The 144,179-nt window shown below is 35.5% G+C and overlaps 1 protein-coding gene across 9 annotated transcripts; it reads right to left on the reverse strand.

Annotated features, from left to right (window-relative positions):
- Positions 1-21,518: 21,518 nt before the first annotated feature.
- Positions 21,519-100,461, reverse strand: LOC107845972. Of its 9 annotated transcripts, none has more exons than XM_016690486.2 (17): positions 100,191-100,345; positions 100,040-100,112; positions 98,707-98,844; positions 98,425-98,502; positions 97,600-97,649; positions 97,418-97,471; positions 97,039-97,091; positions 94,919-94,991; positions 94,398-94,459; positions 80,518-80,586; positions 67,853-67,958; positions 66,146-66,210; positions 65,220-65,320; positions 58,253-58,348; positions 55,644-55,711; positions 22,272-22,317; positions 21,519-21,962 (listed from the first exon to the last, which is right to left on the reverse strand). In XM_016690486.2, the coding sequence occupies exons 2-17, from the start codon at positions 100,091-100,093 to the stop codon at positions 21,888-21,890; spliced, it is 1,188 nt and encodes a 395-aa protein (XP_016545972.1). In that variant the 5' UTR covers positions 100,094-100,112; positions 100,191-100,345; the 3' UTR covers positions 21,519-21,887. The 9 variants fall into 9 exon arrangements, with proteins under 9 accessions (XP_016545972.1, XP_047254211.1, XP_047254213.1 ...); XM_047398255.1 differs by having other exon boundaries at positions 97,418-97,489; XM_047398257.1 differs by having other exon boundaries at positions 100,032-100,112.
- Between the last annotated feature and the right edge of the window lie 43,718 nt (positions 100,462-144,179).

Genomic DNA, 144,179 nt, shown 5'->3' on the forward strand with positions numbered 1-144,179 from the left:
CAACCATCCATGAAATCTAACATGATTCATATGCCAATAGAATCTGAATATATCACAGCACATAATTGGTACTATAACATATTTTTTCATCAAACAAGATACAATTATCATCATGTATATAGGCTATCAATATGTCATAGGACCCCACACGGTCACACATATCACATAATAGTCCAAAACCACCACATAACATCACATATAGGCCACCACACAGGCAAAACACATTAACTTAGCCATTTCATGATTATTTCCCACACCCTTAACATGTTTTTGTATCGAAATTAACTATCTAGCCCAGTCTGAAAGAAGTTAAGCCATAACCTACCTCAAAGGCTGAAAACTAATCCATAACACTTCAATCCCAAAGCCTTACTCGTCGCGAAAGCACTCAAAATGAACTAAAACATTGAAACATAAAATCTATGCATTAAAAGAAAGCATATGATACCCATATTGATTAGTTTCAAGTTGGGGTCAAAACAGACCCTCGAAGTGGGTTTTCAAAAAAAAAAGAACAAAATCATAACTTTATTTCAAAAACACATACCCCATATTTTTAGGAGTCTATAGCTGAAATCCCACGCAAAAATGAGTTTAAAATAAGGTTCAAACTAAAGAAAATCATTTTCAAGATTTATGGGTAAAAATACCTAGAATCCATTTAAAAATGAAGAATTGAAGTTGTTTTAAAGATGATATTGAGGGAAACTAGTAATTATTAAGTTAGAATCTCATCTAAGTAAAAATGGTATAAATTGGGGTTTAAATTCGAGAATTATAAATATTAGGCCTTACAAGACAAAATCACCAAATTCCATACTTAAATTCAAGTTTAAAACAAGAATTAGATGATAAAGATTGAAAAAAATAATTGAAATGGGTGTTATGAAGCTTAACCTAGCTTAGAAGTGGAAGAAAAATCTCAAAATTGTAAAACTCTAAGCTCCAAGTCTCAAAAGGGTGAAAATGGTGAAAACCCAGATATTTATATACACGGGCTTCGTGATCGTGGACCAGCTGTCGTGATTGCAGTACCTGGGTGAAAAGGGTACCACGATCATAACACTACATCTGTAGCCCTAATTGTGATCATGACATGAGCATCGCTATCGTGGGTGCACTAGCTAAGTGATACCCCGGTTGGGGTTTAATGCATTCTGAGTCTCAGCGGGCCCTTAAGAATTCATTTGGAATCCAGTGAATGCAAACAAACTATGCAATATTATGAAATTCGATGCTCCAAACTCAATCACAATATCCTATTTTTGAAAAAAAATCATTTTCAAAGAGTTAACCCCCAAAACCAAAAATTACAACTTTCTAAACCGATAATCGAAATGAGATTTAAAAGCCATAAAACCTCACCGACCGTGTTACCACCCTAGCATTGACATTCTGGGTCTACTAGCGCAGTCTGTTCTTCCATCCATCGCAAGTATCAAAAGATGTTGACTCAAGTCAAACATAAGGCTCTCGAAGCGACCAAAAATCATAATATCACATAAATTGCACTAAAATACATCGGGAACCATTCCAATAAACCCCACAACCTAGACATATAATAGTGCAACCACGAGGAGGGGTAAAATGATCAAATCACATAGAAACATATATTTCACATATTTCATTAAAATTCAGGTTGTTACACTAGTGATAGGCAATGCGCATTCAAGAATGACTGCAAAGTAAATCTATAATACCATAACCAATCAAATAGCCATAACATAACCCAGTGTATACAACTTATCCAGCTGGACGACTTACAAAGATAGGACCTACGGTGACCTCTCTTCTCCGACACAACGGCAGAGGACCCTGGGGTTTCGAGAGTACTTGTATACACAGACCTAGTTCTGATCCAGAATTTTCAATCATCATCATAATCATCCTTATCAATCTCCTTCGTCTAGTATCAAAGAGATGTATCTATAATAAATGCACAGATTTAAATCAAGGCTAAAAGTATGTAAGTCTGTAAATCCATTGCTCGCGGTCTATTTTGAGACTAAATTATCATAAAAGTATAGAAAGGGTCAAAATATCTCTCGATCAAAGTAAATAGTAGTAGTAAAACCATGGATAGGACTCTATCTTGGTTAGATTTCTAAACATAATTTTTAGAACATACTAGTAACTTAGGGTAATAGGATTCTAGAAGTATAATAAGTATTTCACCTTAAGGGATGATTCACTCTTCTATTCCCTAAACACATAATTTAGGCTAAGTCATGGTGTTCTATGCATAATCACATCCTAACAAGCAACATATAAAATACACTATCTCATAAAGAAGAGTAGATAGAAGCCTACCTCAATGTTGAACTACAAATCTTTAAATTGCCTACAAAGCGTCCATCTTTGCTCCATGATCCTAAAATGTCACACGCACTCAAAATAGTAGTCTACATATTATTAGGAGTAAAATGAGACCCATATTGCTATATTAAGGGTTGGTCTACCTGTGGGAACCGCAAGAGGAATCCAAAATTGAATCCATCACGAGGTCCCTTAAATGACAAGGAAGTGAGATCAAAAGTTGAACACAAATTGTGCAAGAATTGGGGACCAAATTATCCCCTAAAGTTTAGGAATTTAAAATCCTAATCTCGAAGAATTTACCAATGAAATAGGATGGAAATTAATTAGAAAATTAATGAAAAATGATCAAGGAGTGTTAGGATAGCATACCTTTAGCTTCAATGGATGATTCCCCATTTTTTCCTCTTTCATCTCTCAAATTATTGTGAAAATGGTGAAAGATATAGTGGAGAATGGGGAAAGGGGATTAAAATTCCCAAATATCGCTAAAAAGGATACGTTGGCACTAAAGTTCCTTTTGCTAAAGATATATCTTAACTGCTAAAGTGGTCTGGCAGCTTTATACGGGCACCACAAAAGCAAAAACCCTTTCACTTAAGAAGAATTGCCTAGACGCATGCCTTGCTGTCAAAGTCGACCTAAGATAATAGTCCAAGGCTGCTTAAGTGGCTCATAGGAGCTAAAGTGTTGGCCGCTAAAACCCCTATGAGTGCTAAAGTGGTCCTATTAGGTACCAGGTACCAAATATTTTTCTTAGTCCAAAAATGGACTCCAATCGGGTGCTCGAGATTCATTTGAAACCTCGTTCACACAAACTATGATACCATACCGAATCAATGTTTTGGACTGAATGGAACCACCAAACCTTTCATCCGAGATCATTACGACTAAATGTGAGGCCTACATCTATAGTTTCATTTTTTATTTAATGTTCCCAATAGTCTAAAATGAATCTGAAGGATTTGGGACCTTAACCAAGGGTCCCCTAGCTTAAAATCAATATTATAAGGCTAATAAAACCATCATAATTCTCATTTAAGGTCATCTACTAGGAGTTTTGGTATGAGACCAAATTCTAAACATCAAAAGCTCCAAAATAGCACAATGAGCCTAAAACCCAGATGAACTATTTGATAACTGAATCGATAGTTCCAGCAAGTCATAAATAATCTATAGCTATTGTACGAAGGCTTGAAATAATAGAAATGCATGCAAATTAATTAAATGATCTTAAGGGTCATTAAAGTCTTAAAAGAAGTTCAATAAGACTAAAGGGCATCATCAAGCTTCCTCAACCAATCACTTTTATTTGCATTAAAACTCTTGGTTAGTATCGCCTTGATTTCTCTAATAGACACTTCCACTTGCCTGTTAGTTTGTGGGTGGTAAAAGGTGGCTACCTTGTGTTATTTCACCCCATACTTTGCTAACTTCATTACAGAAATGAGACCCTCCTTGATTATGATTGTACATGGAGTACCAAAATAAGAGAAAATGTTCTCTCAGGATCAAGAGTAACAGCAAGAATCTATTTGTCAAGAAATGAGTCACTAATTTCCATTTCATTCAACTTCTTTCCTTCATTCTCTAATCGAAATAGATGGTCTGCCACCTTATTTTCACACCTTTATTGCCTTTGACTTCAAAATTAAACTTCTATAGCAGTAGTACCTATCTAATCAACTAGGTTTGGTATCTTTCTTTGCCATCAAGTATCTCAATATTGCATAGTATATATGAAACACAAGTTTTATTCCAAGAAAATACACCCTAAATTTCTCAAAGGTATAGACTATAAGGGATATGAGTTAAGGAGGAATCATAGCTTTCGATGACACCATGGGAGGCCACCATCTTCAAGTCTTGTTGAAGAAAAAGTGGTTTGTTTGATCTAAAATCAAAGAAGAAAGAAGGTGTGGTCTTGTTAGTCTTGAAAATATTCCAAGACTATTACAAAAGAAAAAAGGGCACCGAAAGATTTTCAAAAAGTCTTATTACCAAAAGAGAGAAAGGGGTCTTCCCAAGACCTACAAAAGAGGAAAGGGGGACAAAGGCTTCAAAAGGTGTTTTACCAAAAAGGTGAAAGACAACTCAAGCCTTTTTGAACATTGAAAACCCTCCAATTCTTATTGTTTCCCTCCCAAAACCGAAAATACACTCTTCCAATTGAATATTGATCAATACAAATTGAAGACAAGAAAAAAAATTTCAACTTTCAACAATTTTCAACAACCAATGATAGGCCGCCACCTCATCACCCTACATGAAATTGCTTAAGCTCAAAATTTTAGATTCTAAGTTTCTTCTCTCTGTTTCTTTGGTTACATTGCTTGATTCTAATGCTAATTAGCAACTACTAATCATCTACTAGGTTGTAAATTAGTTGTTTGAGTCTAATTCTTTCGTGTTACCTTTCTTTGTGTGCTTTTATCTTTTTGTGATTCATTGTAGTTTCTTGGTTCAAGTCCGCACATATTTTCTTTGAGTCATTTCAAACAAAAATCTATTCCGACCTCAAGCCACAATTGGTAACCAGTAGCCTTATTGGAGTATAAATGAGATACCAACACTTGCGACGCTAATTGAGAGATATATCAAAAGTTTGAGCTTGAGAGCTTATGAGAATGTTTTATTTTCTAACCTTAAGTTGTTTGCTATTTTTTTGTTTGTTTATTATTTATTTTAATAGGTACAATGGATAATGAAAGTGGGATGCCTAGTTGGTCTATGTCACTTATTAAAAAATATGATGCTATGATTAGCTGAATGGAAGAAAGAATAGAAGGAATGGAAAACTCTCTTTCAAAGAGGTTTGGATAACATGATAAGCATCCAAGTTTTCCCAAATCCACCCTTTCCAATCCACCAAATTCTCAAGCTCTCTTAATTCTGCATACTCCAAATAATCTTCAAGGTAATAAAACTAACTTTTGCACTCTAGTAAATGAGGCTAGTAGCCAACTAAATGAGAAAGATAGTTTATCTTTAAGTGAGCCTATTGTCTCTTTACTTCATGATGATAATGTACAACTTGAAAGTATGGAAACACTTGATGATTTTTATACCTGAATACTTTGCACTCAATGTTGACCTTCTTTCCAATGTCTTGAAGGATGTTTGGCTATTTATGAAGTGCGTGCAACCTTGGCATGATACTATGATTGTTTGTACTAACCCTAACCCTCATGCCATGAGGAGTTTGTGTATGGTTGTCCTTCTTTTAGTTTTTCAAGATTCGGATTCGATGTTGAATCCTTTCAAGAAGGGGAGGATAATACGAGTCATGGGGGCATTATACCTTTTGATGACACCATGGAAGGCAAACGCATAAAGATTCAAGATTAGGGCTTGCCCTCAATGCCTAACCAAGAGAACAAGCATTGAAGTGTGAAGAAAGACTTCAAACACTCCAAAGCCGCCCTATGTATACACTTCATGGCTGCCCCTTTTTGAAAAGCCTTATTAAGGGCTTTTTGGTCTTTTATTATGTAATAAGTTTAGGACAAGACTTTAAATATCTCCTCTTAGTTCATTTTTCAGCAACTTTAATATTTTGAAAGACTTATCTTTGAGAGTGTATACAAGTGTGGTATCACTTGTGCAAGTGTGGATTCACTTGCGACAACGTGGAATCGTTGTGTTGGTTACTATTTTAGAAATGGTGGTTGCTTGGGGATTCAAGTTCCCTTGAGGTCTTCGTAAGAGTGTAGTGTTGTTTATACGATTTATTGGGGTCTTTTTGTTTGATACACACTTGGGTTCTTGTTTATTGCATAATTTTATGTCTCACTATCTATCTTTACTTATTACATTTTATTATCTTATCTCATGTTTGTGTTGCTGCCATGAGTTATTGTTCATCTTGTGTTGTTGGTTGTTTTAAGTGTTTCGTAATAATTATTGTATCAATAAGCATGAGATCTTTCTCCGTAATAGGATAATTATTTTACACTTCATTTAATGCCTTGTTAGCATAGTAGATAGGATGAAAAAGTTTTTCCATTTTCTATCCAAGAACAGCCCCAAGTTACACTATGCTTGTATAATACATTATTTCAAATAGTTTGGACCAATCTGGAGAAATAATTATGAGAGAAACCACTAATTTCTCTTTGAGGCATTGGAAAGCTTTTAAAAATCAAAAATAAACTTGACATTCTTTCCAATAGTTTGCAAAGAGAATTTGCAATCTTGGAAAAATCCTTGATGAACCTCAAATAAAAAGCCTGCATGACCAAGGAAATTGTGTAACCCCATCACCAATATTGGGAGAGGTAACTTTTTGTTTACTTAAATCTTGGCTCGATCGACTTCAATTCCTTTGGCTGAAATCTTGTTCCCCAATATTATTGGACTTAAATCTTGGTTCGATCGACTTCAATGCCCTCCTTCACAATAAAGTAACACTTTTCTCAAAATAAGATTGGACTCCTCACGGCGCTGCAAAACATTGCTTAAGTTCATAAAAAAATCATCAAATGAATCACCTACCATAGAAAAATCATCCATAAACACTTCAAAAGTTTCCTTTACAGTGTTTGAAAAATAGATATTATACACCTTTGAAACGTGGCTAGTGCATTGCATAACCCAAACGACATCCGCTTCAAATCAAAAGTTCCATACGGATAAGTGAACGTTATTTTTTCTTGATCTTCAGGGGAATTGATATTTGACTGTAACCTAAGTATCCATCTAGTAAGAAATATCAACCCCTTCCCAATAAATGATCTAGAATTTGGTCCATAAAAGGCATTGGAAAATAATCTTTCAGCATCCAAGAATTCAGCTTTTTGTAGTCCATACACACTCTCCTTCTTGTAACCGGTCTAAGTAGAATCAACTTATTTTTCTCATTGGCCACTACAGTCATACTACTTTTGTAGGAACATAGTAGACTAGCTTACCCATTCTCTATCAAAGAATGGGTAAACCACATCAGCATCAAGCCTTTTTATTATATCCTCTTTTACCACTTCATGCATGGGTGTATTAAGTTTGCATTGATGCTCAATAGTAGGAATGCATTCTTCCTCTAACTGAATCTTATGAGTGCAAATACCTAAAGAAATGCCTAATAATATCTGCAATGGTCCACTCAATAGACTTCTTATATCTCCTTCATACCAATATAAGAGTTTTCACTTGTGATTCAATTAGATCTATAGAACAATAACTGGCAAAGTGTTCTTTCACCTAAAATACACATACCTCAAATGTCCAAGAAACTCTTTCAACTATAGCACTGGTGGCTCTTCAATAGATAACTTTGCTGAAGGTGTTGGTCTGTTCTTCAAGTTTAAGTCCAACCTCTTTAGTGCTTGTGAATACAGACCTATACCAGTTAAGGCACATACAATTTTATCATACACCTTAATTCCATCACTGTCAAAATTTATCAACACTGCTTCCAAAGTTTCAATTACAAATCTCTCTTTAATAGGCACTATTATTTTACTTTTCTCTAAAATATCAATAACAAAAACAACATTCATATCTCTTGGTTATTTCATTGTCTGGCATACTTCAAACTTCACCTCTTCATCATTAAGCCTGAATTTAATCTTAGTTTTCTCCATATCTACTAACACTCTAACAGTGGTTAAGAACAGTCTACCTGAAATTATGGGTACTTCAAAGTCAACATCATAATCAAGAATTACGAAGTCTACTGGGAATATAAAATTTGATTCCTTTACTAATACATCATAAAGGATCCCAATGGGTCTCTTGATCAAATGGTTGGCCATTAATAACTGCATTAATGTTAGTTTGGGGGCTCATACACCCAACTGTCGATATATTGCCATAGGCATCAAATTGATTCTTGCTCTAAGATCATAAAGTGCCTTAGCAAAACTGAATGCGCCAATTGTTTATGGAATTTTAAAATCTCTTGGATCATATTTTAAACCAACGATCTTGTAGCAACTGCACTATAGTGATGTAGATTATAAATCAGTACATAGCTTACCATTCTCTTCTTAGTGACCAAACATCATGAATTTAGTGTATCTTGCTATTTGTTCCAAAGATTCAACCAATGATACATTTACTAAAAACTTCTTAAGAATGGTCATAAATTTAAACTTGCCATTCTTAGCCTTTTTCTTTATCCTATGTGGAAATAGAGGAGGAGGCTTCATAATCTTGCCTAGTGGAAATTTATATTCTTTCCCTTTCTTCTTACTCAACACATCTCCATTCCTTAAATCAAGAATTTTCCTAACAGTAGCCTTCTTTCACAACCTCTTCAAGATTTTTAGACTTAGTTGGATCATTTTTTACTCACCATTCTTACCCTAAATCTTGTCATCTGATGTAATATTATCCACAAGTGATTGAACTCCAAAATATGGCTCGAGTAACACTGTACCATTCATGTGGTAATATCTAAGCAGGTACCATTGTTCCTCAAATTCTATATCGTATCACTTGGTAAAGTTTCACTCTTTTACTGGTTACAGGTCATAAATAACTGATTCATCTGATGTTCTAAATACTTAATAGAAGTTGAATGCAAATCATCTATTTGACTCATAGTAGAAAAATCACTTTTTATCTCCTTAACACCTACATCAGTTGATTCGACTCCCTTTTAGAAACTTAGCCATCATGGATTCCATAGGCATCTTCCTAGAGTCATAACAGTATTATCAAGATTTTTGGGTAGCACATATAATCCACTTCGATCACCTATGCTTTTCAAATTTTCTTGCTCATGATCTCTATAACCATACTTATCATAATAATTATCCCTCTAATAGTTTTGACCTTGGTTTCCTTAGATATTGGCCCAGTAACCCTCTTGAAATAATTAATTTTTCCTTGAAATCAGTTTTAACTACTCTGTTGTGTGACCCCACTGACTTCACCTTCTCAACATTACCAAAAAATAAGTTTTTGGTTAGTAGATCCATCTGCATCTTCATATATACCATATCTTGGTCACGTTTCTGTTCTCATCGGCTCTACGTGACCAACATGTCAACTGAGTATCTATTGCTTGCAATCTCAGAATCCATCGTATGACAAGCTCCACTAGTTTTTTTACAAACTATCCAAATCTCAGTGGCTTCAGTAAAAATATGAGAAATAAATTTGATACACCCAAACTACAACTTTTTTTAAAAAAGCGTAAGCGATTATCGTCAAATATATAACCAAACAAAGGTTGGGGTCAAATCTCATAGGGAAAAGAGTGTTAATTAAGATGTTTGTAATTTAAGTGACTAATAGCTAATAATTTTCATAAGATATAGGGTTTGTAAAAATTTATTAAATAGTTTTTTGATTGTTGCTAGAAGTACAACTGTAACGCCCTGAGCTTTTGGTCCTTGATAAATTTCTAAAATTTTATCCTCACTATCTTCACAACAGTACCCCTGATGAGTCATAGGGAGTCAAGACGGGTCGTGGGGAATCAGTCATTACTTAATCAAAATAAGTGTCTTAGTATTCTGCTCTGAGTATGAGTGGCTCTTAATTAGTCATCAAGACTTCTTACGGGTCATAAGGACCAAGTTGTAAGATGTCCAAAAAATTTTGTCCCAAGACATTGTCTTCATTACAACTTGAATCCACGAGTCATAAAGACTCATGATGAGTCGTTATGTCCTAATCGTAGGGTGTGCATTGTGTCTTCCCAAGTTTGTTGTTTTTTTGAGTACAAGAACTCGTTACGAGTTGTCAAGTATGGTTAAGAGTGGGTGGTATGAATCATAGACAAACTAGTATAGGGCCCTTTTGGTTCTGTCTTAACTATGACTCCTTGTGATGAGTCATAATATGTCTATACGAGTCGTATAGTCACTTGTGACAATTTTTATTCTTTTCATTAAGGGCACTTTGGACATTTTCCTTCTACTCCAATTGTAACTCACAACCTAAAACCCTATTGGGGACCCCATTAGCATTGTTAAATAACTAAAACACTTTTAAAATCTCTCTTAAATTCTCTCAAGCAGCCATACTTAGGGTTTCCAAGAAATAGGTCATCTAAGGGCTTAAGGGTTGGATTTTTTTCGTGAAACTTGATATTTCAGGCATGTTACTCTTCCCTCACTGTTAATTTTTTAAAATCATATGTTTTAAAGTATTGGCTGTGAGATATTTATGTTGATTTTTAAAACATAGGTTAAGGGTTTTTGTATAACTATTATTTATGTGATATTTCATGTTTATCCCTGAAAGGGTTATGTTTAAATGGTGGTTTTAAAGTCAATTTGATGCATGGGAATGGTGAATGAACTAGGGATTGTGATTTCCCAAACTTTTGACTTTTGAAGTAGTTATAACCCCAACCCCTTATTGTGAAATTGATTTTTAATTATGAGAAATATGAGAATTTGTAAAATTGAACCAAGGGGTTATGAATTCCCCAAGTGAAGATAATTGGTGTGGTATGTTGATGTTACCTTGTAAGTGTAGTAGGTATAATAATACCAACAATGTATGCATAAATATGTATCCTTTTTCAATGAATAGGATTGTGTGATAAATGTTTTAATTAGACTATAATGAGGGTTGTGTAGCTAGGTCGTGAAAGTAGTAGTCCCAAGAGACTCATATTGGAAACTGCGGTTGCCAAAACGGGGATCTATATGAATGGGTGGTTCAAGTCACCCCTAATTAATATTATTTGATTGGGAGGTTCGAGTCCCCCATATATTATTAAATAATTTGTTGCTCATGTCACCTTGATATGTTGGGAGGTTCGAGTCCCCCATAGCGCATATGTATACCCTCTGGTTCGTGCGGACACATGTACTGGGGCCCTCCTAGCTGGGGGAGAGCTGGGCCCATATAGTCGTGGGTGCCTTTGTATTTTATGACGGTTGAGCTGCACAATCCAAGAAAAAGTTTTAAAGCGCATGTTAAGCATTGTTTCCAATATCGACATGAGATATATCTATATGTATATGTTATTGATTTTGTGCATTGATTTTGAATGATTTTGAACTATTGATCATGGGATTATGTTATCCTTATCCCTGAGTTACATGCTAGTGTTCACCCCACTAACCGTCTCTAGACATTGTATCCCCATGCAATGCAGGCACTGGAGTTACTTTTACCTTTCCTGCGAAAAGTTAGGTTGGTCAGCTTAGTTCATTGAGTTGATGTGAAGTGGTGAGATTTCATCCCTCAAAATGCTTAGGCATTTCACCGACTTTCATTCTTAGATTTGAATTGATAGTTACATTCATTATCATTAACACTAGCATTTTTATTCTCATTGTCATATGTCAAGTCGGAGACGTGTCCCGACCAAGACTGGTTTTTGTTCTTTATTTAGAAGATTTTTTTTAGATTACTGTAGATATGGGGTGATATTGGTTGATTGTTTGGTCGGTCACTGGGCATTGGTTATAAACATGTTTTGACTTTCGTTAAGCTTGTCGCATGTTATCTTGTTATAGGTTTGAAATTCATTCGACATTGGGGAATGTTGTGTTTGGTTGGTTAGGTGCAGGGGGTGATCTCCGATCCACGTGGGACTTGAGATACCCATCATGGTCAGGCCCTTTTTCTGGTTGTGACAGCAACATTAACTTTTTAGCAATATAAGTCATTCATAAATTATTAGAGTTGTGATTACCATGGCTAATATCATTATTACTTGTCAATTATTGGGTAGAATTCTATTGACTTTTAGGAAATACAAAATTATCAATGCCTACTATTCACCTAACTATTCTTCAACCTAACTTAGGTGGATAGTCATTTAATTCTTTCGAACTTAAATAAAATTGCACTTGAGTTTGATTTCATTTCAAGTTGGCCAATCTCATTAAAGCATTGATCATTAGACGAAGAGTTAATTTCTCTGAATCCTTATTGCAATCCATATTCTCATTTAATTCCTTACATCAAGCGAATTAAACTTAGGGCATACTCTATTGTTTGCAACCAATAGAAACCTTATTAAAATAAAATAATTGTCAACATAAATCCCTTAATCATTCGAATCCCACTATAAATAATAGTCAAACGATTCTTAGGTCTACATATTCTTAGACCTAAGAATGGTGTTCGAGTTAATTCAAAGGTATCAACTTAGGATGAATCCATTAAAGTACGCCTTTGGAGTTACTTCCGGAAAGTTTCTTGGCTTCATTGTGAGACACCGAGGAATTGAAATTGATCAAACCAAGGTCGATGCAATTTTGAAGATGCCCTAGCCTCGAAACATTCATGAGTTAAAAGCCTTCAAGGAAGGCTGGCATATTTAAGGAGGTTTATCTCAAACCTAGGTAGAAAATACAAACCATTTAGTCATCTCATAAAGAAGGACACTCCCTTCGAATGGGACCAAGCTTATAGTAATGCCTTTGAGAGTATCAAATCATACTTAATGAAGCCACCAGTTCTTGTGGCACCCATACCTGAGAAGCCATTGATACTCTATATCGTGGCACAAGAGAGGTTAGTTGGAGCACTACTGACTCAAGAAAATAGTTAAGGTAAAGAAAACTCTCTTTACTATCTGAGCAGAATGATGACACTAAATGAGCTAAAGGATTCTCCAATAGAAAAGTTATGTTTGGCATTGGTCTTCTCAATTCAAAATATGAAGCACTACTTTCAAGCTCATATTGTCCGTCTTGTGTCTCCGGTAAATCCCATCAAGTTTGTAATATCGAAGCCAGTCCTTAGTGATCGACTTGCAAGATGGTACCTTCAATTTCAATAGTTTGAGATTGTGTATGTTCCCTAAAAGGCCATAAAGGGACAAGCATTGGCTGACTTCTTGGCAGATCGCTCGATACCTGATGATTGGAAACTGAGCGATGAACTTCCTGATGAAGATGCACTGGTTATTGAAGATAGACCCCTATGGAAGATGTACTTCAATAGTATTGCACATCGAGATGGAGCTAGTGCCGGTGTGGTGTCTGTTACTCCACAAAAAGAGGTCATCCCATACTTTTTTACCCTAACAAAACGTTGCTCTAATAATGTAGCTGAATATCAAGCATTAAGTATTGGACTTGAAATAGCAGTTGACATGAACAACTGCAATTATAAATCTTTGGTAACTCCCAATTGGTGATCAAGAAACTTTTGGGAAGCTATGAAGTCAGAAAGCCTGAATTACAATCATATCATGATTATGCACAGATGTTAATAGGGTGGCTTGGAGAAGTAACCCTACAATATGTGCCAAGGATAGAAAATAAGCAAGCTGATGCCCTAGCTACTTTGGCCTTAACCTTGACTTTTCCAAATCAAACGCAAGTTACTATCCGCCAAGAATGGGTAGTACCCACATCAAATGAGGATGGAGAAATAAAGTTAAATACCTCATTACCGTAACTGAAGCTGCAAAAAAAGATTGGCGACAACTTATCATTGATTACTTATGTTATGGGATACTTCCAGAGGACCCAAGGAGAAGGACTGACATTCGTCGTTGTGTATCTTTCTTCCTTTACTATAAGGACATGTTGTACAAAAGATTATTTGAAGGAGTACTCTTACGGTGTCTGGGGGAGGAAGAAGCAATTCAAGCTCTGCAAGAAATGCACTCGAGAGTTTGTGGATCACATCAGTCTGGACCGAAGCTCCATTTTCACACTAAAGGGATAGGATATTATTGGCCAACAATGGTGAAAGATTGCTTGGACTATGCTAGAAGATGCAAATCTTGTCAATTCCATGCAAGAGGTACTACATCCAACTATAGCATTTTGGTCATTCAATGCGTGGGGAATGGATGTTGTTGGTCCACTACCAAAGTCTTTTGGTGGACACTTATACATCTTAGCCGCGATAGATTACTTTTTAAAATGGGCCAAAGTTGTTTCCCTCAAGGAAGTAAAGAATAAAAATATTGCAATCTTCATCCGAGTGAACATCATCTACCGCTTTGGAATTCCTCAGTATATAATAACTGATAATGGAAAGCCATTTGATAACAAGCTGATGAAAAAAATCTGTGATCTCTTTGGTTTCAAGCAGCACAAGTCTTCTATGTACCATATGGCTGCCAATGGTATAGCTGAAGCATTCAATAAGAATTTATGCAATCTGTTGAAGAAAGTCATCTCTAAATACAAACGAGACTGGCATGAGTGAACGGAAGAAGCTTTATGGGTATATAGGACAACTTACCATACACCAACTCAAGCAACCCCATATTCACTTACTTTTAGAGTTGAAGCAGTCCTGTCACTTAAGCGTCAAATACCTTCTTTAAGACTGGTTGTTCAAGAAGCGCTCACCAATGAAGAAAATCCTAAGTTGCGTCTTGCAGAGTTAGAAGCTCTTGGTGAAAAGAGGCTGGAGGCTCAACAAAATCTAGAATGTTATCAAGCCCAGCTATCTCGTTCTTTTAATAAAAAGGTTCACTTGAGGTGCTTTCAAGTGGGAGATCAAGTCCTCGCAATAAGAAGGCCTATTATTACTTCTCTTAAGTCTGGTGGGAAATTTACTCCAAAGTGGGATAGACCATATGTTGTAAAAGAGGCATATTGAAATGGTGCTTACAAACTTGTTGATGTAGATGAAGTAAAAATCGTCCCTATCAATGCTAATTTCTTGAAGAAGTACTATCCTTGAAGGAATATAACACACCTTAAGGCACGAGTATAAACTGCATGTCCTCCTGGCTTGCAAGAGTATAAACTGTGTGTGGCACAGAAAAAAATATCTGCTAGGTTAAAAACCTCGAAAGAGGTGGCCTAGACAAAAGTTGGGACACAAAAAAACACTCACTCCAAAACCACGTTGTGAATTAATCCTCTTCAGTGAGGTATGTAGGTGCTTGGAATCTCATTCTAAGTTCAGTTGCATAAGTGTAAAAAAAAATGCGCTCCTACAGTATCCGCCATACGAACGCTAAGTATGACACTATTCTAATTAAATTTTGAACTTACACCAAATATTTGTGACTCAATGGAGGCAACTCATCAAAAAGAAAAAGAGTTCCTTCAATGGGATTTGGAATGCTAAAGTTCTCCAAGCCTACAACTAAAAGGATCTCTAAATTTGAATGCCTTAAGGTGGACAAGATTTGTCCATTTGCACCTTAAGTTGGCCTCTAACAAGTTTATCCTTATAAGGATATCGAAATTTTCATGCCTTAAGGTAGACAAGATTTGTCCCTTTGCACCTTAAGCTAGCCTCTAACGAGTTTATCCTTAAAAGGATATCGAAATTTTCATACCTTAAGGTAGATAAAATTTGTTCCTTTGCACCTTAAGCTGGCCTCTCAGGGGTTTATACTTAAAAGGATCTCAAAATTTTCATGCCTTAAGGTGGACAAAATTTGCCCCTTTGCACCTTAAACTGGCCTCTCAAGGGTTTATCCTTAAAAGAATCTTAAAATTTCCATGCCTTAAGGTTGACAAAATTTATCCCTTTGCACCTTAAGCTGGCCTCTCACAATTTTATCCTTAAAAGGATCTCAAAATTTCCATGCCTTAAGGTGGACAAAATTTGTCCCTTTGCACCTTAAGCTGGCCTCTCAAGGGTTTATCCTTATAATTTTCTTAAAATTTCCATGCCTTAAGGTTGACAAAATTTGTCCCTTTGCACCTTAAGCTGGCCTCTTACGATTTTATCCTTAAAAGGATCTCAAAATTTCCATGCCTTAAAGTGGACAAAATTTGTTCTCACGGGTTTATCCTTAAAGGGATCTCAAAATTTTCATGCCTTAAGGTGGATAAAATTTGCCCCTTTGCACCTTAAGCTGAACATTGAAAGGGCCCATACTTAAAGAAAATCATACATCTTGAAGTCAAATTGGTCGGTCTTAGAGTGTATGGAGGCGAAGTTAAACTCTCGCACCCTAAGCCGATTATTGCACTGCCACCGTCTTGAAATCAAATAGGTCGATCTTAGAGTGTACGGAGACAAAGTTAAACTCTCGCACCCTAAGTCGATTATTGCATTGCTACCGTCTTCAAGTCAAATTGGTCGGTCTTAGAGTGTAGGAGGTGAATTTAAACTCTCGCACCCTAAGCCGATTGTTCCATTGCAACCATCTTGAAGTCAAATTGGTTGGTCTTAGAGTGTACGGGGGCAAAGTTAAACTCTCGCACCTAAGCCGATTGTTGCATTGCCACCGCCTTGAAGTCAAATTGGTTGATTTTAGAGTGTACGGAGGTGAATTTAAACTCTCTCACCCTAAGTCGATTGTTGCATAGCTACAATCTTGAAGTCAAATTGGTCGGTCTTAGAGTGTACAGAGGCTAAGTTAAACTCTCGCACAAGCCGATTGTTGCATAGCCACCATCTTGGAGTAAAAATTGATCAGTCTTAGATTGTACGGAGACGAAGTTAAACTCTCAAACCCTAAGCCGATTGTTGCATATTGCTATTTTCTTCAACCGTGCAAAAAAGGGGTAAAACAAGAAAGAAAGTAAAAACACAAATAGAAAGGATGTTACCTGCCAGAGCGTTGAGATCTTGAAAGTTGTATATCACCAACTTGGATTGAGATAAGATTCCTTGATGAGAATAAAGCTCTCAAAATCTAGTTTGAAGCAATCAAAACTTCCTTTTATGGTGATGGTCCGACATCAAGATATAAATTATTTGGTGAGGCGATGCAAATATGGAATCCTCTGTCGGATAGAATATAGGATCGACTTTAAAAAAAATTCGTCTAGAACAATCCAAGAATTATTAAAATATAAATTTTAGATATGTTATATATGCATGTTTACGGCATCTATAGATTCAAGCGGATCATAATTTCAATACTCTCATATTGAGATATAAATTTTTTGGTGTCATCACGCAAATCTGAAATTATTGATGCATCAAAACTCAATGTTGATTTCTGGATAATACCTAAAATAATATCGAAGGTATTAAACTTAGAATTCCGGATATGATATAGATCTTTGTGTCTAGTTTCACAAGAATCAAGAGGCTTGCAATTTCTTCGTTCCTACTTCAAGATATGAAAGTTTTAGTAAAGACGCACAGATCTGAAATTTTCAGCATGATTAAATTCAGGGCTAACTTCAAAAAATTATCGAGAATTATATTAAAGGAATTTAAAGCTGAATTTTTGATATGTTATAGATCTCGAAGTCTAGTTTCTGGAATATCAAACGATTCATAATTTCGATATTCCTACAATAAGATATAAATTTTTTACCACTAAGATGTTGTGCTAAAAAAAAGTGACGAAAATAAAAGAAAAGTAGGAGGGAAAGAAATTACCTCAATATTATTCATGGCTTGAAAACCCCGAAATTGATACTGAAAAAGTGAAAACCTACATTCTTTTATAAAGTTGCAGGATGGATGTTTGCTTCTCAAATTGGAATAGTTTCCATCTCCAAATTCAAAATTGAAGATTATTTTTTTCTCATAAACAAATTCAAATTGGAGGTTGTTTCCTTCTCCCATACAAATTAAAATTTGAGGTTATTTCCTTCTCCCATACAAATTCAAATGGGAGGTTGCTTCCTTCTTCAATACAAATTCAAATTGAAGGTTATTTCCTTCTCCCATACAAATTCAAATTGGAAGTTGTTTCCTTCTCCCATACAAATTCAAATTGGAGGTTGTTTCCTTCTCCCATACAAATTCAAATGAGAGGTTGTTTTCTTCTCCCATACAAATTCAAATTGGAGGTTATTTTCTTCTCCAATCTAAGTTCAAATCGGAAGAGTTTTATTTCAGGTTAAGTAAGGCGATAAAAAGACTTTCAAAATTTATTTGAAATCGGATCATGCCTCACCAACGGATCTTACGTGTAGAGATTCATACAAAAATAAGAGACTTTTTGAGAGGCGATATCAATATGTAAATTGCATGGTTTTGCTTTATGGAAATCTTTGAAGCACGAAGGAAGCTTGCTTAAATGAATCATACTTCAAGTCTAGACTCAAAAAGATTAAATATCTCGACAAGTCTTGAAGTAGGAGGCATTTTATGGGCAACGAATTTTATTAAATTGAAATGCTTAAATGAATCATACTTCAAGTCTAGACTCAAAAAGATTAAATATCTCGACAAGTCTTGAAGTATGAGGCATTTTATGGGCAACGAAATTTCATTAAATTGAAATCCATACGAAATTCGGATTATGTTAAATTCAAAATAGATTAGTCCCAAATAAATATTGCGGATTAATACAATTGGATTAATTATTCAAGTCCAAAAACGTATGGATTTAAATAAAGTCCAATCTTTATTAGGCTAGTTCATTAATTTGGGCTACAAATAATGAGCCCACTTTGCTAAACCCAAGATACTGTCATATTCTAGATGTCCAAATAAGCGTCACGTGTCAAATGACGTGGCATACCCAGTCAAGGAAAGGAGTCAATAGGACCATGCCACATGTCAAATGATGTAGCAGGCCCAATAAAATCAAAGCCCATAAAAGGTGCCACGTCACCTGAATTTGATTGGCCAAAGGGAGTTCATCTTCATCATGAATCTTCCCCTTCTACAACTATAAATAGGGGTCTCATAATTCAGAAAAGAACCCCAGAATTCTAACTAGAAGTAAGAGAAAGCTCGTGGATCAAAGGCCACAATTTCTCTACAAAGCTCAAGCATTCAAATCAAATTCATCAAGATTCAAGATCAAGACCGCATTATTCAAGAACAAGCTCAAAAGCCCTTGAATTCAATCATAAGTCAAGATCAAGTCCCTCAAACCAACAAACCAAGTTCAAATTCAAGATCAAGCTTTAAGCCCTTGAAAATTTATATTTGAAAAGGCGAATCAGAGGATTCATAGAGATTGTAACACTCACATATTGAAATCAATAAATTGATTGTTGCAATATTTTTCTTGTCTCGATTATTTATTTTCGATCTCGAGAATTTTACTTTCCAACAAAGGGTTTGATGGTGCAGGTAAAAAATGTGAAGAAGGGCAATGAAAATGTGTGTTAAAATATGTTCATAGTTTTGTATATGTCCAGGCCCTGTCCTGATCAGTTGACAGTTGTATAGCTATAGACTCTTTAAAGGCTTCCTAGACATTGTGGAGTTCTCATATGTATTCACAGTTACACTTATTATTTGTATTTGTTTTGCACAGTTGGCCATGCATTATATATGAAGTTCTTGATAGTTGTTCCTTTTGTATGTTGTTTCATTGGTTTATCATATGTCATAGGTCATCTGTAAAACAGGTATTCATATGGTACTTGTCCACCTCGTCCGATTTGGGGTGTGACAATACCTTATAAAAATATTTACATTTTCGCTCATGCAGAAGTCATTATCATATGTAAGGTTCGTTTGCCTGGTCAAAGTTAAGGCAAGGGCTCCTATCCATCTACCAAGAATTTATGGCGTGACAAGGGCGGTTAACATTTTCGCTCATGCAGAAGTCATTATCATATGTAAGGTTCGTTTGCCTGGTCAAAGTTAAGGCAAGGGCTCCTATCCATCTACCAAGAATTTATGGCGTGACAAGGGCGGTTATTAATATACATGCTTTATATGTATTCTTTCTATGTAGTGACTCATTACTAGTTTGAAAATTCTATCGTGCTAGTATAATATGATAAGCATCATTTTCATGCTAATTTAACATTATAAGCTATATACATGTTTAACTGCTTAGTCTACATACGCTTCTTATTTGCATGTCATTGCACACTTATATGCAGCTTGAGATGATTAGTCTTGTAAGAGTAGATTAGAAGTTCGTAAGATAGCTTTGGAAATCTGTTAATGTTTTAGTGTTCCTTTTTCAATCTTCCAGTTAGTTCATGGTAGCTTAGAGTCATTCACTGTTACCTCTGTTTTCCTTTTTAATCAGGAAATGGTGTAATATTCAAATCGAAGGTGTGTTTCATATCATTGGAATTAAATTTCATCGTATTTGACTCTTTCATGTATTTTATTGTTTTTCATTTTGGGTAAGTCCATGACGTATGGTTTGCTGGACAAATTGAGTTAGATTTCATCATGGCTTGATGGAATTTGAATTATGACTAATACTTACTCATTTTACCCTCCCCTATTAGCCTTTCTCCCCCACCCATTTCTTCTTCCACCAACACGTCTACTAAGATCAATAAAGCACTCCACGAGAAAATAAAAGTTGGTATATAAGCTATTTTTTTTTTGTTGGAGGACTAGAATGATAAAAGAATGAATAAATAAATAAATAAATAGAGAAAGAAAGAAACACAAGGAGGAAAAAGGTACTCCAATGTGGTAGTCAAGGAGGTGGTGTGCGCGAAAGGCATTTTGGTTTGAGTGTGTACGCTGACATCTTCTACAAACTAGTGAGAAACAAATGCCCTTGATAAGGCTCTTTTCTGAGAGGGTCGTACAGTTCTACTTCGGAACAATTGTCTTTTTATTTCTTGAAACAAGTGAGTAATTTGAAGATTTTATGATACATCATCTATTTATTTTATCGGAGCAATTGTTTTTCTAGATTATTTTGTAAAATTTGTCATCGAGTCTTACACACTTGATTTATCGGTAGACTATTGGTCAAATCCTTGGCCCTAAAATTAAATGGTTATAACCGTCAATTCCTTCAGCGTGGGTTATAACCCCCGATTCCTCCAGGGTGGAAGTGATGTTGATCTTGGTGCAAGTGCCAGTGGAAGAAGAAACAGAAGGTATTGGGGGAGGGTAAAATAAAGTTAGGGTGGTGGTGGCGTTCCACATCGTGCAATGTCAAGCCACATGAATTTTAATAGCTGGTGATAGACATGGTGACTTCTATTAAAATATGGATACATGTGATCAGATAATGGGAGAGGCATTTTGTTCGCTAAAGCATAACAAATGTTACATGGTGACAATATTTGAAAGTAAACAGATAAAACTAACCCTTTGAACATTTTATGAGTAACTAGAATAGCATTATTGGTTATATTTTTAAGGATTTCGCGTATATACACATAATGGTGCTATTGATGTTGTTGAACTAACTAGTGAATGTCGCTTACTTTTAAAATGAGCTGTTAGTGTAAAAGAACATTTACATTATCAATGTCAAGGTATAAAAGACGAAGATTATTCATAAATGAATCAGTAAGAGATCTATACCAAACCTGTCCTGCCTAAGATTCGGTAATTCAACTTGAGTTGCAAATTTCAGTTAGCTTAGCTGGGTTGCTAAGCAGGTTGGAGAGAGGATCACAGCTAAACAACGACTAGCTCACAGAAATGGGAGATGATGCTCCTTAATTGTAATTATACCTTGCACTTTCTTAACTTGCTCCAGCATGGAAGTTACAACAACAACAAAGGACAATCACATTTGGTAATGAAATAAATCAAAATTGGCTTCTTCCAAGTACATGAAGATGTAAGACATTATTTTAATGCTTAACATTGAAAGCATGATTTACCAGAACATAATCAAATAGATTTCGTAGGACAAGAGTTTGAACTACGTTGGCTGCTTCCAACGTCCTCATTAGAATGTCAAAATATCATTTCATAATCTCACTATTGCAAAAATAAGTAACTGTTTTCGTACTGATTCATGTATCCTCAAACCGAGGAATGAAAGATCATTTCAATCTACTCTGGCAGCAACTATATCGGCTTTACATTATGGGTGGTAATACTTGATTTCAATCTACTCTGGCAGCAACTATATTGGCTTTACATTATGGGTGGTAATACTTGTCAAGGAGCTTCTCGGTGTATTCTCCAAAAGTAAGAGGCCCATTGGACTGAATCAACTGATAAATAGAAGAATCACAGTTAACCTAGGTGAAAAAACAAATTGCTTATGCACCTACTTGTTGTAGACCTGCCAATCGTAAGTATATATTCTCTGGCAGGGGATGGGGGATGGAAGTGGTGGGGAGTTGTCTAGAAACAATTTCAGCAAAGAATTGAGGACTTCACGGTCATCGGGCTAATTGGGAAATCATCATCATAACTATTCATGTGAAGAGATGGAAATTCAATAAAAAAATCTCATATGTAATGGCTTCTCTTTTTTATTAATATACAAAGTTATAGTAATATACGAGTCACATGTATACCTCCTGATGAATATGCACCTCCCCTGGAATATAAATCTTTTGGTCCCTGTAAAGATAACAAAACAAGTTGAAAATCAAATCCAATTACATGGATAATTGGATTAAGCTTGCAAAAGCAAATACTTGTAGTAACATACATAGGTGTTCCGAATACAGAGAATCATTATGAATAATGAACAAAATTCTTAATGATTGCGTTGGCACATAAATTGTTAAGAGTGTTGGGTAGATATATGAACTCTTTATTTACATAATTAAGAAGTCCAAGAATTAAAAGTTTCCTCATTTTATGTAGCTTGGAATTCCTTTACGACAAGCCATCTATGATCATTAATGAGTCCCTCTTTACTCGTAAGAAATAAATGACTAAACAAATAAAGGAAGTCCTCTTTTATGTTATTACTAACTAATTTTGGGTACTTGCATTGCAAGTTTGTTTCATATTAATTAGTACAATATTTTAATATCATATTTTAAATGATATTAAAATTATTAGAATAAGTACATGATGAGAGACATGTAATTTGAAGGAGAAAAATAAAACTTTAAACAGATGAACGTAATGCCTATTCAATGATTTTTATTGTGATTTATCTTTATGAAATTACAGAGATTTCCTATTTATATCCGCATTTATATGTGTTTGGTATGCAAAAAATGTTTTTCAGTTTCCTTATGTTTGGTTGACTTATATGTTTTAAAAAATATTTTTCAAACCAACTTATTTTCCTTAAATCTAAGGAAAATGACTTCCCTTCAAAGTAAGGAAAACATTTTCCAAAACTCTCTTTCAATCTTACTATAAAATTGAAATGTTCATACAATTCTCAAAATCATCTACTCGCCCCCAATACCCTATCACCCCAACACCATCCCTACCCCCACCCCCTACCGCTACCCCCACTGCACCCCTACCCCTACCCCACCCCCAAAATTCAATTGTTTTAAAAAGTATTTCAAAATTTTTTCTTAGTCCATCCCCTAGCCCCACCCCACCCCACCCCTACCATCCCCCCTTCCAAAAATAATATCTATATTTTATTAAAAAATTCAAATTTTTCTCTTACCCCACACCCTACCCTCCATCCCCCTTTAACAGCCCCCTCTCCCATCCCTTCCCCCCACCCCAACCCCCAACCTAAAAAAAAAATTAAATTTATTTTTAAAAATATTTCAACTTTTTTCTTCCCCCTCACTCCCTGACCCCAGCTCCTACTAACCCCCCGTTCCCCCCACCAATTTTTTAAATTTTCTTTTAACAAAAAGAATTCAAAACTTTTTTTCTACCCCACCCCTACTGCCTATTCTGACACCCCCACCCACCCGCCTACCAACCCCTTACCCAGAAAAGGATTTTTAATTTTTTTAATTTATTTTTTAAAAAAGAATTCTAAAATGTATTTTTACACTTTAGCTAAACACTAAAATGTATTTTTGAAAAATATTTTTTCATTCACCAACCAAATACTAGAAAATATTTTTCGAAAATATTTTCCATCCACCAACCAAACATAAGAAAACAAGTAAAAAATCAACTTGTTTTTCAGGAAAATATTTTCTAGGAAAATATTTTCGATGAAAAATTTTTTCCTTCATACCAAAGTGTTTCTTTAGGCCATATATATAGAAATTTGTTCCCAAGTGTCTACCTTAGGATAGTAGTATTATTTGAATGAGAAATACAAACCATATTAAAAAAATAGAAATGTAGTAATGTATCAGACGCTGGTTAGTTTGATGTATTAATACTTCATGTAACACTCTATCTGATTAGAGAAAATGTTGTCATTTACAGTGTATTTGGTAGGGAAAATGTTTTTCAATTTTTTCATGTATCGTTGGCTTAAATGTTTTCCAAATAAACTTATTTTCCAAATGACTTCCCTTAAAAAAGTAAGGGAAATATTTTCAAAACTTTCTTTCAACTTGACACCTCAACAAGTCTCGAGTATGATTCCTGGGAAGTTGAAAGTGTTTTGAAAAATAACAACTGAATCTCAACTCGGGACATGACTCTTGACCTCGATGCGAGACCCAACACCCGAATCTCAAACCAAAATCTGACTCTCAGCCTTAATCCATGACACACGATCTAGGATCCGACCTTGACTCAAGACCCGATTCCTAAACCTGACTTGAGTTCGGATGTCTGACCTCGACTAGGGACCCAGGACTCAACTCATCCATGAACTTGATCCAAGAACAACTCCCGACGCCAACTTGGGATACAACATCGAGATTGGAATCAAGGTCTGATCTCGACCTGACTTACAACCACCAAATCCGGCTCTGACTTTGACACCCCAACTTGGGACTCGACTCCTAACCTTGATTCGAGACCCAACTCCCAATCCTGATACTTGAGTATTGGTCAGGTATCGGTGCGAGTGCCGGTATTGAATCTCAAGTTGGGAGTCGGTTGTTGTGGTTGGGTCCAGGTCGAGTGTTCGGGTTGGGTTTTAGGGTCGGGCCACGAGTCAGGTGTTGGGGTTGGGTCTCAAGTCGAGAGTCGAAAGTCAAGGCCGGGTCTTGGGTCGGGTGTCAAGGTCAGGTCCCAGGTCGAAAGTTAGGGTCATAGTTGGGTCCTAGTTCAAGTGATGGGGTTGGTCTTGAATCACTTGTTAGGGTTGAATCCGAGGTCAGAAACCCAAAAAATTGTCACAAACTATTTTCCTAATAAGTATTTTCTACTCTCTAGCTAAATACTAAAAGATACTTTCTGAAAAATACTTTTTCATTCACCAACCAAATGCTAGAAAATATTTTCCGTAATATGTTTTTCACTCACCAATCAAACATGAGAAAATAAGTAAGAAACCAACTTATTTTCCATGAAAAACATTTCCCACACACCCTTAAATTACGAATTCAACAATAAAAAAAGAACTTGAAGACAAAAGAAAACAGAATAAACAATATAAGTATGACATGTACCAAATTTTAAAACAATTACAAGCGCAAACTAATCAAACAAAGAATATCAAAGGCATGTCATGTCAAGTAAAGGAAAATAGAAAGACAAACCAAAAAAAAAAAAACATCCAACTAAAATCTTCACCTTTAACAATTCGTTAAAGGCAATACTGAGAATCAAAACATAAATTAAAGAACAATTATTTTGTAGAAGAAAAGAATTTGAGAAAAAGAAAAGAGTTGTTGCAGCTGCAGAAGAAAATAAGAGAACACATATTATACCCACAAACAAAGAAAGATTAAACACCACATGGTAAGAGAGGACATATATTTTACACAGACCCAAAGAAAAAAAAGGAAAATAACACAGAAAATTACCTTTTTATCATATTCATTGCAGAAGGTTCACCTTCTTTCAAGCTAAACAAATAAAATTATGTAAAAAAAAAAAAAAAAAAAAACAAGCCAGTACACTAAAGCTCCCCGTCGAACCATAAGGGTTTAATATACACAATCTTGCCTTGCATTTCTGCACATAACTATTTTCACTGCTTGAACCCATGACCTCCTGGTCACATAGAGGCAACTTTACATGTTACTCCAAGGCTCTCCTTCAAAGTTTAGTAAAATAAAATGGAGGGAAAACGTAAAATAATATTAAAAAGGATAAATCAATGCTAAATAGAATGCACGTTGGGATATCTGGATATTTCAGTGAGTTCTTGGACTAAATCACGATCGTTTAAGGCTTTGACAAATGAAGCAACTATTCTTTATTGACTTAAGTTATATCTCCTCAATAAAATCATCATTTTGTGAAAATAAATAGTATTAAGTTTAAGCTACATTATATGATGTAGAGAACAAGTAATGAGAATTTCTTGGCAAATTGGTGATTTAACTCAAATAGTCCAAAAAATAATATTTTAATAATAAATCTTGTTAGAATAGGAGTAAGAACATGAATAGTATATAGAATCTACTTGAAAAGAGATTGTAAATGTAGTGTCCTAGTAGGAAAAGGATTATAGTTTAGTGTCTAAAATAGGTCTCAGTGTAATTATGTAGATCCACAATTCAATAGCCCCTCGGTTGCAAAAAGAACGACCTACTTTTCTTTTTACTCAGTTTAAAAAAGAATGACCCTTTACTTGTCTGACAACACTTCAATTTCAACTTCTCATGTCACATCCTTAAGACCACAAGATAAAAAGATATTTTGGTATATTTGACATAATTTTAATTCAAAACCATAAGTTTCAAAAGTCTTTTATTTTCTTAATCTTCGTGCCAAGGCACAAATAGGTCATTCTATTTGAAACGGGGGAAGTAATATTTTTCTCATGTATTTCTCACATGATATCAAAGCATTGGTGAGATACTTCAGGGAAAGAAAACTGAATCTAAATAGGTCGTCATCTTCTCTTTTGTGAGCATTGCATGAAAACCAACACTACCACGAGGCTCAAAAATCTCAAGCGACAAAAACCCAATTGAAACCATCGGAAAAAACTATACGCACAAGCATAGGTGTTTTTGACGGATCTGTTCATGCATTGGGAGTGTGAGAGCTTTTTCGATAGATTTTAAGAGCTTTTCCTTTTTTGTTGTGGTCGTCCAGGTCTTCCGACCACATATCTACAGTTATTGCCTAGATTTCGATCGCGAAAATTAGGGTTCCATCATCTTCATCCAAATCCTAATCGAGCAATGTTTGTCAGCGAGATTTGTCAAACCCCTTTCAATTTTTTTGACATTTCAGTACATTTTCTGCAAACGTTCATTTTTTATTTAGTCCTATGATTAAGTCTGAACCCCTTAATAATGAGATCAGATAATCAAACATCACAGTCTATGAAGAATCGACCATGGGGGAGGTCATTTCAAAAGATTTAGACCTAGGTTTAGTTATTGTAATAGGCTTGGACATACTTGTGACGTATGTTATTCTCAACGTAAGTGTAGTTATTGTAACGGGCTTGGACACACTCGTGAAATATCTTATGCTTTGCATAGTCTAAAAATTATCATGTTGCGCAGTCTAACACCATAAGTAATCAATGAATTTATTTATCTGCAGAGGAACATAATGAGTATCGCCAGTATCGAGCAAGTAAGCAGATATCTCTACCACTGCACAATCTCCTACCTTTGGATCATGGATTGTGGACTAACGTTTCTAATCATATTTTTGGTGATAAATTACTATTGTCAAATATTGTTTATTCTCACACTTCCGACTATCTCTTTAGCCAGTAGTAATCGAACCAAAGCAAAAGGAGTTGGACAAGCTAGATCCCTATTCTGTAACTTCAAATTCTACTCATCATGTCTGTGGTTGTCCTTTTTATCTTGCATAGGCCAGTCATTTGACTCATGACCTAATTGTGGCATACTATTTCTTAAGGACTCTTTTGGCATACATAACTGTAGCACGAGACAAACAATTGGTGTAGGATATGAATCACAAGTATCTACTACCTTATCTCTCCTAACTCCTCTATGACATGTCCAGTGACGGATTCTCTTGACGAAATTCACAAACGTTTGGGACATCCTAGTTTGTTCATGCTACAAAAGATGATGCCTAGTTTGCCTAGTCTGTCCACATTAGATTGTTAGTCGTGCCAACTTGGAAAACATATTTGAACTGCCTTTCCACGTAGAGTCGTCCAGAGTCTTATCTTTCCCTTAGAACGCACTGATATTTGGAGTCCTGGTAGAGTCAGTTCAATTTTCGAGTTTCATTATTTTGTTTGCTTCATTGATTATTATTCAAGATGTACTTTGACTTTCTTAGTGAAAGATCGCTCAGAATTGTTTCCTATATTCAAGAGTTATTGTGCTTAATGACAAATCAATTTTGTGTCTTTATTCGTACCTTTTGTAGTGATAATGCCTTTAAAAAAATGGCCTCCCATTATCATCAAATTATAACTCACTAAGGAATTAATCATACTTCTTGTCCGTACACACCCCTTAATAGAGTGGAGTAGCAGAGAGGAAGAATAGGCACCTCATCGAGACTACTCACACTCTTCTAATTCAGTCCTATGTTTCGCTATGTTTTTAGGTAGATGTAGTTTTCTCATCTTGCTATTTAATTAATCGAATACCCTCCTTAGTCCATTCAAAATCAAATTCCTTATTCAGTATTGTTTCCTCAGTCACCTTTTTACCCTCTTCTCTCTCGTGTCTTTGGGAGTACATGTTTTGTTCAAAACTTAACCCCTTGTGCTCTCAAAAGTGTCTTTCTTGGTTATTCTCAAGTACAAAAGGGGCATCATTACAACTTACCTGATCTTCGTCGATCTTTTGAGTCTTAGTCTTACTTTACAATTTCTTCTAATTGTGGTCGTGGCGGCTGTTTTGGATCAGTGGATGCAGTACCTCAGAGTATTTCAGAAGCTTGTTTTGATCGTGGCGAGATTGGCCATTGGTCAAAGGAGTGTCATATGCGAGTTGGTTGTTCAAACAAGGTCAGGAGATATTCCTCGCTAGCCTAGAGCTCCTGAGGCATACTATGATTGCGGGGAGGATGGTCATTTCAGTTGGGAGTGTCCTTGGTGTCAGTTAGTCAACCAGTTGGGATCAGTTAGTGTTTCTCACCAGGTTAGGGCTTCAGGGATTTGTTATGACTGCAGAGAGATAGATCATTGGTCCAGAGAGTGTCCTCGATGTGGCATTATTAGTCATTCATCTCATCCACATCACTCTCCTAGAGATGTGGCGCCTTTATTAGAGGTAGTGCGCTTAGTGCCTCAGTTGGTGATTCAGACGCTAAGTCTGAGTTTAGACCCACTCAGATTCATACTCATTTGTGCACATCAGGATTATGACTTAGGATTTCTACAGTGACAGATGTGGTCTTGAATTCCTATATTTTACTTTTTTTATTTGAGTTGAATTGGGGTTTTCAAACCGATCGATGATTATATGCCTTGGCATTATTATATTGGTTGTTGTGTGAGTAGAGTTCATGATTGTGTGACTACCCCGGTAGAGAATTTCTTTTAGTAGAGGATAGAGTGGTACAATATTATATTTTTCGAGAGGTGTAGCATTTGGGTTAAAATCCCTTTACTTTGGCACATTGGCCTTTTATGCCATAGAGTGGTACTTGTTATTGATTTTCATTTTTGGTACCACTTACACCTTATATTAGTGTCACTATTGTTGTTGTTATTATTGTCATTGTTTTGACGTTGATCGATCCTTACTTGATAGACGACTAGACTAGCATTATCTAGTTAGCATCCCCTTTACTTGATAGACAACTAGACTAACATTATCTAGTTAGCATCCCCTTCCCGCGATTCTTGTTCATTGGCTAAGGCGGCTAGCTCGGTTGAATGTTTTTCTCTCTTTTAGTGAGATGAGGTTGATTGTTTTCCCCTACTATTGGCGAGGTTAGATCGGTTGTTGAGTGGGCTATAAAAGTAAAGGTAGGTTGGCCTTTCATGGTTCTGTTATGGTTCTAGAGTTGGTAGTTTGGTTGTATTACCCGTTTCTGAGTTGGGATTCTAAGACTTACCATCGAATTCGCTGAGATTTTTGCATTGGCTATATTCTTCTATAGCCTGTTGCTGAGGTTGACCAGTTTGTGATCCGTTCTAATTTGGCTAGTTCATCGCCTAGTAGTGGTTTTGATGTTGATGTTGAAAGGTCTTAGATTTGCCTTTCTGGTTTGTTGGGTTCACCTCCTCGTGATAGTTTTGATTTTGATATTGGTGTAGAGTTGGGTGCCCCATTCTCGTTGTGATGTAGTCCATGACCCAATTGAGTTAAAAATAGAATAAAATAGAAGAATTTAGGAAATCCTCATTTCAACATTTCTTCGGCCTAATAAAACCCTGTGGAGTGCTTCTCCTTGATGATATGTGCCTATGAGTATTCGTTGTTGTAGATGGAGCACCGGATTGACCAGTTTCTGGCAATGGTTGCATTTCTCGAGTTGCTAGAGTTTTGGTTATCAGTAGTACTGCTTGCAGCCTTGGTGAGTTCTTGGGTATGCTATGGTGCATTATGCCCTTAAGCATATGTGGAGTAGATTGCTTGCGTCCTCGGTCGATGGTTTTCCTTGGTTCTGATTTTGTTCTCGACTACATTTCGATTTTGGCTCTAGAGTAAACCAATGGGGATAGGCCTAATTTTTTAGAGTAAGGTTGTGGCTTACTGACTTTAGTTTTGGATTTTATCGCCTTGGAATGGTGGTTGAGGGTAAGGGTTATGATAGATTTTGGCATATGGATGCTTAGTCGTCAACATGATTGGTGGGTAGTTGAGATCGAATGGTTCAACCTCGGTGTTAAAGTTTCAGCTATGACTTATAGAGCTTGGTTGCAGCGTCCATTTCCAGATTTGTGTCCATTGCGCATTCATTTATAGGCTGGCTAGGCCTACTCTTACCGTACTTGTTCGATTATCTTTAGTTCAGATAGATTATGGTTGATAGATGTTCTAATGATAGTCTATCGGCACTTGATGATGGTTTCTTCTACTTCTGACCTCGGATTTCAGTCTCCGCCAGAAATTTTGAATATCTGCTCAGCAGAAGAAGTGTACTCGAGTTGGACTTAGCCTAGTTTGGTTTGGTTTTGTCTTCAGTTGGTGGGATACTCTGGAGGAGAACGTTCAGTTTCGAGAATTTGTGCTTTGGACTCCTAATTATTGGTCTTTAGAGTCATCCGGACCAATTGAAGCTTTGGCAGGAGATCGTAGGCTTTGACCATCTCCGTTTGCATGTCTAAGAAGCACCTTATAGGCTTATCCTTATGCTGCCATTATGGATCTTCAGTGGATCAGCTCTAACTCTTCGAGGATAGTGTGATGGGACTGTGCGGACAAGACTCGAATGACATTTTGCATGGTGCGAAGTTGATGGCAGGCTTGGAAAGGTAAAAGAAGGTTAGATTTTGATATTGGAGTTGGTCGCATGATTCATGCCATGAATTGTCTTGGGCTCGATTGAGTCTCCACTTGGTTGTGCTCATATTAACGTGATATCAGTGTGTTGTGGTTTGGATTCACACGCATCAATCGTCCACGGTCAAGTTAGAGGCTAGTTGGTTGTAGAGGCAGAGTTTTGGTTGTTTGGAAAGTGAAGAAAGTTGGTTGAAAAGGTACCTATAGAAAAATCCCTTGGAACCATTGCATCTCTATAAAGGTTATCTGGGAAATCATGTTTAATATATGCTGGCCCAGTAATTCGTCCTTTTAAGCTTCTGGGCTCTTTCTATCTATTGACTTTTGTAGACCAAAATCCTTTTAGCAGTGGATATTGTAACGACCCTCTAGGTCATTTCCTCGATTTTCGTGCTTTTCCGACATTGCGAACCTTCCCACAATGGCTATAATTCAGTTATGACTTGACAGAACTGTCGATTATCAGGCAGTTCTTTTGGATTTTACGCTCATTTCCCTTTTTTGGAGCTACCATTGTTAAGGAATAGGTCTCGAACCAAAACTCCTAGTAAACAACCTCGAATGAGAATTCCGATAGCACCATCAGCTCCAGACCGTTGATTTTAGGCTAGGGGGCCCTTGGTTCAGGTCCAAAGGCATCCAAACTCGTTTTGGGCTATTAGGTGGATCTATGAAATATGAAACTATAGGTATGGACCCCACATTTAATCGAGATTATCTCGGATGAAAGTTTTAATGGTTCCATTGAGACTGAAATGTCGAATTTGGAATGGTAGTATAGTTTACTTGCGCACACGGGGCACGGGGTTCCGAACGAATACCGAGCACCCAGTTGGAGTCCATTTGGCTTGGACGAATTTGATGCCTTAAGTTACTGGTGTAGCCGTTTAAGCGACCAAACGACAACTTAAGAGGTAGTCGCTTTAGAGACATTGAGCTGTTTTAGCGGCCTTGGCTGTTTGGCTGAGGGTCGCTTAAGCGCTCTTTGTCTACTTTAGCGACCAAGATGTCGTTTTAGTGACCCCGTCTTTCGTTGCTCGACTACTTTAGCTGACATGTGTCGCTTAAGCGGTTGTCGATCGCTTCAGCTGCACCTGGGGTGTTAAATCCCACCTTCTTCACCTTTTTTTTCTTCCTCATCTCTTAACCCTTTTTCCACCACTTTTGAGAGCTTGAAGTGTGGAAAGTGTAAGGAATCATCCATTGAAGCTAAGGTAAGTTAGCCTAACACTCTATGGATTCCACTGTGGGCCCCGTGGGCCCGTTCTTGAAGCTAAGGTAAGTTTTTGAGATGGTGTATAGTGTAGATTGCCTGCTAGGTAGGTATGATAGGACATATTTATGACTAGTGTATCAAGACTTAGCCTAATTTGGGAGTTTGGGGATAGAAAGGTGACCCGACCCTTAAGATTGAAATATTTGTTATGGTTATAGAACCCAATCATCCTAAATTATAAGCATGTTAACCATAGTTCGATGTTAAGGATTGTTAGAATATGAGTAGGAATAGGAATAGTATATAAAATCCTACTTGGAAAAGGATTATAATGTAGTGTCTAAAAATAGAGTCCGGATGTAATCATATAAACACACAATTTTCAATAATAATTTTTTATCCATTAATTCTCACATAGTATTAGAGCAGGGCCAATCTCACCCAATGTTGCCCCCGAATTAAGAAATTTGTCCTTGCACTAGATGTCTGATCCTGGGCGTGAAATGGGGTGTTGAAGAAAGAGAGGAAGTCCCACATTGGTGGTTAATGAGATGGGTTGCCTCGTTATAAGGCTTGGATAACCCTCCTCCCTATAAGCTAGCTCTTGGGGTGTGAATTAGGCCTAAGACCTATTTTTTTATTTTAAATTTAATTTTTACTTTTTATTTTATTTTTAACCTAGGCCTAAGACCTAATTTACGTCAGCTAGCTTTTGGGGTGTGAGTTAGGCCCAAGACCTAATTTTACATGGTAATAGAGAGTTGGTGAGAAACTTCAGAAAAGAAAACTCAGTCATCGTGCATCAATTCCGGTGACTGATTTCTGTCTTTTTTTATTTTGTGGGTTGTGTGAAAAAACACCACCACCAAGAGGATCGGGAAGCTCAGGCGACAAAAACCGAACCAAAACCGCTGGAAAAATACCAGCCACGCGCATGTTGGAATTCTAAAATTCCGACGAGATTTGTGTCACGCGCCAGTGCGTGAGCCAATCTCCGATCGAATTTTTGAGTTCTTTTTTTTGCTGGGGTCGCTGATCTATTCCGACCAGTTACTCTTTTCCAGATACCACCAAGTCTTCTAAGATTCCGATGGCCGGAACCTAAATTTCGGCGAGCTCATATTTTTTTCGGAGAATTTTCAGACATTCAGATTCTGTTTCTTGGGATTTTCAAGTCAAATTCCCAAGATGTCTTTTGGGTATGATATTTTTGGCTCCAAAAATATTGGAATTGGAAAGTTCAAGTCCTATGATCACTCCCGAACCTTTAATGGGCAGTTCAAATTATTTAGCCTGGGCTTCCTCAATTGAGTTGTGGTGCAAAGGTCAAGGTGTCCAAGATCACTTAAAGAACAAGGCTAGTGTGGTATATGAAAAAGCAAAATCTAGCACGGAAGATGCGAAAGCTATAGAACAAGGGGAGAAAGTTGACGCTCAATTATGTAGTCTCTTACGGTGATCTACTGATTCCAAGATGACGTCCTTGTTTCGTCCATTCCAGGCGTGTTATTTATTTAGTTTGGGAAAAAGCTCATGCGTTATACACGAATGACATATCTCGTTTTTATGATATGATATCTCGAACGACCAACTTAAAGAAACAAGAATCTGATATGTCTACTTACTAGGGACAAGTATAAGCAGTCATGGAAGAATTTGATACATTGATGTCCGTCACTGCGGATGTGGAAAAACATTAAGAGCATAGATAGATATTGTTTGTAGTTCCTACACTCGCTGGACTTTCTGCTGACCATGATGTTGTACGTGATTAGATTTTAGCTAGTCCTACGGTTCCTACAATTGATGAGTTATTCTCTCGTCTGCTTCGTCTCGTTGCGCCTCCCAATCAAAAAGTTATTTCATCACCCATTGTTGACTCCTCTATTCTTGCATCTCAAACTATAGAAAACGAACAAATCAGCCTATGGAAAATCGGCGAAGAGGAGGTCGTTCTGGAGAATCTCGATCAACGTGTAGTTATTGTCATAAAGTTGGACACACTCAAGATATGTCATAGTTTGCATGGTCCACCACCCAGTTATGATCCTATTATTGTAGAGGAATATAATGAGTTCCTTCGGAATCGAGCAAGCAAGCAGATATCTCCACAGCTAATTGACCATCCAATAATGCTCATATTGCCCAAACAGAATATGATGAGTTCCTCCAGTATCGAGCAAGTAAGTAGACATCTCCACAAGTAGCCTCGGTTGCCCAGCCTAATGCTTCTGTTGTTGGTAATCCTTTTGCTTGTGTTTCACAATCTAGTACTCTTGGATCATGGATTGTGGACTCAGGTGTTTCTGATCATATTTCTGGTAACAAATCACTTTCTTCTGATATTGTTTATTCACAATCTCATCCAGCTATTATTTTAGCCAATGGGATCCGAACAAACCAAAAAGTGTTGGACAAGCCAAACCCTTATCTTTTGTCACTCTAGACTCTGTTTTTTAATGTCCTTGGTTGTCCTTTTAATCAGCCAAACCCCTATCTTCTGTCACTCTAGACTCTGTTTTTAATGTCCTTGGTTGTCCTTTTAATCTTGCATCTGCTAGTTGCTTGACACATACCCGTCATTGTAGCATTACTTTTTTTATTATTCTTTTCTAATGCAGGACTGCAGTACAGGACAGACGATTGGCGCAGGACATGAATCACAAGGCCTTTACCATCTTACTTCTTTACATTTCTTCACAGCATGCTTCGTTACAGACCCTCCAGACCTAATTCACAAACGTTTGGGACATCCAAGTCTATCCAAGCTACAAAAGATGGTGCCTAGTTTGTTTAGTTTATCCATATTAGATTGTGAGTCATGTCAACTTGGAAAACATACTCGTGCTACTTTTTCACGTAGTATTGAGAGTCATTCAGAGTTTATTTTCTCATTAGTTTATTCTGGTGTTTGGGGTCCTAGTAGAGTCAGTTCACCCTGTGGTTTTCATTATTTTGTTAATTTCATTGATGATATTTCAAGATGTACTTGGGTTTTCTTAATGAAAGATCGTTCCGAGATATTTTCTATATTCAAAAGTTTTTGTGCTTAATACAAACTCAATTTGATGTTTCTATTCGTACTTTTCGTAGTGATAATTTCTTAGAATACTTATCCTCTTAGTTGCGAGAGTTTATGTCTCATTAAGGAATTGTTCACCAGACGTCTTGTTCGTACACCCCTCAGCAAAACGGTATAGCAGAAAGAAAGAATAGGCATCTTCTTGATATTGCTCGCACTCTTCTCATTGAATCCCATATACCGCTACATTTTTGGGGGAATGCAATCCTTGCATCTTGCTATCTAATTAATAGGATGTCATCATCTTCCATTCAGAATCAAGTTCCCCATTCCATATTGTTTCCACAATCACCTCTCTACTCTATCCCCCCTTGTATCTTTGGGAGCACATGTTTTGTTCATAACTTAGCCCTCGGGAAAGATAAATTAGCACCTCTTGCTTTCAAGTGTGTTTCTTGGCTACTCTCGAGTTTAAAAAGGGTATCGTTGTTACTCACCAGATCTTCGTCGCTACCTTATGTCCGCCGATGTTACCATTTTTTAATCTCAACCTTACTATACATCTTCTGATCATCCTGATATTTCTGAGGTCTCTGAGGTCGTACCCGTATCTCCAGATTTATCTGTACCAACCTTTAAGGAATCGATGATTACTTCTACATCTCCAACTGTAGTGCCACCACTTACTTCTACATCTCCAGTTGCAGTGCCACCACTTCTGACTTATCATTGTCGTCCACGTCCAACATTAGTCCCAGATGATTCATGTCATGCACGGGACACTGTTCCTACTGCGGACTCGCCTCCTCCGAGCCAATCAGTTACACTTCAAAAAAGTATGTGTACCCCTCGTAATGCTAATCCACATTATAATTTCTTGAGTTATCATCGTCTATCATCACCACATTATGCTTTTGTGTCATCTTTGTCCTCTGTTTCCAGCCCTAAGACTATAGGTGAAGCACTATTTCATTCAGGGTGAAAACAGGCTATGATAAATGAGATGCCTTCTTTGCATGCGATTGGTTGTCATTGGGTTTATGCAGCCAAAGTTGGTCCAGACGGTCAGGTTGATTGGCTTAAGGCTTGCCTTGTTGCCAAAGGATACACACAAATATTTGGGCTTGATTATAGTGATACTTTCACTCCCATGGCTAAAATAGCATTTGTCGGTCTTTTCTTATCTATTGTTGTTGTTCGTCATTGGTCTCTTTATCAATTGGACATAAAGAATGTTTTTCTGCATGGTGATCTTGAGGAAGAAGTCTATATGTAGCAACCACCTGGCTTTGTTGCTCAGGGGGAGTCTAGTAGCCTTGTATGTCGATTGCGCAGGTCACTCTATGGTCTGAAACAGTATCCTCGAGCCTAGTTTGGAAAGTTCAGCACAGTAATTTAGTAGTTTAGCATGATTCATAGTAGAGCTGATCACTCAGTGTTCTACCGGCATTTTGAACCAAATCTGTGTACTTATTTAGTGGTTTATGTTGATGATATCCTTATCATCGGCAATGATCAAAATGGTATTACAAAGTTGAAGCAACATCTCTTTCAGCATTTCCAAACTAAAGACATCGGCAGACTGAAATATTTTCTTGGTATTGAGTTTGCTCAGTCCAGATCAGGTATCGTTATTTCTCAACCCAAGTACGCCTTAGACATTCTTGAGGAGATAGGAATGATGGGATGTAGACACATTGACACTCCTATGGATTCAAATGCTAAACTTCTGCCAGGACAGAAGGAGCCACTCAGTGATCCTGAAAGGTATAGGTAGTTGGTTGGAAAGTTGAATTATCTTACAGTGACTAGACCTAACATATCATTTTCTGTGAGTGTTATAAGTTAGTTTATGACTTCCCTATGTGATAGTCAATGGGATGGATTTTTTTATATTCTACAATATATATAAAGTCAGCTTCGGGTAAAGGACTACTCTTCGAGGATCGAGGTCATGAGCATATCATTGGATATACAAATGCTGATTGGGCAGGATCACCCTCTGATAGACACTCTACATCTGGATATTGTATTTTAGTAGAAGGTAATTTGATGTCCTGGAAGAGTAAGAAATAGAGTGTGGTTGCTCGATCTAGTGTAGAAGCAGAATATTAAGCAATGGTTGTAGCAACTTGTGAGCTAGTTTGGATCAAGCAGCTGTTGAGAGAACTAAAATTTGCAGAAACCGGTAATATGAAACTTGTGCGTGATAATCAAGCAACCCTTCATATTGCAACAAATCCAGTGTTTCATGAGAGAACTAAAAACTAAACGACTAATTGTCACTTTGTCAGAGAAAAAATACTCTCAGGAGATATTGTTACAAAGTTTGTGAAGTCGAGTAATCAACTTGCAGATATCTTCACCAAGTCTCTCACCGGCCCTCGTAGTAATTACATTTGTAACAAGCTAGGTACATATGACTTGTATGCACCAGCTTGAGAGGGACTATTAGAATATGAGTAGGAATAGGAACAATATATAAAATCCTACTTGGAAAAGGATTATAATATAGTGTCTATAAATAAGGTTTGAACGTAATTATGTAAACACAATTTTCAATAATATTTTTTTCTCCATTAATTCTCACAAGGATCCTTTAGTATAAAACTTACTAGTTGATTTAGTGACTTGAACTATAGTTTTCAAGATTATATTGTTACTATTATGCTAGTTATATATTGTTGGGCCTGAGACCGTGATTACGATACCAATTGGACTCCAGGTGAGTATTTTATCCTTATAAAAGACGTGGCTTTAGTCTATAAATTCTTAGACGCTTATGGTTGTACTGTTTGTATATTGGTAGGCATGCATCCTTTTAGCTGCATTCATGCTCACTTAGAGGTATGATTCCAACCAAAATCACGATTTCACAATTGTTTTCTAAAAAGGGATTTATTCCCACTTTTTACTTTTAAAACAAATTCTTTTATAGCGGAAATTGTACTGATGGTTTATGAGCTTTAGAACTAAAGATGATGTTTTGAAAATTAGACGGAGGTTGATTCCAATCCATGGTTTATCTACTTTTTTACTACTATTTACTTCGATTGAGAGAGATTCTAACCATTTCTACACTTTTATGTTGATTTAGTCCCGAGTTGATCTCGGGCAATGGATTTACAGACTTACACTTCGAGTCCGACACTTATTATATATACATCTCTCCGGTACTGGACACAGTAAATTGAGTCCTGGATCGGGACCAGGTAGTGCATAAAAATATTCACAAATCCCCTAGGGGCCCTTTCATCCGTGAGCCACAGTGTCGGAGAAGAGAGGTCGTCGTAGGTCTTGCCTTTATGAGTTGTTGAGCAGGAGGAGGTGTATACACTTAATACATAATGGCACTCGAATCAGATATGGTACTATGGATTTACTTTGCATTCATTCATTCATATGCATTACATATCATTAGTATGTTGTATGGTGTTTGTATCTATAGACCTTTAGGGGATGTATAAGGATAGGCTATAATTGTTGTTTGTTGAGTATTGATTGAACCTTTCGAGCTTATGGGGGCCCGATTAGGTATCGGTTGTCCGGACTAGCCGGTTACTTTATTGATATTACGGTTGGTTCGTGGAAGGTTGATTATGGACTGGTACCCGAGGTTGTTGGTATTATTTTGATCCCTTTCCCTTCTATGGTAAATTACACTATTGATAGATATCTCATGATTAGACATTATGGTTAGGGACCTTGATTTTGCCAGCACTAGTTTTCCTACGTATGTATGTATATACGTATGTATGTATATGTATATGTATATGTATATGTATATGTATATGTATATGTATAAACTCCCTCGGTCCCATTTTATGTGTCGTCATTTCCTTTTTGGTCCGTATCAAAAAGAATATCGTCTTTCTTTATTTGGTAACTATTTAATGGCATCATTCCTATTTTATCATTTGTGCGTCCCACTAATTAAAAAAATAACTAAAAAGTAAATATTAAAATAACTTTTTGATAGGAGCCAAATGGTCGTCATAGCTTTTGAAGACATCATGCAAGGCCAACACATAAAGAATCCAGTTGTGGTCACATTGAGGGCACAGGGACAGGCATGGGGGACCCATTTTAAGCCCACAATAGAGCAATCCCATGTGTAGAAGGTTGCATGGATGCTTACCTTGATGCCAACCTGAGAATACAAGTGTTGAAGTATGAACCACCTACGGTTATGAGAGCATTGAAGAGGCGCCATTCATCAAGTCCAAACACACCATGGTCGCCCCTTTATTAAGGGTATTTTAGAGATTGCACATGGCGTCTTTAACACACCATGGCCGCCCCTCTCATTAAGGGCAATGTGGTCATTTTATCTTCACTTGTAATAGACTATAAGTAGACCCTTGTTAGGTTTATTTCATTAGTTTTGTTTAATATGGATATTCGATAGAAACATAGTATCTTCCTCTCTTGTGAGAGTAGACCACCTGAAACTAGGCAAGACAAGTGTGGTACTCACTTGTGTTGAAATCTTAGCTTAGAAACGTAGGTTTTTGAGGTGAGCGAACACCCTCTTGGGTCACGTAAGAGTTTGGTGTTAGTTAGTACGGGATTTAGAGGTCTTGACGTTTGAGACACGTCTTGGTTCTTGGGTTTTGTAATCTCTTTATGTCAAACTATCGTTTATCTTATTGCATTTTGTGTTTTTGTATCTTGTTTCTTATTCTCGGTTTGTGTTGTTGCTGTCGTATCTTGTTTTCATCTTGCTCTCAATTTTGTCTTGTGTTCTTGGCTGTTTTAGTGTTCCGTAGTCATCCCGTATCATTTGGTATCAGAGCAAGGACTGATTTCATTTCTACGAGATCAATCTTGGGCTTATTATCTTGAAAATCAAAAAAAAAAGTGTTGAAAGCTGAAAATCCAAAAGAAAAACAATATGTCCCTTTTTTGTGTCTAGGCCAAAATTTGTATCTTAGATTTAGGAGATTTTTATGTGTCTTGGTTGTTTCTAGTGTTAGCCCCTTCTTCACTAACACTAATTGAGTCTAGATCCGAATTTTGAGCCATTTTCAAGTTGTTCTTGAACTTTGAAGGTTGTTGTTATTGTGGATTCAAGTTTGTACGTGTTGTTGTGGCTTTGTGGCTTGAGCGTGTGTTGATATTGTTGTGGAGTTCAACGTGAGCTAAAGAAAACAAAAATCATTCAATTTGGAGCTCCTTTAGCTTGGATTCAATTTTTTAGTGTTCTTGTTGTTCTTCATGTATTGTTGAGCAAGAACACTCAAAGGGGTATTGTTTGACCTTGAAGAGTGGAACAATAAGGTGTAGTCTTTATTAATCTTGAAGCCTATCCTAAGAAAATACCAAAGAAGGAGACAAACGGGTTTCAAAAGTTATCTTACCAAAAGTGAGAAAAAACACCTACCAAGACAAAACAAAAGAAGAAAGAGCCAACAACCTTTCGAAAAGGTGTCATGCCAAAAAAGTGCAAGGAAGTCAAACCTTTTGAATTTGAAAAAGAGGCTCCAAATCTTGTTGTTTACCTCCCAAGGCTGATTTCCACTCATCCTTCGTAGAAAATTGATCAATACAAATTGAAGACAAGAAAAAAATTGTTCAAATTTCAACAATTTCAACGCCCAATCCGAGGCTGCCACATGGCTGCCACATCATCACCTTTAAAAATGACCTAAAGCTCAAATTTCATATTTCTAAGTTTCATTTCTATGTTTTTTTAGTTTCAATTTTTGATCTAGTACTAATTGACAAACTAGTAATCACCTACTAGGTTGTAAATTAGTTGTTTGAATCCATTTCTTCGTATTTGCGTTTCTTTGGGTGCTTTAACCTTTTGTGATTTGTTGTAGTTTCTTGGCTTAAGTTCGTAAAAGATTTCTTTGAGTCTTCAAATGAAAATCCATTTCGGACAAGAGTAGAACTCATCCCTCAACTTCTCACGGATTATAAGCTAACTTTCAACACTTGTGAAGTCAAGTGTGAGGTAACGAAAGTGTGAGAGTGTGGTGAGGATACTTTTTAAGCTAACGTGTTTTTTTTGTTTTGTTGTCGTCTTTCTTAAGTACCATGGATAATAATGTTGCCCACACTATCTTGGCCTCTCTTGAAGATATCAACCGGAGAAGTGAAGGGCTACTTACGGACATGACATCAATCAAAGAAGATATGTCGTCACTGAAGGGGGGATATGTTCACTATAAGTGGAAGGTTGGGAAGGTTGGGTCACATGGAAGGTCGAGGGAACTCCAAAACTACACCAAAGTCGATCCCTCCATTCCAAGCTCCACTTAACCAAATACCCCAAGTTACACCAAAACCATGTGAGCTACAAGGTAACGATCCTATCACTTACACTCTTATGAACTTAGCATGTTGTGATATGGCTAGTAGTAGCCAAGTGGGTGTAGTTGCGGGTTTGCCTAGGGGAGAATGGCATGAGTCTTCCCTCTGTGATACTCCTGGTATTGCTAGGTTGTATGAAGACCGAACTCTTCTTGTAAGTATGCAAGCACTAGTTGATCCTATAGATGACAAAATTGATTCTTCTCGTAAGAATGATTTGGGTCCACCTAATGCTAGCACTTATAACTTGAACAAGGCCCTATTGCCGTGATAGGAGTATTCACACACTAGTTGACCCTTGTGAAAACCAAGGTGAATCTACGTTGGTATGTGAGTTGCCAACAACTAGTGAGGGTGTGTACAATGATCAACTTACTCATGAATGTAATCTACTACTTGAGCATGTGTATGGTGTGCTTGATAAGTCTCAAGTTAGTGATGAAGTTGATAGAGTTAATCATGAGATTAGAGATGATTCTTTGAGCATATTGTGTGATAAAAGCCTTACTGTTAGTTTTGCTCAAAGAAATCATGTAATTGAAGATATTGGTCAAAGAGAAAGGAGTGAACCCTGAGCTTGCCTTTTGGCAAAGAAGACCCTGCGGGTTATCTTGCTCATAGGGATGATTATGTGTTTGAAACTTCTCTGGAACTTGATGGTTGTCCTTTAGAGAGTGAACTTGTATGTTGTAATTGTCTTGCTCACAGGGATGATTATGTGTTTGAAACTTCTCTGGAACTTGATGGTTGTCCTTTAGAGAGTGAACTTGTGTGTTGTAAATCTGCCCCAAGGGTAGATCCTACTCTCTTTAGATATAACATCTTGTTCGAAGATAGTATAATCACTCCTAATGAACCTAGTGGTGAGAATGATGTTGAAGGTATAGCTTGTCGTGAAGGTTATAGCCTATATGCCAACCCACTATGGTGTGACAACATTCCTCCTAAAGATGGAAATCTCTTCTTGAAAGATGAGAGTACTCTTAAGGGTAAGGAATGTGTAGTCTTGGAGATTGCTTTTTCTTCTACCTGGTGTGACCTTGTTGTTGAGAGTACTCATGATGATGATTTGGTAACTAGTAGTGCGTACATACATGAGGACGCCTTAGCAGAAGTTGACTTGAGTGATACCTTTCTCTACTCTCTATTTGTTTTTTATGATATGTATGCTATTGTAAAGAGTATATCTTGTAGTTTGGGTGAAGCCTACGGGGCAAGGAAGTGTTATCTAGACCCGTGTCTATGGCTACTCTTTCTATTTGACCTCGGTGCCAAATATGGGAATGGTGATGTTGGCGCACCCAACTTGTTGCTTGGTCTACATGACCAACAAAGTGTCATTCTTGAAAAATCGAGAGCAAAAGTGTCATTGTCTCTTTGGGGTATTGTTCATGAACTTGCATCCATATTTGACACATTTGAGCTTAAGTTGTGTGGTCCACAACTTGTGGATGCCAAATTGAATCCTTGTTTATGGAAGAGTCCAAGGATGCTCACGGCTTCTTGTCACCTTCATGGGGTTGGACAAGTTGAAGTACCTTGTGGGACTCTTGGGAGCATGCTTAACATCATTGGTAGAGGGAAACAAAGTTCTTGGGAAAACTACTTGCCTTGGAATGGTTTGTTGCAGAGTAGGTTCTCAATTCTTCCTAATTGCATGGCTCCATTGATGAAGTTCCTTCCCTCGGGAAGTTGTGTGAAAGTTGTGTGAAAGGAAGAAGGCATATGTTCTTAAGTAATTCCATCCCCATGTGCTTAATGTGCTATATCTTTTGGGCCAAATGGCGTTCTTATAGATGATAGCACCTTGGATGATGCCTTTGCACTTGATTCTTTCCTATACTACCTCTTTGCTTATGATGACATCCATGATAGTTGTGGAGTGGCCTTATGTGGAGGTAGGATATTTGTTGGTTGGTTCACTTGTTTGAGTGACATTGCTATATGTTTTTCGTGGACTTTAACCTCAATTGAGGCACCACTGATGATGTGGTCTTTTAAAGAGGTGATGAAACAATTATGTCGTATGTGATACGAGTCCAAGGAGCATCATAGCTTTCAACGACATCATTGGAGGCCAACACATAAACACGACTCAATCTTGGGGCTTACCTTTGATGCCTAAACCGAGAGCACAAGTGTGAAGAATGGACAAGAGTCAATTACACTCTAAGGCCACCCCACCATAAGGCCCATTTTGTCATTTCCTTGGAGCAAAGAGGCGCCCATGGAGTGTAAAGCCTCATTAAGGGCATTTTGGTCTTTATACTATGTAATAAGTTTAGTCAAGACTTTAAATAGCTTCTATTAGTTCATTTTTCAGCAACTTTGATGATATTTTGAAAAGACATCTCTTAGAGAGTGTTTATACAAGTACGGATTCACTTGTGGCCGAACGTGGATTTGTTTGGTGTTGGTTACCCGTCTAGAAACGAGGGTTGTTTGGGGATTCCGATTCCCTAGAGGTCTTTGTAAGAGTGTGGTGTTGTTATTGTGAGTATTTAGAGGTTTTTGTGTTTGATACACACTTTAGTTCCTATTACTTGTAATAATCTATGTTTCACTATCTATATTTAACTTATTGTATTTGTTGTGTTTGAATCTTGTCTTCTCATTCTCGGCTTGTGCTTGCTGCCTTCGTGGTATTTTTATCTTGTTTTCGTGTTTCCATAGTTGGTTTGTATCATTTGGTATCAGAGCAAGGCTTGATTTTGTTCCAACAAAATCACTCTTAGGATTGTTGCTTAGCAAATCCAAATCTTACAAAAATAGTTATTCTTGTGTTGTGTCTTGGCCGAAACTATAGTTGTCTTGTGTTGTGTCTTGGCCAAAACTATAGTTGTCTTGTGTTGTGTCTTGGCCGAAAATTCGAACTTAGATCTAGGGGTCTTTTGTGTGTTTTGGTTGTTTCTAGTGTTAGGTTCTTCTTCACTAACACTATTTGAGTCTAGATCTAAATTCTTGAGCTTGAAAAACGTGTTTTGTTGATGTTGGAGGGCCAAACGTGAACCTTAGAACTCCAAATTTCAAAAGTTGTGTTCTTGGTGTTCTTCACCATCTTCATACCTTGTTGAAGAAAAAGTGTTTGTTTGATCTTAAACCAAGTGGAAAGAGAGTGTAGTCCTTGTTAGTCTTGAAACTTATTCCAAGACTCTTACAATAAAAGAAAGGGGACCAAAAAACTTTCTAAAAGTCTTGTTACCAAAAGAGAGGAAGGGCACTTTCCAAGACTAACAAAATAGGAAAGAGCCAAAAAGCTTTCAAAAAGGTGTTTTGCCAAAAAGGTGCAAGGAAAGTCAAAGCCCTTTTGAATTTGAAAAGGCTCCAAATCTTGTTGTTTTCCTCGCAAACCGAAACTCCTCTCTTCCAAATTGAAATTGACCAATCCAAATTGAAGACAAGAAAAAAAGTTTCAGATTTTCACAATATTTCACGACCAGTAGGAGGCTGCCACGTCACCAATTCCATATGACTCACCATTTTAGGCTCAAAATTTTGGATTTCTAAGTTTCTTTTCTTGTTTCTTTAGTTTCATTTCTTGATTCAAGTGCTAATTAGCAACTAGTAATCTTCTACTTAGTTGTGAGTTAGTTGTTTGAGTCCATTTCTTTCGTGTTACCTTTCGTTGTGAGCTTTTATCTTTTTGTGATTCGTTGTAGTTCTTGGTTCAAGTCCGTACATATTTTCTTTGAGTCATTTCAAACAAGAATCTATTTCGACCTCAACAATTGGTACCAAGTAAACTCATTGGAGTAGACGCCTATTGAGTGACATTTCAAGGTGTGAGGAGTTTGAGAGCTTGTGAGGTTGATTTACTAACTTGTTTGCTGTTTTTTTATGTTTGCTTAGTATTTCTTTTGCTAGGTACTATGGCATCGGGAAAGGTGACCATTAATGATTTAATGGTTGCATAATGGGTGTTAGTGGCCGAATGGAGAGAATGGAAGGAAAAATGGAAGGGATGGAAAGTTCTCTTTGCAAGAAGCTGGATAACTTGGTAGAGCACCCAAGCTTTCCTAATCAAGTTGAGGCCGTAAGGGAAGAGGAAGCTAAGATTGGGGAGAAGAACTTGGCTCAAGAAGGAGGGTTGTGTGAGATTGTTGAGCCAAGGGTTGAACCGAATGAGGGTGAGAAGGAACACCTAGTTGTGGAACTTGTCAAGCCTAAGCCCTTGTTACATACTAACCATGGAACTAACATTTTGCCTAGTACCAATACTTCTCTCGTGCAGGTTCATAAGCTAATGCTTCCAAAGGAGGACTCAAAGAGGACCTCTCATGAGCATAAGTTTGAAGGCCTAGATAAGTTCTTATTCAAGGACTCCAAGGTTGATGAAAACTTTGATTCAAAGGAGGAACCTAACCAAACTCCTATGGGCCGATGGGTACTTTGTGCCAAGGAGTAAAGCATCTCACCCTATGGATCGAATAAAGGAGTTCCCTACCAAAGGAATTCCAGCAAAGAGGCAAAAGGATCAAACCTATTGGTCCAAGTTAATGCATAGAAGGAAAGGTCCTTGTAAAGCACCTATGTAGGACAAGAGAACAAATTGAAGGCGTTGCTTCCAAAGTATGTACCTACCCCCTCTTATTCCTGGTGATCCTTGGAGACATAATGATATTTTCCTTATATTTAATAGACCCTTGAAATTGATTGAAATCATGTCACACCATGAGAGTATTAGTGTCTTCATGATTCCTTTATGGTGTTTGCATTTGGTGCTTAAATTGTGTAGGCCTTACAATCTTAATGCCAATCTATTATTTGCCTTAAGAAGAGTCCTTGGTGTGTACTTAATGTACGACTTTTGTTTCCTAATCCTTGTCACACTTAGGTGGTTGGACAAGTTAAACTAATAGGGAGGACTCTTAGGAGCATGCTAAGTGCCATGAAAAGAAGTCACCCTACTTCTTCGGTATACCCTTTGGCTTGGAGTATTTTGGTTTCCCATGGATTCTTTGATTACTCTAATAGCATGATTCTATTGGTGAATGCATTACTTAAGGGAAGTTGCTTGAAGAGAAAAGATGTAATGTGCTTCAAATGTCTTGCCTCATCCTATTGTGCACTCATGTTTGAGGGTAATTTTGATGAGAATGGTACTGTTTAACTCTTTTCTTTTCTATGTTTTTGCTTATGATGATGACTTGAATGTGCATCGAGTGTATGATCCTTCTATTTCGGATGGCAAGTCTAATTGTTGTTCCAAGAAGAGTCTAAGGATCCCACTTGATAAACAACTCGTCTTTTGTTTCTTGTCACACTTATGTGGATAGACAAGTTGTTTCTTCTTTGAAAAGATGTTCGGGTTTTGGCGATTGGAATGCCTATGGTATGATTGATTGTGCTAACCCCAACCCTCATGTCATGAGGAAAGTGTGCTTGCTTGTGTCTCCTACTGTTTTGCAAGGTTCAGATTCGAGGTCGAATCCTTTTGAAGAAGGGGAGGATGATACGAGTCTAAGGGACATCATAGCTTTCAACAACATCGTTGGAGGCCAACACATAAAGACGACTCAAGCTTGGGGCTTACCTTTGATGCCTAAACCGAGAGCACAAGTGTGAAGAATGGACAAGAGCCAATTACACTCCAAGGCTGCCCCACCATAAGGGTTTTTTTGTCATTTCCTTGGAGCAAAGAGGCGCCCATGGAGTGTAAAGCCTCATTAAGGGCCTTTTGGTCTTTTTACTATGTAATAAGTTTAGTCAAGACTTTAAATAGCTTCTATTAGTTCATTTTTCAACAACTTTGATGATATTTTGAAAAGACATCTCTTAGAGAGTGTTTATACACGTGTGGATTCAGTTGTGACAAGTGTGGATTCACTTGTGGACGAACGTGGAATCATTTGGTGTTAGTTACCCATCTAGAAACGAGGGTTGCTTGGGGATTCCGGTTCCCTTGAGGCCTTCGTAAGAGTGTGGTGTTGTTATTGGGAGTATTTAGGGGTTTTAGTGTTTGATACACACTATAGTTCCTATTTCTTGTAATAATCTGTCTCACTATCTTTTATCTTATTGTATTTGTTGTGTTTGAATCTTGTCTTCTCATTCTCGGCTTGTGCTTGCTGCCTTAGTGGTGTTTTTATCTTGTTTTCTTGTTTCCATAGTTGGTTTGTATCATTATGGCTTCTAAGGTAAAGGTAATCTTACCTTCTGTATCTAGTGATGTCGTTATGACTTTTGTAGTTTCATTATCTCTTGGTGATTGTCGTAGCCACTTCCTTTGTGACATTTTCATTAAGTTTTTCATGTTAAAAACAAAGGATTCGTGGTTATATTTCAAGTGCGTACCACCTTGGCATGATGATGTTATTTGTTGCACTAACCCCGACCCTCATGGCATGAGGATGTTGTGCTTGTTTGTCCTTTCTTTGATTTTGTAAAGTGTGGATTCGAGGTCAAATCCTTTTCCAGAAGGGGAGGATGATACGAGCCAAACAGTTGTCATAGCTTTTGAAGACATCATGCAAGGTCAACACATAAAGAATCCGGTTAAGGTCATATTGAGGTCACGGGAACAGGCATGGGGGACCCATTTTAAGCCCACAATAGAGCAATATCGTGTGTGGAAGGTTGCTTGGATGCTTACCTTGATGCCAACCCGAGAATACAAGTATTGAAGTATGAACCACCCATGGTTATGAGAGCATTGAAGAGGCACCATTCATCAAGTCCAAACACACCATGGTCGCCCCTTCATTAAGGGTATTTTAGAGATTACACATGGTGTCTTAACACACCATAGTCGCCCCTGTCATTAAGGGCAATGTGGTCATTTTATCTTCACTTGTAATAGACTATAAGTAGACCCTTGTTAGGTTTATTTCATTAGTTTTGTTGAATATGGATATTTGAATGAAACATTGTATCATCTTCCTCTTTTGTGAGAGTAAACCACCCGAAACTAGGCAAGACAAGTGTGGTACTCACTTGTGTTGAAATCTTGGCTTAGAAACGTAGGTTCTTGACGTGAGTGAATTCCCTCTTGGGTCACGTAAGAGTTTAGTGTTAGTTATTACGGGATTTAGGGGTCTTGACGTTTGAGACACGTCTTGGTTCTCGAGTTTTATAATCTCTTTATGTCAAACTAAGTATCCTTTATCTCATTGCATTTTGTGTGCTTTTGTATCTTGTTTCTTATTCTCGGTTGGTGTTGTTGTCGTAGCTTGTTTTCATCTTGCTCTCAGTTTTGTCTTGTGTTCTTGGCTGTTTTAGTGTTCCGTAGTCGTCCCGTATCACTTTTAGATGGGCAATTTTATAAACTTTATAAAGTCATCACTCGTTTCTTAAACTTCGTGTCCGGTCAAATGGCGACACATAAAATGGGATGGAGTATATATACTCACATATTCTTCTGAATTATATGTATCCGTGGGATTAATTTGGAAAAACAGTACGGATATGCAAGAGCAAACATTTTTTATCGGAAACATTCCTCTAATAAATTCCTGGGAACTTCTATAGTCAATGGAATATATAGAATTGTGATCAATCAAATGTTGCAAAGTCCAAGTATTTATTACCGATCAGAATTGGACCCAGTCTAGACCGACACCATAATATCAGATTGGGGAGGAAGATCAGAATTAGAAATTAATAGAAAAGCAAGGATATGGGCTCGTGTAAGTAGGAAACAAAAAATATCTATTCTAGTTCTATCATCAGCTATGGGTTTGAATCTAAGAGAAATTCTAGAGAATGTTTGCATTCTGAAATTTGTCTTTTCTGAGTAATAAGGAGAGAAAAAAAATTAGGTCAAAAGAAAATGCCATTTTGGAGTTTTATCAACAATTTGCTTGTGTAGGTGGCGATCCGGTATTTTCTGAATCCAGCATGCATGCATGCATGTATGGTATCACTGTATATCCTTCTCTTCCTTGTCTATTCATGGCATATATGTATTCTTAGCCTTGTATAATATTATATAACTTTCTTTCACTCTTTCTTCGTATATTAACTAGACGGTACTGCACTTTAGACTCTGATTAGTGTTAGGATAGGATAAGTTTATCCTTATTGTTCCCATAGCATTATTATGTATAACTTCTTGGATAGAAGTCTATAGATTATTTTTCTGCTTTACATTTTAGTTATGCTTGCATTATCTTTAAAGCTTAGTCTACCAATGCCTATTTAGTACCACGTGTTTGGTACTTATACTACACGTATGTAGCCTGCAGAATATAGTACGAGTACTCGCCGTTGTTGTGTGCATCGTGCAGAGCACCTATGGATCGGAGATTTGGGGTAAGCTTCTGGCATTCGGAGTATTATTACTCTCCCTTTTATTGATTAGACTGATCTCTACATTATATTCAGAAACGGCTTGTACTTATATTTACTCTGTATTCACTTTATACTGTTATTGTTAGCCTCCTATATTTATGTTTTATGTTTAAATAATGACAAACTAATAAGTGTACTTTGCAGAATATTGAATATCCTTAATGATGGAAGGAGATCTCACACAAAGGACATTGAAGATCTCCAAGGAATATTCTCTCAAAGAATATCGTGCTAAATATGGAGCCACATCAAAGATATTGAAGATCCCTAATGATGGAAAGAGATCTCACATAAAGGACATTGAAGATCTCAAATCATGGGAGGATATCTCACATAAGGCAAGAAATATTTTCTCAAATATCGTGCTAAATATGGAGCCATATCAAAAGTAGGATATCACTTGACAAGGCAACAAAAATCATATCAATTGAAGATCCCAATAGACAAGGCAATTGGACGCACCTCACGGCAAGATCAAAGGAGAAGGAAGATCTCACTCCTTACATGGACATATCTGATATGGACATGTATAGATGTGAAAAAGGAAAATCGCACCAAGTATGGACATATCTGATATGGACACAACATAAGGTGCAAACTCCCTCAATCAAGGAATCAATTCAAATCCTTGATTGAGAAGAAATCTCTTGGATTTCCTTATGAAGAATAGCAACCGAAGACTATAAAAGAAGATGATTGAAGACACACACGAGTTACGCAACTTCAAGGAGAAAATTCAAAGGGTCTCATTCTTAGTCTTACAAAGCTTTGTAAATTTAGTTTACAATTGTCATATAAAGAGTAGGATCGAGTCAACTTTGTAACATCAACTGAAGTTGTGTCACAAGATCTGAAGAGCAAAATAAGTCTTCAGAACTTGTTTCCTATCATTGTACTCGAACCAAACTTTCAACGATCTAAGGAAACTTTGAATATCTCACCTGATAATTACTTTACCATTCGTGGGATTATACCATCTAAAAGCTTTGGATTCAAAGCAATATCCAAAGAAGATGCATTTTTCAGAATTTTCATCAAGCTTGTTATGGTGTTGAGAATTTATCAAACCATATGCAATACAACCAAATATTCTCAAATGACTTACCCACGGCATTCCACCTTTCTAGATTTAAAAAGGTGTTCAAGCCATGACTGCTTTTGTCGGAGAAATATTTAGCAAATAAACTGCAATATGAGCAGCCTCAATGTCAGCCCAAAATTGATTAGGAAGATCTTTACTCTTCAACAAGCTTCTGGCCATCTCCACTACAGTTCGGTTCTTTCGCTCAGCAATCCCATTTTTCTCTGCGTATAAGGTGCAATCAATTCTTATGAATGCAATTTCTTCTCAAAAAACAGCTTAAATTCTTGGGACAAGAATTCACCTCCTCGGTCGGTACAAAGAATCTTAGCTTTGTTACCAACTTAGTTTTCCACCAACACCTTGAATTTTTTAAGCTTGCAAAAGTTTTTGATTTGAGCTTCCAAAAATATACCCAACTCATCCGACTGTAATCATCAATTAATAACAGAAAATATCGAGATGATTAATTTCAAGACAACTAATAGCTCTAAAAGATCTTCCAACAGGAAAAGATTTTCTATGTTGCTTTCTACACATGCAACCTTCAAATGTAGTTCAACAGATCCTATATTTGGCAAACTATGAACAATTTTATTTTGACTTAGCAATCTCAATCCACTCATTCAAGTGTCCATAACGCAAATTCCACAACCTAGACTCTTCAAGATTTTCCTCACTAACAACCTAGGCTTGTTCGACTTTTGGAACTCCAAGAGGAAATACTTTATTCTCTGTCATACCCATACTTGCTAAGATGACCTGACTTTTTATTCCTATTAACACATGAGCCATCATCAAACAAGACAGAGAATCCACTATACAACAATTAACCAACACTTAGCAAGTTATGTGCCAAACTAGGAGCAAATAGAACATTTTGAATAAGTTCAACTTTACCTTGACTAGTTTGGACAGCAACAGTACTTTCACCTCCGACTTGAATTTCCTTATTATCCGTCATAATTTTTATTCTCTGTCATACCCATACTTGCTAAAGATTTGACTTGACTTTTTATTCCTACACATGAGTCATCATCAAACAAGACAGAGAATCCACTATACAACAATTGCCCAACACTTAGCAAGTTATGTGCCAAACTAAGAGCAAAAAGAATATTTTGAATAAGTTTAACTTTACCTTGACTAGTTTGGACTGCAACAGTACCTTCACCTTCGACTTGGATTTCCTTATTATCTCCAAGCCAAATTCGCCTCTTTTTGGTCTCATCTAACTTTTTAAACCCATTTCTTTCACCAGTCATATGATGGGAGCAGCCACTATCCATAAACCAAACGTCAGTCTTATGATCTATGATGGCAGAGCGGGCCATGAAAAGCATGCTTTCTTCTTCTTCTTCCTCGACATAAAAAGCTTGATCATTTTTGTACCTTAGCTTCTATATGGCCAAACCTATGACAATTGTAACATTGCACTCCACTTCTGCGACTATTTGTCCACCTGGATTGACTTCTACTCTACCTCGCCCTCGGTCTCTAAAAGATCCTCAGCCACATCCTTGTACTTCTTGTTCCAGTGGCTTCTTGTTCTGAATTTAAGGCAGTTCTTTCACTTGAAACGCTCGTTCGTCAGTCCTCTCTGTTGACTTATTGATTCGTGACTTAAAAGATGGAAAAGAACCCATTAGTTGATCAATGAAAACACAGATAAGTCTTTTGATTCCTCTATGGCTGCAAGCCACATAATCAAACTTCGAAGTAAACTTCTTAAAACTATTAAAACTACAATTTCACCACCTGCCTCTTCACCATATGATTTCATTTGACTTACAATTCTGCTAACTCTTGATTAAAAACCTTGCACAGATTTACTATTTTTCATGAATAACATTTCAAAATCACGGCGCAGAAATTCTAGTTTCACAGTGATTACCTTTGAGGAACCTTGAAACTCAGTTTTCAAAATCAGCCAAGCATCTCTTGAGGTAGTAGCTGTTGCAATTCTTGAGAAATGTCTCATGAACGACTTGTAGAATAAAGAATAGAACCCGACTCCTTTACATCAACAAATCCATCATCAACTATGTCCCACAATTCTTAAGACCTAAACAAGGTCTTCATCTTGATACTTCAAAACTCATACGGGTATGTACGGTTGTGAAGAAGAGGACATGCCATTTGTTGCCAAAACTCCTTTTTCTTCTTGTATTTCACTCCCTCTTAGTTTCTAAATCTCTTTATCGCCCAGCCAAAGAACGAACACAAGCTATGATACCACAACGTATGAAAAAGAGAGGTTCTTCAACTAAAAGTTAGATTGTGCAAAGAAGATGAAGGAAATTCCTTTAGAAGAGCGTAATTTTATTAACTGAAAGTCTCTACTTTTATAGCCTTACAAACTCCGAAGGATCATATATATCCATGATACCACTTGAACTAGGAAGTCTACAAGAAAAGGAAGAAACTAAATCAGAAAAAATAGCAACGTAACAAAGACTTGTTCAACTCTAGTAAAGGACTCATCAGCTTACGGTAACACTTATCCTACACTGTAAACTTAGAAAACAGACTTCAAATCAATTCTCAACAACTAGCTCATGTTACACCAATCCACACAACATTGTGTTGCAACGGCTTATTCTGGCTGGATTAATGATCGGGAGCCATGCCATACACATGGTGTATTATGATAGTTGGCATTTAGGTGACTCCCCTATGGAAAGGTTATGATTACTTCTAAATTGCAACAATTATTCAATTATTGACTTTGAAAAGTATTTACTTATATCCCATGTCTCATGCTTTAGCATATGTTATCAAGTATTTTCCTTTCATATGACTTCCCATTCTTGTATTGTGTTGATTATGTCTCATCATAAGAGTGTTATTCCATGGTACGTGTGAACGTTCAGGGTGACAAACTTCCTCATTAGGCATACCTCTCACAATTCAACTGCTATCAATGAGCCACACTTGATATTCCGGACATGTGTCTTGTTTCAGGTATATGTATCTAGTTCTTTTGTGTATGCCGAGGCCTTGTCCCAACACTTCTATTGTTCATATCATTTCTTAGAGGCTTCGTAGACCTATGTTATTCAAGCCATGTACATAAATACTTTTTGGCTCACCCTTAGGATGGTTTTTGCTCAGATTGTAATTTTTGGGCTACTTATGTATGAAAGCATTACTTTCTATGGAAATTCTGTCTAAACTTCTATCTCCACGTACATTTTATGAAAATGTCACGTCTTTATGATCATGTAGAGCTGGTCCAATGGGTCAAGTAAAGGCACCGAGCACCAATCCGCTACACCAAGGTTTGGAGAGTGAAAAAGATTTATGATTTGAACCCTTCCTCTTGATTACCAAAAGTCAAGATATATTCTTTTGCAGAAAGCAAAGTATAAAATTTAGAATTGGCACAAGTTTAATTTAGTAACATTGATGCTTATTAAATGCTTTTTTCTATTTAAATTACTTCTCTTTCTCCGGTGGCACTTCTCAAAATTGAAAAGTGAGTACAGCCTCTTCTCCATTGTGACTTCATTCTATAGTCCGATGGTAGGGCAAGACTATTGTAAAAACATTCTACCCAAGAAGAAAGAATTAAACTAGGAAAGTCCTTTGGACTTGATTAGTTTAATGTACAAGTGGCAGGAGATAGAGGGAACCATGGTACACTACGGGTGTGTTTGGTATGATGGAAAATGTTTTCTAGAAAATGTTTTCCTATTTTCCCTTGTTTGGTTGCAATAAAATGTTTGAAAAACATTTTCTACAGCAACTCATTTTCCTCAATTTGAGGGAAAATGACTTCTATCATGGGCCAAGGGAAATCATTTTTCAGAAAATGACAAATGTGACTTATGACCCCACCTCCACTCCCACTCCCTTCCCCATCCCAACACTCATTTTCACATGACTCAAAAAATTCATATTTCTCAAAAATTTACATTACTCGGAAATATTTTTCACTGTGTTTTGCTTCAATTTTTCATTGCTTGAAATAAAAAATAGTGAAGCCCGAATTTTTTACATTTCCAATGTTTGTTAAATGTATTGTTATTTTCATATGCATAGAGGAAGGCTTACCTATGTTACTTTTGCTAATTGCATATTTCATTTTGTCATCGATGTAACTTGTTTCACGAGGTTGAATAATCTTGTCGTTCCGTTATATTTCTATTGATTGTAGTATCTTGAGATTGCCCTGACAAAATATTGAAAAGTGTCTCCTATATTTGTTAATTAATAGTTGCTTAAATTTAGTGATTGTAACATTTTAGTATTCGATATTGATATTATTTGTTATGCTTAAATTAATTTTTACAAATTATTGAGTTGCTAGAGGCACTGATATACTAGTTAACAGTTAGTAGTATTTTCTAAAAAATATTTTTTCACTCACCAATCAAACACTAGAAATATTTTTCTAAAAAATAGTCTCTACTCACTAACCAAACACAATAAAATCTTTTTCGAAAAATATTTTTCACTCACCAACCAAACATGAGAAATAAGTAGAAAACCAACTTATTTTTCAGGAATACATTTTCCAAGAAAATATTTTCCATCATACCAAACACACCCACAAGAATGACCCAAGACATAGGGTCAACAATTTTTAACAGAAAAGTTCCATACCAATCAGGTTGCATGAATAATGCAAATGTTGTGCGATCAACACCAGATGCAGCATCACCCCTTGGTGCCTGTTAAAAAGTATGAACAGATAGAAGTTACAACACCAAACATTTTAAGAACTTGCCTTCTGTGGAAAGGAAACCTCTAAATTTTAAAGAATTGGAAAAGATGAATCGTTGTCCCCCCAAATATAAATGCATACAGAACACACTAGCAATTGACTGCATTGGCATAGCCAAGAATCTGACTGAGGGGTGTTCAAACTTATAAAGTAAAGATTTAAAAAAAAAAAAAATAGATGGGTTCAGCAAATTTTTTTAAATCAAACTATATTATATTTAGCTTTGCCTTTTCTTTTCATAGTTTGTCCTCAAAGCATTATCCAAACACTAAATTTGAAATATGTTAATTGAGTTTTCAATTATCACGCAAAGAAAAACGCTCCATGGAATCAAACACTAAAGAAAATCATCATGCACCACTACAGTAGAAGGTTTGAAGGTAACAAAAAAGAAAAAGAATAGAACTAGAGGAGTGGATCAGGCAACCACACACACACACACACACATATATATATATGTATATATATGTATATATATATATATAAATGATTACAAATATAAACATCTTTATTTTGTAAGAAAATAAAAAAGAACTAGAGAAGAGTGAATCGGGAAACTATCTTTGACGGCTAATGCTGGAGGATGTGAATCAATCATAAGAGGTTGTTAAAAAAGGTCATCTGATGGTGGAGACAAGGAGGTTCTAAACAAAAATCAAGCATACCTTGGTTTTAAATAAAGTAAAATTGTTATCACTCACTTCAAGGAGTGTGAAATACATCAATATATTTTAAAATAATACTTTAATAAACTTAGCCAAACACTTTCAGGCATATATATATATATATATATATATGATCACAAATATAAAAATCTTTTTTAAAAGAACACAAAAGAAAAGAAATTCTTTAATAGATATAAAGTTTTTATTGAACTGCATTTATAAATATATGTCTAGTAGGTTTAATACATAGCTATATTATTTTAATTATACAAATAGTTAATTAATTTGTCTTTAATTTTTCTTTTCTGACTTCAGTTTGTGTAACCTCAAGTACTAAAATTTTGAATTTTAAAAAGAGAAAAATAGCTCAATTAAATTTCACATTAAGCTTTTGATATACGCGTCCACGAAAGTAATAGGCTACACTATTAGTAACAAGAAAACCTTGTATGTGTATCTCCAACCATTGTGGAGATAAATACCAATAGCAGATTTTGTTCTATTAAATTCACGATTTTGTTCTATTAAATTCACTATCTAGTATGGTCTGATATATAAAAACAACGAATGAGCCGACTTTACAACAGGAAATGCTGCAATAATATTCATAAGATATTAAACTGTTTAGACGATACTAGTGTCATAATTGTCAGAAGTATATGAATAAAATCTTTTTAGTTTACTTCTTTAATGACATTTTAAGGCTAATACTTTTAGAAAGAGTAGAAAGTAAAATAGGTGTTTGGCAATGTAAATCTGTATGCTTGTCAAAAACAAACCAGGTAAAATAAAACATTTACACAAATGCTTCAGCGAGGAATTGAACCCAGGTTGCAAGACTCACTTTGAACACCCTTTACCGCTGAGCTGCAGGACAATTTCTTCAAGGGCGTTCGGGTGACCCCCCTTGGTATATTGTAGCTCCGCCCCAGTTGACTAGCGTAATTTGAGCGACAGGATCGCATGTCTAAGTCAAACGAATATTATGGAAAGAAAGAAGCAAGCTAGAAGCCTTTGGGTAGAAAATGGTTACACATTTTTTGAGCCTAATATGATGTCTTAAACAATTGACCAGACTTTGCATTATCTGCAATTTTTCAGGTCAATTTCTCTTATTCTGGAACTCATAAACTGTTAACTATCATTTTCTCATAGTACTGACGTCCACCGAGGGTCCCAAGTCGAAATTCTGGGCTCCAGAGTCATATTTCCTAGTCAATATCTTGTTGATTCCTAAAGTACAGCACTTGTAAATAATGTAATAGCGCTCTTGATTGACTATGAATAAATGTTAATGTACCCCTCATGTTTTTCTTTTATTTTAAATATTTCACTGAAACAAAAAACCAACTCCTTTGCCTATTATTCAAGAGTTACACACAGAGAAACTAACAAGCATTCTACAGTTGTAAACCACTTCATGCATAGCTTCCCAATAATACTGCTGGGTTACATGAGGTAAGCAGAAAGGTTATAGATTGGGGAGTTACACAGGCTCTTCAATCCAGAGAGAATTGTAGCAGACCGATAAATCCCTACTGGAAATTCACATTTATTATTGTCAGAACCCTGATCTTCCATGGGGAATCTTACTTACATTTATTCGCATGGTATTATCCAATTAATGCAGGAGGTCGTACCACATGCTTCAAGTGGAATACAATAAAAGTAGATATTTTAATAAATATTAAAGGTTGTAGTTGGAAGAGACTGTACAAACATGGATTCTCTAGTTCGGTACCATCTCCCAGAAACACAGCAATTCAATTTTCATAAAAGCACATACATGGAAAGAATAACAAACATCTCAATAGAAAAAATACCCGAACACAGTGCGGTGTCGCACAAAGCCGGCCACTTGAGAGGATCTCGGTTGTTTCACCTATTTGGTATGCTATTTCATCCACCCCATACTCCACCTAAAATAATAAATAGTGCATGAAGATAGATTCCACACCTTCAATATATGAAAAATCATGGCAAACTCTTCATAAACCTTTAATATATGAATAATCGCAGCAAACTCAAAATAAGAGTACTTGCTAAGTTGCTCGGACTCTTCATAAACCTTTAATATATGAATAATTGTAGCAAATTAAGCGTACTTGCTAAGTTGCTCAGACAAAGGTGCGGATATCCGAGACAGGTGCGGATCCGAGAGTCGGATTCGTCAAAATATAAATTTAAAGATTCGGGGGGTGCAAATCCGAGTATGAATACAGGTGCAGGGATTCGGCTAAAAAAATCAAATATTATAAATATAGAGCAATAGTATTAGTATTAGAAACTTTTTTCAAAATTATAACTCACATATTTACCAAAGAAAAAAATGAAGTATGATTAAAATTTTAACCGACATACTGTTGTCAAAGTAAGTATACTGCTGTTAAAGTATATCATGAAGAATTTAAAATAAAGAAGTCCAATCAACCGACCTAGTGCAGTCAAAGTAAGCATACACTAATTGTTTTTCTTTTTATTAAAATGTATATATATTAATATGTACTCCATATAACAAAAACAAATAAAACTCCGGTTGAACTGACCCAGTGACGCCAACGCCGACGACGACGACTGAGGTAGGAAGAAATGGATGATTGACGACGACTGAGGTAGGACGACGACGACGACAGTTTCTGGCGACGGCAGTGGTACATCAACAACGCCGTCTCTGTTCCGCCCGTTTCGCTGGTTGTTGGTTGAAATTTTTTCAGGTAAGTTGCCGATTAATTTGGTCAATGTCTCCGGAATCGTTTAACCGAAGCGGAGACGGCGGAAGCACCCGCCTCAGTCTCGTGTCAAGACGGGTTCGACGGCAAAACCGTTGAGTCCGAGCAACATAGTGTACTTGCAAAATATAAAATCCGTGCCAAAATAAAAATAAAATTAAAAAAAGAAAATAAATGAAAGAGTTGACAAAATGCAACATGAAACAGAATTTTTTTTCTTGTTTAAATGATGTTCGATGGTACATTTTCAGCTCATCCAGAACATGATGTTAGATAGGAAAGCATAAAGGTTGAGGATAGGGTAGAGGGTTAGTAAGTAGTCAAGTCATTTCTCTCTCCTATGGGAGAACACGGTAGGACCACCTTGTCTGCTCCCTCTTCTTCTTATCAGTATCATTCTTATTATTCCATAATTATTTTATTCTTCAATTATATTTCTAAGGTTGTTCCTTTTACTGGGGTTATCTTCACTATTTTTATCGTCGGTACTTTTCCATCAAATTTTCACAATAGCTTTTACTCTTGTATTTTTCAAACATGTTTCCGAGAACACTTCCCTTGACTCAAGAATCTATCATAGCAGTCTCTCTACCTCACACAAGGTAGGGGTAAGGTCTGGTACACCGCATCTCCCCAAACCACACTTGTGGAATCACATTGGAATGTTCTTTTTATTGTCTTATTCTTCATTATTATTACTACTGCTTCTTCTTTTGTTGGTTATCTCACAATTTTGTTGTCAATTATTCTTTAAGAAAAAAACTCCGAAAAATAGTATTGAATTGTGTATCTACATTATTACACTGAGCACCATTTATACACACTACATAACACCCTTCCCCAAGTTGATACTATATACAAATCATATTCATAATCCTATTCTAACACTCCCTCTCAAGTTGGTGCATACAAGTTATATGTACCGAGCTTGCTACAGATGATACCATATACAAATCATATTCAGAGACAGGTTAAAGAATTCTTCCAACAATTCTTAATCCTACATAACAACCCTTCTCCAAGTTGATATCATATACAAATCATATTCATAATCCTATTCTAACATTCCCTCTCAAGTTGGTGCATACAAGTTATATGTACCGAGCTTGCTACAAATGATACCATATACAAATCATATTCAGAGGCAGGTTAAAGAGTTCTTCCAACAATTCTTAATCCTAGGTTCATAAATTTGAAAATCGTTCAAAAAAAAAAAAAAATGGTCAAAAATTCGGAAAAAAAAACATATGATTTGTGTTTTGTTTGAGTATCCAACACTAGATTCGTGTTTCTCTAGTGTTTAGGGGTCTAGATTTGAAATTTGATTCGATTTGGAGTTGTTTGAAAATTTCACCATTGTTGAGCTTGGAAAAATTTGAACAAGGCGAAGTGGGTTTATGGATTGAGACAAAATTAGAGGTTCAACTTTATTGAGATTTTTTTCCTAGTCAATTAGAGCTAGAATCCAAAACTAGAGGCAAACGAAGTTTAATTTCACTTGGGCTAGTTTTGGATTTCAGGGTGTTCATGGTTTGAAGAATTTGCAAGGGGGTCTAATTTCTAGGAGCAATTAATTTGAAATTGGAGCCTTAAAATTATTGGAGTTTGTTTGTGGTGTTAAAAGGAGAGCTCGTGTGCAAAATTTCATGTCAATCGGAGCTCATTCGGTTGAGGTTGAATTTTTGAATTTTCATGGTGTTTTTCAAAGCTTGAAGATGGAGAAAATGGGTTTCTTGTTGGCTTGGAATTGAGGGCTAAAAATTATTGAGGATTGTTCGTGTTGTTGAAAGGAGTGCATGAATTAAAATTTCATCAAATTTGAAGTTAAAATGAATGAGATATGAATTTTTGAAGTTCATCCATGTTCTTGGTGTTTGTCATGAAATTTTTGTCTTGTTAAAGAAGAATTATTCAAAAGGTGTTATTTGATCTAAAAATGAGACATGAAAAGGCGGTGTACTTGTTTGTACAAAGGAAAAGATCAAAAAAGCCAAAGACTAGAGGACAAAATGTAGTACAGGGAGGACCACATGGTACAATTCTTAGAAGCTTCCTCAAGTAACCTTTTGCCATGGATTTTCAGCTTCAATTTTCATCCATTTTTCAAGATTTTCTTCACTTTTTGGAGCATTTCTCCATGGATTTCAACTAAATTTCTTTCTAAATATTTCGTAAGTCCAAATCTTGATAAATCAGTTTCATTTTATTAATTCTACCGTTCTTTTTCGTCATAACTTGATTGTAATTAGTAGATTACCCTACAAAATATTATCAAGTTCTTTGAGTCCCAATTTTTTTCCTGTGTTTTTCCTAGTCCGTTTTTCTCTTTTTATTTTGTTGTTAATTTTCTTGATTCAAGTCCGTTAGTTTTTAATTAAGTCGTCCTTTCAAGGGTCAACGATCCATTCCTCCACAAGCATAGATAACCTTGATTTGATTGAGCCAAGCTAGTAACACTATAAATTTGGGAAAGAAGTCATAGAAGGTGAGTTGAGAGTTCAAACAAAAGAATAACGTGAGGCTTTTATTACTAACTTGTTTGCTAGTTTTATAGGTACAAAAGGTGATATAAGGGAGAATGTCATCTATTTGGAATATTGTGGAGATGACTTTAGTAACTATGCTCGTAGTGACATGAACTATGAGTATGGTGATGATGAACCACATGTAGAGCTGTCGATACGGGTCGGCCCAGCCCACACGGTCTTTGAGTTTGATGGGCCAAAAAACACCAAGCTCACACTATTATTCTGTGGGCTGCGGGCCTCACGGGCAAGCCCACTTTTAAAAAACAATATTTTATAATTTAATTTTCGAATGTTAATAAACATAAATATTACCAAACAATATTGCATAGTGTTAATACTTGTTAATTTGTTAATCAAGTCTCTAACACCCTAAAAGATACTCCTAAGGGAAATTAAATAACTTTTGACATGATATCCTTCGAACCAAATAAAAATACTAATAAGCAATCTAAATAGCTGCATGTATTTGACTTACAGGCTGGCCCACGGGCTAGCGCAACCCACATTGCTCAAGCCCAACGAGCTTATCCGAACCGGGTTAAAAAGCCTTGTTCTTAAATTGGCTGTAAAAACTGAAGCCCAACTCCATCAAATTATAGGTCAGGTCGAGCCGGCCCAACGGGCCTAGCCCATATTGACAGCTCTAGGCCCACATAAGGGTTCTTTGAGTCCTTTTGAGCAAAGTAATAAAGCTCATGAGTATAATGGTGAATCCTATAAAGGCTATGATAATGATCTTGAGCAATATGGTGGTGAGAACTACACCTTCGAAGAGTGAAATGAACGGGTCTTATGGCTTTTCTGATGAACATGAAGGAGTAGAAGTATATTATGATGAATTTGATAGTGAAGATGAAGGGTATGGGGATCTCATATTACACACCATGGCATTGAAGATGATGCGAGGTACGATTCTTTCTCCCATATGTCTTACGAACTCTTTGAGTAGGATTGTGATAGAAGGAAAAGTTGTATACTTGTCTTGTGCTGCTTCCTATTCCAATCGAGGGGGTATAGATTTGTGGGTGGAACCAATTCGAAGACATCGTGTGGACCTTAGTCGAAGAACATTCTCTACTTCTTATGGTGCAAGAAACTTGTACTTCTTAGCCTCATTCCAATGTGACTAGTTCTCCATATAGTAATGATGTTGGAAGAAGAGTCAATAAGCCAGAAAAGTAGAGGGAATTCATTATTTCAAGATGAGTATGACCAAAAAGGCAGATTCTTGAAACAAAAGTTACAAGAATTAACACGTAATTTAGCATTAACACGTAATTTAGCAAAAAACAATAAAAGGGAAAAGAAATATGGGGCCTCAGAGGTGACGGGGGAGGGATGGTCAAGGAGTAGGGTTGGGGGTGTTGAGTTGGTGGGAGGATACAAAAGACATAGAATGTCACTAAGAAAATCTCCACAGCAAACACAGCCTGAGAGACATGTTGAATTGAAGACAAATCACCAGACGAAAGCAGTGATGATAGTTGCAGAGATAGTATTGAATTGTAGAATAATATTGTTCCAATGATTGTTTCCCAGAAAAATTTCTATGGGTGAGGTCTGACTAGGCAGGCGACCAATGTTGAAGAGGGATGTCTCGAAACACATTAAAAAATCAGAGTTTGCTTAAAAAGGCAATCTAACATGCCGAAAAACTAACGAGGGGTTGGATTAGAGTTTTTATCACTAGGGTAGGTGTGGAATTGATAGGAGACCCAACAGAAAAAAAAAAACTCCCAAAAAAGAGTGGCCGAAAACAATTCACGCGCCGACGCGTGACTCAGATCTTCCGGAATAGTCGCACCTCTAATAGACGCATGAGGGTGTGTGAGATGGTCTTTTCTGGTGAGTCTAGCTGGATTTTTGTCGTCGGACCAATAATGGTGTTGATTTTCACAACACACTGGTGGAAAGTGGAACAATGCAAATTAGATCTAGAAAGTCATGGAATTTGACAAGCAGTAACTTTCTTGACTGTATTTTCTTTCCCAGATGTTTCTCACCAATGCTCTAATACCATGTGAGAAATAAAGACTCAAAAATATTATTGATTTGTGCATCTACATTATTACATTGAGCTCTACTTATTGACATTACCAAGTAGGATACCATATACAAATCATATTCATATTCCTATTGCAACTTTTTCATTAGAACTTCTTTCACTCTTGTATTTTTCTCAAACGTGTTTTGGAAACACTTTTCTTGAACTAAGGGACTACCGAAAACATCCTCTCTACCTCGCATAGGGTAGGGTTAACATTGGTGTACATTGTTTATATTGTTGTTGATGTTGTAATATTACTTAGAGCTATTCATTCAATTCTTGAAACCCTAAACCGTGTTAGTAAGGAAGAGCGCTTTGTTTGTATCAGTGCTTGGAGTTTCTAAAAAAACTCCCAAAAAAGAGTGGCCGAAAACAATTCACGCGCCGACGCGTGACTCAGATCTTCCGGAATAGTCGCACCTCTAATAGACGCATGAGGGTGTGTGAGATGGTCTTTTCTGGTGAGTCTAGCTGGATTTTTGTCGTCGGACCAATAATGGTGTTGATTTTCACAACACACTGGTGGAAAGTGGAACAATGCAAATTAGATCTAGAAAGTCATGGAATTTGACAAGCAGTAACTTTCTTGACTGTATTTTCTTTCCCAGATGTTTCTCACCAATGCTCTAATACCATGTGAGAAATAAAGACTCAAAAATATTATTGATTTGTGCATCTACATTATTACATTGAGCTCTACTTATTGACATTACCAAGTAGGATACCATATACAAATCATATTCATATTCCTATTGCAACTTTTTCATTAGAACTTCTTTCACTCTTGTATTTTTCTCAAACGTGTTTTGGAAACACTTTTCTTGAACTAAGGGACTACCGAAAACATCCTCTCTACCTCGCATAGGGTAGGGTTAACATTGGTGTACATTGTTTATATTGTTGTTGATGTTGTAATATTACTTAGAGCTATTCATTCAATTCTTGAAACCCTAAACCGTGTTAGTAAGGAAGAGCGCTTTGTTTGTATCAGTGCTTGGAGTTTCTTGTTTATGGTGTTTCATGATTTCTATGATTTTGGATAGATAGTTTATAGTAGTACCTTCTTGTGTGCGTTTTTTGTTTGGTACACTGTTATATATCCTAAGCCGGGGGTCTATCAGAAACAACCTCGCTACTTCATTTGAGGTAGTGGTATGGACTGCGTACACTTTACCCTCCCCAGACCCTACTTTGTAGGGAATACACTGGGTATGTTGTTGTCGTTGAAACCCTAATTTGATTCTTATTGTCTCTTCAACAAACTAGATCATTTTAAATATGGCTAGATGAGAATTACTTCTTGATCCTCACAAGGATATTTTGTGTTGTACTGGATCAGCTAAAATGTGCAACATAGGCAATAATCTTTATGATATACGTAATGAAAAAAGTAGCTGAATAAGAAATCAGGAAGCAACTTATCAAGGACCTATATAGTTATCAACTATTTTGTTGCATTAGCATGTAATGAGCAGAAAGAATATACCTTGACTATTTGACCAGTTCGTGTTTTCACGTAAAGGCCAGCAGCACTATCAGGGCAATGTATTTCTACAGCATCTCTAGTAAACATGCCACAAGTAAGACCTACAAGTTGAAGTCAACCAGTAATTAGTCAAAGCAAGAGATAGGGTAATGAACAAGTAAATATCCCAGAAAATAAAATGAGTAACTTCAAAAATATCAATCCAAGTTTCAATGTCATCAAAGATATTCATATTCATGCAAAGTGGTTTAACGATGGAAATGACATTACAAACATCTGATTATATACTTGCAGGCAAAGAAACCATACACTTTTCAATCAACATGTTCATTTAGGAAGAATATGGAATTCGATCTAGAAATAGCAGAACCCTGTAACCTTGGACTTATCTTCCATTCTCCATATAAATCCCCTGCATTGACCCCACCAACATACTAATGACAACATATATACTGGAAAAGGAGGTTTTATATCATCACTACAAACCTGTCTTTTACTGTTTTTTCAAGATCACCAACTGATTGGTAACTACTCATATAACCAAAAATACAGAATCAAATAGACAAATACTCAAAAAAATCAGACATGGCATGATCATGATACCAATCACTATTCATAGTTCCCCCGGCCACAGTTTCAGAGCTGAAGCAGCTTGACACTAACTTATTTAAATCGTTATAGGTTTAACTTTCACCACTAATGACCAGCTAATTGTTTTAATGTCAAACTCGTACTAATAACAGGGAGATAAAATTTGTAGTCGGAGCCTTGAGGAATACCATGTGATTAGATGGTATTTGAAGTGGTTACTGTAAATCATTCACCAAGTGATAAACATTTTTTGTAATGCAGTTGTAATACCAGCTTGCTACATGTACCTACAATTCAAGAAAACTACTAATAGCGGATTTAAGAAAACTAAGTACCTGTAAGGGAACCATGATCTGTATGCCATCCGCACCATGATGACATGGAAGCATGTGCATGGCGGCTGCAAGAAAAATTGTATACTTCATTAGCTGAAGACCACAAATATTCTGAATCAATGTATCTCATCCCTTGATTATTGCAGTTACATTATTGGAGTTTACTTGTTCTCAACCTTTGCAAGAATCAATATAGTTAAGAAAAACTATCTGTGCCAACAGAAGGCCATAAAATATTATTGTATGAATAAACTAACTCCAGTAGACTACTCAAGCAGCGTTGAAGACAGAAGGCAAAAATATAATGTGAATGACTGGCTTGGACTCTTGCTTGCCTGGGAACTGTCAGTTTGTAACTAGCTGTGCACTTATCAACAGAAAGTCACTGCTGCAATGATCACTTATGTGGCTTGGACTCCTCAAAATCCCTGCTGCACCTGTGTCGACACGACATGGATGTGAGTGTGGGTATGAGATCCACACCGAATTTGGTCGACTTACCTTAGGTTTTTTGATGATCGAAAAGTAAAGATTGATTGGATATTTGGTTTGATTCAACAATGTATTTCTACTTCATCTCTAGTAAACACTAATTTAAAGCGACATCTCTCTCAATAGGTCCAAGATAAAGTATTTTCTAAGTATTGAGGTTCAGATCAGGAATTGTTATTTCGTAACACAAGTATGCCTTAGACGTTCTTGAGGAAACGAGAATTACGGGATATAGACCCATTGACACTCCTGTGAATTTGAATGCTGAACTCCTGTTAGGACACGGGGAGCCATTCAAGGATCCTTGAGGATATGGGTAGCTGGTTGGTAAGTTGAATTATATCACGGTGACTAGACCTGGCATTTCCTTTTCTGTGAATGTTGAAAGCCAGTTTCTGGACTCTCCCTATGAAAAACGTTGGGAACCGGATGTCAGCATTCTAGAATATATCAAGGATCCAGGCCATGAGAAAATCCTTGGATAAACAGATGCTAATTGGAAAAATCACCTTCTGATAGACGTTCTACATCCGGAAATTGTGTTTTAGTAGAAGGTAATTTGGTGTCCTATAAGTGTAAGAAACAGAGTGTAGTTGCTCAAACTAGGCAAAAGCAATATCGAACAATGGTTGTACCTGTGAGCTAGTTTGGATTAAACTGTTGCTACTAAAATTTGGAGAAATCAATCAGCTGGAACTTGTTTGTGATAACCAAGCGACCCTTCATATTGCATCAAATCCAGTATTTCATGCGGATGAAGCACACTGAGATTGACTGTCACTTTGTTAAAGAAAAGATACTCTCCGGCGATATTGTTACAATATTTGTGAAGTTAAGCGATCAGCTTATAAAAATTTTATCCAAGTTTCTCACGGTCACATATGACTTGTATGCACCAGTTTGAGGGGTGTAGTGTTCGAATAGGAATAGGAATAGGATTTGTAGGCAGTATCTATCGTAGAAAAGGATTGTGATGTTGTGTCTATACATAGAGTTCATTGTAACAAAGTAGATACACAATTCAATAATATTGTTCTACATTATATCTCACATGATCGATATGCATCAAACTTAAGGGGAGTAATCAAATTGAGTTTTTCACTCAATTCTCCCCTTGTCTGATTTCTCCCACAAGACTATCATGCTACAGAATTTTTCACTCACCAAAATGATGAAAGGTACCTACAGGAGAAAAAGAGAGGGAAAGACCGTTACCTATGCTGAGCTGGAAAATAGTAAAGCAGACGACCTTTATGACATCTAGAATGAACAAGTGTTTGTTCAAGGCCTTCACCCTCCAGCATCACCATCTCTCTGGATGCTGCATTATTTGCATTGAGCGACTAAACTGATGTGATTGGAACTCAACGCCTCAAGCTACAATAATGTTGATACAAAAAGAAAGCACAACAAATAAGGAAGCAAAAGCAATTTTCAATAATGAAAAGTGGTTTGACGGTATAACCATATCAAAGTCTCGCTCATCAGGGTGACTATAGCAGATCTGTTGATAAAGCTCAACTACAATCATAACGATTTTGTAGAGGTTCTAAATGAGCAACAAAAAAACTATTCCTCATATGTGTTGCAGAAGGAATCGAAGTGAAAACAGACTATGGACACTTCTACAGCATGTCAAGGAAACCAAACAGTTTTTACCATTACTTTGTTAAAGAAGCCAGCACATGAACCAGTAAGAAGCAAGACAGAAAAGTGAAGAAGCTGGTTTTGACATCAATAAGGAAAAAACACAATCAAATACATTATTATTAAAATGAGGAAAAGAATCCTCCATATTATGCCTTAAAATACCCTATTGTCAAAATTTTAGCAAAAACTTGAGAACACTAGCAAGTTTGAAAAAACTATATTAAACTAACTGTTATAAATCGGACAGAATTAAGCAAACCACAAGCAAAAGAACAACAAGCGCAACACACAGATTTACGTGGAAACCCTTGCGGGAAAAACCACGGGCAGAGGCAGAGGAAATTCACTATGAAGGAGAAGAGTACAAGATTAGAGACGCAGTCTCAATGACGTAATTTTTGTTACCTCCAAAACGACCCACTAAATGCACTTATATAATACGTGCGTACAAATAAATCACAAACATGGGTCGCACTGCGAACTTTTCAGGGCCGGATCAACAGAATTTGGGTCACAAACTCTAACACTACCATCATCTTGGATTAGCCAAGCAGCCTCTTAAGCATACAAACCCAATTAACCAACTTAGGTGATTCTTATTTTAGTGATACAATGTCTTCACTTGATTCACTATCAATATCATGCTCTTGGAACTTCCGCAAAACAAAACGAGCAAAAGCGAATCAAACAAGATTTAATTTGCCAAGTGTTGGTGATAAGAATCGGGTTACTTGAAATAACAACAACAACAACATACCCAGAGTATTCCCACAAAGTGAGGTCTGGGGAAGGTAAAGTGTACGTAGTCCATACCACTACCTCAGATGAAGTAGAGTAGTTGTTTTCGATAGACCCCGGCTCAGGACAAATAACAGCAGAAAACATAAAAAGAAACAACAAAATGGGATAACACACTAGATAGCAAAAGAAACGAGACACCCATAGAGTAATACTATGAACTATCTATCTGAAATCACAAACATCACCAAAACACCACGAACAAGAAACTACAAAACACATGATAACACTATAACTACAGGTACATCGACAAACAAAGCACTCCTCCCTACTAGTAAGGACGCACTCCTACCCACTAACCCTCTACCCTAATTTGTGTCCTCTACACCTTTCTACCAAGGGTCATGTCCTCTGTAAGTTGTAACTACTCCAAGTCATGCCTAATCACTTTTCTCCAATATTTCTTCAGCCTACCTCTACCCCTTCTGAAACCATTTATAGCGAGCCTCTCACACCTCCGTACTAGGGCATCCATGCACCGCCTCATCACATGTCCAAACCATCTCAACCCACTTCCCGCATCATATCTTCCACCGAAGACACTCCTACCTTCTCTCGAATAATCTCATTTCTAACTTTATTCCTCCTAGTAAGTCCACACACTCATCTCCACATCCTCATCTCTGCCACCTTCAACTTTTAGATGTGGGAGTTCTTAACTAGTCAACACTTCATTCCATACAACATAGTCAGTCGGATTACCGGTAGAACGGTCGGATTACCGGTAGAACTTACCTTTAAGCTTATGAGGTACCTTCTTATCACACAAGACTCTTGACGCGAGCCTCCATTTCAACCACCCTACAACAATACGGTGCATAACATCCTCGTCAATCTTCATTCGCCTAAATCATAGACCCAAGATACTTGAAATTATCTCTCTTCCAAATGGCCTGAGAATCCAGCTACACTACCACGTCAGCCTTATGCGTCAAATCACTCCAAGTACTCTGTATTGGTCCTGCCCACACGAGTCTTTGCTCCTCGTACATATCCTGAATCGACCTAGTGTACTCCATATGCACAACTCTAACCTCCAAGCTACCTCCACAGATTCCCTTGGGACTTTGTCGTATGCCTTCTCAAGATCAATGAACACCATATGCAAGTCTTTTTTCCTCTCCCTATACTGCTCCACTAATCTCCTCACAAGATGAATGGCTTGGTAGTCAAGCAACCTGACATGAAATCAAACTGATTCTCTAAAGTAGTCAGGATCCTTCACAGCCTCAACCCTACCACTCTTTCCCAAACCATCATAGTATGACTCAACAACTTGATACCTCTATACTTTTTGCAACTCGGAATGTTCCCCTTATTCTCATATAAAGAAATCATCGTACTCCATCTCTAGGCTTCTGGCATCTTCACCGTCCCAATCATGATGTTAAACAACCTTGTCGGCCACTCCATACCTGCCCCGCCAATGCTCTTCCAAAAATCTACCGGAGTCTCGTCTGGCCCAGTCACCCTACCCTACGCATCATACGAGTAGCACCCTTGACCTCATCAACCTTAATACACCTACAGGCTACAATAATCGTAATCACGACCTCTTTGAGTGCTCCAAGTCCCCAGCACTAGCCTTTAACCCCCTTGTCGTTCGAAAGTCTATGAGAATAGGACTGTCACATCATACTAATGAGGGTGTCATCCACCGACACTTTTCCATCCTCACCCTTGATGCACTTCCCTTGATGCACTTCACTTGGTCAAGGTCATGGGCCCTCCACGCCCTTGCCTTGGCAAGCCTATACAGGTAACCCTTGATGCAGTTCGGTAACTTGAATAAACAAGAAAATAACACGAAAGGGAAAAAAAATTAGAGACAAGAAATTAAAAGTAGGTGAAATATCTCTCTCTATATATAAAGGATACTTAGAAGTATGTTGATGTGGCATACTTCTAAGGCCTCCATTTCCTTTTATCTTTTTTCTCCCTTTTTTGATATTTTTTGTTAATTTTTGTACATTGTCTACTAAGTAAATGGATTAATAAAAGTTTTAAATATATCTCAACTAAGTAAATGGGTTAATAAATTGAGTAAGACAAAACGCACGTTAAGACTCTATTATGGAGAATAACTGCTCCATTATATGTCAATATTAAACCTCCCTATTAATTAGGAAGTTTAAAAGTGGCAGCAGTTTTGTATTTTTAGGTTAATATTAAAGGGATAAATTCCACAGCTTAATTCACTGATCGTTATTCCTTGCTGAGCCGTGAAATATACTGAAGCTGCTTTCTAATTTTTTAAGATTGAGATTTGATGCAAGGTGGTACTTCTCTGAGAATTTCATTGGGCTGGAGCTAGAAGATGGAGGCAGACGTCATACATCAGGTTAATTATCATCTTTTATCTTAAATGAATCCTTCTGAGATATGCCCACTTGCATTTTCATAACTGAAAAAATACAACATTATACTGTATCTTGGTAAATGAATATTATTGATTGATTATTTAATCAATAAATTGTTGCAGGTTCTCACTAAGAGAAATGGTGGGAAAAGGCATCGTTTCCACCCTAAACTATACCCGAAAAGTCGAAGACACACCTAAACTATACTAGTGACCTTTTACACACCTAAACTGTAAAAAAGTGATATATTTTACCCCCTAGATTTGACGTGGAAAAAACATAATTAATAAAATAAAAAATGGCGCGTCTACATAAAAAAAATAACGAAAAAAATAATAAAAAATCAAAAACTTCCCTCCCCCACCCCCAAACATCTTCTTCTTCATCACACCCCCCGCAAACATCATCTTCTTCATCACCCCCACCCCAAAAATCAAACTCCACCCCAACCAACAAATCTTCTTCATCACCCCCACCTCCAAATAAACAATTTCTTTACACCCCATCCTCCACCTTCATCGAAACATCTTCTCCTTCATCACCCCCACCCCAAAAATCCAACCCCACCCCAACCAACGAATCTTCTTCATCACCCCCAACCCCAAATAAGCAATTTCTTCACACCCCATCCTCCACCTTCATCGAATCAATATCAATTTCATCATGAACAAAATCAAATTGAATTTTCTATCTAAACGAGAAAATTTCAAAAAAATTTATCACACTTCATCAAACACTTGACAAAAATGCCATCTTAATCCCACTGATTTTGTACAATTGATTTCTAAAATTATCTATTGAATAATAAATTATGCCATTGGGAGAATTTTGATTTTCAATGTCTTCTTAATCCCACTAGTTGCATTTTGATTTTCAACTTTTTGCTTCTCTCTTTGAATTTCACCTTCCAATTCATTCATCTTCCAATTCAAACATGACGACAACAATGAGACTTTGATGTTTGCTAAAGAGAACAAAAGTATAAAAAAAAATTTGTAGGTGATGAAGAACATTGTTAAAAGTTGCGCTTGAAGTTCCTTGGTTTGGAAGAATTTCTAGATGATAGCCACTTCACCAATTTGGAATCTGCTTTGGTTGCAGAGAATGTCTTGTACCAACAGAGACTGGGCATTGAAGAATTTGGACATTGAAGAAAAAGTAAATTGACCTCATGGAGGATTTAGGCAGTGAAGAAGAAGAAAAAAATTAAATTTAAAAGAAAAAAGAAAAATTTAATGAAAATAATAAATTTATTATTTTTTCAGATGATGCTGATGTAACGCTGACGTGGTGCTGATGTAACAGCGCGTGTAAAACACCACATCACATGCAAGTGGTGTAATGCCTGACAGGGTGTAAAAAGTATCACTTTTTTATAGTTAAGGTGTGTAATAGGTCACTAGTATAGTTTAGGTGTGGCTTAGACTTTTCGGATATAGTTTGGGGTGGAAACGATGCCTTTTTGTTAATGAATGAGATCATGACTGGGTTGGTAGATACAACATCAGTAGTTTCAAAAATGACTCTAGCTTTACTTGAGGACAGGGTATGGTACGAGCTAATTATAGCATGGTCGACCGCCATGATTAGGGCCGCGACCAAGGATCAAATTTTGTTACCTTTCCTTGCAATCACTCGAAGGGAGCCTATCATTGTAACAACACCCAATTATCTGGATGTACATTTAACGGGGAGGCGGAAGGTTATTGTCCAATTATGAATTATAGTGGGGATCTTCCTTAATGGGCTCATTATTTTCCACAGACTAACAAAGGTATTCCATTTCTTCCTTTGTTTTTAAAACTTATTGGCCGATTATTGCACCTATTTTGTTGGTTACTCTAATGGAACATGTACAGACACTAATGGTGCTCATACACCTGATAGGATGTTAGGTGAAGTGAGGGGAAGTAGTTCAAGGTTAGGTATTTGCCTGTAGAGAATTTTGGATCATAATATTTTTAGATTTATTAAGTTCTTGATGTACTATTACATAGCATATCAAATGGAGTTCTAGGTAAAAATTAAAATAAAATTATATCACATGCATAGAGATATGTAAAATTAAGTATACTTATAAGACCAAAATCTTTTGAAGAGAAAAAAAATTGAAAAAATTACACATTAATTGTTAGTAATTACAAAGATTTAAACCATTAAATTTAATTTATTTGAATTTTAAAGTTAAAAGAAATTTTAATCGACTTTTACATATCTAACACGGTATTTGTTTCACTAGTTTGAGAATAAATCCCCAAGATTAAGTGCTAAGAATCCTAATTGATCTTATTATTCAAAATTAGCGGATTAAGACTAATTTTGATGCAAATAGAGTCAATTCAAGAACTTAGATCAAAAGAGGTCTCGGCCCCTATTTCGAAGAAACTAAAGACAACAATTAATATAAGATTAATCACCTTCTTTAATTAACTTTAATAGAAACCAAAAATATCAAGTTAAGAATTGATCTTACCTCCTAAAAAGTCATTCTTATAAGGTTGCAAGATAAATTCATAGTCACTACACACAAAGGTGTACAAAAGAGAAACCTCTCAAATAATATTAATCATGTTCTTAATTGAAAATTTTGTATTGATCCCTAAATATGGAAAAAAACTATCTCAAATAGCATGGGATTGGGATCTACCTATATAGAAATAATAAATCAAATCTAACTACGACTAGGAAAAAGCTATCACAAATAGCATGAATTAGGATCTACTTTTATGAAAATAATAAATAATCCTACTAGGAATAGGAAAGCATGTCAAAATAATAGCAAAAATTCTCCCCTGTGAAAATAAGGAAAAGTTTCCAAATTTAATCAAAATCCATATGTGCCCAATCTTCTTCCTTTTGGGCTCGGACTTGAATCATGAAACATGTGTAGCACTAAAGTCATGCTTCTCCATAATTCTTTACTCGTCTTGGGATCTTTTTCCATCATAAGCATCTTCTTGATTTTATATTGAAGCCCAACAATCTTAATGCAAGTGGGCCAGCCTAGATGCTATTATTCTCCTCTTCATGAAAACAATTCGTCCTCGAATTGGACTCTAGCATAATCAAGAAGACATATAATAATCAACAATATCCAGTACTTGAAAACAACAATGATAGGAATAAAACAAGATAGTGACCATGTTTCCACTTAAATCATCCAATTCTAGCATGTAAAAATATACCCGTATAAAGCATGCAGACATCGTCATTCCAATACAAAATTCTTTTCCTTGTATGACCACAACAAGATTCTCTTATAGATTCCATTGCAAATGATACATTTAACTCCAATTTAATTCTATCAATAAAGTATTTCAATGGACTTGGCACAGACGACATAAGATCGATAGAATATGCATCAAATTAAACACTTTTATGATATAACCAAACATCCCCAATTACACATCTCAAAGATTTTTCCACATAAAACCTATTCACATCAGCGTAGGAGTTTTCAATAAGGTTAGAAGAACCTTTCAATCTCAAAATAGGTTCAACAAAGGGTATTTGATCACTAGTATCATACTAGTCATGTATTTCATCATCACTAATCGCAAACACCTTTTTAACCATACAATTATCAAGACTTGAAAAATTATGACTCACCATACAAAATAAATCGTATTCCAAAAAGTCATCACACAAAAACTTATTTGGCACAAGAATAAGAAAGGAAGAATCATCTAACTCATTCACAAGCTTCTTCCTACAAACACCACACCTCTTCTCAACAAGTGGGAATCCATATTCAACTTTGTTATACTCAATTTCAAAATGCAACGAATTACTCATATAGTTGAACTTAAAGGTTGCAATTTGTGAAAAATATGAGAGAATATTATTGAGTTGTTGTATCTAAATTATTACATTGAGACCCTATTTATAGAAACTACATTCCAATCCTATTCCTAATAGGACACTACATTACAATCCCTCTCTAAGTAGAATTGAATATGCTATTCCTATTCATATTCTAACACTCCCCCTCAAGCTGGTGCATACAAGTCATATGTACCAAGCTTATTACAAATGTAATTAATACGAGGACTGGTGAGGGACTTGGTGAAGATAGCTACAAGTTGATCACTCGACTTCACAAATTTTGTAACAATATCTCCCGAGAGTACCTTTTCTCTGACAAAGTGACAATCAATCTCTATGTGCTTGGTCCTCTCATGGAACACTGGATTTGATGCAATATGAAAGGTTGCCTGATTATCACATACAAGTTCCATCTTACCAGCTTCTCCAAATTTTAATTCTCTCAGCAATTGTTTGATCCAAACTAGCTCGCAAGTTGCTGCAGCCATTGCTTGATATTCTGCTTCGGCACTAGATCGAGCAACCACACTCTGTTTCTTACTCGTCCAGCACACCAAATTACCTCCTACTAAAACACAATATCTAGATGTAGAACGTCTGTCAGAGGGTGATCCCGCCCAATCAGCATCTGTATATCCGATGATATGCTCATAGCCTCGATCCTCGAAGAGTAGTCCTTTACCTGGAGAAAAATTATATATTGCAAAATCCGAACAACTGCATCCCAATGACTATCACAAGGGAAGTCATAAACTGATTTACAACACTCACAGGAAAAGAGATGTCAGGTTTAGTCACTGTGAGATAATTCAACTTTTCAAACAACCGCCTATACCTTTCAGGATCATTGAGTGCCTCCCCCTGTCCTGGCAGAAGTTTAGCATTTGGATCCATAAGAGTGTCAATGGGTCGACATCCCATCATTCCTGTTTCCTCAAGAATGTCTAAAGCATACTTCCTTTGAGAAATAACAATACCTGAGCTAAACTGAGCAACCTCAATACCTAGAAGTATTTCAATCTGCCAAGGTCTTTAGTCTGGAAATGTTGAAAGAGATGTTGCTTCAAGTTAGTGATACCATCTTGATCATTGCCGGTGATAACGATATCGTCAACATAAACCACCAAATAAATACACAGATTTGGTTCAGAATGGCAATAAAACGCTGAATGATCAGCTCCACTACGAATCATGCCAAACTACTGAATAACTGTGCTAAAGTTGTCGAACCAGGCTCGAGGAGATTGTTTCAAACCATAGATTGACTTGCGCAATCGACATACAAGGCTACTAGACTCCCCCTGAGCAACAAAACCAGGTAGTTGCTCCATATAAACCTCTTCCTCGAGATCACCATGCAGAAAAGCATTCTTAATGTCCAACTGATAAAGAGGCCAATGAAGAACGGCATCCATAGAGAGAAAAAGACGGACAGATGCTATTTTAGCCACGGGATAGAAAGTGTCACTATAATCAAGCCCAAATATCTGTGTATATCCCTTGGCAACAAGGAGAGCCTTCAGCCGATCAACCTGACCATCTGGACCAACTTTGACTGTATAAACCCAACGACAACCAACGGTAGATTTACTTGCATAAAGGGAAACAAGCTCCCAAGTACCACTCGTATGTAAATCAGACATCTCATCAATCATAGCCTGTTTCCATCCTGAATGGGAAAGTGTTTCACCTGTAATTTTAGGAATGGAAATAGAGGACAAAGATGATACAAAAGCATAATGGGGTGATCACAAATGATGATAACTCAAGAAAGTATAATGTGCGTTAGCATTACGAATGGATCTTATACCTTTTTGAAGTGCAACTGATTGACTAAGAAGAGGCAGGTCCGCAATAGAGGAAGCGTCAAGCGCAGGACATGAATCATCTAGGACTGATACTGGACGTAGGCGGCGGTGATAAGTCAAACATGGTGGCACTATAGCTGGAGATGAAGAAGTAACCGTAGATTCCTCAAAGATTGATGTGGGTAAGAATGGAGGTATGGGTAAAACCTCAGAGATATTAAGATGATCAGAAGATGTATAAAAAGTATGAAATTCAAAGAATGTGAAATCAGCGGACATAAGGTAGCGACCCAGATCAGGTGAATAGCATCGATACCCTTTTTGAACTCGAGAGTAACCAAGGAAGACACATTTAAGAGCACGAGGGGCTAATTTATCTTTTCTTGGGGCTAAGTTATGAACAAAACATGTGCTCCCGAAAACACGAGGGGGGATAGAGTAGAGATGTGACTAAGGAAATAGCATGGAATGGGGAACCTTATTCTGGATCGAAGATGATGGCATTCTGTTAATGAGATAGCAAGATGCGAGGACCGCATCGCCCTAAAAACGCAGTGGAACATGGGATTCAATGAGAAGAGTGCGAGCAGTCTCAATGAGATGCCTATTTTTCCTTTCAGCTATACCATTCTGTTGAGGGGTGTACGGACATGATGTTTGGTGAATGATTCCTTGATGAGTCATGAACTCCTGAAACTGGGAGAATAAGAATTCTAAGGCCATTATCACTACGAAAAGCACGAATAGAAACACCCAATTGATTTTGTATTTCAGCACAAAAACTTTGAATATAGAGAATAACTTGGAACGATCTTTCATTAAGTAAACCCAAGTACATCTTGAAAAATCATCGATGAAAGTAACAAAGTAACGAAATCCTAAGGGTGAACTGACCTCTACTAGGACCCCAAATATCGGAATGAACTAATGAGAAAATAGACTCTGAGCGACTTTCAATACTATGTGAAAAAGTAGCACGGGTGTGTTTCCCAAGTTGACACAACTCACAATCTAATATGGATAAACTAGACAAACTAGGCATCATCTTTTGTAGCTTGGATAGACTAGGATGTCCCAAAAATTTGTGAATAAGGTCGGGAGAATCTGTAGCGGAGCATGCTGTGAAGGACTTTGAAGAGGTAAGATGGTAAAGGACCTGTGATTCATGTCCTATGCCAATTATTCGTCCCGCTTTGCGGTCCTGCATTAGAAAAGAATCATCAAAAGAAGTTATACTACAATTAAGGGCATGTGTCAAACGACTAGCAGATGCAAGATTAAAAGGACAACCAGGGACGTAAAGATTAGACTCTAGAGTGACAGAAGATAAGGGTTTGGCTTGTCCAACTCCTTTTGGCTCTGTTCGAATTCCATTAGCTAAAGTAATAGCAGGAAGAGATTGCGAATAAACAATATAAGACAGAAGTGATTTGTTACCAGAAATATGGTCAGAAGCACCTGAGTCCACAACCCATGATCCAAAGGTAGAAGATTTTGCAGTTGAGGCTATTGGTAGAAATATATGCAATATATGCTTACTTTCTTGATACTGAAGATACTCATTATATTCCTTGTCAGATAAATATACACGTTGATCACCTATGGTGATAGACTGAGCAATATGAGCATTTTTGGATGATCGACCATGCAAAGAATAGCATATTCCACGAGTATGTCCAAGCCTTTTACAATAACTACTCTTAGGTCGAGAATAGCATACGCCACGAGTATGTCCAAACCTTTTACAATAACTACACCAAGGTCGAGATCTTCCAAATCGACCTTCCCTTCGTTGATTCTTCATAAGCTCTGACATCTGAGTTTCTGATCTCCTCATTAAGATTCAAATTTAATCATGAAAAAGAAATACTATTAGAATTTGGCCGGAAAAAAGAAAAGTCCCCGGATATAAGATCAGAGCTTAAAAGTTGCTCGGAATCAGAAAATAATCATATGAGCAACCTAATGAATAAGCGAGGCTACTAAAAAAAGAAACTGTCGAAAAAGTCGCCCGAATTTAGGTTCCAATGATCGGAATCTTGAAAGACTTGTCGGAATCAAGAAAAAAACTATTGGAACAGCCTTGTAATGAAGTGGTGACCTAGATGAGAAAAAACTTGGCCGGAAACTGGCCAAAATAAACCGTAAGCGCCGGCACGTGAGGCGCAAATCTGAAAGTTTCGGCGGCGCGTGGATCGTCGGAGATAAGATTCGAGCACTGGGCTTTGCTCACCTGGGTGTTTCTCACCTCATGGTGGTGTTGGTTTTCGCACACAACACTTAAAAAATAGACGTGGGCTCAAATTGGACTTAACAGTCGTCGAAAATTGAAGTATCGGGCTGTCTTATTGAGTTTTCTTCCCACAAATTTTCTCACAAAACCTTCTCTGATACCATGTGAAAAATATGAGAGAATATTACTGAGTTGTTGTATCTAAATTATTACATTGAGACCCTATTTATAGACACAACATTCCAATCCTATTCCTAATAGGACACTACATTACAATCCCTTTCTAAGTAGAATTGAATATGCTATTCCTATTCATATACTAACACAATTAATGACTTATTATAGAGCAAGATATCATCATCCTCAAACTTAATAAAGTCACCAACATAAGAATTAAGAGTTAGTTCGTCACCTTCAAAAAGACCTTAGGAGTTCTAGGAATCCCAATAATGTGGATAAACCAATCACACATACCGTACTTGGTCTTATATGACAAAAGAACAACAGCACCTCATTCCTTTTGCATGAGCATCAGATTCACAACTACATTATTGGACCTTTTGTCGTGAGTCATATCTTGAATAGATCCAAAAGAATTCTCTTTACCTAGAACTATCTCATGATCAAACACTTGCTCAATGGGACATGTAGTTTCAACCACCTTAGGATTAGGCTCATCCAATGATGGCTTTTCAATGCAAGCTTTCCCATGAGTACCTATAAGAGAGTCAAAGAAACTAGAAAAAGAAGTAGGAATTGAATAAGAAATAACCTCACTCAAACTCTCTTCCTTTTCTCTCTGTACCTCGTGATCATCCCTCTCCGTTTTACTCTCATGAACATCTTTTCTTTTCCCTCGACCTCACTTTTTATCTCACTCGACATCCCATTCTCTTCACACAACATAACCTCTTCTTTTTCCTCTCTCGAGTTCTCAAGTAATCAGCATGCATTCCCTTCTCTCATTCTTTTCTCTCTCAACATTTTTCATTGCTTCTTTCACACGTTTCTGATCTTCATAAGTCAAACATCATTTCAACTATATTAAGAGTGTTGTCCACACATAAACAGAGGAGAATCAGTACTTGGTTATATTTTAGACTCAGAATATGGTTCAGTAAACAAAGCAACATTCAGAAGCAGTGGAAATAAAATAGTTGGTTAATTAACACACAATAGACTACAAACATAACACAAAAGACGCACCATATTGATCACAGTGATATGCCAAGAGCAATCCCACATCCAGTATCAGTTTTCCAAGAGTTTTAAAGGCTGTGAAGCAAAAACAAATGTTGAAGTGGTGATATTCTGAACAAAAAAGATTTTACCATTTCCAACTACAAAAATTCTTGCTAAAATTGATATATTTAAATGCTTCTGGTGCATCATAGAACGAGAATATTGCAGAGGCACAGAGAATTGTTTCAGCATTCTAAAACAAGGTAGGCGGCAATATCATATGAATTCTGTACTGTACTTTTTAATATGTGATATCTAGCACCAGGTTGTACGAGTATATAAGTTGCTTTTTAAAGACAAAAGGTCTATGTATTCTTCTTCTACTCATCCAGTCTTTTGAAATAACCAAATTCTCACACCCCAATTAAATATAACATCCGCATGCCCCAACAAAATAAGGAAATAGAAGGGTCAGATCCTGAGATAACCGAAAGAAAAAGATCACATTCTGAGATAACCAAAAGAATCCTAAGATAACTACGTCTCTTGCTGAGGATGCATATGTTCGGTGGTCAACTAATTTTTCTGAGCACAAGCATCACATGCTCAAATGTTCCACCACAATATGGTGTTCTTTACCAAAGGTTCTCTAGAATGTCTTTATCAAAGGTTCAGATTTATATTTCCGCAGGTTCGTCATGGAAAAAGACATTCTTAATGTCCAAATAATAAAGAGGCCAGTGGGGTACAACAACATCATACCCAGTGTAATCCCGCAAGCGAAATCTGGGGAGGGTGGTGTATATGCAAACCTTACCCCTACCTTGTGAAGGCAGAGAGGTTGTTTTTGAAAATGGTGAACAACCATGGATAGAAAAATACGGACATATGCCATTTTATTTAGGGGATTGTAATCAAGCCCAAATATTTGAGTTTACCCTTTGGCATAAGGCAAACCTTAAAACTAGTTTGTACGTCCAGACCAACTTTGACGGCATAAACGACAATCAAAAATAGATTATCAGAAGGAAACAGAAAGTTTAGGAGTGAGGAATTAGGAGATAAGACAATAAGAGTTTGCTTTTTAAATGGCTAAGGGCAGATAATAGAGGTAGAGAGGAAGTATGGCAAAAAAAGCTAGATGCTACCGTTGGCAAAAAGCAGGATCGGAGACAAAATCCTACAAAGCTGAAAATATGTCGGTTAATCTGGAAAAGAATAGGTGAAGAATGGGAGAGGTTCCTGCGACACACTAGACTGGAGGTTGATAATGGTGCTAGAATCAAATTTGGTTAGATGTTTGGAATGGAGATGAGAGTTTCAAGAGTAAATTTTCAGATATCTTTAGCTGTGCTGTGAACAAGGAGGGATACATTATAAACTTTAAGTCCAAACTCAGCCTAGCATATCACATTCAGGAGAAATATAAATCACCGGAATTGGATAGTTTCTGCTAAATGCTTCAGTAGTTGAACATATGCCTAATTGTATGGCAAGGTAAACAGTTAATTTGGGTATAGAGCAGGGATAAACTATTCTCAGTAAATAGTTGCTATAAACCGCCATTGCACAACAGAACTGTCAGGGGATGTCCAATTGTCCTTGGAAAATGATTTGAAAATCAAGGCACTGTAAGAGCTGCATGTCTTTGTTGGATAACACTTAGCTGCTAGGGGGCTGGTTTAACTAGAGTAAGCTACAAAGAGAAGCTTCTCCTTGTGTAGAAGGTACTTTTTTTGGCAACAGTAAGCAGGAAACAGTGGAGAATTTTCATTCCTATATTGCAGAATCTCAAGACAGTAAGCAGGAAACAGTGGAGAATTTTTATTCCTCTATTGCAGAATCTCAAGACAATGTTGGGAACTATCCTTAATATTATGGGTCTATCTATAGATACACCACAGAAGATTAATAGTGTTTTTGGAGTTTGGCAGGTTGAAACAGTTTATAGGAACTCAAAGAAGCTATGGACGACTATTCAAAATTGTATACTGTGTAAAGTTTGGCTAAAGAAGACGTGTTGAGCTTTCTTTCCTTCGCTAACCCCCATAGTTGAATAAGAAGCTTGGGTATGTCGAGTCCTGTCCCGACCATCTGGTGTTTGAATAGTAACAAACTCTATTAGAGGCTATGTGGATAATGTAAAGTTATCACGTGTAATCATAATTCCAGTTGTCTATTGTATTAGTGAGGCCATTTGGCCAGTGCTACTTATGTACCACTCCTTTAATTTTATTTTTATTTTTATTTTTTGGGGGGGTGCATGCAGTATGTATGGTTTGTCGGAGTGTTGCTGTCTTGCTTTGTGACGTTTCTGTACGATCTTGGTACCAATTTGATAAAAAACTTTACCTATTTGAAAAAAAAAAAAGGATTCAAGAATCTTCAGGTCTTGTAACTAGGATCAGAAAAGGAGAAGTTGACAGCAAAATCAGCACTATGTAACAAGTAAGCCCACAAGGTTGAAAGATCGTTTAACAAAAAATTTACCTACAAAGGAGATGACCAGTTGAAGCAAAAATGGCCAAAAAAGAGTAGACATCAGCATCAGCAAAATATCAATACATTATATAGACACATTTAAGCTTAGGCAGACACAAAAAGAGAGCCAGACTATATTCTGCAAAGTGAGTTTAGGATTTTTTTTTTTGATCATGGTAACTTTGCGTTACATCACAAAGACAGCTCATGGGTTGTACTGAAACCTTATGTACAAATGTGCTCCTATTCACTGTACTACAGTCTATATTGAGTTTAATAATCAACTATAGAAACAGATTCATTAGAATAGAATTGGTTCCACTAAGAACTTAATAGAAGAATATAGTTAAGCTTGACCTTGTACACACCATTTGCTCTCAAAACACTAAAGTTCCTTTCTTTCCAAATTGGACACGAGATACTTACAGGGATAGTTCTCCATCTGTTTCTGTCTTTTGCAGTTACACCTGCCTCCTCCCAGTTCATTAAGACCTCATTAATCTTCCTGGGCATCGTCCAGGAAATGCCTTTGAAATTCAGGAAGATACTTCACAGTTGTTGAGTGTATCTGCAGTGTAGAAACAGATGGTTAACAGCTCTAGTGTTTCCCCACAGAAAAGCATCTAAAGCATAAGGTTATCCCTCTTTTCATCATATTGTCCTGGGTCAGAGCAGCTTCTTAAGCCAGCAACCATATGAAGCATGATACCTTGTGACTTGTGAGGAATTCTACATTTCCAGAATTGCTTCCATGGCCATCTGCAGGTCTGGTGGTTGCCCTGGACCATCAATCTGTAAGCTTCATTGACTTTGAACTCTGCTCTGCTACTGCCCTTCCACCACAAGACATCCTCCCCTGGTTGTAGCCCATTAAAACCTTCTACTATGTCATAAGATTTTACCATTCTCTCAACCTCCCAGTCATTTAATTGCCTTCTGAAATTGAAACTCCATCCTCGTGGAGTCCACAGCTCTGCAATTGTGTTTTGCTTGTCCCAGCACAAGGTTGTAGATATCTGGGAATAGACTTTCCATATTACCTTCTTCATACCACACATCCTTCCAGAACTTTGTTTTGTTTCCATCCATAACTTTGATCTTAAAAATGCTTTTCACTTCTCCCCACTCTGCTCTTATTGATCTCCACCGGCTCATCCCATAGGGTGTGGTAACCTTCTTTGTCATCCACTTGTCTTCAACTGCATACTTTGCCCCTATCACTCTTTCCCATAGCATCTGGTTATCATTTGCATACTTCCATAGCCAATTCATCCTTAAAGCTTTGCTCTGTAATTTCAAGTTTTTTATCCCCATGCCCCACCCTTCATACTAGTTATCACTGTCTTCCACTTTACAAGATGGAAACCCTTGTTCTCCTCGACATCGCCATAGTCAATGTCGAAAAGTATTCTTCATACTTATTGGGTTTTTGCTACCTCTCACCAGCGCAGATGCCGAGTAACTTTACCAATCAAGATCTAACCAGATGGAAAGAAATCATCTAGCATTATCAAAAAAGAAAAGAAAAAATGTCAAAAGTGTATACAGATTCTTGATATCAAGCTAGCCCGAACACCGCAGTTTTTTCTCTTTGATCAGGTAAACGTATTTTCATTCATAAACATGACTAAAAAACTGGCCGTATACAAGGGGAACACAAGGTGGAGAGATTCTTTGGGATTTGAGATTTAGGAGGGACTTCCACAACTGGGAGGTGACTGAGTTTCAATGATTGTTGGACGTACTCCATAAACAAGCCATAACAGTAGATAACCCAGATGCTTTGTGGTGGGATGTGGGGAAGAATGGTACATTCTCAGTGAAATCTTATTGTGAGAAACTTTTGGTTAGAGAGGTGGATGCTTTCCCTTGTAACACTGTTTGGATACCAAAGGTACCGAGGAAGGTGTGCTTTTTCATTTGGCTAGCTACTCAAGGGGTGATCTTGATGGAGGAAAACCTTAGAAAGCGAAAGGTTGGTTGTATCAGTTTGTGTTACATGTGCAAGAAAACGGGGGAGGACATGGATCATCTTCTTCTTCATTGTGATTTTACTGTAAGGTTGTGGTGGGATATGTTTAGTTGGTTTGACACTTCATGGACAATGCCAAGAACTATGAACGAATTGATGGTTAGTTGGAAGAGCGGCAGAAGGAGGAGAAGAACAAGGCTTGGAATGTGGTTCCACTCGTGTTGATATGGGTGGTGTGGGGAGAGAGTTAACAAAAAAGAAAAAGAAAAACGGTGTACACAGATTCTTGACCTTAGCTATGGCGATACATTCTCTCTTGTTGCTGGCAGGCTTTTTTATCCAGGACAGCTGTTCGTGGTTGGTCCTTCCATCCGTTAGATATCAAGAATACTTTTCTTTATGGTAATCCTAATGCTGAGAAGTACAAGGAGTAACCGCCTAACTTTTGTTACTCAGGGAAGTGTAGTGAACCTATATGTCAGTTATGTTGATATCTATATGGTTTATAATAGTCTCTTCGAGCATGATATAGCAAGTTTACCACCGTGATTTACAAGAGTTCGGCATGATTTCGAGTGAAGATAATCCCTTTGTTTCTATTGATACCAAGCCTCTTATCCGTGTACCAATTTTGTAGTCTATGTTGATGATATAGTTATTACTAATATTGATCAAGAGGGCATTGATATCTTGAGACGTCTCTTTTAACATTTGCATACTAAGGAGCTATGCAACATACAATATGACCAGGGTATCGCAAAAGCTCTCATTCCAGATCAAGTATCGTCTTTTTATAGAAGAAGTATTCCAGTAACATGCTTGAGGGAACAGGGATGACAAATTATAGACATATCGACACTCAGATGAATCCAAATGACAAGCTTCTAGGTTAGGAAAGCCCTTAAGTGATCCGTAGAGATATACGAAATTACTGAGTCTTTTTAGTAAATATTGTCAGTCAGTTTATAAACTGTCCACATGAAGCCCATTGGGATGCAGTAGTTTTGTATTCTTCTGTATATCATGTCTACTCCAGGAAGAGGATTACGTTGTGTGGACTGAGAATACGAGAAAATGTTGTGTATGCAGTCTCCTTTGGTAGACGCTCTCCCTCTGAATATTGTGTTCTGCATGGGAGTAACTAAGTATCTTGGAAGTGCAAGAAGCAAAGTGTGGTTGCGAGATGTACTGTTAAAGCTGAATATCAAGCCATGATATTCAGCTTGTCATGGCACTGAAACTATAACTGATGTTTAAGACTCAATATACACTGAAAACCTAAGTTGCATGGACTAGGCTGCAGGCATCCGAGACGGGTGCGGATCCGAGAGTTGGATTCGTCAAAATTTAAATTTTAAGATTTGGAGGTGCGAATCCAAGTATGGTTATGGGTGCGGGGTTTCGGCTAAAAATATTAAATATTATAAATATAAAGTTATAAAGATATTCTAAAAATTCACTTTTAACTTTTAAGATAACTTTAGTTACGTTTTCAATTAGGATTAGTATGTCGTATATATTTGTATTTTTGGGAAACCAACAAGCACATATATCTTTTTACTATATTAATATAAAAATTCTTTTTATGAGGAACCAACCGGCACATATATTTTTTTACTATATTAATATAAAAAAATTATATTTAAAAATATATAATTATTAAAAACTACAGAGTAGATCTGACTAGTCCAGTTCCCAACCAGTCTTTCCCTTTCTTACCAATGATTAAAATTCCGACGACAACAATTACAGTCCCCAGATTCCGACGATGACAGGAGTCGCCGGTTTTCTCCTTTCCCATGATGATAACAATTACAGTCGCCGCTCTTTCTCCCTTCCAACGACGATAGCCAACTTTGATCTTGATGTTGGGTCAACATATCCGGATTCGTTTGACCGAATTGGAGACGCACCCCGCGCCCGCACCAGCATCACATCCAGGACGGGTTCGGCAGCGAAACCAACGAGTCCGTGCAACATAGCTGAAAACGATGGAAAAGGAGACATCTCTATGTATGGTTTCAATACAACCCATGTACTGTTTTATGATATAATACAAAGTTACCAATCTGAAAAAAAATAATGAAATAGCACTTCATATTGTTTTAAACCCAGTATTTAGTGAGAGGACCAAGCACATAATATATCAACGGTTGCTTTGATAGAGAAAAGATATTCTCAAAAATTATTATCACAAGATGTAGAAAGTCCAATATTCAACTAGATTGCATATGTATCAAATCTCTCACAGGACTACGCGTTAGCTATATATGTAACAAACTCGGCAAATACAATGTGTATGCACCGGTTTGAGGGGGAGCTTTAGATAGGCTGGTATAGTGTCGTACATATTAGTTTTCTCACGTTGGATAAGTGTAAGGGATTCATTGGAAAGTGTCCATTTAAAAGATAGAAGCATGTGATGTCAAGGTCATGCATTCCCATAAACTCTTTTTCAATTGTTCTATTTCTCACAAGCGCAATAATTTGAATATTCATCTATTAAATATGGCTGGATACACAAAAGGCCACTTAAACTTGTCTATATTTTTCATTTAGACACCTGAACTAAGGGTTGTACCTATTAAATGTTTGTTGTTACTTAAAATTTTGACTATAGAGCCATTTACTAACAACCAGTCAAATATGCTAGATCCATGAAATCTACGTGCACTGATGTGGCAAAAGCAACCAACGAATTGTAGACAGATTTTTTTGAACTAATTAATCCAATTTTTTTCTTTCTAGCTATGTGGCTTTATATGTCCAAATAACCTAAAATTGCATTTTTTAAGAAGCCAAAGAATTTTGTCTCCTCCCTCATTTAATGTTCTTCCCCGGGAAAAAGTTCACACCTTTCTTCGTCCTCGTCTTTACCATACACAAGCTCCACCTCCATTAACCCATCACCTCTTTTTCCTTGTTCTTTCTTCCACCAAAGGTTTCCGCACGAAGGAGAAGCTTCCATTTTCTCAAGATATTTTCTTCTTCTCAAGCATCACCTCTTCCTCCATCTTCTTATGCTTTACAAAATGTATAATGCCATTAAGAAAGGGGGTAAGATCCATCTTCCACTTCTCTTTTTATGACCTACGTAATTTTTTTTACACGCTAGGAAATTGAGCGCCTTGACAATTGGGTATGTGATGGGACCTTCTATTGAAGTTGATGTCGAAAGATTGGAGATGTGCCAATGGTTGGCTATTTCCAAGGATAACTCACTTTTTAAGAGTTAACGCACTTTCTTAAAATATGCAAACTAATACTCATTATTATATAAAAGATTAACTAAAATTCAAGATGCAGACACTATACAAGTACTAGTTATGGGGGCATAGTTATGCAAGGATTAGTTAGTTTTTTATAACCATGCTGTCCGGGCAAGCTTTCACGCACCTCGACTAAATCCACGGGATACCTGCCACCTCCCACCAGCAACAAATATCAGGTAAAGTTGTTCACCAAGACTAAGACAGATGGGAAGAATCACCTAGTGCTTTTTGTCTCTGCTGGGATTAAACCTGAGACCTCAGGTTCTTAACCCACTTCATTGACCACTTGGCCACATCCTTGGGTTATGCAGGAATTAGTTATATAAGTTTAGTTATGCAAGGTTAAGTTATTTCATCTTCTATTATGCATAAATAATACATAAATCGATGCATTAGTTAAACCTGTTTTATTTATGTGGGATGGTAAAAAAGATACCCAAACATCACACTTGGTGTGTTGAATTTTATATAAAGCAACTAAAAAGTAACCAAGCATACTATTAGCTATGCTAATTTTAATACATGAATGGCGGTGCAAACGATGGCAGGAGAGAGAAGAGGAAGAAGTGAAAGATATGTGTTTCGTTGAAGATAATGATCAAATAGAAGATAAGGAGAGTGTACGTTAGCTGATTCTGTTAGAGTTAGTAGAGCTCTAATTCTATTAGAGTTAGTAGTGTTAGAGTTAGCTATGCTTTACCTCTGTAACTGTACTAGTATTCTAGTAGTAGTAAAGATCTACTTGTATATGTAGTTGCCTAGTGATACAACTCTTAAGTCTTCAATATTGACATAGCTAGACTCTTGTAAGTGGTCTAGGACTCTACAACTACATTGTATTCAACTCCTGTAAGTAGGAGCATGTACTCTACTCCTTAATCATTAGAAATATACTTTGAGTTTCTTCATTGTTCTTGAGAATTCTACATGGTATCAGAGCATTAAGCTCTTTCAGTTGATTAAGTATTAAAACCAAGAATTGAATATCTCAAATCCTAAAATGGCTCCTTCTACATCCTCTATCAATTCTCTTTCCACATCTTCTCTTCACCTAAAGGACAAGAAGACAAGGACACTACTGGCCAAGGGATCTAAACAAGATGGACTCTATGCATTGGAAAACAACAATCTTTATGCATTGACTGCCACACAAGATTGGAAGACCTCAGACAGCATTTCGCATAATAGATTAAGGCATCCTAGTTTGAAGATTTTAAAGATTTTGAGTAGTAATAGTTGCATTAATGTTAGTAGTTGGAATAAAAAGTATACTGTCTATTCTAGTTGTCAGTTGGGCAAAGGTTGTACACTACCATGACTTGAGGAATAAAGTTGAGAAGGAACTTTTATAGAAAATTCATTGTGATATTTAGGGTCATGCACCAGTTGAATCTACTCAACACATGAGATATTGTGTAGTGTTTGAAGATGATAACACCAGATACACATGGCTTTATCCATTAAAAAGAAATCTAAATTTTGTGATGTATTTCTCAAGTTCCAGAAAATGGTAGAAAGGCAGTTCTCAAAAGTTATTAGGATTTTTCAATGTGATGGAGGCGGTGAGTTTATCAAAAACAGAATTCATTAAGCATCTAGAAAGTTGTGGAATTGTCAGACACATCTCTTGTCCCAATATACCCGAACAGAATGAAATTTCTGGCACATAGTTAAGATTGGACTTATTATGCTACTCCATGCTAATACCTCTTTTTCTATGGATAGATGCCTTCTTGATTGTTGTATTCCTCATTAATAGACCGCCTTCCTCAATACTAAAAATGGCAACTTCTTTTGTCAAGTTATACGGTGCACAACTTGACTATAACAGTTTGAAGGTGTTTGGATATAGATGTTTTCCGTACATTAAGGGTGATACCAAGTTTAGCCCAAAGTTTTATCCATGTGTTTTTATAGGATACAGTAGTCTACATAAAGGATATAGATGTTATCATCCTCCAACAAGGAGAGTCTATGTGTCAAGGCATGTCATTTTTTAAGAGTGTACTTTACCTTATGAGCAACCAGTACAGTCTCAAGCTAAAGTTGATGTCTCACCTCACCTACCTACCTTTGTTGAGTTTTTTACTAACTTGCAGGCACATGATTCTGATAAAGTCACTCTACGAGAAGTGTTGCCAGTTGTGGTGAATCAAGCTACTCAACCAACTGTTGAGAATCAAGCTACTCATATAGTTGATCAACCAGCATCTACAGAGCCCGTGTTGTCAATTGTTGATAACCAAACAACACCGAGCCTGTTTTAGCCACTCTTGTTGATGATGACAGTGATTCTAATTCCATATCTACAACTAAGTCTTCTGAAAAGCTTGACATCTCACATGTTGAAGCGCAATAGGAGATGCTTCTGAGCCACCTAACATGTCACAACCTGCATCACCCTCAGTGCCTAATCCACAAGATGATAGTGCAGGTGCAACACCTATAGTAGATAGTGCAGCTCAGATATCACCAGAACCACAAAGGCATTGCATAATCACCAGATACAAGGCAAAATCAGTTGCTTTACCTTAACTATCTCTTGTTGCAAGCAAAGAAGAGATCACGAGAGAACCAAAATCAACAAATGAAGCATTGAAGTCACCACATTGGTTTGCAGCTATGCAGGATGAGATAAATGCTCTACACAATAACAAGACCTGGATACTATGTAATGTCTCTATTTCCCCTACCTTCCAAAGTTATGAAAAAGCTGGATAGACTTAGAAGGGATTTTTTGTAGCCTGGGTGCAAAGAGGGCAAAGGATACAATCTTATCAACGCATTAGAAATTTGAAAGCACAGAACAACAGCTTATTGATGAAATGGCATGCATTATGGAGGGAGGTGGTTAAACAAAAGTTTGGTGAACTCAACCCTCGGTGTACCAATGTGAGCACTGATACTTATAGGGTTGGAGTCTGGAAAACCATGAGAAACCTATGGCCCAATATGGAAAGGAACTTGTAGAAAATAGTTGGAGATGGGAAAAGAATAAAATTCTGAAAGGGTGCTTGGAAGGAGCAAAGTCCATTAATGGAGATGGTCTCAAACCTCTTTGTTTTAAGCAACAAACCAGATAGTACCATTGATGACAATTCGAGTGCGCAGGGCTGAAACTTATCCTTCAAGAGATTGCTAAATGATTGGGAGATTGATAGAGTGGCTAATTTGCTTAGTAGGATTGAAGATTTCAGTGGCACTACTGTTGAACCGGATACATTAAGATGGAAACACAATATTGACGGGCAATTCACTGTTAAAAGGGCAAATAGAATGGAAGGAAGGGTACAGTATAGAGGGCAACCAAAAATATGGAGAAACTTATGAAAAAGCCCATCTCCAACCAAGGTAAAATGTGATTAGAAAAGCATGCCTAACACAAGAAGTTTTGAAGAAAAAAGAGACCATCATAGTTTCCATTTGCTTCTTATGCAATGCGACAGATGAAACAAATAGCCACTTGTTTCTACACTGTAATTTTACAGCACAACTTTGGTCTTTATTTCTCAACATACCAGAGACAAGTTGGACTATACCTGAGCATATTGTGGATTTGTATAGCAGCTGGATGAAAAGGGGAGACAGCAAAAGTTGAAAGAAGTGGAGGATCATACCACAATACATCTGGTGGACAGTTTAGAGAGAGAGAAATGAGAGGTGTTTTAAAGATCCAATTCCATTCAAAAAGTTAAATGGAATTGCATAGTATGTTTCTACTTTTGGTGTAAAGAAGTAGGTCTCAAATATATAGATCATTTTGTAGATTGATTAAGATCTCTGCAAATATCTTCTTCTCTCTTTGTTTTTCTTATGTAACTCATTTTTTTGGTGTCCAGCGAGTCCTTAGCATGTCGAGTCCTTAGCATGTCCTTAATGCTGAGGAATACACATTTACCAGTTTCAAAAAAAAAAAAAAAAAAAACAAGACCTAGATACTAGTACCTAAACATGCAGGCATGAACTTGGTTGGCTCCAAATGGATGTTTAAGATTAAACTGCAGGCAAATGGAGCAGTTGACAGATACAAAGCAAGGCTTGTTGCTAGGGGTTTCTCTCAGCTTGAAGGAATAGACTTTGAAGAAACATTCAGTTATGTGGTTAAGGCTACAACTATTAGACTGGTTTTGTCAGTAGTTGTTGCTTCAAAATGGCGTATCAGACAACTTGATGTCAAAAGTGCACTTCTACATGGCCACTTGTAGGAAGAAGTAAACCTCCGAGATTCATTGACACTACCTATCCAACTCATGTTTGTTTGATAAAGAAGCCATTGTATGGTCTTAAACAGGCACCTTAAGCATGGTTTGACAGATTCAGTATGTATTTGCTTCACCTTGGTTTCACTTATAGTAAGGCAGATCCCTCTTTGTTTACTTTACATGGTAACAGAGGGGCTATCTTATTATTACTATATGTGGATGATATAATTATCACAGGAAGTGATCAAAAGCATGTCTCAGAGGTGGCTGTTAAACTTGGGAGAGAATTCTCAAAGATCTTGGTCCTTCACATTTCTTTCTAGGAACTGAGGTCAAGTACTTCCCGGGTGGACTTCACCTGAGTCAGGGGAAGTATGCTACTAAGTTGCTTAATAAGACTGATATGACTCAAGTAAAAGCAATGAATACACCTCTTGCATAGAAACATGGCTTAGATGAAGCTGTTGGAAGCCCTACTGATGCATCTATGTATAGAAGGATTGTGGGAAGTCTTCAGTATTTGACCCTCACAAGGCCTGACATCACTCATGCAGTAAATCTAGCTAGTCAATTCATGCAGAGTCCAAATAGGAAACATCTTCAAGGTCTTAAAAGGATCCTCAGGTACATCAAAGGAACATTACATCATGGACTCAGAATTATCTCACAATCACCCTGCAGGTTATATGGCTATTCGGATGCTGATTGGGAAGGCTGCACTAAAACTAGAAGGTCAACTACAGGTAACAGCATCATCTTAGGTGCAAATTGTATCTCTTGGACCTCGTAGAAACAAACCATAGTGGCAAGGACCAGTGCTGAAGCTGAATATAGAGCCTTAGCTTCTACTACAGCTGAGATGACATAGATCCTTTACCTTCTTCATGACATTGGAGTATATCTCAAGCCAATGCCTATAATGTATTGTGACAATTTAAGTGTCTTATACTTGAAAGTTAATCCAATGATGCATGCCAGAACAAAGCATGTAGAAATGGACTACCATTTTGTTCGAGAAAAAGTGGCCAGAGTATAGCAACTCACAAAGTTCGTAAGGTCTAGAGGTCAACCAGCTGACATTCATACAAAGGCCTTGAAAAAACAGGTGTTTACTAATTTCAGAAACAAGCTAGGAGAGTGTTCCGGCACTCACTAGCTTGAAGGGAAGTGTTGAAGATAATGATCAAATAGAAGATAAGGAGAGTGTATGTTAGTTGATTCTGTTAGAGCTAGTAGAGTTCTGATTTTGTTAGAGTTAGTAGAGTTGGAGTTAGCCTATGCTTTGCCTCCGTAATTGTACTAGTATTCTAGTAGTAGTAAGCATCGACTTCTATATGTAGTTGCCTAGTGATACAACTCTAAGTTTTCAATATTGGCATAGGTAGGACTCTTGTAAGTAATCTAGGACTCTACAACTACATTGTATTTAACTCCTATAAGTAGGAGCATGTACTCTACTCCTTAATCATCAGAAATATACTTTGATTCTCTTCATGGTGCTTGAGAATTCTACGTGTGAAACACGCTTAACTAGTGTATTACAAACATTGTGCCGCGTCAATGAATTACATCTAATAGCATACTCCTAAATAGGTACAATCCTTAGTTCAGATGTATAAATGAAAAATCCAAACAAGTATAAGTAGCTACATATGAAGGCAACCATTAAAAATTAAATGATGACTATCTTTTCATGCTATCCTAAATAATTGTCCTCCCTAAAAGGACAAAACTACTTGCCAAATGTTACATAACAATAACAATTTACACAAAATCCACTTCTCCACTAGGTACAATAATTCTTTTTTCTTCCCTCTAGTAAAATAAAGATAACTTGTAGCATTCACAAGCTTCCCCTCTTCTTAATGCCGGAGCAGTATAGGACAAAACATCTACTTGGTATCTACTTAGAGGTAATGAACAAGCTTTAGCCAAACAACTAAGAAAAAATTAGACAAAAATTGTGTTAGTTCGTACCTGTTTCAAGTTCTGGCAAAGCCTTATAAGGCCATATATTTGACCCACAATATGATGGATACCTTCAACAACAACTAAAATTTAGCTGCATGAAAATTAAGCATGCACATGAAGTTCAGCTCAAATTCAAAAGCAAAAGCATAAGAAGTACTCCCTCCATTCCACTTTATTTGGCGCTATTTCCTTATTAGTCTATTCCAAAAAAAATGGCATACTCCTACATTTTCTTAATGAGAAGCTTTTATAGCCATATAAATGCTATGACATGTATAAAAACAATGAGTTTCAAAAGTTTAATCACCAAACAAATGTTATGGCATATTTTAAACCACAAGTTTCAAAAGTCTACATTTCTTTTTAAACTTTGTGCCAAGTCAAACTATGATAAATATAGTGAAACGGAGAGAGTAGTAACTACAACCCATCTTTCCTTTCCTAAGTGTGACTTAGACTTCACTTTTGCTCTCAATGCTACAGTATATTCACTCTGTTCTTTACGAGTGTAGCAATGAAAAACTCACCGTTTAATGAGGGACTGCTCTGTCGTGGGAACATCTAATACTGGATTTGCATAGAAAGATCCTTTTAGCAAATCTGCGCAGGCAAAACCATGATGCATTTTAAATCCGTCAAAATGGTATATTTAAATGACAACAATTTGCATGTTTGAAAAAAAAGTTAAATAAGTGAAACCAAAATATTTGCTTGTGTAATATACAATAAAGAGATATCAATGTTATGCTAGGCAAACAGCTTATTACTAATTGTGACTTCTCTAATTCAATAGTAGGTCCCTTTCAAACCTTGATGGGTGCTCGTGGGTTTAGAGTAGGCACCGGGAGAATAGTGAAGATGAAGATATGTCTTTATAATCAGTGAGGGTGGATAACCTTACCTAGATGCATAACAGAAAATCTGTTGCACCCTAAATGCAACCATTGTGCAGGAATAAGTTATTCAAACTTTTTTTTCCAACATGCAAAATTGAATTGTTGATACCATGTTCCTATAATCTAACCCCAATATCAACAATTATAATCATATGGCAACTTAAGTAAGTAAGACGAACTTATTAGCTTCTTAACTTTGTGTTCAAATAAATATGCAGACTATTTTACTTTGTAAAGCAATCTCTTTGTGATCAATGAAGGTGGGCAATTTTTTCTAAATGGATCACAGCAAATCTGCTGCACCCTAAATGCAACCATTGTGCAGCAATAGTTTATTCGAACTTGTTTTCCCAATTGAACTGTTAATCCCATGTAAAATTGACAATTACACTCATATGGCAACTTGAATGAGTAAGATGAATTTATGGGTTTTCTTAACTTTGTGTTCAAACAAATATGCAGAGAATGCTCCATTTTACTTGAACACCAATGACATCAAAGGTTACAGCTTACATGAGAACAAAGAGAACTAAGCAAATAAAGGGAATAAAGTGCCAAAATTGCACTGCTCTCACATTTTCTGACAACTTCCAATCAAAATGTTCATGGAGTGGTGACCTGGTAGAATCATGCCAAATTTCGGGCACGTCCACTGTGTTGGAACAACAGTTTGTGATCATTAAGCATTTGTATACCAAATTCTCTAATTGCCTTCCTGTGCCCAGTCTCTTTTTAGTTTGATAAGTTACTTGTCACTTGTTAGACGATACTTATTGTTAGGGGTTATTCAGTGACATAAGTACTTCTAGTTTGACCAGGAACAACTTAGCAATCCATTTCGCCCGGATTTCGCAAATCTAGTATCCATCTCCGATAGCCCATTGAAGGTGAAGGCTTTTCAGATGTCCTTTTTTGTCCTTTTGAATGATTTGTGAGACGGGAACATAGAACCGAGGTATATTACAACATCATGGAGAAGGGGACATCTACAAGTAGCTTCGGGATATCCATTTTAGGAATCATTCCAATTATGGATTTAGGCATTTAGCTGATATTAGTACTTACACTGCTGAATTTTGTATATCTTTATAGGTTACAATGTCATTAAAGGACCACTTGAGGCACACTTGAGTCCAGAAGCTAGGTGCAGAGCAGGTTGGACGCCTCTCCTTGCTTAGGTAGTACTCTAGTTCAGACAACAGGGTTGGTAGATGTCTGCCTCAACTGCCATGAGTACTATGTTTTAAGGGCAGCACTAAAAAATTTTTAAAGTTGGTAAAAGCAACATGGATAATAGGATTAGCATGTTAGTAATTAGGAATATAAAATTAGATTTAGTACAAGCTAATCCAAATAGAAACTTAATGTTGCACTAATTTTCAAAATTATCCCAAATATGATTGGCATGGCAATACTGATATATTTCACTTAATTTCATCTTTCTTTTTCTTGGTCCATATGATTTTGTTTCTATTTATGCAATTGTGTTTTCTTCATTACATAAAATTATTTATACTTTTTATTCGCCTGTTTCTTTACTAAAGCATGCTTGAATTGCATTTTGCTCTTAAAACACCAACCTACACTTGGCAATTTTCTAGACTTTTGTCTTTGACTAACTGATGAATTCATCTTCATTAGAAAGACCATTACACCTTGTTTGTTTTGAGTAATATACTGTGGATATGATGCTAATCTATTTGCTGAATGAAACAACAAAAATAGTCGAATTTGAGTACGCAAACTCCTACCTAGCTTTCCAGATTCGAGCTTTTCTTTTCCATGACTCCAGCCAAAGTTGTACCTAAACACCATTGCCAAAATTTGTTGAAGAAGTGGGGTCAAAGAGAAAAAATGGAAGCACATAAGCATAACTCATAACCATATTAAAGGGAAAAAAAAAAAAAAAAGAGAGATACGCTCGGAGTTCTAACCTAAGTTGTGTGGACTCTTCACTTCCAATGCCGCATCCATGTCGGATTCTCCAAAATACACTAGTTTTAGTGAATCCGACATGCGCCCATTAACATATTTGAAGAGCCCGAGCAACATAGGTTCTAACTAAATTGCAAGAAGCTGGTGATATTCAAGATAAAAGAAACAAAAATAAAGCATTAGATTATGGCTCACCTGCTACTAGGGTCTTCAAGCTCCTTTTTCACATCTTCAGGAAGGTTGGCTAACCTTTTAACGAAAAGACAACTATTATATGAACAGTTAGCTAATGTTTTTTCCTATATACAGATATACATTTCATGTATCCACCTATCTTTGATCTACTGACAATATTTGATAATATGAAAATTTTGTACCGGGGCCCAAAGTGAAGAAGATTCCGTCGCCACAATGAATAACCGGGAACCTAGAGAATATAGCCAAAACAAAAGAGATATGAAGCAAAGTAAATACACAGTCATGTCGTGAACATGAAACAGATGCAATATGCACTTGTTATAATCAACAATCTTCAGAAATTTTTAAAGGCTGGGTTTTATGAGATTTGGGCCAACTTTTACAAAATGTCCAGATCATAAGATATTCAGATTTTGAATCTGGCTAGATCTTGGATAGGTTAGGCCGGATTCATCTTTCCATGTTAATTATTTTTCAGAAATTGATTCAAATAGATTCTCTTACAGTTACCAACTAGCTAGTTCATCCTTACCCTTTGATGCAAAAATAGCAGCAGATGCATCATGCTTGAAAATATATGTTAACAAACCTTTGAAGGGTTTGAGTTCCCAGTTTAGGGAACAAACAGCTACACTAACTAACAACTTAAAAGATTTGCTGACAACATGTCAAGACAATGCTTTTGTCACCAATCATTTCCAAAGCATAAAAGAAAGAGCAGGTATATGCCAACTACAGGAGTTTTACCATTCATGTGAGAATGTGTGTGAAGTATATGAATATAAAAAAAATACTGAAAGACAAACACAACTTAATTTCTGTAAACACTTGCACAAAGGGAAAACAACTCAAATGCGGACAAAAAATCAAATAGAAGAAAAGTTCCTGCCATTAACAAATTCCTTACACGCAGTAATGAAGTGCGTCACAGGAGAAAGCAGAATGTAGAAGAAGTGGATAGTAATCTAACATATTAGAGGAGAGTAAAAAAGTTAGTTTCTTACCTCGGATATCGACAGAATTCCAAGACCATTTGGCCCAAAACCTTCTTCTATTTTTGCCGATAAATCAGCACTCTTGTCCTGTTTGATTCAATAGCAACACGAGCAGAAAAATATTTGACAAATTAAAAACTTAAACAAATCAGAATTGCAAAAAAGAAGAATTTCATATTTTGGTTGGAAACTTTGAGCTACCAGTTATTGTTGTTTTTATTTTTTTCAAACCAAACTCCACAAAAGAAAAGTCAAAGTTTAAAAAAGAAACAGAATCTGTGAACAAATTACCTTTAGTTGGGTATATGAAATGGACACAGTTGGAAGTTTAAGTGGCGGAACTTGAACGGAGAAGGAACTCATCATTGTGGGAAGCCGAGAGGGAGAATGAGGTTGTGTGTAAGAAGGATTCATAGAGAATAAGCGATTCTGCATTTGGCGAAAGCTGTAATCACTTTTGAGACAAAGGGAGAAAAATGAGGGAATTACAACTTTGACTACCCAAAGTCAAAGCCTTGTTAGTTTGGGATTAGGTTGAATAGGATTTGAAATATAACATTTAAAACTTTTTATATTTATATCTATTACAACTTTGACTACCCAAAGTCAAAGCCTTGTTAGTTTGGGATTAGGTTGAATAGGATTTGAAATATAACATTTAATACTTTTTATATTTATATCTATAATCCATATCTATAATATATTAGTGTAAAGTCTTAAAAAAATAATTTAAGTGAAGACTTCTAACAAAATTATTTTTTCAATATTTTATTTAAATTATTATTTAATTATTTTTTATTATATTAAACTTCTAAAATATACGAAACTCTAAAATCAATTAATATTTTGTCAACGAAATGAAACTTTTCTTAAGCAAATACTTATATAAATATATTGAGATCTAGGAATAATTATTTATACTAATTTATGCACAAAATATGCTTAGGTCTTTCAATAACATATATGCACCGGACAAAACCTATACCAGAGAAGAGGCGCTTCCTACTAACAAACTAGGGCTCTTTACATAAATAAACCCTAACAAAATAGGCATCAATGGAGGCACAAAAGGAGTGTTGCGCGAATATGGTTGTGTATCTACATCCATCCAAGGCCAAAAAGGTCGAGTCCTCTGTTTATTGCCAACTTAGCTCTCTTCTTTTCAAGTTTAATGAATCTTTAGATGGTGTGGTATTGACTTATGAACCGAAGTTCAGTAGCAATTTGGCTAAAATTCTTCCAGGAATTCACCCTTATTTTGGCATGAGATTTGAAGCAAAGTTGCTACTTTTTCATCCAAAGCCAGACATGCTATTAGAAGGTGAGGTCGTTAAAGTTTTTAACCAGCAGTCTATTCACATAATTGTTCTTGGTTTTTCTTCGGCTGTCATAGCAGATGAGGTCATTCGAGAAGATTTCAAGTATAAAATTAAACACGGGACAGAAGTTTTGTCAGCAGATCTCACAAGAAACACAGGATCAAAGTGGGAACTACTCTACGATTCTCAGTCAAGAATTTTGATGAAGAGATACTACCTATATGTGGGTCATTAGTTCCATCTAACGCAGGAAGTATTCAATGGTTGGAAACGAAGGCAGAAGAGTCTCAAGCTTACAGCATTACCGAAAAGAGGACAGGCAACAAAAGGGCTGCTGAATTGCTCGGGCCTGTTAACATAGTACCCTACAGGAAAAAGCTGAAATCTGAAAATCATATTAAGAAATCGAGAAGATCTAGAAGCAGAGACAACTAAATGTGCTAATTGTATGCATACATTTTTTGGTGGATGTGAAAGCTTATGGAGGATTAGTTGAAGATGCAAGGTGATGTATTCTGGGGTTTGTGAAGAATGGATCGGTAAAAATGGCCAACATACACTGGTTTTTGTTGTTACCGCCCATGACGGGCAAAGATAATATCGGAGGAAGATGAAACTTTAAGGACCGTTTGGTAGCCGTATTAATTAGAATAATTCTTGGATTAAAATTTAGTTCTATTCAATACATTATTTGATTAATTTTTTAAACTTAATATAAGAATTGCTTATACAATATATGTGGTATTATTTTATCCATAGTAAATGGAGGGATAGCTAATCCAAGGTTTAATAATCTATGAATAAGACCCCTAAATAATCAAATTATCCCTTAATTTTTTTTTCTAAATTTCTTGTATAATTTGATGTCCTCTTTAATTATATTGAGTTAATTATAAATGTTCTATATAATTTTTCAAATTCGATTCATTGTAATTTAATGATTTCATATGTTTGCTTCTTTTCTTTTTTTTAAATATTTGGTTTGTTTTAGTTACTGTTTGAATTTTTCTTCGTAGAAAAGGGTGCTTTTTAAATAAAAAAAGTTTAGTTTATGGGTTGATGACTTGAATATTTATTTATTTTTTTTAAATAAGTTTTAGGTATTTAAATATTTATGCAGCCTTAAATCTATAATTTAAGTCATATTTGACATATAAAAAAAATATTGAAAGTACACTATACTATGCTATTAAGGAGTTTCGTAATAACACATTATACCTGAAAATTAGTAACAAATTTTTAATATAGTAGTATTCTAGTTTTTAACTTGACTAATTAAATACAACAGGAAATTCCACAAAAATTCAAGGTATAAATATAAAAAAGATCTTTGTAGAGTTTTAAATCAAATACAATCAATGGTATATTTTATTTTTAATACAATAAATTAAACATAAGATAAAAAATAATTCAAGCATTATAATCCCTTCATTACAAATTTCTATATTATTAATCCCTATATTACTAATCCATGTATTATCTATATTCTTACCAAATGATCCCTAAATTGCATAATCTCTACACTGTAATCTTCTTATTGAGTTTGTGCATAGATGTTTGGTTGTGAGCTATACTCAACGAGCATTTGACTTTGCCTTGCCATTTGACCTAATATCTTTTACCTACATTTTTCTTTCCCAAATTTTGTTCAACCAAATGCTGAGATGAAGATTGGTTGATTGATTATTTCTACGGACTTTTTGTGCCTCTTAATTTGAATTTGGTGGGCAGCCCTTTCTACTCAAAAATAAAATAAAATAAAATATATACATATATATATAAGTGGCAATAAGCTGCTGAAGCAGGCAGTTTGTGGACGACATGTCTGTTTCAGCAACTTCAATGGACGACATGTCTGCTTCAGCAGTTTCAACCGTGACTTTACTACATTATTCGTAATTAATTATTATAAGTTATTTATGTATTAAAAATTTAAAAAATAATAAAAAAAATTAAAATAGACATTTATGATAGGACTATTTCAGCTGCTTCGACCATGATTTTACTAAATCATCCTTAAGTAATTATATAAGTCATTTACGTATTAGAAAATTAATCATATATAATTCTACTATCTATCTATTACATATATGTAAGTGGTATGGTGATAACCAGCTGAAGCAGACAACTAGTGGACTACATGTGTGTTTCAGTTGCTTCACCCATAACTTTACTATATTATCCCTAATTAATTATTATAAGTCATTCATGTATTTCAAAATTAATATTATTTAATTAAAAAATTAAATTAAATATTTATGACATGTCTTCTTCAATCTTGATTTTACTATATTACCCCTAATTAATTATTATAAATCATTTACGTGTTAAAATATTTAATAAAAAAAAGTTAAAATAGACATTTATGATATGACAACTTCAACTGCTTCAACCGTAATTTTACTATATCATCCCTAATTAATTATTACAAGCTATTTATATATTTTGAAATTACTATTATTTAATTAGAAAAAAGTAAATTAAATAGTTATGACATACCTACTTCAACCGTGATTTTACTATATTATCCCTAATTAACTACTATAAATCATTTATGTATTAAAAAATTAAAAATATTTAATAAAAAATTTGAAATAGACATTTATGACATTATAGCTTCAACTGCTTCAACCGTGATTTTACTATATCATTCATAATTAATTATTATATAAGTCATTTAAGTGTTAAAAATTTAATAATATTTAATATAAAATAAAATAGATATAAAATAATAAATTATTTTTTGATGTTTTTATAAGTAATTTAAGCATAAAAAAATTAATAGTATTTAATAAAAAGGATAAAATAGGCATGAAATGATAAATTATTTTTTGATGTTTTCAATTAACTTGACGTTTTATATGGGATCACTTTAAAAAAATTTCACAAGTATTTGTTATGATAATTTTACTATGACACTTCTAATTAGTAGAATAAAAAAATATTAAAAATCACAATAATTAAAAATTTAAATTATTTTAAAAAATATAATTGACTATCGATGTCACAAAAGTTTGAATAACTTAAAATATTGTTATATAAATTTCATCAATATATGTCTAACTTAGAATTTATCAACCAAATGAACAAAGGTTTTAATTTAATGATAGAATGATAAATTAAGTAGAATTTTTAAATATCAACTATCACGGCCTAAGCCCACTAGTATATATATATGCGTGCTCTTTTTTTTACGTTTTTCTTTTACTGTTTTTTATTCTCTCTTCTTCTTCCTTTGTCTTTTAAGTTGGCTATTGATTTACTTGTATTTCTTAGATGTTAGGTAGTTTTTTTTTTTTTTTTTTTTTGTAAAGTATTACCTTCTCATTTTTTTCGATCAATATATACAAGCCATCAGGCTTTGTATAATAAATTCAATAAATGTTTTTATTGTTAGTTTGTATAATAATTGTAGTCTTAATATATCTCTTAATTTATTATTTTGTGATAGTTTATCGATTGTAGACGAATATCGATCGGGTTTGAGGAACTTTTGTGTGTAAAGTTTAAATTTAATTGTATTATTTTGATGTCTTTTTTTGTCGTATTGTTTTATTGTAGTTTGCAGGTGATAAATAAATGTCGGTCGACTTTGAAGAATTTATTTTAGTTAAGGTTTAAGTTTAATTGTATTGCTTTGATATCTCCGACTTGAGAATTTTTTGTGTGTAAAGATTAGGTATAGTTATATTATTTTGACATCTCTATTATCGTATTATTTTGTTATAGTTAACAGGTGGTAGATGAGTGTCAGATGCTTCGAGAAAATTTTAGTGTAAAAGTTAGATTTAATTATATCATTTGATTTCTCTATTATCTTATTGTTTTATTGCAGTTTACGGGTGGTAGATGAATGTCGATCAACTTTGAGAATCATTTTCGGTAAATATTAGGTTTAATTAAATAAATTCTCCATCTTTACATATTCAAAAGATGTTGAATTTAATTATTATATTTATCTTTATTATTTAAAAATAAATTATTTAGTGTAACGTTTGAACTTATTAAAGTAAGGTACACGCGCGAGGCACGTACACCTAAACTAGTAGAAAAAAAAAGAATCTCATACCTATAAGGAATTACATGTAATGTGCCAATTTTTTCGTTAGAAGTCCTACACAACTTTTTAGAGAAAACTCTATCTATGGAAAGAGAAAAAATAAAATAAAAGTTTATAATATGTAATTCTTTTTTCCTAAAAGTTTACTTAAAAACTTGTCAGACGTATTTTCTTAATATAAAAAAAATTGTTCCTAAAATTTTTCTTAAAAACTTTCATACATAATTTTTTTAATATAAATTTTATTTTTTATCTAGATATATACTAGAGTCAGAATATACATGTTAGAAATAAAATTAGATTTAGAGTTAAAAAATTTACCTACAAAAATATTAAATTAATTATGCGAAGACCATTTAAAAATATAGAAGCTTTTAGAAAAATTAAAGAATCTTTAATTAGTAATTATTCAGAATATATAAGTCTAAATAAAACAAAAGAAAATCCACAAAAACTAGCCTACTTAATTACATTAATATCTAGTATTGAATCAAAATTAATAACACATTTAAAATCTAGAAGAATGAAACATATACCACCTAATTATGATAAAATTAGATTTAGATATCCACCGAGATATTATAAATACAATTTAAAATGAATAAAATACAACGATATAAAGAATTAAAACAAATTATCTCTGAAAAACGTAAAGAATTAAAAATAAGAATAGAAAGACTACATTATAATATATTTGCCGGAGTTAGTAAAAATTCAATAGATACACAAAAAGATGAAATATCAAAATTAGAATCACAAATAGATAGTTTAGAATATGTATATCAACATGACCTATTCACAATAAAATGAATAAAGAAGAATTTATAATAGATGAAAAAATATATGAAAATTACGAAGGATCAAAAATAAAAATAGTATTTTCTAATCTAGGACGAAGATATAAGAAAATAGGTGAACATTTATATCTAATGTTAGAAAAAGAAGAATTAAAATTAGAAGATAAATTAACAGCAATGGTAAGAATAGAAAAAGAAAATGAAGAGATAGATAGGAAAAAAAAAAATAGAAAAAATAAAACAACAAACTACGGAAGAAATACGAAAAATAGAAGAAACCAAAAATAGTAGAATTGTTGAATTAGAAAAAGAATTACGAATGTTAAAAGAACTGTATGAACAAAGACAAAAAGAAAAAGAAGAAAAAGATAGAGAACAGAAATTACTAAATGAGATAAATCAATTTAAAGAAAAATTAGAAATAAAAAATGAAGAATTAGAAATAAATAATATAGAAGAAACAGATAATTATGAGTCCGAAGATAGTGAAACATACACAGAAATATTAACAAATACAAGAAATTTAGAAATCAATGAAGAACAAAAAATTAATGAGGAAAACTTAGAAAATACCCACACAGAAATAAATACTCTTGATAAAAAAGAAAATAAAAATATAATCCCTAAAACAACAGAAATAAGAAAACCTATATATTATAAGAATAAGTTTAATAAATATAATGAATATGATAAATGGATACCAAAACAAATAGTGAATAAAAATTATAACTTTTTAGATCTAGACTGTGTAATAGATACAGAAAAGATAATACAATTATGGATAGGATATATGAAAAAACAATTATTAGATAATAATATAAATATAACAGATGCACCGGAATATATAGAAAAAACACTAATAGGATCAGTAAAACTATGGTTTGCAAATCTAACCGAAAATAGCAAAAAAGTATTAAGAACTAATAAACCTATAGAAGGAACATCATCGACAACAACTAAACTAACACCTATAGAATTATTAAAAAAATATGAAACAGCTATAAAAGATGAATTTGGTAGTACGACAACAATCGAAGAAGAACAAAATGAAGAAAGAGATATGAATAGAAATTTGATGTTAAAATTAGCAATATGTAATATGTGTTATATAGATGAATATACTTGCGCATTTAAAGAATATTATTACAAAGGAGCATATAGTATAGAAGAAAGTAAAGAAATAAGAAAATTATATTTTAATAAATTACCCGAGCCATTTAGTTCGAAAATAATAAAAAGTTGGGAAGAAGCAAAAATAGTAGATACGTTAGGAGCAAGAATAAAATATTTACAACAATGGTATAGAAACTTATGTGAAAAATATAGAGAAGAATTAAAAATGGAAAAAACATTAATAAGAAATTTAGCTTGTTGCAAAAATAAAATAGCACCCCAATTTGGATGCGAAGAAAGATATTATAAGAAAAGAAAAAGACATAAGAAATATAAGAAATATAAAAAATCAAAATATAAATATAAGAAACCAAGAAAAAGATATTATGTAAAAAATTATAAACATAAAAGACCATATAGAAAGAAGAAATCTATAAAAGAATGTACTTGTTATAATTGTGGAAAGTTAGGACATTTAGCTAGAGATTGTAAATTACCTAAAAATCCAAAAAATAAACAAATATCAGAAATAAAAATAGATAATACCGAATATATGCAGATAGATTATATAGATTATGAATTAGAAAGTGAAGATAGTATATATGAAATTTCAGAAAACGAAACAGATAATGAAATAGATAGCGAAATAGATGAATTAAATGACTGAAGAAGACATAAAAATAATAACAAAGGAAGAATATTTAAATGATGAAGGAACGGAACAAAAAATAATATTTGACAATAATATATTTGACGAGATAAAAGGAAAAGAATTAGATTTAAGTGTAGAGAAAATATTTAAAATACCAACAATAAAAAATATTTTTACTAGGAAAAAGGATGAATATTATGTAGTATGTCAAAAAAAACATGTAATAGACTGCAGATATGCAAAAGGAAAAGCTAGTATACCACTAGTAACAAAAAGAATAATTAATAAAGAAATAAATGATATAAAAAGTAAAGGAGATCCAATAAAATATGTACACCTTGGAGGTACAGAGATATTAATAAAAGCATGTTTTAGAGAAGGAATAGATACACCAATAGAATTATATTTAGCAGACGATAGAATTATAAAACCTATAGAAAAAAGCATAATAACTGCCGTAAAAGGAAATCTAATATACCAAAAATTTAAATTTATAATAAGTGCAAATTATTCAGTAGCAGTAACAGATAGGAATATAGATAAATCATTAGTATTATATTGGAAAATATCAGGAATAGAGTTAACCCCAGGAAGTAAAATATTTACAGCAAGATGTAAAAACCTATATGTATTAACAACAAAACATAAAATAACAGGAAAAAATAAGATTAACAAAATATAAATAGAAAGCTCATTCGAACAAATAGTAAAAACAATAGATTATAATGATTATACCTATAGAGACATAGATACAGAAGAAAATTTAGAAATAGTAAATGATAGACTAAGTACAACAAAAAGAATAGCTAATGAAAAGCCAGAATCATCAAGCTCATCAAAAAGAACAAGTTATGAAACAAATTCAATAAGTAATTTAAACCAATATTACATAATGGGAAAAATAAATGAAAAAGAATATTTAATACTTTTGAACACAGGACAAGAAGAAAATTATATAGCAAAATATCTAGTAAAAAATGAAGAAATAAAAACCGACAATAATATATGCCCAGATCTACCAAGAAGTTTAATAAATAATAAAAATATAGCAGAAAAAAAAATAATATTAGGAGTTAGAAAAATAAAAATAGAATTCGAAGTAAAGGAAGAAATGCAGAAAGCAGATATAATATTAGGAATAAAATGGTTAGAACAAGTAAAACCATATAATATAGAACATACACAATTAACCTTAACATATAACAAAGAAAAGTTATTCCTAAAAAGAGCCTTAACATGAAATGAAGATATATGTATTAATGAAGATAGTAGTAGAAGGATATTACAGTAGATATTATACGCCTATGATAGATACAGGAGCAGAAGCTAATTTATGTAGATATAATTGCTTACCAGAAAGCAAATGGGATAAACTAAAAACACCAATAATAGTTAAAGGATTTAATAATGAAGGAAGCGTAATTACTTATAAAGCTAGGAATGTAAAAATACAAGTATGGGATAAGATATTAACAATAGAAGAAATTTATAATTATGAATTAACATCAAAAGATATACTTTTAGGAATGCCATTTTTAGATAAATTATACCCACATATAATAACCAAAACAGACTGGTGGTTTACAACACCATGCAAACAAAAAGTAAGAGCAAAAAGAGTTAATAATAAAATAAGAAAGAAAACTGATTGGATAAAAGGAAGTGAAAAAATTACACAAAAGTTAGAAAATATAAACAATACTGAAGATAAAGTAGAACTAGTAGTATTTTCGATAAATAAAACAGAAATAACTATATTTTCAATAAATAAAATAGAAATAATTCAGAAAAAATTAGAACAATTATATAGTGAAGACCCATTAAAAGGATGGGAAAAACACAAAACTACTATAAAAATTGAATTAATAGATAAGAATAGCATAATAACACAAAAACCATTAACATATAATTTTGATGATTTAAAAGAATTTAAAATGCACATAGATGAATTATTAGAAAAACAATATATACAAAAAAGTAATAGTAAACATAATAGTCCAGCATTTATAGTAAATAAATATAGTGAACAAAAAAGAGGAAAAAGTAGGATGGTTATTGACTATAGAAATTTAAATGCAAAAAGTATAACATATAATTATCCGATACCAAATAAGATATTAAAAATAAGACAAATCCAAGGATATAATTATTTTAGCAAATTTGACTGTAAATCAGGATTTTACCACCTAAAGCTAGAAGAAGAATCTAAAGAATTAACCGCATTTACGGTACCACAAGGATTTTATGAATGGAACGTGTTACCATTTGGATATAAAAATGCACCAGGTAGATACCAACATTTTATGGATAATTATTTTAAACAATTATCTAATTGTATAGTATACATAGATGATATATTATTATACACAAAAACCAAAGAAGAACATTTAAAATTATTAGAAAAATTCGCAGATATAATAGAAAATTCAGGAATAAGTCTAAGCAAAAAGAAAGCTGAAATTATAAAAAACCAGATAGAATTTCTAGGAATACAAATAGATAAAAGTGGAGTAAAAATGCAACAACATATAGTACAAAAAATAATAAATTCGAAAGAAGAATTAGATACAAAAAAGAAATTACAATCATTTTTAGGATTAGTAAACCAAGTAAGAGAATATATTCCAAAATTAGCAGAAACCTTAAAACCACTGCAGAAAAAATTAAAAAAGGATATAGAATATAATTATGATGAAAAAGATAAAAAACAAGTTCAAAAAATAAAATTACTTTGTAGAGAATTACCAAAATTACAATTTCCAGATGAAAATAGAAAATTTATATATATAGTAGAAGCAGATGCAAGTGAATATAGTTACGGAGGAGTACTTAAATATCGATATGAAGCAGAAAAAATAGAACACCATTGTAGATACTACTCAGGTACGTTCAACGAGACAGAAATAAAATGGGAAATAAATAGGAAAGAATTATGTTCATTATATAAATGTTTATTAGCATTTGAGCCATATATTGTATATAACAAATTTATTGTACGAACAGATAATACACAGGTACGTTGGTGGTTAACAAAGAAAATACAAAATTCAGTTACAACAAAAGAGATTCGAAGACTAGTTTTAAATATATTAAATTTCACATTTACAATTGAAGTGATCAGTACTAACAAAAATGTTATTGCAGATTACATATCAAGACAAAGCTACACAGACTGAAATAGTAGAGGAAGATACTCTAGAAAAAATACTTAACACCCTAACTACGCTTTCAATGAAAGTGGACAGTATGGGTAATGAGATAGAAAAGCTAAAGACTAATGAAGATAAACTGAAGTCTATAGTTACAAATCAGCTAACTCAGCAGTGTGCAGAGCTATGTCGATCGGAAGACATTAAAAATCCAGAGCTAGAAGGAGACGTTGGGACACTCCATAAAACCCATAACATTTATCAATCTACTTCTACAGGTACAAGCAAAGGAGTTAATAGACCAAGATACCAGAATGTAAATATGAACAAAATATTTGAAAAACCATTTACCCCAAAAACACAAAAAGACCATTTATTCATACCCCCACAAGTTAACACATACCGAGATAGCCTAAACCAAGACAAAAAATTATACAACTACACCACCCAGAAATACATAGAAAATATATACAGAGTACAAAACTTTCTAAACCATAACCCCAGAGCTACAGACATCAAAGAACCAAATACCAATTATATAACCCAAAAACTACAAGGATACAATAAATTAATCGCACTACCCAAAACTAACCCAAGCCTAGTTAAAACCTGTTTTGACTATGGACTACTAAATACCATATATACCCACGACGGAGAAGAGCTAACAGCTATGGAGGAATTATACAAGATATTCACTACTTACAAGAGAATAACAAAAGGAAATTTATTTTACATAAAGTGTTATACTGAACCAGCAGAGATATTATATGATGAAATAAAACCAGTTATACAAGTTGTAAAGATAGGATTAACAAGAGATATGATTATTCCAGAAGATATTACGCAACAACCGGAGATACCTAGAATCGAGATACCAGATTTTTATGCAAATAAAAGACTTATTGGACTAGCTACAATCATTCAAGAACTAGCAAATAACTATGCTAACGGAAACCCAATATGGAGCTACTATTCAAGAGATCATCAAATGATATATTCAAATTCAAAAGAGCTAAGACAAGCAGATATGGAAGACGTAAGACAATGGATAATGACGCTACTTAACCCAGAAAAACAATCTACCGCGAGAGCAATAAAAAAGGGATTTATTTCAGAAGGATTGCTAACAAGATACTGTAAAATAATTGGACATAAATATCCAGACCACCAATGTTTGAGGTACAATGGAGAAGATAATATTATTCCAGAGGTACATCTAGAATAAAAGAAGATAAAATGCCAGCTGGAAAAATAAGATATAGAGCAATAATGGAGCAGATACAGAGCAATAATGGAGCATATACAGAGCAATAATGGAGCAGATACGACAACGGAAGATATTTGGACTTATTGTACAAACTTTTCTTACGATACAATAATGTAAAGCAATTATTACTTTCTTACACATTTAGGACTTTTCTTTAGGGTAGGTAAGAATAGGTTAGACCATTATGGCCACTTTTGTTGACTTTTGTTTCTTAGTTTTTAAAATTAGAAACACGTGAATGTAAAAACTTGTAAATTCTCGTTCTATATAACAAAGGCAGAAGGCATTGCAAAAAGCAAGCCTTCATGCGTTGGAGCACCTTGCTCTCTCCAATCCACAAAAAATATTTTACCCAGTTAATTAGATAAACATATTTCAATGGAAAAAGCTATGGAACAACAAAACTCAGAAATAACAAAGCTACCCGAACAGGTATATCTATTTATGATTATGAATAGCTAATTTCATAATTCCCAACAATCATGATATGATAAAATAAATTCATATTAGTTACTTTATAGTAGAATTATTCGAAGAATAATATGTTAAGAAGTTTATTAACAAAGAGAAAACGGAGAAATATCCCTAAGGACTATGCCATCCTAAAGGTGAAACCAATGAGGCAAGAAGCCGTGGCGGGGAGTAACCAGAGTAGAGGCGCTGTTTAAGGGAAAAAGTATCCGAATTACCATGTTAATAGTGACGGAAGAACATATTATTTAAGAATAATCTAGTATATAGTAAGCTAAGATGACTATATTTTATGTATATGGTTGAAGGGAATATTTTGAAAAAAGCAATTTTATGAAAATGAATGATAATATATCTGATGTGATGGTAGATAAATTCAAAATACTTATTTTGTATGCACTTAGAAATATAAAAGTAGCAGATATAAGAAAAATCATATTAGAAAAAGCTTTTGGTGAATATTACATGATTAGAGTAAATTATATACCATATCTACCTAACTACTCTTACAAATATTTACGATGATAAGTTACATAAAATTTTTAGAAAAAGATATAAAAAATATGCAGTTACTAGAAAAACAGATAAAAATAAACTACATGGAAAATAAAGATATAAAAATTCTTAATAAAAATATGCAAAAACTACTAAGGCTAAAACAAACAACTACAAAACACTATAATAAAACCAATTTTAAAAGATAGATTATCTAGATTATCTTAAAGTTTTAATCTTATATATACTTAAAGATATAAAAATAATAGATATCAAGAAAATAATATTAGAAGAAGTGATAAACTATGAAATTGAAACTACAAATTGTCTAGAACAGCTATACGAAGAAATTTATCCAAAAGGATATTATTCAGATTAAAAAATGTTAGAATATATTAGACAAACTAGAGAAAATCAATAAAATCTAAATAATGAAATTAATTATAGAAACCGAATTAAGAAAATAATGAAAGACCTAAAAGAAAAATTAATATGGATAGAAAAAACCTTAGAAAATTTAGATAAAAGTACATGTGATAGTTTATATAATTTAAAAAACTCACTACGAGAAGAACAACACAAGATAATAAATAACATTGAAAATCTAGAATTAGATATACATTATAGCACAGATAGGATAAATTATTATACAGGAATTTGTAACTCTGCAATTACTACAGGATAAAATAATTAATAAATATATCTTACGAAAAAAGTAAATTATTAAAAGATATTGAAACAAAATTTAAAAAATATCCACGCACAAATAAAAATAGATTCACTAGAAACCTAATAAATCTATTATACCTATTAAATCCGCACACCCCCCTAACAAACAAATATTATCTTTCAAACAAATTTATTTTCTTAGGAACTTATCTAATTTATTTATTTTATTTTTCATTCCTAAAAAATAGAAAATGATGAGTTGTTATTAAATTTTAGGGTGCCGCTAATTTATTTCTTTAATTTTCTTATACATGAAAGATTTTACTCTGTGTGAATAGATTATTTCTATGTAAAATATACTTTGCATATTTATGGTATATTATATCATGTACCATAAATATATAAATATGCTTAGTATGTTTCTTTATACTTTGTATATTTATATATGTGTGTATATGGTATATACATGGTATAAATTTCATACATAATATAATTTGTATATTTATGTTATAAATATGCTTTAGTATGTTTCTTAATAATTTGTATATTTATATATGTGTGTATATGGTATATACATGGTATAAATTTTATATATAACATACTTTGTATATTTCTGCTATAAATATAATACTTTATACATTTATAAATATAAATATAATATTTTATGTATAAAGATGTCAAGTATTATGGTATATAAAGATAGCAGTTGCAGTTTTAGGATAAATTTGTTAAATTAGACATATATCACCGATTTATATTTTTAGCATATATATGGTATAAACTATTTATATTTGAATAGTATAATAAAGTTGTACATAATATAATATATATAATCAAACTAAAAATGAGAATAACTTGTGGCCGTGATAAACCAATCTGCTATAACTTTATTAATTCCATAAATATAGAAAATGATTATCCATTATTAATTAAACGACTATAATTCCTTAAACGTATGTATCACAATAGAAAAATTATTATTATTATTATTATTATTATTATATTATAGTAATTAAGATCATTAGTAGTAAAATAATGTCTTATATAAGATGTAAAATTAAATAAGGAAGAAAAATAATGACGAGAGAGAAAAATAGATATATATTAATTAGGATAGCATTAAGTTTGAAATTATAATTATCTTATTCTTTAATACTGCTATATACGTAATATTGAAAAAGTAATGTTATAAGGAGAGTTTTATGTAAAAATTTAAAAGATTGGGGTTATATGTAATAATAATAAAAGTTGGAATTGGAGTTGGAAAACTGGAAAACAACAAAAACTTGTTTTTCCTTTTCAAAAAAATTTTTTAGAATTGTTTTCTGATTTTTCATGGCCAACCACCATGATTTCCAACTCCGAAATTTTTTTTCGGTAAAAAGAGAAAATTTTTCATGGCCAAACGGGCCCTAAATGTCAAATGCAATTCAAGTGGCTACTATTTCACGATAAATTTCATAAGTGTGTGTGCATACACATACACTAGTGAAATTTATCGTGCTTCGCGTGGTCATTAAAAAAATTCAAATTATTATGAAGTATTTCATAGTACGTATTTCTTTTTTTCTTTTGTAGTAATATTTCTTGATTTTATATAGGGAAACCAATCTTCGTTAACTAAAAATATCTTCATTATTCTATTATAAAATATTGCAATTAATTAATAATGACAAATTACAAATGCATTAACAATGCAAAATCTCATCTTAATTTTCAGTATATATTTGTCTAATTCTCATCTTTAACTACTTGAAAGTGAGCCAATATCTCAAATATAATCTCTTTAATTTCATTTACGTTACACCTCTCTTTCATCTTACTATTAGAAAGAATTTTACTCATTGCTTCTTAAAATGCCAAAACTAAATGATGTTTCAAGCTTGTAAATTATTTACACCTTATATATATAAAGCTTTTAAATTAAATTCTAGATTTGAACATAAAAAGAGAGGGGCAGAAAATTTGACCTTCCCAAAACACAATTTAGATTTGATAGAATTCAACTCATTATAATAATATGATAGCCATTAATATGATAGTCACTTCTCAACGTTAAGAAAGTTGTGGCTTAGGATGTGTTTAGATCGACATTTCTTTTCAAAAGCATTTTCAACATTGTTAGCTTGATTAAATGAGCATGAGGTTGGAATTAAAGAGAGTGACAAAAAAAACATCTTTTATGATTCAAGTAATAGCCGGTCATCTCCTCTAAAGACAAGATATATAACTCATGAAAAAATAAAAATGTGATCTCATTCGTCATGCTTCTTTCATAGTAAATAATTTATCAATCCGATCACAAACCTTCAAAAATTCTAACATAAATTTGCCTTCTTGTTTTAGGATCAAAGTCTCTATCGAATACAAAGTCGAGGAAAACAAATACAATCCTGGGGATGAAAAAGAAAAAAATAGTCAAATAGAGATGCATTACATTGAACACCAACTATAGAAGAAACTTCAAACTGGTCATGGGCTTCTTCTCGATCAGAGTTTCGTCATCAATGATCGACTATCTCTTCTTTGTAGATTTTCTTCTATTTTGTGAAGTCAATGAAGGGATGGGGTATATGAAATGAAAATTTCAACATCTCACATCCTCAAATCAATAAAGATAAATTCATGGTACTATCATATACTTTTTAATTTTCATCAGCCTTGGCATGTGTATGTTAACATGCCTCCATATGTTGTGAGAAAAACTCTTGATGCGACAGACTTTGTCTTTGTCAAAATGTCAAAGATAATTAGAAAATATTGAAATTATATAACATGTAGAATTTTTATAGCTCAGTTAATTATGTACCTTAATTTTATTTTGTCAATGAGAACTTGATTCTCCACTTTGTAATTTTCTCTTTTATTTTATCTTCCCCTACCCTTATTTTTTTATTTTAGAAGAGCATAGCATTCATGTATTATGAATACTAATTGCAATTTGATCAAATTACACTAAATCAATTTCTATATATCAATCAAGCATGATACAACATAAAAAATACCACGAAAGACTCAAAAGGAAAAACTATAACCAACTACACATCAAAGAAGAAGAGAAAGGATCATGTTCTACCGATATTACGAACAAAATGCACCTCATAACACCGCTCGTGAAAAGGTAAAAGTATCACACTTGCTCTATGTTGATATTTTTGGAGAAAACTATGAATGAGAAATTTGTGAACGAGGCATCGCTAATTAACAGAAGGTTAAATACATCCTACTTATAAATTCCTCATTAATATTATTTATTGTTTTTCCTAAAATATCGATTATGCTAGATCATGCATGAACGTGGTTTGGCATGTTATTAAATGCACTTTAATCTACTTTGAGAATTTTCAAATTATCAATGTTAATGACATTTACTTGATTCTAGAAAAGCTAAATGCAATTAGAAAATCGTATAGGAAAATATGTGAAAAGTCATTGTGATGTACGTGGGTTGATAATGGAATGGGGTTATTTGGTGTTTATTGCTTTGTCTTAAAGATCTTGATCACTCATATATAGGCTTTAACTGCATTTATTATGGGAGCCTTTTTTAGGCCATCTAGTTTATAAATTATGTATAATGAATTTTTAGTAAAAGCCTTAAAAAGATAAATAAAAATTGAGGTCAAAAATTGAGGTCATAGAGAGGTGTCATAAGACCTTATCTATGTTTCTCTTTTATTATTATAATAAATATATCTTTCACTTCTTATTTTTCTCAATCTTTCTTTCTTTTCTTTGCTTTGTAAATCTTCACAACCGTGTATGAATTAGATATCACTTTTTGTTTCAACCAACCTTCGACAAGAAATATGAAAGAACTTTTATTTATAATTTGAAAATATCTAGTATCACATAATAAGTTCATGAAATAAAACTCATAAATTATGTCAAAATATATCAAGAATAAATTATTCAAATTTCTTGTGCCATAGAAAGAGTAAGAATCTTTTTCGAAAGACTAAAATAATGTCAATGAAAATTAGAACTTAGAAATTTCCTACATTTGTTTTTTCAATTTTTTTTTTTTTAAGAATTTCTTCTTTTTAAAAATAATTTTTTGGTGGTCTTTCAGACCATTTTATTTAAATAAAAGCCCAGATGGTCGAGTTTTACAATCATCTAAAAAGCTCAAGAACCGGACAAAAAACTTGACCCGGTCGAATAAATAAAAAACTGAAAAGTTTTCTATTTTTCTATTAAATCTAGGGTCTAAGACAAAAGTATCAAGTACTCTTCTTTTGAGCTCAAAACTGACTGTGAAATTGCTATCGAAATGTTGCCAGTGGAACTCTAAGTCGCGATTCCTCCTGTGGGTTATGTTCTAGTTGAATCCGGTGTGGATCTTGCCAAAACTCTGTCTGTCTGCTTCACTTTTATCAGGTAATATTTTCTCCCGGTTCCATTGCTTGATTTGCAAATCAACTTTAGACCTTACTCTTATTTCCTTAGGTGGTCGTGGGCTCCTCTCACATGGCCAAGCTTTCTCTAGTTCACCCAGATTTTGAGGTTTGGTCATCCCTTCCTCTTCATTTGGTGGTTAAAAACGCTGAAAGAATTCCCTATCCCTCATTTTTTGTGAAGGTTTTGGATAGCTAGGGTTACGCTTCTAGCTTTAGTTAGCACAACTATAATGTCTCCTTCCGGGCATACTGTTAATCTTCTATTATTGTGTTGTTTATTCTTCTCTACTTTTGTATGTTGAACTATAACTGGAACTGCTGCTTTATTGTGAATATATATGTTTCTTCTGTTCTTTATTACTGAATTATCTTGCGCGTCTTGATTCGAATGTGTAGAATTTGTGCTTTATTAATATTTATTAATTTTCTTGTCTACACTGATAGTTGTTGAAACTTGTAAAATTCCTTCATACCTTGAGATTCAATAACCTCATTTGCTAATGAATCAACAACTGTATTCCCTTCTTTAAATGCATGTATGATTATTATATTTAGTTTCTAAATATAGTCTCTGATCTCCTCCATAGTTTTTGCTAGTTCCCAAGGAATTTTCCACTGATTGAGGATCATTTTCTTAAGGCTTAAAGAGTTTATTTCTATGATAAAATCTATAATATTTTCCTCATAACAATACTCCAAAGCCTATTTAATAGCTAATGATTCTTCTTCAGTATTAGTACTAACCCCCAAACCTTTAGCTCTAGCATAAATCAAATCACCTTTGTCACCCTTATGTAAAAACCATATGAACTCATTCTCGGATTCCCTTAACAAGCTCTACAGTATTACAATTTACTTGCCTGGGTCCTGGTCTCTTCCACACCACCTTGTAAAAATGCAACATAGGTTTATATGCTCTCATCTTGTCCACCACCTCCAGCCATGTCCATGCCTTTCACTTTATCTATGGGTACAAACTTTTAATCATCTTCTTTATCACCTCTTGGACTTGTAACACAATCTTTGTAAACAAAATGGAACTTTCATGTTTAATACAATTCCTCCTTCTCTACAGTGTCCATATAATTATGGTTGGTATAGCTCTGAATATCATATTCAGGTTTGGTGTTGTTTTCTTAGTCCACCATGATACACTTAATTATTGTGACTGCATGTCCTCCATCTGTATTCCTACAAAAAAAGCAAACTGCCTCCAAAGCCTAACGGCTAAGTGGTTTTCGTAAAATATGTGTCATGTTCTACTCACTTCTATCTGCACAACACCAATATCTTGAAACCAACTATATCCTCATCCTCTTTAAATTTTCATCAGTAGGTATCCTTCTCATCGACACCCTCCATAAGAAGAAATTATACTTAAAAGGCAACTCTTTAAGTATATAAAACGTGAATTATGTACACGGCCACCAAGGCCCTCACGCCGGCAAACGTGGTTTTCATTACCGGTCTTACCGATACCTCTATCTTGCATAACGAGCTACACAATCCCCTTTAAGCTCTATTAAAATATTTACACATAACCCATCCATTTAATCAAGGATTCATCCATTTAGGCATTTATTGAATGGTATCGTCAATACCAATTAATTATGCTTGCAAGTCAATTCCATTATGACAAACCAAATCAATTAGCCATAAGACTCCATATTTCTAATTTTAAATCTATCATGACCCGAGGCTACCCCTTTGCCCCAAGTGACCCCAAGCTAATCCATGTACTGGTAACTACTGAGAGCACTGAATAAAATGGATACTAAAATAGCATGTGCAAAAGATAAACTGATGAAATATGATCCAAAAATGGAATATTGATTTGAATATAAATAACATGTATGAAAGAAAACTTTTTACATCTGAAAGATAAACTAACTGTCTGAATATCTGAAAGCTTATAACATGAGGAGTTGACGGGACAGGCCCCTAACTAACTCCGACTGACTAATATAAAAGTAACCACTGCTGCTGCTGGGAGAATGCTAATCTGTCTAAGGATGCTCAATGAACTGTGCGTCTGAACCTATGTTATAAGACAACATAGCGTAGAGAAAAGTATGCAATCAGTACTTTGAATATACTGGTACATAAGGCAATGACTACTGAAATACATGTGAAATCAGAATATAGATGCATGAACATGTAAAACTGAGAATGCAAAACCAAGTATAGTATATATTGACATGATTTGAATATCTGAATAACTGGTATCTTAATAACTGAAATAATCTGTAAAACTGACTGAATAAATACTGAAATCTGTCTACTTGGTTAAGCAAACCTGAACTGAGTATTGACTGAAACTGTGGGAGTTATTATGTAACTGACATAAACTATTTGAGCTATCATGGAGTCCAACGTCTGACCCAGGTTGAGGAGGATTGTTCTATCCTTGCCATCAGAGTAGAACCTGAACTGGAGTGATCACTAAACTTAGCCCATATTGGCCAAAAGGAAACTCTTTCTGGTGAGGCCCCTAAACTTATGGTGGCACGTAGCTTCTGGGAAGTAGGATGCGCTGAACCCACACTTCCCTCTCGGTGCTAGATCCTACTCCCAACTGAAAGACATTAAAATACTAATTGATGCATACATTGATAACTTATTTGCTCACATAAGGTATTTTAAAACTGACAGTGCATGCCTAATCTGAAGAAATCACAAACATGTAAAACTAATAATTTGACATGAAATAATATTGGCTATAACAATAAAATAATATTGGGTATAACAATAAAATCATGAGTTGACTGAATCATTACTTAAAAAGTCTGAAATGTAAGTAAATATATAGGTGTCGAATGTTTATATCGCGCCAACACTGAAATAAAGTCATAATTCAAAGACCCAAACATGAGACATTTCAATAGTATGATAAATTTCATGAATGTAAACATGAGAGTGAGTTAACCTTGGAAAAATATCATGTTTATACAGTTTAAATCATAATTTGAGAATTTGACATAGTATTGATTGAATATGACATGGTGTTTTTGAACTTCAAGCATGTAAAAACATGATTCTTATGGAGTAACTAACATGGCTTGAATGTAAAACTAATGAGGAAACATAGATAAATTTCATAATTTACATTAAACATGATCATAACTAGAGTAAAATTCATACTTGAACTAGAAGAGGGTTTTTGGGCTCAATGGGTAAAGGAATCCCATTAATGAATAACCCACTTACCTGAAGTAGAAGTATTGGGGAAATCTTTGAAATTGATCTTGTTCTTGAGAAATCCTAATTGCTTGAGAAAAAAGAGAAAACTGTCCCTCTTGACTCTAATTTGGTGAAATTGAGGACTATGTCGTGTTTTGGGGCTTTTGGGGTCTTTTATACTACCCCTTGTAAAGCCAACACAACATGGGTTTGGCTTTCAAGGAGTGGGAAAAGACATAAAGGCCCTTGGAAAAATATGCATTAAAATATACCCCCAGTCGTTACGGCGCAGCTTGCGACTCGTAACGACTGGTTACAACTTGTGGTCTGAGTCGTAGCCTAGGATTCTAGAATTTTAGGTACATTCTGGTTTGACTACGACTTGCCACCTAACTATTCATCATGACTAATTACAAGTCATAGGATGGAGTCGTAGTTAGAAGCTGAGGCCTTTGTCACACACTGGTTAGGTAATGGGTCCATGCAAAGAGTCGTAAGGTCTGGTTACAAGTCATATGCTGGACTCGTAACCACTGGAGAGAGTTGTTGGCCACACATACTGATGTGACTATGAGTCATTCCATATGACTCGTAGACATTGATTACATGTCGTATTGATGTATCGTAGTCACTGGGCTTAAGGGAAAAAGATTTATTGGAGTGGTTATGAATCACTCGTGATGACTCATCACGAGTGGTAATGATTTCTTACCCTAAGTCATAACCATGGCAGTCTTTCTAGGATCTTAAGTAAGAATTTACACTACTTCTTGCCATGGCCTTGGGATGAGACGAGGCTTGATGCATTGGAAAGCTAACCTCATAGGCTATTTCTTGGGAGGTCTAGAACATGAAAACTCAAGGTATTACAATATCTTCTCCTTAGGATCATTCGTCATCGAATAAAACTGGTTAGGCTGAGAATTCTAAGAAAACTGAGGCCATATACTAAATACTTATGAACTGAAATATTTTTTAAACAACTGAGTCTGAGACATGATACATGGACTGAATTGAACTCATGAATACATGCAATGACATGAGGATGGTTATAAAGTTGAGATAGAAGACGGGAGAGAGCCAATTAAAGAGAAACAATTACCTTAAGATGGATCTAAATTTGTGGAGAAAAGATGAGGATACTTGGCTCACATATTTGCTTCTACTTCCCAAGTAGCTCCCTCAACAGATTAATTTTGCCAAAGAACTTTAACTAGGGGAACTTTTTTATTACTCAACCTATAAATCTAGTGGTCAAGGATCTCAACTGGAACTTTTTCATATGAGAAACTTTTTTTCACATCCACACTTTTCAAAGAAACCACAGAAGCTGAATCACCAATGCATTTCTTTAGCAAAGAGACATGAAACACCGGATGCACTGATACCAAATTTGCAGGTAGCTCTAACTCATAAGCTACCTTGCCCAAATGACTCAAAATCCTATATGTGCCAACATAATGGGGACTAAGCTTTTCCGTTTTGCCAAATCTTTTCACCCTTTTTATGGGCAAAATTTTTAAATAAACCAAGTCACCAACCTTAAACTCAACGTCTTTTCTTCTCATATCAGAATAAGATTTCTGATGACTTAGGGTTGTCTTCAGCCTTTTACTGATCAATTAAACTTTCTCCATCATCTCAAACACTAAATTTGGTCCCATTACCACAACCTCTTCTACCTCAAACCAACTAATAAGAGATCTACATCTTCTCCCATATAGAACTTCAAATAGAGCCATCTGAATAATAAATTGAGAACTTTTGTTGTAGGCAAACTCAATCAAAGGTAAGTGGTCATCCGAGCTACCCTTAAAGTCAATAACATAAGCCCTCAGTATGTACTCTAAGGTATGAACAATTCTCTTTTTCTGATCATCAGTCTGAGGATGAAAAGTTATACTGAGATAAACTTGGGTACCGAGGCCCTTATAAAAAGCCTTCCAAAAATAAGAGGTAAATTGAGTACCTCTATCTGAAATAATAGACAACGGAACCTTATGCAACTTCACTAACTCCCTGAGATAGAGTCTAGCATAATCCTCAGCTAAATACAAAGTATGAACCGACAAAAAATAAGCTGACTTGGTCATTCTATCATCAATGAACCATATCGAGTCATGCTGGCGACACTTATGAGGCAATCCTATCACAAAATCCATGTTCACTACCCCCCACTTCCAATGGGGATTCTAAACTCCTAAAGTGTACCACCAAGCCTTTAGTGCTCAACCTTAACCTAATAACAATTTAGACACTTAGCCACAAACTCAACAATATCTTTTTTCATACCATCTACCAATAGATTTCCTATAAATCCTAGTACATCTTGGTGGCTAATAGGTGGATAGATTATCACACAACATGCATCTCAACTAATATACGCTGCCTTAAACCATCAATACATAACAAATACAAGCTACCCTGACAATGTAGCACCTTCTGATCCTTGACTGCCTCCTTCAACTTAACTAAACTAAGATATCTGTCCTACTTTTCTTTTACTTTGATAACCAAAGAAGATTCCTAACCCATATACTACCTTCATCTGAATCAACCAATCGAAATCCTAATCTAGCAAGCCGATGAACCTCACAGACTAACTCTTTCTTATCATCCTCAATATGAGTAACACTACCCCATAGACAATCTACTATGGGAATCTGCTACTACATAAGCCTTGCCCGAATGATACAACACACTCGTATTATAATCTTTCAACAACTCAAGCCATCTTCTTTGATGAAGATTCAGTTCTTTCTGCATGAACACATACTGTAGACTTTTATGATCCGTGAACACACTAATATGAACTCCATAAAGGTAATTCCTCTAAATCTTTAATACAAATTCAGTAGCTGCTAACTCAAGATCATATGTTGGATAATTCTTTTCATGAGGTTTAGGCTGTCTAGAGGCATAGACTATGACCTTACTCCTTTACATTAATACATAACCAAGACCAATTCTAGAAGTCTATACATATTCTGAGGGAACCATCCTTCTTGTGCACGAATAGAACTATAGCACCCCATAGGGAAACACTAGGTGTGATAAAACCTTCATTTAAGAGATCTTTAAACAGCTCTTTTAATTTTTTATACTCAACTAGAGCCATTTTGTAAGGTGGAATAGAGATAGGTTAGGTATCTGGAAGGAGATCTATTCTGAAGTCTATTTTTTCTTTCAGGAGAAACTCTGTGAGGATCTTCTGGGAATACATTTGGAAATTCTTTTACTATTAGAACTAACTCAAGACTCAAAGTTTTAAAATTGAAGTCCTTGACTCAGAAGAGTGGTAAACACACCCTTTGGATATTATTTTTTTCGTCTTGAGATAAGAAACAAACTGACCCTTAAGCACTGAAGTACTACCTCTTCATTCGATAACTGTTTCATTGGAAAACTGGAACTGGACAATTATATTTCTACAATTTATTGAGGCATAGTATGAGTGGAGCCAATCCATGCCGAGAATGATATCAAAATCAGTTATCTCTAACTCCATAAGAACAACTGAAGTAACTTTTTGAGACACTGTAATCGGGAAATTTTTGTATACCCTTCTTGCTATAATAGACTTACCCACTTGGGTAGATATTGAGAAAGACTCTACTAATATTTTAGGACTGACATTGAAGTCTATGGATATATAAAAAGACATAAAAGAAAGTAAAGTTTCGAGGTCTAACAATCCATATACGTGAAGATGAAAAACTTGCAACATACTCATAACCACATAAGGAGAAGTTTCCTGATCATATCGAGAATGAAGAGCATATAGGCTATTTTGGTGCTGCCCACTGGTGGCACTGAAGGTGGCACTCTATTAAGTGGGATGACCTGTTAGAGCTCATGAAAAATTAGACTGGCTTTGTTGGCACTAATCCTTTCCCTTCTAAGCAATCATTGGACAATCCTTGATCCTGTGGCATGGATTGCCATACCCAAAGCATACATCACTGCTGCTTTGTATTTACCCTGATGATTTCTTCCACACTTTCTACAGAGCCAATTGGTACGACCATTGTTTACACTACCTTGAGCCGTAGAGCCTTACGCTCTGTCTCTACTATCCTGCCTAAACTTAGGTACTGGCACACTAGCTGAAGATGGAGCTGGAGATGAAATTTTTTGGAAGAATTGAGAATAGTTACCGCCTTCTAACTTTGGTTGTGAGAAGTTAAAGCTACCTTAAGCACTTTTTTTTCTCTTTTTCTTTCTCCTTAAGATTCTCTTTCTTAATCTGCTGAGCGTGAACCACAAGCCTAGAAAGTTCTATATCCTTAATCATATGGTGGTCCTATTTTCCTTGGCCACACTATTAGATACACTGGATACAAACTTACTCATCATGGACCTAGAGTTAGCCACCATAGTAGGAGCATACCTCGCCAACTGAGTAAACTTAAGCGAGTACTCCTTCACACTCATGCTACCTTGATTCAAGTTAATAAACTCCTGAACCTTATCTTCTCTTAACTTTAGTGGGAAGAACCGGTCCAAAAAAGTCATGGTAAACTCTTCCCACTCAATAGGCCCTGCATCAATACCCCTGTCTTCCTTTCACTGCTTGAACTAGGTGTAGGATACTACCTGCAACTAATACATAACTAAGATTGCACTCTTACTAAAATAACATCTATTATATCCGTCATTTTCTACACAATATCCAAAAACTCCTGCAGATCCTCCTTAGACTTAGATCCAGAAATCGATTGGGGATTTATCACATGGATACTAGTTGTACCTGTATTCAACACTGTTGTTGCTAAGAGAATGCTAATCTATCTAAGGATGCTTAGTAAACTGCGCGACCAAACCTATGTTATAAGACATCATAGCGTAGATAAAAGTATGTGATTAATACTTTGAATATACTAGTATGTTAGGTAAGGAATACTAAAATACATGTGAAATCTGAACACGGATGCATGAACATGTAATATTGAGAATGCAAGACCAAGTATAGTATATATTGACATGATCTGAATAATTGAATAACTGGTATCTGAATAACTAAAATAATATGTAAAACTAACTGAATAAATACTAAAGTCTGTCTACTTGGTCAAACAAACCTGAATTGAGATAAAATAAGTACTGACTAAAACTGTGGGAGCTATCATGTAACTTACATAAACCATGTGAGCTATCATAGAGGCTAATATCTAACCCACGTTGAGGAAAGCTGTTCTATCCTTCCCATCAGAGTATAGCCTAAACTAGAGTGATCGCTAAACTGAGCCTGTATTAGGCAAAGAAAAATGCTCTCTGGCGAGGCCCCTAAACCTATGGTGGCACGTAGTTTATAGGATATAGGATGCGCTAAACCCATACTTTTCTCTTGGTGATAAATCCTACTCCCAACTAAAAGACATTGAAATACTAATTGATGCATACATTGATAACTTATTTGCTCACATAAGGTATTTTAAAACTGGCAGTGCATGCCTAATATGATGAAATCACAAACATGTAAAACTAATAATTTGACATGAAATAATAGTTGGTAAAATAATAAAACTATGAGTTGACTAACTTATTACTTGAAAAGTCTAAAACGTAAGTAAAAATATAGGTATCGGGTGTTCATAACCGCCATCATTGAAATAAAGTCATAATTCAAAGATCCAAACATGAGATATTTCAATAGTATGATAAATTTCATGAATGTAAACATGTGAATGAGTTAACCTTTTGAAAATATCATGTTTATACAATTTAAAGCATAATTTGAGAATTTAACATAGTATTGACTGAATATGTCATGCTATTTTTGAACTTCAAGTATATATGAGCACGATTCTCATGGAGTAAAACTTTTAACATGGCTTGCATGTAAAATTAATGCGGAAACATGGATGAATTTTAGAATTTACATTAAACTTGATCATAACTAGATGTAATTCATACTTGAACCAAAAAAGGGGTTAAGAGGCTCAATGGGTAAAAAGAACCCATTGATGAATACCCCACATACCTTAGTAGAAGCTTTGGGGTAATCCTTGAAATTGATCTTGTTCTTAAGTAACCCTAATTGCTTGAGGAAGAAGATAAAATCATCTTTCTTCACTCTCTTTAGTAAAATTGAGGATTGTGTCATGATTTGGGGCTTGTAAAGACAAACTATATGGGTTTAGCTCTTAAGGGAGTGGGAAAATACATAAATTCCTTTGGAAAAATTTACAGGAAAACATACCCCCATTTGTTACGACTCAGCTTGCTACTCGAATGACTTGTTATGGCTCGTGGTCTGAGTCGTAGCCTAGCCTAGTATTCTTGGATTCTGGGTACATTCTGATTTGACTATGACTTCCTACCTAACTACTTGTTTTAACTAATTTTAAGTTGTAGGATAGATTCATAGTTAGAAGCGGGGTCTTTGGGTCACACACAACTCAGGTTACGGGTCCATACAAAGACTCATAAGGTCTGGTTATGATTTGTATGCTGAACTCATAACTACTAGAGAGGGTTTTTAGCCACACACACTGGTGTGTGAGTCCTTTTATATGCCTCGTAGGCACTGATTATAAGTTGTGTTGAGGTATCATTAAAATATCTTGGGTTTTAGCCCTAGGAAAATTCCTAAGCTTTGAGCTTACTATCTTTATAACAACTCATTATATGAGTCATATGGTGTGGGTATGGGTTAGGTGACCCTAGTCATAAGGAGTTCAGTGGATGGTGGTTGGGTTTCTATTGTGGTTACAATTTTGTGGTATGGGTCTTAGTTGTGGTGACGGGTTGTTAGGATGATCTTTCATCAAATTAGAAACTTAGTGACTTGACTTAGCTCTGAGTAAGAGTAGCTCACTAAGATCCATGAGGATAGGTTACAAATATTTAGGTTGAATCATATGTTGTCCAGTATCAACCCCTTTTGATTTTATCTTGCGTAAGACTAAGCCATACGAGTTGTATGGTTTGGTAATAAGAGAGATCAAAGAGTCATATAGTGGATAGTGTGTGGGTGTCTAACTCACTATATTGGTGATGACTTAATGGTATAAGTCATATATTGTGGTCACAAGTCATGGGATCGACTCGTAACTACCTTCGGTATTTTTTCACAGTTTTAAGTTGGGGGCATTTTGGATATTTTCCCTTTTAACTCTCTTTGATGATGCAACTTAAATCACTTTTTGGGACTTTATTAACCTATGGACTTCTTTTCATTATTTATGTTTCTTGGAGTTTGGTTTTGGCTATGGTCGAGGGCATGTCCCGATCGAATGTTACTTAATTCTGGTTAGAGGCTTTGTCGTATTACTATGGGCATGGGCAGTGTCTATATTGGTGTCATCCTTAGTAATGGTATTGGCATTATGGTTGGCACAGGTTGGATATTTGATTGAGGTTATTGGATTATGGATATAGACTTTATTTAATGTCTTTGAATTATTATTGATTTATCTTTTTGTATGTTCAGAATTCATCTGACATAGGGTGCAGAGTGGTTACGGTTGGGTATTGGGGGTGGTCTCCGAACCTGGTTAGACTTAAGATGCTCGACATGACTAGGCCTTGTTTGGGTCATGTCAAATTGATATCAGAGCCCTAGGTTCTTGGTTAATTGGGCATCCGACAAAGCCGTGTTGAATAGAGTCTCTTTTAAGGGTATGTAGCATGCCACACTCATAAGGAAGAGGCTACGATTCATTTAGAAATGTTTCTTTTTCTTATGTTTTATTTTTGAGCTATTGAGTCTAAGATCCTAATTTTTCTCTAATTCCTGTTTGTGCGCCTTTTAGATCATGCCTCCCCGATGATCTGAAGTTCATAAAAACTTCTCTGACCCAATTAGAGACAACTCTAATGGGACATACTTTGCTTATGAGATCCATACCTAATCTTGCGATCCTATTCCTGATTGTACTCCTAGAGTTCCACCGATCCATTCCAGCCCTTCTTGAGCTCCTCAAGCAGATGTGATGAATGCTTAGGTTTGTCACTCTATCTATATATTAGCTTAGTTGGTAGATTCTCAGGCCGAGCATGGTGCTTTTGTTACTTTATCTTCTAATGCCACAAGGGTTGGCCAATTTATGAGGTTGAGCCCTCATGTGTTCACTAGTGTTAAGGTTAAGGGGGATCCGCAAGCTATTATGGATGAGATGGAAAAGATCTTCCTTGTTTTGAATGCTACTAACATGGAGGGTATGGAGTTTGCTGCTTACCAACTGAAAGATGTCGCATATCAATGGCATGAGGAATGAGAGCAGTCAAGGGGTAACGATACTAGTTAGCCATATGGGATGATTTCTCTAGTGCGTTTCTGGACCGCTTTTTTCCTCAGGAATTGATAAAGCCAAAGGAAAAAGAGTTTGTTAACCTAAAATAGGGCAATATGTCAGTCAAGGAGTACACATTAAAATTTCACCAATTGTCTCGCTATGCTCTGGAGTTGGTTTCTTGCATGAGGTCTAGAATGAGAAAGTTCACTTTTGGGTTATCCCAAGACTTAATTTTAGAGAGTAATACTGCCTTTTCGTATAAGGACATGGATATTTCTAGGTTGGTTGTGTATATGCAGTAGGTTGAGGAAGAGAAAAAAGAACAGGAGGAGATTGGGGAGAGGCAGAGCAAGAAGTTTAGATTTTTTGAGTAGGGTGGTGGCCAATAGTAGAGTGGTAGGGATGGTGTAAAGTGGTCTAAGTAGAGGTGGGGAAATTTTAGGTCTCACTCAATGACTTGTGCTTCCTACCCAAAGATGTTCGATGACAAATATTTTTAAAGTAGCGACAATTATAGGGCACGTGGTTCACAATCCCAAGGTAGTGAGGCCCAATCAACTCCATCATATCCTTCCTACAGATTTTATGGTCGATTGCATCAGGGTTACTGTGATGAAGAAAAGGATAAGTGCTTCAACTTTGGTCAGCCGAGGCACATGATTAGAAACTATACCATTAATAATGTTTCTTATTGGGCAAACAAGGTTTTTATTACCTCTTCTTCAGCTCTGGTACCAAAGTGTGCACCATCTGGCTTTGGCACTAGTCAGAATCGACTCTATGCTCTCACTACTTGTCAAGAGTCTGAGGTATTACTTGATATCATGACTTGTATGTTAAAACTCTTTTCTTGTGATGTGTGTTATTTACTTGATCAGGGGTCCACTCTCTCTTATGTGATCCCATTTGTGGCTTTGTATTCTGTTTTTGAATCCAAGTGTATTTCAAACCCTTTTTCTATTTCTACCTTGTGGGTACTCTTTGGTGGCTAGAAGAGTCTATACGGGTTGCGTGGTATCTGTGGGTGGTCGGGAGACTTTGGTGGATCTGTTTAAATTAGACATGGCTGATTTCGATGTCATATTAAGGATAGATTAGTTGCACTTGTACTATACTTCTCTAGACTATCAGACCCGTAAGGTTGTCTTTAAGTTCCGTAATGAGCCGACTATTGAGTTAGAGGATAGTTCCCTAGCTCCTAAGAGAAAGTTCACATCGTATCTTAGAGCTCGTAGATTAATCTCCAAGGGATTTATCTTTTATCTGGTATAAGTTAAAGATTCTAACTTCGAGGATCCTTCTTTGCATTTCGTCCGGTGGTGAATAAATTTCATGAGGTCTTTCCTAATGACCTTACTTGTGTCCTTCTTGATAGGGAGATTAATTTTGGGATTGATCTTGTTTCGGACACTCATCCTATTTTTATTCCCCTATATAGAATGACTCCAATAGAGTTGAAAAAGCTGAAGGAGAAATTAATAATCTTTTAGATAAGGGTTTCATCCATCCTAGTGTGTCTTCGTGGTGGCACCAGTGTTATTCATGCGTAAAAAGGATGGTTCCCTTTGGATATCCATTGATTATTGAAAACTAAATAAGGTGACAATAAAGAATAAGTACTCTCTTCCATGGATAGATGATTTAGTTGATCAGCTTCAGGGTGCTAAGTTTTTCTCCAATATTTATCTCTTGTTTGGGTATCATCATTTAAAAATTAGGGAGATGGATATTCCTAAGACTGCCTTCCATATCGGTATGGGTATTTTAGGTTCTTCGTTATGTCTATTGGGTTTACCAATGCCCTGGTGGCATTTATGGATTTGATGAATATAGTCTTTCGATAGTTTTTTGGATTTATTCATCATTGTGTTAATTGACAATATTCTAGTGTACTCTAGTAGCGAGGTGGATCATACTAATCACCTCCATATAGTGTTGAAGACCCTGAAAGAGCAACAACTATATGCCAAATTTTTGAAATATGAATTTTGGTTAAATGCTATCACTTTTCTTGGTCATATCATTTCTTACAAAGGGATCATGATGGATCCGCAGAAAGGTGCAGTGGTTAAGAAGTGTCCTAGACCCACGACTCCAATCGATATTCGGAGATTCTTGGGTTTAATTGGATACTCTAGGAGGTTTGTGGAGAATTTCTCTTCTATAGATGCTTCATTGAATAAGTAAACTTTGAAGAAGGTAAAGTTTTTATGGTCTGATGCGTGTGAGGGTAGTTTTGAAAAGCTGAAAGATAAGCTGACTTTGGTTCCAGTTCTGACCTTGCCTGAAGGCATTGACAATTTTGTATTCTATTGTGATGCGTCCCATATGGGGCTTGGTTACGTCTTTATGTAGCATGGCAAGGTGATATCTTATGCCTCTAGGCATTTGAAGGTGCATAAGAAGAATCATCCGACTCATGATTTAGAATTACTGGCTGTGGTATTCGCGTTGAAAATTTGGTGTTACTATATATATGGCATGCATGTGGATATTTTTTTAGATCATAAGAGCCTGTAATATGTGTTTACTCAGAAAGAGCTGAACCTCAAGAAAAAAAGATGGCTTGAGCTGCTCAAGGATTACGACATGAGTCTTCACTACCATCCAGGTAAAGCTAATATAGTTATTGATGTTCTTACCTGGTTATCCATCGGAAGTATGGCTCATGTGGATGAAGTTCTTTTCTTTAATATGGGAGCGTAGACATTCCGGTGCCGGCTAACCTTGGAGTTCGTTTCTTAGACTCTGAGGATGGTGTTGTGTTTGTGCAGGAGGTGGGGCAATCATCTCTTGGTGCTGAAATAAAAGAGAAACAAGTGCTAGATCCTATCTTGATGAGGATCAAATGTGATATAGGTGGGAAGAAAGTAATGGCCTTTGAGGTCAGTGGTGTGGTACGTTATGGTACTAAGGGAGATTATGCGTTCCATATGTGTATGGATTGTGGGAGAGGATTTTGGCTGAGGTACATGAGTCGCACTGTGCTATTCATCCCGGTTTGACAAAAATGTATCATGACCTTAAGGAGATGTATTGGTGGAACAATATGAAGAGGGATATGGCTAGTTTTGTGGCCAAGTGCATGGTATGTCAATAAGTGAAAGCTGAGCACATGAGACCTGGAGGATTATATTAAGAAATTAAGTTGCATGTTTGGAAATAGGAGGTGATCAGTATGGATTTCATTACCAGTCTTTCTCGATCTTAGAATCACGTTTATTTGATTTGTGTCATCGTGGACAGGATGACAAGGTCTGGTTATTTCTTGTCGGTGTGGACTAATTTCTTGGTGGAGGATTATGCAAGGTTGTATCTCCATGAGATTGTGAAGTTCCATGGGGTACCTATTTCTATCATCTCGAATAGCGGTCCATAATTTTCATCTCACTTTTAGTGGTCGTTTCAGAAAGGTTTGGGGACCAAGGTGAGTCTTAGTACTGTTTTTCACCCTCACTCGGATGGGCAAGTGGAAAGAACTATTTAGATATTTGAAAATATGCTTAGATCTTGCGTGATTAATTATGGTGGTAGTTAGGTTGAGCATTTTTCTCTTATAGAGTTTTCTCATAACAATAGCTACCATTCTTGCATTGGGATGGCTCCATTTGAGGCCTTGTATGGTAGGAGGTGTAGGTCTCCGATCAGGTTATTCGAGGTTGGTGAGCGAAGATGTTTAGTCCAGATTTGGATCACCAAGCTATGGAAAAGGTGAAGGTGATTCGGTATAGACTTAAGGCTTCCCAAAGTCTCCAAAAGTCTTCTATGGATGTAAGGCAAAGAAAGTTAGGATTTGAGATTGGGGATAGGGTGTTCTTAAAGGTGTCTCCATGAAGGGAGTGATTAAGTGAAGAAAAGAAAGATCAATCCTCGACATGTTTGTCTGTACTTATTTTTTAGAAGGGTTGGCATTGTTACTTATAAGTTGGAGTTTCCTTCTAGCTTGAGCTCCATTCATCAGGTGTTCCATGTGTCTATGTTGAGTAAATGTGTAAGTTATTCATCGTAAATTATGCCTATCAAGGATATTGATATTTTGGATTCCATGTCTTATGAGGATGTCCTAATTGAAATCTTAGATCAACAGGTTCATCGATTGCGTACCAAGGACGTCGCTTCTCTGAAGGTTCTATGGAGGAACCACAAGGTTGATGAGTCTACTTAGGAAGCTAAAGAGGATATGACGTCCAAGTATCCATTCCTATTTCCCATTTCAAAAAATCGTGCTTAAGGTATGTGTTAATCTTAATATCCTTATTTTCTATCCTAAAGGTAAAACTGGATTGCAAATTCCTTGGTAATCTATTTTCTATCTTAAAGGTAAGGTTAGGTCTATTTGGGGGTTTAATCTAGCTAGTTACTGCTTTGTCCCATTATTCGATGGCGAATGATCTAAGTAAGAAGAATTATAACACCCTGGGTTTTGGCCCTTGGAAAATTCCTGAGCATTAAGCTCACTGTCCATATAATGACTCATCAAATGAGTCTTATGGTGTGGGTACGGGTCAAGTGACCCTAATGGTAAGGATTTTAATGGATGGTAATTGGGTTACTTTTGTGGTTATGGTTTGGTGGTATGGGTCGTTAGGTATGGTGACGGATCATTAGGACGATCTTCATCAAATCAAAAACTTAGTGACTTGACTTGGCTCTGAGTATTAGTGGCTCTCTAAGAGCCTTGAGGATATGTTATAAATAGTTCGGTTGAATCGTATGTTGTCAAGTATCAATCCCTTTAGATTGTGTCTTGGGTACGACTAGGCCATACAAGCTGTATGGTTTGGTAACGAACAAAATATGGAGTCATATGATGGACAATGTATGGGTGTCTAACTCACTGTACTTGTGATGACTCAATCGTACGAGTCGTATGTTGTGGTCACGAGTCACGAGATTGACTCTTAACCACCTGCAAGTTTTTTTACAGTTTTATGTTGGGGGCATTCTGGACATTTCCCCTTTTGGCTCCCTTTGAGGCCACAACTTAAAACACCTTTTGAGACTTCATTAACCTATTATTCTGAATCTAACTCTTAAAATCTCTCTCAAACTCTCTATTCAAGCAAGAGGCTAGGGTTTCATCAAGATAATCAACAAAGGATTTCAAGGATAGTTTCTCTGTCTTCCTTGGTGTCTAAGGTATGTTACTCCTCCCTCATTGTTATTTTACAAAGAGCTTAGTTTTAATGTATGATTTTCATGATATTTTTATGGTTTGAAATAATAGTTGGGGGTTTTGTATATTTATGGTTGAATAATGGTTCTCATGGTTTGATTATGTTTTCTTTCATTCTTTTAGTATGATTTTGACGTTGTGGGATGTATGTTAATGGTAAATGGATTTGTGGGTATTATGGATGCCCCAAATTACTTGGTTATGGTTTTGAAACTTATGTGCCTCAACCTGTTTGTTAGAATGTCAATGAGAAGGATTTTGTCACATTTATTGACTACTCTTTATATCTTTACATTATATGAATGGTAATGGAACCTGAATTGGTTCTGGTTAATTTTAAATGGTTTGGTTTTGGTTTAATTGGAAACTTTGGAGTCAACTTAGTTTAATGATTTTGGTATGGCATAAAAGGATAGACTTGCAAGCTCTAATTTTGTTAAGACAATACCAATGGTTAATGCCTAAACAAAAGAGACCTTGGTAAATTATTGGACAGTGTAATTAGTTTTAATATGGGCTTAAAGAGGGCTGTGTTAGCAATGTCGTGGAAGGTGGACGTCATGAGAGGACCAATACTGGATACTCATGTTTGCTAATATGAGGTTTGGTTATGGTGACCGTGTGCATGATGTCACACTTTATATTTTGGGAGATGTACTAGTCATATCAAATTTTTTTCTTCGGTTCGTGCGGCTAACACGTACCGGGGCCACTTCAGCCGGGGGAGTTGAATCCATATGCCCGTGGGTGGACATATAGGACAACAGAGCTGTACAACCCAAGTTAAGGTTTTAAATGCATGCTAAACCCGGTTTTCTATCCCAGCATGATATATATATATATATATATATATATATATATTTATATATGTGATTGCGTATGATTATTTTATTTTGTTTTGAATAATGACATTATTTTATATTTATCCCTGAGAATATGCTAGTGTTCACTCCGCTTACTGTCTTTAGGCATTGTATCCCCATGCGATGCAGGAAATGGTCATACTACCATTCTTTCTACTCCGTGACTTGGATGCGGGGACAACTTTGAGTCAGATTGAAGTGGTGAGCTTCCATACTCTGAAATACTCTATTTCATTCTAAGGACTTCTTTCATTATTTTTTTCTTGGATTTCAGTTTTGGCTATGTTCGGGGGCATGTCCCAACCAGATTTTACCTAATTCTGGTTAGAGGCTTTATCGAACTACTATGGTCATGAATGGTGTCGGTACTGATATCAGCCTTGGTGTTGGTATTGGCTTTGGGGTTGGCACCAGTTGGATATTTTATTGAGGTTGTTAGTTACGGATATAGACTTTATTTAATGTCTTAAAATTATTATTGATTTATCTTGTTATATGTTCGTAATTCCTCCAGCATAGGGTCCAGAGCCGTTACGGTTGGGTATTGGGGATGGTCTCTGATCCTGATTGGACTTGAGATACCCGAAATGACTAGGACCTATTTTGGGCAGTGTCAATCATAGTCACTGGGTTCAAGGCGAAGAGACTCACTAGAATGGTTATGACTTACTCATGACTACTCGTCACGAGTGGTAATGATTCATTACCCTAAGCCATAACTATGGCAGTTTTCCAGGATCTCAAGTAAGAATTTCCACTACTTCTGGCCATAACCTCGGACTGAGATGAGGCTTGATACATTTGAAAGCTAACCTCACGGGCTATTTCCTTGGAGGTTTAGAACACGAAAACTCGGGGTATTACAAAATTAGTCCAAGGCCATTCCAAACTATTTTTAGCCATTTATCTATTAATGTAATACAATAGTTTAGTAAAGTGTGCAAAACCATGTAATTACCCATATTTCAAAACCAATTATTAAAGTGGATTGAGGTTAATACAAATTCCAAAACCATAAATTATAAATTTGTGGGAATCCACGACCCCCGTTCCATTTACCATGCCCATGCACCCGATGAGTTCCAAAATCCATCCATAAAGCATTAACAAATGAATGTAAACCATAAGAATACCATTTAAACAATAATCATCCAAAAATCTTAGCCTAAATTCCAAAATCGAACATTAAAACCATATGAATACCAAATCATTGCATGCAAAGGTAAAATCTATAAGAATTTACCCATCAAATAGGATGGAAATTAATTAGAAAATTAATAGAAAAGGACCAAGGAGTGTTAGGATAGCATACCTTTAGCTTCAATGGATGATTCCCTACTTTTTCCTCTTTCAGCTCTCAAATTAGTGTGAAAATGGTGAAAGATATAGTGGAGAATTTGGTGGAGAAAGGGGATTAAAATTCCTAGATATCGCTAAAAAGGATACGTTGGCACTAAAACGCCTTTTGGTAAAGATATATCTTAAAACTGCTAAAGCGGTCTGACAGCTTTATAAGAGCACCGGAAAAATGGCAACCCTTTCACTTAAGAGGAATCGCCTAGGCGCACGCCTTGATGCTAAAGTCAGCCTAAGATAATAGGCCAAGGCTACTTAAGTGGCTCATAGGAGCTAAAGTGTTGGCCGCTAAAACCCCTAATTGGTGTGGTATGTTGATGTTACGTTGCAAGTGTAGTAGGTATGATGATACCAACAATGTATGCCTAAATGTGTATTGTTGTTCAATAAATAGGATTTTGTGATAAATGTTTTAATTAGACTGTAATGAGGGTTGTGTAGCTAGGTCGTGAAAGTGGTAGTCCCAAGAGACCCACACTGGAAACTGCGGTTGCCGAAACGGGGGTCTATTTGAATGGGTGGTTCAAGTCACCCTAATTACTATTATTTGATTGGGAGGTTCGAGTCCCCCATATCTTATTACATAATTTGGTGCTCATGTCACCTTGATATGTTGGGAGGTTCGAGTCCCCCATAGTACATATGTATACCCTTTGGTTCGTGCGGCCATATGTATTGTTTCCCTCCTAGATGGGGGAGAGATGGGCCCATATAGTCGTGGTGCCTTTGTATTTTATGACGGTTGAGCTGCACAATCCAAGCAAAAGTTTTAAAGCACATGTTAAGCCTTGTTTCCAATATCGACATATGATATATCTATATGTATGTGCAATTGATTTTGTGCATTGGTTTTGAATGATTTTGAACTATTGATCATGGCATTATGTTATCCTTATCCCTGAGTTACATGCTAGTATTCACCCCACTAACCGTCTCTAGACTTTGTATCCCCATGCAATACAGGCACCAGAGTTACTTTTACCTTTCCTGCAAAAAGTTAGGTTGGTCAGCTCAGTTCATTGAGTTTATGTGAAGTGGTGAGATTTCATCCTTCAAAATGCTTAGGCATTTCACTGACTTTCATTCTTAGATTTGAATTGATAGTTACTTTCATTATCATTAACATTATCATATTTACTCTCATTGTCATATGTTAAGTCGGGGACGTATCCCGACCAAGACTGGTTTTGGTTCTTTGCTTAGAAGGCTTGTTTTAGATTACTGTAGATATAGGGTGATGTTGGTCGATTGTTTGGTCTGTCACTGGTCGTTGGTTATAGACATGTTTTGACTTTCGTTAAGCTTGTTGCATGTTATCTTGTTATATGTTTGAAATTCATTCGACATTGGGGAATGCTGTGTTTGGTTGGTTAGGTGCAGGGGGTGATCTCCAATCTATGTGGGACTTTAGATACCCATCATGGTCAGGCCTTTTTTCTGGTCGTGACATCAACATTAACTTTTAAGCAATATAAGTTATTCGTGAATTTGAATTAGAGTTGTGATCACCATGGCTAATATCATTATTACTTGTCAATTATTGGGTAGAATTCTATTGACTTTTGGGAAATATAAAATTATCAATGCCTACTATTCACCTAACTAATTTTCAACTTAACTTAGGTGGTTAGTCATTTAATTCTTTCGAACTTAAATAAAATTGTACTTGAGTTTGATTTTATTTCAAGTTGGTCAATCTCGTTAAAGCGTTAATCATTAGATGAAGAGTTAATGTCTCTAAATCCTTATTGGCAATCCATGTTCCCATTTAATTCCTTACATCAAGCGAATTAAACTTAGGGCATGCTCTATTGTTTGCAACCAATAGAAACCTTATTAAAATAAAATAATTGTCAACATAAATCCCTTAATCATTCGAATCCCACTACAAATAATAGTCAAACGATGAATTCATCATCGCTCCCACAACCTTAGTTGTTGGAGTTTAGCTGCTCATGAATTTAGAAAGAATATAAAAATGAGATTTCATAAATTAAAGGGTTAATGCTTAAAATATGGAATCCACTTAAGTTTTTTAAAATATCCATAATGACTTTAAAATACCCAAAAATAGAATTCAAAACATCAATGCTAGTCTCCACAAATGACATCTGAAGGAAAAGTAATCAAAGATAATGATAAAACCCTAAAATTTGTTATTTATATTTGAAGAAATTAAAATTCAAAAATCAAATAACTAAAATGCCACTCAATAGCTGATGGCTCGTCAACTAGTTGAAAGTTTGTCAACTTACGTCATCAGCGAAATTCTTTATTTGAACAATAATGCTTAGGCTGGGGATAAACGTTGATGGTACGTCACTTAGTTGATTCCCATCACTTTAGGTCTTCAACAATTTCTTCAAACTACTTCAAGTTGATGACAAAGATTGATGGCTCGTCACTTAGTTGACAACTCATCCATTCTAGTCATCAAAACACCTTTTTGCTCAATTTCTTTGGTTTTCCCAAAATTTGAATTGTCATGCACAATAAAGAAAAATATAATTAAAAATAACACAAGTTGCTCAAGAACTTACAATTATTCTGAGTTAAAATTCTCAAATGTGTTGTCAGAAAGTTGGCACATCAATGGTATATTTATCACTTGTCTTAATTAAGAACTATTGGTCATGGCATAACTCTAACTTTTATACTTAACCACATAGTTAAATGTCTCATGCGTTAAGACAAAGTCTATTACTTGAATTATCAACATTGTAATTTACTTGTAATAAGATTTCACAACATCACTCCATAAAAGCTACTCTTAACAATGAAAAGGGTTACACGAACCACTTGGAATATGAGCAACTTCATAAGTTTCATATAAGATAAAAGATCTTTTCTTCATAGAAAAAACTGTATCTTCAACCTCTTGCATTATAATGACCCATTTCGTTGTTACTAAAATTACCTCACCCAAAGGGCATAGGGCACGGTAATTTTGTAATTATCATTGAAATAATTGCACATAATACTTAGTTTAGTAATTTCAAAATTAAAAATTTTTGGTTAGCTAATGTCAACTCGCTATAGTAGAAATTTTCTCGCTATAGCGGTATTCGTGGTAGCAGTTTGTTAACTGCTATAGCAAGATGTCGAGGATAAAAAATAGTCCATCATTTTCTTTATTTTCTATTCTTCTGTTAACTTGAAAATAGAATGAGGTTGCCCTTTAAAAAATTTCCAGTGCAGCCTCATCTACTTGGAGCAATGAGAAGAAGGGATATGCGTGAACAGGGGAAAACCTATTATTTTCTTATGAAATTTATGCCAGAAATCACTATAACAAGGTCAGAAGCTCGCGTTCATGTCTCTATAGCAATTCCTTGGTGCCCAGGTAGTCTATGTTTAGTTAATTAGTATAGACCTAGATTAAAAAATATCCATACAACGTAGATTGATGGGATATCCATGCGTACGCTTGCAAGCATTGTATTGGGTTAGATAAAAATAGTAATTTTGAGTATATGAATAAAAATTGTAATGTGTGCAATACTGAATTGTAGTTAGAACTGGTGTGTATTATTTGTTAATGCTAAATCAGTTTGTAAATAATCATTATGATGATAATCTGGGCGTTATTGTTAAACTAATATATCGATCTAGATTTGACTGGCGTTATAGTGCTAGTTAAGTTAGAATAATAGATGGGGGAGTAAGAATAATGATAACCTAGGAATAATATGGAAGGTTGGATGTGATAAATTGTGGGTTAGACTGGTTGGACGTGTGTTTAGACATTAGGGGTCCCAGATAAGTTCCAAACGATACATATGATAATTGTGCTACACATGAACTCATAGGGATTGTTAAATATAGTTGAAAACTCAATTTATTTTATGTGTGCATAGTAATTGTCTCTTTGTGTACTCGTTACAATTCATGCTTAAAAGATTGAATTATTGAAAGATATTCTAAGTGTCTAATCTCATCTAACGATATTGTATAAAATATGTGTTTGTTGTACATGTGTGGTTGTGTTATTCTTATTTATGATTGTACTTGTTGAAATTGAATTGTTATTATGAGATGCACAGATAAGTTCATTATCATAGAGCTGGTGAAACTTGGGGATTGTAAGGGTAAGGATATTGCAATAAAGGTGGCATAACATTATTTTGGGATAAGGGTTGAATGAGCTAGTTGTTTGAGATATTTGGTACATGGACTAAACTAGTCCCTTGCACGTCATAACTAGTGGAATATCATAAGTATTATATCATATGTGTGCACAATATTAGTGAGTTTGGCGATTCCTTGAGTGAATAGGATTTTGTTTTTGATGATATATTAGCTTCCTTGAGTGAACCGATTAACATTATTGTTTTTATTTACGTCCTTAAGTGGTTTGAGTTGTTGGCGTAATGAAATTATAAATTTTCTGTGGAGATCTATCAAAAGAGTAATTGTGGCAAGGTGGAATTATTGTTATAACACACAATTTGTGGACTTGGTTTATTATTGATAGTCATGGTCTTGATCTGGTGAATTACCTGCATTGACTTATACTTTTTTGAATTATTAGTTATTGTCGTTAGACTTGGTGTTGTCTTGTTGAATTCATGTATTAAATTGTATTCGCCTAATTTGTTGATATTATTGAGAAGATCTAAGTACATGTGTATATGTGAAGTGTTACATGGTGGTATTGGCTAGCAATTTTTTAGTTATATGTTCCTATGATGCATGGTTGTCCCCATGGGTAGGTAATTCCCAAAAAGCATGATAATTGTTGAGTCCAATCAAATGGGTATTAAGAGTTGGGATTCGTTATGGTGCTTATTATTGAGCCCTTACTTAAGTGAATGTTAAATGCATAATTCAAGGGTTTTTTTTTGGATATTTATTTTATGTTTATTTGATCAAATTTAGGTCGGGCGATGATGCTTACTAGTACGTTGTGGTTGCACTGATACTGCTCTTGTTATACCTTTTTCTGGGGTATAGTTTGGTTGTAAGATTAGCTGGTGTTTCTTGTTTGTTGTGGTAGAGATCTCCTAACGGCTTTTATCTTTTGCCTCTCCCGATGGAAGATAAGTCATTTTATTTCAAATATTCTTGTAGTAGCTCTTGTACCTGTCTAGACTAGGTCCTCGGGAAAAATATTTTCATTTATAATTTTATTGTTAAAGATTTTATCATTAATCAGATTTTGAAATCCTTAATAGAATTACTTATAACATCTACATGTATTTGAAATGGGTGGTAAGTATTCTCCTATTTAGGTGAATTAAAGTAAGTGTTCGCACGATATGATTTGTTGGATCGTGACTTTACCATAACAAAAAGAAAAAGAATGAAAATTACAAGAGATTGCTTGCTAATTTTGTGCTCGGGATTGAGAACATGCTTTTATTGTGAGCCCTGAGCCGGTGGTGTACCTGGACATTGAGGCAATATTCGTAGCACAATTAATCAATAGAAACATGATGCACTAGTTCTACAGACGAGCCATTTATTACGTATAGTGCTTGTGGGCAGACCTTCTTAGTGAAACCTTATACCATACCTTCATTAGTCACAGTCCATGAAACTGGTTCATTTGTATATTATAGATTCACATTTAACTACTAACATACAGGAGGCGGATCTACGTGTGAGTGAGGGGGGTCATCCTGAACCCCTCGGTTAGAGAATAACATTGTATATATAAGGTCAAATTTGAATATGATGAATATATAGCTTCTAATGAACCACCTCAACACAAATAAAAGGCGCGACCCAGTGGTTAAGGGAGTTCTTTTTCAAGGTAAAATTGTGGTTACCTTACTCTCACTAGGTTTTGTGGTATTTTTACAGTTTTCTTTCCCTTTTCTTTTTAATGAGTAACTTTAGCCTTTTTCACCTTTTTTTTATGAGAAATTGGGCCTGCAACATATTAACCTATTAACATGTATTCATTATTATTTACCTAATAGTTAGTTGTGTTTTATTTTGCCCAAGTACAAATTTAGATCTTTTAGGGGTAAATAACTTGTATATTTGTAATTAATTTTCAATAGTAACATGCTTCTCAATCAAAATAAAATTATATAAAACACTATGCATATCTTTATTTATGCGTTTTATGTCACGTTTATTCAAATTATTTTCATGTTTGATTAGTTTTACATATACAAGATTCTTATTGCTTGTCAAATTTTACAATTAATTTATTGAGTTATATAAATTGTGTTTTCTAACTATATTTTTATCATTCAACATATTAATATTGATGCTATTCAATACCTTCTATTTTAAATTTTGATTGTGATGGAGTATTATACAACAACAACAACAACAAACCCAGTGTATTCCCACTTAGTGGGGTCTGGGGGGGGGTAAGATGTACGCAGTCCATACCTCTACCTCTGATGAAGTAGAAAGGCTGTTTCCGAAAGACCCCCGGCTCAAGTCACGAGATATCACACAAACACATAGTACAGCACAGAAGCAGATGACATAACATAGATACGACACCCATAAGGAATATAAAACAGAGTAAAGCAGGAATGCAGGAATATACAGCAGAGGAAAGCACACATATTCGTAATAAACATGGAACACGGAACACGGAACATTGAACATTGAATACGGAATCATAACAGGAATACACCCCCACCAATTTATTCCCTACACTAGCGACCCGAACTGGCCCTAATCCTCTGCCGTAATTCGCATCTTCCATACCTTCCTATCTAGGGTCATGTCCTCGGTGAGCTGTAACTGTTCCATGTCCCGCCTAATCACCTCACCCCAGTACTTCTTCGGTCTACCCTTACCCCGTCTAAAACCATCCAACGCTAGCCTCTCACACCTACGGACCGGGGCATCCGTGCCCCTCCTCTTCACGTGTCCGAACCATCTCAATCGTGCTTCCCGCATCTTACACTCCACTGAAGTCACACCAACCTTCTCCCGGATAGTCTCATTCCGAACTCTATCCCCTCGGGTCAGTCCACACATCCAGCGCAACATCCGCATTTCTGCCACCTTCATTCTTTGGATGTGGGAGTTCTTAACTGGCCAACACTCCGCTCCATACAGCAAGGCCGGACGGACTACCACCCTATAGAATTTGCCTTTAAGCTTGGGCGGCACCTTCTTATCACACAGCACCCCCGATGCGAGTTTCCACTTCATCCATCCCGCCCCAATACGGTGCGAGACATCCTCGTCAATCTCACCGTTACTCTGGATCACGGACCCGAGATACTTGAACTTATCCCTCTTCCCTACCTCCTGTGCTTCTAGCCTCACTACTACCTCATTCTCCCGCCTCACGTCATTAAACTTACATTCCACATACTCTGTCTTGGTTCTGCTCACCCTGAACCCTTTAGACTCCAGAGTTTGCCTCCACAACTCTAATTTGTCATTCACACCCCCTCGAGTCTCATCTATCAGGACTACATCGTCTGCAAAAAGCATACACCACGGCACCTCCCCTTGGATACGCCGCGTCAACACATCCATTACTAAAGCAAACAAAAAGGGACTAAGAGTAGATCCCTGGTGCAATCCTGTCAGGACAGTGAAATGTTCTGAGTCTCCTCCCGCCGTCCTCACCTGGGTTTTCGCTCCCTCATACATATCCTTAATTACTCTGATATATGCTTGCGGTACTCCACTCACCTCCAGGCATCTCCAAAGTACTTCCCTGGGGACTTTGTCGTACGCCTTTTCCAGGTCGATGAACACCATGTGGAGATCCTTCTTCCTCTCCCTATACTGCTCCACCAACCTCCGTACCAGGTGGATTGCCTCCGTCGTCGAGCGGCCGGGCATAAATCCGAACTGGTTTTCCGAGATAGACACTATCCGTCTCAGCCTCACCTCGACCACTCTCTCCCAGATCTTCATAGAGTGACTCAGTAACTTAATCCCCCTATAGTTATTGCAACACTGAATGTCCCCCTTATTCTTATAGAGGGGGATCATGGTACTCCACCTCCACGCCTCGGGCATCTTTGCCGTCCTGAAAATTTCATTGAACAATGCAGTCAACCACCTTACACCAGCCTCTCCAACGAACTTCCAAAACTCCACCGGTATCTCATCCGGCCCCGTCGCCCTACCCCTTCGCATCCTGCGGACTGCCTGTCTAACCTCGTCTACCTTAAAACGTCTACAATAGCTAAAATCCCGACACTCCCCTGAGTGCTCCAGTTCCCCTAACACAATAGGTCTGTCCCCCTCGTCATTCAAGAGCCTATGAAAGTACGACTGCCATCTCTTCTTTATGTGGCCGTCCTCCACCAACACTCTACCGTCCTCCCCCTTAATGCACCTCACCTGATCGAGGTCACGACCCTTCCTCTCCCTAGCCTTAGCGAGTCGGAACAACTTTTTCTCCCCTCCTTTCCCCTGTAACCCTGCATACAAGCTCTCAAAAGCGGCCGTCTTAGCTGCCGTGACCGCTGACTTCGCCTCCTTCCTCGCTATCTTGTACTCTTTCCTGTTTACCCGCTTCTCTTCTTCGTCCTTACTTTCCACCAACTTAGCATACGCCTCTTTCTTGGTCTCCACTTTCTTCCCCACCTCTTCATTCCACCACCAATCTCCCCGATGA

The sequence above is a fragment of the Capsicum annuum genome, chromosome 10 (genome assembly GCF_002878395.1).
Source record: "Capsicum annuum cultivar UCD-10X-F1 chromosome 10, UCD10Xv1.1, whole genome shotgun sequence".
In the NCBI taxonomy this organism is placed as follows: Eukaryota; Viridiplantae; Streptophyta; class Magnoliopsida; order Solanales; family Solanaceae; genus Capsicum; species Capsicum annuum.

Coding starts and splice junctions, on each gene's coding strand:
- LOC107845972 (XM_047398253.1), bottom strand. CDS start 100,130: ATGATTTTCAGATTTCAGCTTTTTCCTGTAGGGTACTATGTTAACAGG. Junction 65,321..66,145: donor AGATCATGGTTCCCTTACAG/GTACTTAGTTTT, acceptor TTCAACTTGTAG/GTCTTACTTGTGGCATGTTT. Junction 22,318..55,643: donor TTATTCATGCAACCTGATTG/GTATGGAACTTT, acceptor TTATCTTTACAG/GGACCAAAAGATTTATATTC.